The 120,671-nt window shown below is 37.8% G+C and overlaps 6 protein-coding genes and 3 long non-coding RNA genes across 13 annotated transcripts; 4 read left to right on the forward strand and 5 right to left on the reverse strand.

Annotated features, from left to right (window-relative positions):
- Positions 1-9,993: 9,993 nt before the first annotated feature.
- LOC131313140 (uncharacterized) lies at positions 9,994-10,822 on the forward strand. Its single transcript, XR_009196084.1, has 3 exons — positions 9,994-10,221; positions 10,302-10,469; positions 10,551-10,822. It is a non-coding gene; the product is annotated as an uncharacterized LOC131313140 (long non-coding RNA).
- A 14,133-nt stretch (positions 10,823-24,955) lies between these two features.
- LOC131313137 (ankyrin repeat-containing protein At5g02620-like) lies at positions 24,956-53,381 on the reverse strand. Of its 2 annotated transcripts, XM_058341271.1 has the most exons (3): positions 53,364-53,381; positions 36,454-37,049; positions 24,956-26,317 (listed from the first exon to the last, which is right to left on the reverse strand). In XM_058341271.1, exons 2-3 carry the CDS (start codon positions 37,036-37,038, stop codon positions 25,583-25,585), a joined length of 1,320 nt encoding a protein of 439 aa, XP_058197254.1. In that variant the 5' UTR covers positions 37,039-37,049; positions 53,364-53,381; the 3' UTR covers positions 24,956-25,582. The 2 variants fall into 2 exon arrangements, with proteins under 2 accessions (XP_058197254.1, XP_058197253.1); XM_058341270.1 differs by lacking the exon at positions 53,364-53,381 and having other exon boundaries at positions 36,454-37,284.
- LOC131314044 (uncharacterized) lies at positions 50,955-51,620 on the reverse strand. Its single transcript, XM_058342540.1, has one exon. The coding sequence runs from the start codon at positions 51,618-51,620 to the stop codon at positions 50,955-50,957; it is 666 nt and encodes a 221-aa protein (XP_058198523.1).
- A 5,878-nt stretch (positions 53,382-59,259) lies between the features above and the next one.
- Positions 59,260-61,305, reverse strand: LOC131313139 (ankyrin repeat-containing protein At5g02620-like). The gene is made up of 2 exons (XM_058341274.1): positions 60,473-61,305; positions 59,260-60,229 (listed from the first exon to the last, which is right to left on the reverse strand). The coding sequence occupies exons 1-2, from the start codon at positions 61,043-61,045 to the stop codon at positions 59,486-59,488; spliced, it is 1,317 nt and encodes a 438-aa protein (XP_058197257.1). The 5' UTR covers positions 61,046-61,305; the 3' UTR covers positions 59,260-59,485.
- Positions 61,306-71,785: 10,480 nt separating this feature from the next.
- On the reverse strand, positions 71,786-78,016 carry LOC131314013 (protein PAL OF QUIRKY-like). The gene is made up of 2 exons (XM_058342511.1): positions 77,860-78,016; positions 71,786-73,204 (listed from the first exon to the last, which is right to left on the reverse strand). The coding sequence occupies exon 2, from the start codon at positions 73,189-73,191 to the stop codon at positions 71,926-71,928; it is 1,266 nt and encodes a 421-aa protein (XP_058198494.1). The 5' UTR covers positions 73,192-73,204; positions 77,860-78,016; the 3' UTR covers positions 71,786-71,925.
- Positions 74,966-76,389, forward strand: LOC131314014 (uncharacterized). Its single transcript, XR_009196312.1, has 2 exons — positions 74,966-75,552; positions 75,585-76,389. It is a non-coding gene; the product is annotated as an uncharacterized LOC131314014 (long non-coding RNA).
- A 3,848-nt stretch (positions 78,017-81,864) lies between the features above and the next one.
- Positions 81,865-99,249, forward strand: LOC131315370 (putative PAP-specific phosphatase, mitochondrial). 3 transcript variants are annotated; one of them, XR_009196709.1, is made up of 11 exons: positions 81,865-82,078; positions 82,172-82,268; positions 82,755-82,857; positions 88,879-89,090; positions 89,449-89,508; positions 90,976-91,358; positions 92,905-92,983; positions 93,063-93,113; positions 93,551-93,700; positions 95,401-95,563; positions 98,869-99,249. XR_009196709.1 is itself a non-coding variant. In XM_058344547.1 (9 exons), the coding sequence occupies exons 1-9, from the start codon at positions 81,969-81,971 to the stop codon at positions 93,686-93,688; spliced, it is 1,233 nt and encodes a 410-aa protein (XP_058200530.1). In that variant the 5' UTR covers positions 81,865-81,968; the 3' UTR covers positions 93,689-93,887. The 3 variants fall into 3 exon arrangements, 1 of the variants encoding a protein (XP_058200530.1); XR_009196708.1 differs by having other exon boundaries at positions 95,417-95,563; XM_058344547.1 differs by lacking the exons at positions 95,401-95,563; positions 98,869-99,249 and having other exon boundaries at positions 93,551-93,887.
- On the forward strand, positions 95,523-104,394 carry LOC131315371 (transcription factor MYB102-like). The gene is made up of 4 exons (XM_058344548.1): positions 95,523-95,563; positions 101,460-101,599; positions 101,732-101,861; positions 103,497-104,394. Exons 2-4 carry the CDS (start codon positions 101,467-101,469, stop codon positions 104,347-104,349), a joined length of 1,116 nt encoding a protein of 371 aa, XP_058200531.1. The 5' UTR covers positions 95,523-95,563; positions 101,460-101,466; the 3' UTR covers positions 104,350-104,394.
- Positions 104,395-116,842: 12,448 nt separating this feature from the next.
- LOC131315372 (uncharacterized) lies at positions 116,843-118,717 on the reverse strand. 2 transcript variants are annotated; one of them, XR_009196711.1, is made up of 3 exons: positions 118,419-118,625; positions 118,171-118,299; positions 117,638-118,132 (listed from the first exon to the last, which is right to left on the reverse strand). It is a non-coding gene; the product is annotated as an uncharacterized LOC131315372 (long non-coding RNA). The 2 variants fall into 2 exon arrangements; XR_009196710.1 differs by having other exon boundaries at positions 116,843-118,299; positions 118,419-118,717.
- Between the last annotated feature and the right edge of the window lie 1,954 nt (positions 118,718-120,671).

The following is a 120,671-nucleotide window of genomic DNA, read 5'->3' on the forward strand; positions in this document are numbered from 1 at the left end:
GAACCATATTTTAGAAATTTTTAGATTAGCAAATACAACTGATTTAGAAGACAGTTTAGAAGAATCATCCGAATCATCTGAATATCACTCTCTAAATGACAGTTCTAATGATGATCCAATACAAATAGGATGCACTAATAATTGCTGTAATAAAAGTATAAGTACACTCAACAGAGAAATACCTGAAGAAGAATTACTAATTGATCTAATTAGTAAAATAGATGATTTTGAGTTAAAAAGACAATATATTGACAAACTCAAAAGGGTAATGATTCAGCAAAATAAAACACAACCACAATACACTAAACCAATAATAAATCTCAATGCAACCATAGAAAGATTTAATAAAATCCACAAAGAAATCACTGTCACAGATCTGGCACAAGAAATAAATCTCATTAAAACAGAAATAACCAAATTAAAAGTAATAACCCAAAAATTAGAATTAGAATTCCAACCAAGAAAATTAAAAACTTCTAAAAGCAACTCATCTGCTCCTGATGACCAAACTTTATCCGAATCGTCCAGTTCTAGTAATTCTAGATCCAACCATAGTAAAAATACAGAATATTTTATGGAAGGATTAGAAAACGAAAATGAAAATATCAGATTAAAAATAATAAATAACATAAATATCCAGAAATGGCATGCAAAAGTCAAGCTTATAATAAATGATTTTGTTATAGAAATAACAGCTCTAATTGACACTGGAGCAGATCTCAATTGTATTCAAGAAAATTTAATACCTGTCAAATATTATCAGTCAACAACAGAAATGCTAAGCTCAGCAAATGGTAGTAACATGAAAATAGCATATAAGCTGCCCAAAGTAATTGTTCAACAAAACAAAACAGATTTTATCACTTCTTTTGTTTTAGTAAAGGATTTATCTGATAAAGTAATATTAGGAGTACCTTTTATTTATCTACTTTATCCATTTACCGTGTCTAGTAACAAGATTACTACTACTTTGAATACACAAAAAATACAGTTTGAATTCCTTACTAAGCCAAGACAAAATGAATTACAACAACTCAAGACTTATTCAATTTATCCCACTAATGATTTCTTGGATTGTTCTACAGATGATGACTCAAAAAGGAATAGCCTTCGGAGCATTCACACTACCAGTCATTCCTGAGGGAGCTAGTATTAAATTTAGGAAACTCAGTTATTTAGAAAATATTGACGAAACCCAACAATGTCTCCTAGATGCTCTCTGGAACTTGTGTGGGGATTATCGTTATAATCTTAGTTATATAAATACATTAAATAGTTTAAATTATTACTTTTGTGAGCAAAATAAAATTCGAGATAATAATGATAAATCTTTTGTCTCAGTAGTCAATGAATTACAACATTCAACTACTAAACTTTCAAAAATCTCACGACAAAATATTCAATTTAAAGCAAAAAATTATATTTTACAAAATGAAATCAAAACTATTCAGCAACAATTTTCTCAACATTTGCATAGAGGGAGCAGTGAGTTGTAGAAAGAAACATCAGTAAACATTTGCATAAAGGGAGTAGTGAGATTGTAGAAAGCAATGAGCTTAGAGGGAGCAGTGAGATTGTAGAAAGAAACATCAGTAACATAATATTCCAGCTACCAGAGGCACTTAGCCATTTGCCTGTTCTTATGCAAAATATTTCAACCAACCACCTGTCTCCCAAAAACCGATTATATTTTCCAAACAATTTCCCTATTGATCTAATTAGCCATATTCAACATCTGGGTAGACAAAGTGGTTATCATTTTCAAGAATTTCTATTTCAAACTCTTACTAAATTATCTACAAAAATAATTCCTGGCTTACAAATCACTTGGGAAACTCTTTATAGAGAAAACCAAGATCGAGTCAATTGTCCCAGAACCAACCCTCTTTGTAAAAATATACCTTTAGAAAGAATTGATTGCCCTTGTCAACTAACTTTTAGCATTCCTAAAGCCTGCATTGATATGCAGTACTTTAAAAATATTTATACTACTTACAAAAATAAAAATATTGAAATTACTCCCATGACTCTTTTAGATCATGGATTTCTTAGACAAATCATTTTTACTGATCCGGAGCAAACAGACCAAGTCACTAGAAAACTGGCAGTCTGTGTTAATAACCTTTTCGCCAAATATGGAGATTTGCGTTGCCAATTTCTGATCAAAAGTAAAACGCCGAAATGGACACATACTGGGAGCATAATACCAGCCCAGCACATTATGTATCTCTCAGCCAACTGGCCATTCAGCAGAATTCATCTCCCGATTCAACTTATTGAAGATGAGGTCCCATGGCCTTGTTCACAATCAACCAGAAGTCAAATCCGACATCATAGAGCTTGGTCAATTGCTTGCAAACTGGGAGATATTGATCATTACTCTGAAGATAATTACAAATTAATTTGTGAAGATTCAATTCAGAAGATCAGATCTATTGAACCTATTGAAGAAGTTCCATTTATTTTCCATACTCATTTTGGAGAATTAGTGGCCAAATACCAGAATCAACAAACCAGCAACAACTCGTCAACAACATCAGATTTTTCTGCCAGTGAAGATAATGGTCAAGATTATTGGGATAATTTGACATTGGAAGAAATGCACAACTTAGATAATTTGATGGAATTCTGAAAAGAATTTTGATTTCACCATAAGCAAAAGTCATCAAGAACCGACAGCATCTCTTAACAGTTACTCATGAAGGACAAAAGCATCACCAACTTACCCACGCAATGAGGAAACATTTTCCCATTCAGTCAGCTTTACCAAAAGAAAAGGCATCATTGGTCATTCAAAGAGGACCAAGGGCATCTCCCAACAGTAATCCAGTCACTTTCCCACCGAAAGAAGTCACATGGTCACAGTAAAAGCAAGTCACATGGCCACAGTAAATCCAGTCATTATTTGTAAACAGTTTCTAGTTCCTTATTCTATAAAAGGAACCACAGACTCCAGTAAAAAAAAGGCTCAATTTTCAGTTTTCTAGTTTCATTACTCTCTTCTTCCCTCTCTCTCTAAGTTTCAGGATACGAAGACCCTGATCTTCATCCTCTTTTAGTAAGTTTATATATATATATATAGAGAGGCACATGCTCAAAAAGAATCCTAGAAAATCTAAGGAAGATATGATTAGATCCTAGGAATATAATAAGAGATTATGAAGTACATATAAACATATATATACATGTACTTAAAGTACTACGAAATCTAATAGATTTCAAGTATTAAGATTTTCTTATTAAAATAATCAATTATGCACATGTTCTTATTATATAAATATGTTGCATTATAAAATTAGATTATGCACTTTAGGAAATCTTAGGGCAATATATTATTAAGTACATATATATATATATATATATATATATATATGAGTATATTATCCCATGGGAAATAATAATTTAGAAAATCCTAGTATTTGATGGAAGATTGACCCTATTACCCAATGGATAACAAATTCCCTAGCGGTTATTGACCAATGGATAAAAGAATAAGGCAATATTTTAATAAGACTTTGAAAGACTGCATGTCCTTTTATGCATGTGGTTATATATATATCTATATATAATTATATCTATGTACTTTAATAAATCTAGCAAAAGATCTTGGAGGAAAGATCTATTGTCCAATGGATAAAAGTTTTCCTAACTTTTATTGTCCAATGGGTAAAGGTTAAAAGTCCAAAGGGTTCCACTAGGGTTTGAAAGGTTCAAGGAGGTTCAAAAGGCTCATCTAGGATTAGGAGAAAGTAACTAGATGAATTGGTAGTTAGGTTCCTCTAACTTATTGGTTAGAATCTAACTATACTTGCCAAGTAGAATCTCTAGCCAAGAAATATAATTTTAAAAGACTAAAATTCTAATTATGACAAATTTTTAGAAATACAAAAGGAATTTTTGGAAGCAAATCCAACTATTAAAATAAAATTCAAAATTTTTAACGAAATTTTTACTTACTAAAAATCAGGATTGTTACAATTTGCCTTATTTACCTCTTAGTATAGGCCTTGTTAAAATATATTTGATAATGTCAGTTTGTGCAATCACATGCACCGTCAACGACAACATATAATACCTTAGTTTGATTGTAGAAAAATACAATGTAAGGCATAACTTCTCAATTGGTTTATACTTTACTTCACACTCATTCAATCTTCTGCTAAGATAATATATGGCCTACTCATGACCGTTTTCATTATCCTGAGCCAAAAGACTACCAATCGACTCATGATTGGCTGAAATGTACAATTTTAATGGTTTACCATATATTAGTGGCATAAGAATAGGACGCTTAATTAATGATTATTTTAGAAATTCAAAGCCTTCTGGTGTTTTTCATCCTATCTAAAATCTTTCTGAGATTTCATCTTTAATAGTGGAGAAAAGGCAAGAGTTTTTCCAGACAAATTGGAAATAAATCTTCTAAGGAAATTAACTTGTCCCAAGAACTGTTGGAGTTCTTGCTTATTTGTTGGTGGTTGTGCTTCCATAATTGATTTGGCTTTATCTTTATCAATTTCAATTCCTTTCTTATGTACTAGGAATCCAAGGAAGTTTCCAGCAGTGACTCCAAAAGCACATTTTGTGGCATTCATTGTTAACTGATAATGTCTCATTCTTTGCAAGACCTATTTTAAGTGATCAATATGATCATCAAACATATGTGATTTAACTACCACATCATCAATATAGACTTCCATGAATCTTATAATCAAATCATGGAAGATTACATTAATAGTCCTTTGATAAGTTGCACCTGCATTTTTCAATCCAAATGCCATCACAACCCACTCGAATAATCCAATATAGCCTGGACATTGAAATGCAATCTTGTGTGTATCTTCTTCAGCAATGAATATTTGGTTATAACCAGAATATCCATCCATGAAGGAAAGAAATTGATGGCCTGCAGTTGCATCAACCAAATGATCTACAACAGGCATATGATACTCATCTTTAGGTGATGTTGTATTCAGATTTCTAAAATCGATACAAATTCTAACTTTACCATTCTTTTTTATCACAAGAACAACGTTGGAAATCCATTCCACATATCTAACTGGCCTTATGAATTTGGCTTTAAATAATCGTTCCATTTCTTTCTTAACCTTTCTTTGCACTTCAGGTGTCATTTGTCTTGGGGTTTGTTGATATGGAACAAAGTCCTCTTTAATAGGAATCCTATGTTCAACCAATGATCCATCCAAACCAGGCATGTCAGGATAATCCCAAGCAAATCAATCTTTAAATTCAGATAACAAATACTTCAAACAATCCTTCATTTCATCAGGTAAAGAAGCACATACATGAAGAATTTTAGGATCTTCTTCAATTCCTACATTAAAATCCTCTAAAGGATCTTTAACTTCTGCCTTAAGATCATCAAGCTTCGTAGGAGTAGCTTTAAGATCTTTCATGGCTAATTCCTAAAGAGTTAAAGGACTATTGTAGACACCTCCCTGAGTGGGGCATCGCCATACAGATTGGTCAACACTGTTTGGTTGTTTGCTTTCCACTTCATAAATCAGGATCGTGGATATTCCCATGGCTAGGAACATCACCACACGATAGCGGTTATCATCAAAAATAGAGTCGCCACCTAGTTTATAAAAACTAGGAAAAACAAATAGAGATTCCGGGTACGGAAGCCAAAAGTACAATAAGGGGAAGGTGTTAGGCACCCCTCTTTGCCCAATCGTGAGACTGGCCCATAATTGTTCGACATATGATTAACAAATACTTTATTTAATTCTAACACGTAGTCTATTTTTAGCCTTTAAACAATTAAAGGTGAGCCGAGACAGTAATTGAAAGCATGCATCAGAAAGCAGAATAAAACAAACATGTCCCAGGGAGATGGATCTCATGGCTGGTGAATGGATGTCACGGCCGAGAGATCCTCCTGGTTTGATGTACTGGCCGATGGATCGAAGACCCAGCCGATGTTCTTCCTCACACAAGACTATACAATTAACAGATAATCAGAATGCTATAATTAAACATAAAAACAAAAATTAAAATGAACCAAAGGCCCCTGGGCCTCACCACTTTGACCCCTCAGTGGGTTGATTGCTTCGGATTAAGTGTGATTGACTGATTTGCTTTTTGAAAACCCTAGGGTTAGGGTTTGAACTCCGGGGTTTGATTGTCGAATTAGCGGCTACCTTCGGGAGGTTAGGGTTTTTGTAGAGGGGATTTGAGAGTGTATTTCTGCAGAATATCATGGCTAGAAAGGGTGTACAATGATATGAATTTCATGTCTTTATTTCGGAACCCTAAGGGCCCTTTATATAGACAATTGGTGACTCACTCCAGCCAATCATATGGCATGAATCAAAATGGAATTCTAGGGCTAGAAGATCTCTAGTCGAATTTGTTGCGTAGCTTGAACGCATCGGAGAAAGGCTGCTAGGGTTTTAAGGATCAGATCAAATGTATGACAGAATATTCTAGAATCTGGAAAATAGACGATCTGGCGGCCGAAGGAACGATTGAGCGACCGAAGGATGGACCTGGCGGCTGAAGGATCAATCTCTCAGGGAGATTTTCAGGCAATGGGCTTCACGGGTGAAGAATGGATGTTTAGGCCGTTAGATCGATGTTACGGCCGATAGAAATATTCTCCTAGGATACTATATTTATGTCTGAAAGGCTATTTGGCTCTGGATTGGGTCCTCTAAGTGGCTCAAAATTCTTACCATAAGTCCATGGGTTTACGAGAAGTCAATCAGCAATCACTGTATCCATATCATCATCGGGATGGTCTCCAAGGTGGGACTTGAAATAATCGTTAGGCCAAATTGGGGTGTCTATAGATGCCCCTCTTTGATTGAACTTAGACGGATCACGATACATGTTTAATTAAAAGTCAAAGCTGTAAAAGCAACTCAATTTGATCCAACCACTATTCCAATGGGTTTTTGAAAAAAGGTTTTTGTTATGGTTGGGCCAGGAGGCTGCCTACGTATTCCATAAGAGAAATTCAGACCAATCATAGTTCAATGGCAATAAAGAAAAATAAAAAGTTTAGAGGGTTAGAAACAGAAGATGTACCTTCGGGCTTTAAAAGCTATAGTGCAACATACCTTGGCAATACTAGGGTTTTGGCGGAGAATAGTTGAAGGATCTCGGAGCTGCTAAGGAGTTTTTGCAGAGAGCATTTTCAGAATTTTGGGGTAGAACAATACACAGCGAGTGAGTTATTTGCTTTTCTTGATCATCCTTACTTTGGCTGAGGGGAGCTCGGTAGAGTAGCCTATCCTTGTGAATTAGCTTGATGGAATTGATGTAATTGGGGTGGAATCCAAGCCATCTATTGGGGATGATTTGGACGTTGATTTTGAGATATTGGGAGGGCGTAAGGCCAGTAACTCGAGCATGGAGCGTTGAGGTGAGGGAACCGAGGCACGAAGCCGGTTGTAATCTTGAGGCGAGAGCATAAAGTGGGATGGAGCTTTGAGCTTGATAGAACCGAAGCGCGGAGCTGGTATTTGATCATAAGGCGAGAGCCTGTAGAGTTTGAAGTTTAGAGCTTGACGTGGTTGAACCGAGGCGTAGAGCCGCTTGCATTCTGATGGTCTGTGCACGGAGCTTTCTAATCATAAATTTTGGTGTAGAGCCAAAGGAGTTGGATCTTAGAGCTTGAAGTGATTTGAGTCGAGGCGTAGAGCTTGTTGTGTTCATAAGGCGAAAGCCTGAGGAACTGGAGCTTAGAGCTTGAAGTGATTGAACCGAGGCGTATAGTCGGTTGCGTTTTGAAGGTTTGTGCACGGAGCTTTCCCAGCATAAATTTTGGCGTAGAGCCAAAGGATCGAGGCACTGGACCGATCAATAAAACCGAGGTGTAGAGCCAGTTGATTGCAGAATTGACTTGTTTCATGAGTGAGAGAGATGCAAAACATAGTATGCATATGATAATTATGATTAGACGTGTATAGATATGGTGATGATGATGGTTAGATGTAAGCAGATATGATGATGCAGACTCGATATGATTGATGCAATATGTGCATGGACTTGTGCTTGTGTGTTTGCTTTTAAACGTAGAGCTTCTTTCAAGTTCTAGACTTGAGCATTCAGAGTGTAGAGCTCGACCATTCGGAGGGTAGAATTCGAGCATTCAAAGTACAGGTTTTGAGCATCCAGTACGCAGTGGTTGGGCATTCAAGCATAGAGCTTGAGCATTCAAGTGTAGAACTTGAGCATCCAGTACACAGTGGTTGGGCATTCGAAGAGCTTTGAGCATTCAAAATGTTAGATTTTGAGCATTCAAGCGTAGAGCCTGAGAACAGATGATATCTTGTTTATTAGGGCGGCGTAGAGCCAGTTGAGATAGTGGGCTTAGAGCCGTTGAGTAGTGTTATAGCGAGCGTAGAGCTGCTGAGATAATGGGCACGGGCGTAGAACTGCTGAGATAGTGGGCTTGGAGCCATTGAGTAGCGTTACGGCATAGAGCCCAGATGAGATGGTGGATGTAAAGCTGCTGAGATAGTTGGCGCAGAGCCACTGAGCAGTGGGCTTAGAGCCGTTACGACGTAGAGCCAGTTGAGATGGTGACTAAAGGCATCGAGCCATTGTATGAATGGGCTTGGAGCCGCTGTGTTTGTGGGCATAGAGCCACTGAGATAGTGGGCGTAGAGCCGTTGAGTAGCGTTACGGCGTAGAGCCAGTTGAGATAGTGACTTAGGGCGTCGAGCTGTTGTATGAATGGGCTTGGAGCCGCTGTGTTTGTGGGCGTAGACCCGCTAAGATAGTGGGCGTAGAGCCGCTGAGTAGTGGGCGTAGAGCTGCTGAGCTCTGGGCTTAGAGTAGCTGAGTTTGTGATAGTAGACGAGAGCCGTTGGGTGATTGAGATGGTTGAGTAAAGGCATAGAGCCTGCTGAGAAGGAGCTATCTGATATAGAGCTGCAGAGTTAATATGCAAGAGAGCACGGAGCCGCAAGATGAATGCAGGGTTGCTGAGTGACTTAATGGTAGTGATCAGGGAGCTTGAATCAAAGAGCATGGTGCTGCTAATGGTAAGCGCGAAGCTGCGAGGATAATGTGGACTAGTTCATAGGGCTGTGGGTATGGAGCTGTTGAGTGATAGAGCTGTTACTTAGCTGAGGTAGTGGATATGGAGCTATGGAGCTATAGAGTTGTCAAGATGGCAGGCATGGAGCTTGAAGTAGCGAGCCTTAATGAGCGTGGAGCTATGGTGTTTGTTGAGCTTGAAATGATTTTGGCGCTGATGCTTGAGATTTCATATGCTCGGGGATGCCCCCGAGGTTGATCTGCTCACATTATATTTGCTTGAGATTGGCCTTAAGGCTATTTCTATCATTCCTTGTTTTTTCCATTGGTTGAGGACCCAGAATCTTCATTGGTTGCTTGATTTTGTATACCGTGGAAAATTTACTGAGCTTGTGGGAAATGGATTAAGGAGCCCGCAGATTGATTTCACGGCCGAAGAAACAATGTCTCAACCGAATAATCAATATCTCAGTCGTGAGAACGCCAAACGTCAGGAAATCGATTTAAGTTCAGTTTAATCGATTTCATGGCTCATTTTTTCTTTTCTCCTCTTCCTCTTTTCTTTTCGTCCGAGATTTCTCCGTCTCCCCGTTCCTCTGACCACCGTCGTCCGGCCGCTGTCGTTCCTCCGACCACCACTGTTCACCATTGTTCTCGGTTGTCAGTTGTTTTGCTTCTGATGGCTACGCCATCTTCCTTGCCTTCGTCCTCTTCTACCGACGTTCCGTCATCTGCTGTGTTCCTCGCTATGAGCGATTGGTCGTTGATGACCTCATTGGTTGAAAGGTGGTTGGATACCACCAATACGTTCCACTTCCCTTTTGCTGGTGAGACCCCTCTTCGGATTGACCCTCAGCTTTGGAGCGAGAGGGAGCTTTAGGGTGGTTTTTGGGCAAGATGCCTCCCCTTCATTCACGAGGCCATCTCGATGTCTCTTGCTTGAGCAAGACCTTCATGAAAGCCAATATTTTGACTCAGGTGAGTGTCGAGCAGTTGACGCGGGCTTTCCTTCTCTATCTCCTTAGACAGACTTTGTTTGCCAACAAGGATAGTTCAGTACATACACAGCTCTTGGCCTCTTTGCAGCATTTGGAGGTCGTTAGGGAGTTTGATTGGGGATCGTCTGCTTTAGCCACCCTATATGGCAATCTTGGAGCCTATTCTCGGGACAAGAGTCCCATCCTCGGTGGTGACTACCGGGTACTTAAGGTATATATCCTTCTCTTTTACCTCCTTTCCTGTTTCAGCTTTTCCTAGTTTTGAACTCGTTTTGCTAATTCATCTTTCAGCTCTGGGCTTTTGAGCACCTTCTCCAGTTTCCTAGTGATACTAGACATGAGGATGCAAACTGTGTTCCTTGCTATGAGCGATGGTTGGTGGGGCAACGGAAGCCGCGGTCACCTGTTCTGAACCTTCTTGAATGGAGACTGGTTTTGGACCGGTTGACAGTCGATCAGGTACTTATCTTCTCCCTTTGTATTTCTTGTTTTTAGATTTCCATATCCTTGTATCGTGGCTGATTTGATTTCATTTTGTAGGTACATTTTGACCCTTGGGGTGGTGTACCAGAGGATGCCCCTCTTGCGCGTTCCAGGATTTTGGATCGTACTCGTAGCTTGTTCGAGGGCCCATATTGCTGAGCCTGGTACTTAGGTGATCAGGTGGCCAGTCAGTGGCGCCCGCGTGCTGAGGGACTTCAGTTTGTTCCTCCTCCTCCTCCAGCGTCGATGAGGTTTACTTCTTCGATGTCTAAGGAAGATTTGAAGAATGCTCAGATCAGAGATAGGGCAAGCTTGCTCTTCTAGGCGGGTGACTATACGGAGTACTGTCGCCTTTCTTGGCTCCACCTACTGTTGCTTCTATTGCTACTGTTTGGCCTCAGGCCCCTTCCTTCGTCTCCTTCCATTCTGATGATGGAGAGGAGGAGCGCTTGGCGCTTACTCCTTGTTTGACCCAGCTTTACAAGCTACCAGCCGAGGCTTCACAAGTATCTTTAGCTTTCCATTCTAGCTTTTGCTGCTTCGCTTTGTATCCAATGCTTAGATGCTTGCAATGTTTGGTTATCCCACAGGTACCTGTTGAGATAGTGCAGGAGTGGCTTCATGCTTATCAGAGTGCAAAGGCTTTGGTTCGGAGACAGCGTCGCCGGATCCTCGAGGTATGATTTTTCCATGCATCTCCTTTTGCTTTGTATCCTTTCTTGGATTTGAATGCTTGTATCCTCTTTTGGTTACAGCTAGTGGCCGAGCAAGTACCAACTGCTTGTGGGGAGGATGCAAGAACTAGTGAGCAGTCCTTGTCCCAGAGATCGTCTCAGAGATGCCGTCACGACTAGCCTTAGGATTTTCTTTTTCCTGTTCATAGTTAGCGAAAGACAAGCAGAAATTGTATTTATATAGTGAAAGCAACCACAGCGATGATTTTTGTAAGCAAGTTTTTGTCTATGAAATGAGGAATGCTTTTTATACCCCTAGATGCCTTTGAATTTACACGTGATAGTCAAAACATGGCTTTTGAAATTATTTTGAACAAGCATTTACGGATAGACAGTAATGAAATGCTAGCCGAGGAATCGGTTACTTGGCTGAGGAATTGATATTACAGCCAGTGTATTAATTCTTCAGCCTTTATTTCTATTTTCCAAAAGAAGGTAGATTTTGTTTTGGCCAAGTGGCATCCTACTTTTCCTTCCTTCTTATGCTTGACCTTGATTTGATCCCTTTTGCTTTTGCCATGTTCCATAGCCTGTTTGCCAAACTCAAGAGTTTTCGAGGTATCCTGCTCATTGTATTAACGACCTTCAGGTCGGAGGAGACGAACAATAATTCTTGTGTCTTTTGCTATTGTCGATTCTTAGAGAAAGAGATACTCATCTGTTGTGAGCTCAATACGCAGGGTTAGCTAAGCCTATCATTGAGTACAAACTTTTTGATGTTTTTCCTTATCTCCAAACGTTTGGGCCGTATCTCGAAGCAAGATTGCTTACGTATCCCAATCAGGGAATCAGGCCATAAACGTAGTTCCAAAATTACCACCTTTAAGGTTGGGTTTCCACTCTTGGTTTTTCTTCTCACATGCTCTTGATTTTGCCTAGGTTACCTAATGGAGGTTGAATTCCTAGCGAGCTTTTCTTTGAATGCCATAACTTTTGCCTAGGCTGCTTTTTTTTTTTTTTTTGCATTTTCTTGTCCTAGCAGGCTTTGCTCTTACTTTTTTTAGGTGCTCATGTTACCCAACAAGCATTTCTCTCAAGAGGATTTTCTATGTCTTGGAGAGGAGTTTGATGGAGACAATTTTCTGAATCTCCTTTGTGTTTGTACTTTCATGATGGGTAAGCTAACTCTAAGTGTTCTCATGGAGATAGCGTATTCTTTCTAGGTTTTGACAAAAACCTAGTTTCTTAAGCAACTAGAGTTCATCCTTTCTTTCCCTTTTGTCGGCGACACAAAGAACTTGATTCCTTGAAATTTCCCTTGTTTGGAAAAGAGACTATAGCGTATGGTAATTGCAATTTAGGAATTAAATCATTGAATAAGCATAGTCTAAAAGATGAAACAAGAATTCACCTAGCAGAAATAAAATGCCCAAACAGGGGCCTAAAATATGTCCTAGTTTGATTTAGAAAACAGAAACAATGTTTAATGTTTTTTGCCATGTTGTGACTTCTCAGCTACTGCGGGCATTTCAGGGCCATCTTCCTTTTCTTTACCCTTCACAGCTTTATACTCTTTTCCACCCTCTTCTTTGCCAAACAGGACCTTTGAATTGGATCCATCCTCAAAGCTTGTATGGCGGTTACCTCTTTGAGACATGAGTAGTCCCCAAATGGAAATGTCAACTTGAGTTTTCATCATTCCTTCCTCCCTCTTGTTGATCGTGTAGCCATATGAGAGATCAGCCATTTGGTTGAATAGTGATGCTAAGGAGATTTCATCGAGTGGATCATCGTATTCTCCTTCCATTTTGTCAAAGTCACTTTCCCCTGTTTGATACGGGTCCGTGTATGTGAAATCTAGATCATCTCTTTCTTCTATCCATTGGCTGTAATCACACTCTTCATAAGGTTTGATCCAAGGTTGCATTTAGGACTCTTCCATTTTTCGATGAGGTTGATTGTTTCCCAGACAACTATAGGTGTTGGGATTTTTGGACAATTGATGGGTACCACTATTTGGGCAAGCTCGAAGCGGGCATGCCTTCTCATCATAATGACCCTCTCCTTTTCCTTCTTCCTGTTTTCAAACCAGGTGCGCAGCCATTCATCATCTTCTACAAACGGAATGTCGAGATCCTCCATATTGTGTTTTGCCCAGGAATGCTCTTTCCATTTTCTTAGCTCTTTTACTTTTGTTTGTTCTTCTTCGTCACTCTTGTCAGACATGTCGGGATCAATCACTTCCGATTGATCGGACTCAATGTTTTCTTCTTCCTCCATCATGAAACATCCATCCTCCTCCGGGAAGGTTAAGGTTGGCTTGGCTTGCGTGCTTTGGGCGTTGTATTGGCTAGGATTGGATATGAAATTGTGAGGCAGGGTTATAAGATTGATATTTTGGGGAGTTTCGGTATTGTGGGGTGTTTAGGTTTGTGCATCAGATTGTGGGGGTTTTATGGTGTGGGCACACGCCCAGGAAAATTTTATTTTTGGGTATAAAATCGGGTGCGCCCCTTTTTGGAAAAGCACGGCGAAACGCTTTAATTCAGAGTCGTCACTCGGGTTTTAGTGGTGAAACACCCAAGGAATCAAACTTGAAACATTTGCTACATTTTGATTTTGAAAAGGCGTGTAGGCTGGACCGTCGTCACCTTCGATATCTGAGATTCGGAAGCCAGGTTATGAGAGGAGGAAGGGTTTTATGGCACCCTTCTCGCCCAATCTAGAGATCGGTCTCTACTCGGGCATTTTGTAAAACATTTATATTTTTCTCTCATTAATCATTTTTCAGCCAATTAAGGTGGAGGAACAGTTAAAGGGGATTAGAACTATAACAAGTTGCATTTATGTGGCAAAATGGCATGTATGATTCATTTTATTGAAACAAGGAAAATAAATTGAGAACAAGCACCTGTGAGCGCCTTAAACAGACTGAAACACATTGGTTCGGAATGTTGTATGCAGGAAGAAATCTGCATGCACTAACTGATCCACTACATGCAGAAATGACCTGCGTACACCGCAACAGAATTGGCGTGCGCCAGTATGCCTAAACTCAAAACTCTTGTTTTCAACCCTCTAGACTCTGGAAAGAACCAGTGCACACCCAAGATAAACCACACAGTTTATAAGGCAGATATTAAGCAGTTACGGACAGCAGAAATAGACTTAGAAACATACAATAAATAGAACACCTTGTAAATAGTGTGGGGAGAGTAAACAGAGGCTAAGGCCTAGCTGCCATACAAGGGCCAGCCACTGGGCTAGATCTAACTATCATACGCTAGTTACACCATTTTGTCCAGTGTTTGGCTTTGCACTTTCTTTGCTCTGGAACATGACCAGAAGAATCCCAGAGGCACTCCATAGCAGCAGAAACAAATATTAAGAAAGTACGACTAGCAACTTTAACTATGGAAAGCAGCAAACTGGTTATTAGGCATGTTCTTAGTGATGAATGGAAAAGAAATAAAGCATAAAATAAAGATCCAGAACCCAGTTCACAACTGGAGTACGCCAGTTCCGAAGAGCTCCGAACTGGAGTGCGCCAGTTTTAGACAGATCAAGTTAAAAAAACTATATGTACTGCCATGGACCGGCGTACGCGTGCTTATGACCCGCACACACCAATTCTAGTTAGAAACGGTTTTTGAAACCTTGCCAGCTTTAGAGTCAGGACTGGTATTGATTGTCAGTCTTGACCCTGCCAGCCCCCCTCAGGGATCAGAACAGAGAAATATACCCATGTGATATACCTTTTGTTTTTGAGTTTGTTGGAGAGAATTTGAGCATGAACTTGGCTTTGAAAGGGGAATGTGGGTGGATTGATGTATGCTGTAGTGTATGGGAGAGCTTCTTGTTGTTTCTTTCTCAAGGAGAGGAAAGGAAGAACAAAGAACTAATGGAGAGAGAGAGATGACTTGAATGCTTCAAGTTTTTGGTAACTCCTTGTGAGCCCTTTACAATGATGAAGAGAGGGGGTATATATAGGAGTGGAGAGGGGTGTAATCAGCTGGGTTGAGGGCTGGTTGGGTTAGAGAAGGAGAGTCTCTCAAGCATTTAATGAAGATGAGAGGTGATAGGAGGTACGTGGGGGAAAGATGGAACGTCCCTTGCACGTATCCACCCACCAGACGAATGCACAGGATTCTGGAGGGCCCAAAAAGTCTTGTGCACGTGGTTAAATAGTGTCATTTGACTGGTTTTGACTAGCGTACGCCAGTAGATAACTGGTGTACGCCAGTCCAAGCCCGATCAACGGTCAAAGTTGACCGATGACTGACACGTGGTAGCGAACCAGCGCACGCCAATGTAGCACCAGCGTATGCAAGTAGGGTTTTGTTTGAGACTTTTTGGTTCTGGTTTGAAGGATTTGAAATGGGGTTCAAAAGGGTTTAAATGAGGTTCGGAACACTCAAAGCTCAAACACGCCAGCAATCTCAGGATGTTCTTGACCTTAATCATCATTGAGGAATCAAAGACCGTAAGTAAACTAATTTAGACAGTCCAGAATAGGGTGTCTACAGTAGCCCCCCTTTGACGGCACTTGGAGCACTATTTGGCTTGGTACAAGTAACGTTAAAGGTTTTCTAGACACCCTTCCAGGCTATCCAGAACAAAACATAACCTGTGGGTTCCTGTTTTATTTTGATAAGTTCTACGGCTTTCTAACACATGAAAGGCTTGGGTAGTCTCAAGGGTGCTCCGTTGTCAAAGGGCACCAGTCCTTTTGCCGGCCCATCATAGGCGACAATTGGGTGATTTCTCTTTTGATATACCCCTAGGTACGAGTGACTGTGGAGTTTGCTTGAACCCCTAACACAGCCTGTTTCATGTCGGGATATTGGGTGAACTCAACGAGGTTTGCCCGCTTGATGCATATGATAAATGAATTAGATAAAGGATGTATTAGTCTTATGTTGAACTTTCTGGTTATGGCTCTCAAGTCCCCAGCAGAGTCGCCAAAAACTGTAGACACCTCCCTGAGCGGGGCATCGCCATACAGATTGGTCAACGTTGTTTGTTTGTTTGCTTTCCACTTCATAAACCAAGATCGTGGATATTCCCATGGCTAGGAATATCGCCACACGATAGCGGTTATCATCAAAAATAGAGTCGCCCAAACTAAGAAAAACAAATAGAGATTCTGGGTACGGGAGCCAAGAGTATAATAAGGGGAAGGTGTTAGGCATCCCTCTTTGCCCAGTCGTGAGACTGGCCCATAATTGTTCGACATATGATTAACAAATGCTTTATTTAATTCTAACACGTTGTCTGTTTTTAGCCTTTAAACAGTTAAAGGTGAGCCGAGACAGTAATTGAAAGTATGCATCAGAAAGCAGAATAAAACAAACATGTCCCAGAGAGATGGATCTCGCGGCCGGTTAATGGATGTCACGATCGAAAGATCCTCCTGGTTTGATGTACCGGCCGATGGATCGAAGACCCAGCCGATGTTCTTCCTCACACAAGACTATATGATTAACAGATAATTAGAATGCTATAATTAAACGTAACAACAGAAATTCAAACGCACCGAAGGCACCTGTTCGGCATTGGCTTGTCGAAGCAAGTCTTTGATATGATCCACTTCTTTCTTATTTGATCCAAGGAGCAAAAGGTCCATTGCTGTGTGTCCACTTGAACATTTGTCAGGACTGATGATCGAGAAAACTAAGCAGTGAGAATTTCAGTAGAAGGCAGCGGGTTCATTTCAGAAAATAACTTACGGAAGATTTAAGGGTAAGTCATTTTCATCCAATTGATGGAAAATGTTTTACGTGTAAAACGTTTTCCTCATTTTTTACACAACCAACCACCGAAAAATAGGTAAAACATTTTACGTCTAAACAAACGGAGCCTAATTGTCAATTCTATGAATGTGACCACTGTGTTTAATTTTTATTTAGAAAAAAATTCCGAAAAATGAGGAAAGTGCTAACCTGTTAAAAATATTGTTTACTTGCAGTCCAAACTCTAGCATAGATCAAAGGCTATAAAGTATAAACCATTATATATTCCGTAAATGTGTGTTAACATGGTGTTCTTTAATAATGATATTGCAAAAAAAAAAACCGTGACTTAATCCACTTATTTAAAAACTTTTAATCGATATTGGAGTTGGTGCTTTGGCCATTGAACGGTGATGACCTTGGAGCATCTCCACTAGTTGCTAGGCAAAATGCCTACCCAAAAGCCAAATACACTAGTATTTAGTTTGCCACAATATCCATCAACACCCCACCTGAAGATGGATTCCCCCAAACATGAAGAATTAGCTACCCCGAACTCGTGCAAAGCACATGAGTTGTACAGAGACACCACGTGAAGGTAAACAGTAGAAACTACTGAGCATAAAAATTGGTTGGTGGCACCACATAAGGGTGCACGGCCGGTTGTTTTGCCAAGCAAATTATTTGGACACAACTTCATTCTCGAACATGGGGCAAACCCTAGTGGAACCACCTTAACGGGTAAGGCGGTGAAGGCATTCCAAAAGGTTCTAGAAGCAAGATCTTACATGATAGGCAAGCATCCCGTGAACTAAGGGATGAATATTGAGTTCTCATATGGAGTAGGATTCTATATGAGCTAGGTTTCCTAGCATGAAAGCCCAAGAAGGGAAGAAACCTTGGAGAACAAGTTAGCCCTACTCTATAATTACAAGGCCACACATGTACGTGAAGGTATGCTGTAATTCACTATTATAGCATTGGTAGCTAGGGTTTTCGTATGTACGAAATACTAACTTAGACATCAGAGGACCTTTGCTAACGGGAGGCAAAGATGCGCTTGGTGGTTTCTTTTGCAGAGTTAGGGTTCGAGCAAAGGTGATGCAGCGCAACCTCCTTTTACAAAATTAGTTGCAAAAAGAGATTACGAACTTGTTTATGTTAACGATTCTCTATTTGAAACATAAACACAAATATGTATGAACTAGAGGTACTCCCTTTTCGAACACACGATAATGAGAAAACTCTCAATTTTTCTTTAATTCAATAACAACTAACTTTTAATGTCACCCTACAACTTATTTTATACTAGAAAACTAAGACCGAAAAGGAATCAACAAAACAGGAAACTGAATCCTGGTAAATCGCTAATTGACTCAATAATTACCAAAATCAAAATATTTGAGATATTCTCAAATCTAAATACTAGAAAATAAAAGAAAACTTGCCAAAACAAATGGCACTTAAAGTGGAATATTCAAAAATAATTTATTACCAAAATAATAAAATTAGATATATATTTCTTAAATAATAAGCTATTTTCATTCTACATCAAAAGGTACGTGCAATTTGGTCTTATCTCGTTAGGCGTTGTTCAACACTCATTCAAAGAACAATGTGATTGATTAGCTTTATCAAAGACGTACACTGAACTTAACCAGAGATCGGTGTTTGAAAAATCCAACGAAATAAACTCACCAAAAGGAAGGATGAAAAATCACGGCTGACCGATGTTGGAACCATCGATGGAAAGTTACAGACAATTACGATGGAACCCAGACAGAGCCGGAGGTAGTATGGGGGGCGGGGTGGCACGTGCCACCCCCGTTTTGAAAATCCCCCCACACACACAAAAAAAAAAAAATACACATAACAAGATTAAATAATATATATGCATAATAGTTTGCACAAGATGATGCTTTGGCAAAGCAGGTAAACTGTCTTAAATTGAAGCTTGACAGTTGGGGCTCGAATGGCTTCACTTTTTTAATTCATGTTTTTAATTGAATTCTAGCTATTGGATTCTTCTACTATTTGAGTTTTGGCCTAAATTCCAACAAGATTTGTAATTTTTCTAGTAATTTCAAAGGAATGTTACACATTTAGATACTAAAACTTTTACTTGACTCATTTGAACACATATTTTCTTTATAGACTAACGTGGTAGATGGTACGATTAGGTATTTATGAGTATGTGGGAAAAAAAAACTTTGTACTAATAATATAAAAATTACAATTTAGAGAATGGTCTCTTCGGATCAAGGAAAGTTAGTATCGTAATATCTTGCATTTGGATAATTTGCATACCATTAGAGAGTTGAAGCAAACCTTTAGGTTTTTTTTTTTTTTAAAAAAAGGTCCATGACAGAACCTAATTATATGACCCTACGATACTTAATTTTTTTTTCATATTTTTCCGCACAACATGTAGCTAGATTTTCATTGAACGGTGCCACCCTCGCGTTCGAATCCTGGCTCCGCCCCTGAACCCAAAGAGAGAGAGCGCAAGCGCTCTGACTATTGCTATAGTAACTCACCAGACCTAGCGAATTCAAACCCTCAAACATAGCGAGTCTGTGCCATGTCTACTGTTAGGGGTGCAGACAATCTTCAGCAGTGGCTTAGCCCGGAGGTGTGGGGTGCGACTTTAGGAGCACATCGAATTGCAGCGAAAATGATATTTCAAGAACTTGGGGTGTAATTTCTACATAGGACCCGACCTATTTTACACTGCACTTTGTATGTAATTAGGTTAACGTGTTTTTAGAGAAAACAGAGAGAGGCGAGAGAAAACGCAGGTCTCAGAGAGATTGCGAGAAGACTTGTACTCTTGATTCGATTTCATAGTGGACTGGTGTGGCTCCCGTAGTTTTTCCTCGCGTTGAGGTTTTCCACATATATCTTCTGTTTTTTCTTTTCTTGTTTATTATGTACTATTTCTGTTTGCTTATGATTTCTGCAATCCTAGTTTTCAAGATCCGTAGGTGAGTTGAACAAGGAGTTTAATTTCTAACAACTGCTGCATCTAGTATTTATTTAGTATTGCCAACTATTTACATTGTATTGAATTTAGTTTTTTTTCTTTTTCCTTTTGTTTTCAGAACTCTCTCTTATAATCTGATGCAATTAAGTACTCTTACAAACTGATGCAAGTTCCTAGGGATTGAGTGATGGGGCTTTGGACCTTGGTACTAGTTCTAAACTTGTAATATGGTAGTCGTAGTGATTTGGAAATGTCTTACTGGTTTCAATTTGATAGTTGTGGTGATTTGTAATCAGAAAAATAGGGGAGGAGAGAGGTAGCTCTCTAGAAAACAGGGGAAATGTTATTTGTTTTTTTTGATATTTTTTGCTTGCTAGAAAATTGGAAATGGGCATTGGGCCCAAAATAATTATGAAAGCTTGTTTTATATGGCCTGGTGGCTGGTGGAAGCCCGAAGCTCAAAGGTGGATATGGCCCAAAAATTAAATCCAGTCCAAAAATTAACAGGCTAACAGTCCAAAATAATTAAAAAAGTGAAAAGAAACGGCCCGAAAATTAAATCTAGCCCCAAAAAAATGGCGCAATCCGCCAACCAAACCGAACCCGAAAAATCCTACCCGAAAAAAATCCAATCGTGGCCAACCCTAGCTTAGGCTGTTGGAGACGCTCCTAGGTCAACCCTCCAAACCACACTCTTCAATTTCCTCTCCATCTTTACTCTCTACCCTTGGTTACACAAAACCTTGATAATTTTAATCAAGCTTACCACTAAAACAAACTACTCAAAATAAAAAAGAACTAATTACGCATCAACAGATTGCAAACATAATTATGGAACCATTAATTGCAAGACATACAATTATGTTATCAAAACAACCGCTAGAAATAATTAACCGTAATAGTATTGAAACCAATGGATGAAACATGATAAATTTATTGCATTCATAACTTTCGATAGTAGAAGGGGGATAGAGATTTAGAGAACTTGAATGCAGCAACTCAAACTCATATAAGCCCCAAAAATTCAAAATTGAATCAATAAGAACATTACCCATAACATACCGTAATTGTGTGGGCAAGAAATCCACGTAGTCCATAAAAACACGTGGAAAGAAATGTGGTTTTGTTTAAAAGTAGTACGTAAAAAGAATATTACCTAAACAAACCTTAAGTGGGATGTACAAAATTGTGTGGTTTGTCAACCAAATAATAGCACAAATTTTTGGAGTCTGCAAAGGCTCAAGAACTTACCCTGTTTCTCTTGATAAATCAAAGATCAGCCTCTCCGTACAAGAAAAATGATAAAGAACAAACAAATGCTATAATTAGAAAAGCATTAAAGAAATTAATTTGTTCTACTACACAAAGTTCAAAAAAATCGCTTAAAACATTATGGATTAAAAGATATATGCAATTCAATCGCTTGCCATATTTTGGCCAATTTGGACAATTATACCCTTTGATTGCTGGGCTTGTAGTGTTAGTTGGTTGCCCATTATGGTAATTTTGTCTTATTGCCTTGTGGCTCAGGTTTGTGGATCACAGGCAATCACGTGTAATCCACCTACCCCTCACGTAATAGCTCCCTCTCCCTCTTTCCCTTTCTACGATTTTTCCTTCGCCTCTCATGCACTCTCTCTCGGTCCACTCTCTCTCTCTCTCTCACCATATCGATGATTTCTCCCTCTCTCGCCTCCTTCTCTCCCCTCTTAATTTCTGTCCATTCCCTCTCTGCTCCACCGAACCACTACCACTACACTACACCACTGCACAACCTCTCTTCTCCATCAGCGGAACCACCATTGCTCTCTCTCTCTCTCTCTCTCTCTCTCTCTCTCTCTCTCTCTCTCTCCGAGTGAAGATGGTGATCCCATTTGTCACTCTCCCTCAGACCCTGTCTCTTTCTTGCGATCCTCAATCGACTTCCATCCATACATCAAAACCCTAAATCGACCTCCATGCAGACCTCAAAACCCTAAATCGACTTCCACTGTAACTACTGATGTTCAAAACCCTAGCCTATTGATGACTAAAACTCTCTATCAACCCTAAATGTCGTATCTCAAATGGGCTTTGTTAAAATTCATGGGCCTTGTGCTTATTTTTCTGTAAATATAGTAAATTGGATGTATGAATATGCTTTATGAGTTGTTTCCTTGGTATTGGAAAAATTAAAGAGTTTTGGCATATTTTTGATTTTTCTGTAACCGTAAATAACCAAGCTTGGTAATCCTAAAAGTGGAAAAAAACACTTGATTTGCTCCCCCATATTCCCAGGTAAGTTGATGCTGTTTTTGATTTTCAAATTGCATTGTTTTTATTTGTGTAGATGAGTTACGACTTACCAGGTTTGAAATTAATTGATTTGTAGGACTCCAAAAGTCTTATTCATTTTATGTATTGTTTGGCTGGGTATCTTACTCATTGGTTTTTGGTGAATGTTCTTATGTTGCATGTAGGTGGGTTATCTACCTAGATTCAAGTCTTCCGTTTACTACCAAGTAATATGAACTTTCAATAGAGAATATATGTGTGCAGGTACGATCTCTATCCGAGTGAAACTGAAGTATTGTTATGTTTGGGGAAATTTAAATGAAAGGTTTTTTTTATAAAACAAAATGAGCAAAAGTAGACATTAGAGTAGACAATGCAGTCCAATTTGGAAATGAGGAAAAAGAAATAGTAAGTCAAACAACCTTATGTGAAGTGGGTACTTTTTGTCACAAAGCCAGGAAAAGGAGTCACACTTAATCTTTTTTTTCATTTGTCATCTTTTCTTATAGTATTGTTGCCATGGTAAGTTTTTTCGTTTTTTGTTCCTTTGAATGAATTATGGCGTTGGTCCCTCAAACATTCGATGTGAAGTGGGACAACATATTGTATCAGCCCATGTTGCTCTTAGTTGGAATGTTTTTCCTACTTCTACTTCATTTCAATCAACATGTGTTTGTAATTTCCTTAATTTTCCAGTCTAAAAATTCAAGGATTTAGTTGACTGTTTATGTGAATTTTCTGAAAAACTTGCCTTATTTTATTAACCGCATTCCTCATTGAAAGTTTTCCCATGAGAGCATTTAAGTGTATGTAGAATCAGTTTTTTTCTCTCTCTTTTTATTTTCCCTCATTCCTGTCGTAGGTGTGTTCCATGTGTACTTTTTTGGACACACTATTTATTGAATATTTAGGCATTTGATATTTGATTCAACTTGAGTGCAAAGCAGTGCATTGTGACTTATCGAATGATCCCCTCTTCCTATAAGTTGATAAAACTTGGTCCGCATGCTCAATGTTTTACTCCCTAAGTCGATGTATCATCAGGTTCTATTGCTGATTAAATTCATGCCTCGTGACAATTACTAAACTTTGTGGAGCAAGTAACTGCTCAGATTAAACCACTGTGTGACAAGGCTAAAGAAATTCTCATGGGAAAAAGTATTTTTTAGGTACAAGTTTATGTTGCTGTTCTGATATTAGAGAAAACGTACTGTAATCTGGTATCACAAAAGATAAATATTAACTTTTATAAATGTACCTTGATTGAAGGAGCATGATCTATACTGCCTTACTCTCCAAGTTTCCAACAATGACCATTCTTTGGTTGTTAGGCTTCTTCCTTATCGGATAACTTGGACAAAGCTTGCCTTTTCTGAGTTTTATTTTATGGTAGGGTTGATGATAGTGTTTTGTTATTCGTAGGAATATATAATTGTAAACTCAAATTTGGATATTGTCTGAGCATGTTTTGATTTGTTAAGTGGGTTTCAGCTTTATCTGATCAAGAGTTTTAGAGGGCCTTGTATTTCAGGTCTGATGTGCTTGTGTTTGTTAATGCTGTTATGCCATGTGGGCAATTGTTGAGAGAATCATACTACAACAAAAAAGGCTTGTTAGGGCAATCAAAACTGCCTCAATAAGTGACCTGTTGTGGCAGTTTATCTATTGAGGCACTACGACTTAGTGCCGCGTGTATTGATGCAGCTATAGGGGTAATGCGGCACTTGTTATGAGGCACTTTAATGTGCCGCAAGAAATCATTCTAGCTGCACTTTTAGGTGCCACATAATTCACTTATTAAGACACTCATAATGAGGCACTTTTAGGAGCCTAAAGAGTTTCTTCTACCTGCACTTGTAAGTGCCCCATAGTTTAATTATTAAGGCATTTTTGGATGCCGCCTCAGAATTTTTTTGAGGCACTTTAATGTACCTTAAGAACTCCTTCTGGCTGCACTTTCAGGTGTCGCATAATTCACTTTTTAAGGCACTTATAATGAGGCACTTTGAGGAGCCTTAAGAGTTTCTTCTACCTGCACTTGTAAGTGCCCCATAGTTTACTTATTAAGGCATTTTTGGGTGCCGCCTCATAATTTTATTGAGGCACTTTAATGTACCTCAAGAACTCCTTCTAACTGCACTTTCAGGTGCCGCATAAATCACAGAGCACATCAACTAACTGATTTTGGTTTCTCTGATTGTCATCAACTTTCTCTGAGGTGTTCATTTGTCAAAATTCATAGTGCGTTTCGTGGGAATGGGTAATTGACTATTTCTTCGATCTCAACAGCCACGCAGCCTGAAAAAGCCTTGTGACCATTTGTGGTGACACTCATGGACAGTTTCATGATCTTGCAGTAGGAAGAAACTTTGGACAGCCCCAAAGACAACAAATAGTCAACTCTTTACAACAGCTTCAAACAAACTGCAACCACAAGTAAAGATGAAGCCTTTTGCTATGTAAAGGCCTTTTGTTATCGAAGATGTTCAGCCTAATTTCACTAGGCCCTTTTGTAATAAGAAATATGGCATATTTATGTATATGAAACTTTGCACCCTATGCTTTTGGAAATATTCAACACCATTCAATTCAATGGGCATGACAGACGTGCAAGTGCCTTGCACGTCGCAATGCACCTAGTCAAGTAAAAAGAAAAAGTTGTGAAGGGAAATCCCCTAAATTTATCTTTTCCATCCACAAATGCCTTGATCCAAAGTTACAAACACTACCTCGATGACAAGAACATAATATGTGGTTCTTTATTTGAGTTCATCATGAACAACCTGTTACTTGCCTATATTTTTTTTTTTCGATCGGCCAAACATATTTTTATTAATCTTTGAAAATGATTACAAAAATTAAAAGGATCACAGGCACACCGGCATACACCACCTGAGAACCAGCCAAAACAAAAAGAAGGCAAAATGCCGACCAAATCACCACAAACAAACACCGAAAACCGAACAACCACTAAAAACAATCCAGCGACAGGCAACACCGAAACAAGCAAAAGCCAACAGAGACAAACAAACCGAGAGAACAAACCCGAAGACCGAGAGAAACAAGAGGCACCATCCTCGCGAAGACCTTGTCATCCTCCATGAAATCATCTTCATCAGCCACGTACCTACCCATTGTTGCCGAGAAAAAAAAAAAAAAGAAACCCCTGCCGATCGTTTTTGTAGGTAATGGAAGTCCAGCTAGCACACTTGTCTACAATCTTCTCTCTCCGAAACAGTCCAATATCGGAGGATTATTATCCTTCACAACAGTATAATACAGACCATGAACAAAAGTTCCAACATTGGAAAGCCTAATATTCATTCCTATGTATATCGTCTAAGAACTGAGGGAAAGGGGAGGAGTCGCTCCTCAATCTTTGCCACCTAGGAAGTTGCGTAGAACGGGCTTACGATCGAAGAAACTCTACGCCGTCTCAGATGTCATAATCCTTTTCTTTGCCTGCATTTTGCTCCTTCTCTCTTTCGCAAAAAATGCCACCAACCCGATTGTGTGCTTCACTAGAAGAAGACCCATCACACTGGACCACACTATAACTCCAATTTTAATGATATTAGTGAGTGATGGTCTGTCCCTTTTAGGAGTAACCACAACGTTGGAAAACGAATATGTAATTGCCATTGATGTGATTGCCAACCACATGGTCACTATCAGGACCCACATCATAGCCTTGTTCCTGAATTTTAATCCGCTCATGAGCAACAAAATTGTGCTCAATGATGCAACGAACCCTATCGTGTTAAAGCGGAGGAAGTACGGATAGGAATCTTGATAATAATAAGCCATTACAGCTTCCCCGGCTCGATATTTATCAGTGTCCTCTTGCCAAACGCCTCCAGGAGGGCTCACCCCAGCTTGGAATGCCATTGTCGCAATAAGTGATGCCACAATCATTAAGGATTCCCTTTTATCCGTAAGCCAATCTCCACCTACGAGAAGTTTCGCCTGTTTAGCATTGTCTTTTCGAAGTAAGTCTTCGATATGACTCTCTTCTACCTTATTTAATCCAATATGACTCTTTTCTTTGTTATCTGATCCAAGGATATCTGGTCCAAGGAACAAAATATCCATTGCTGTGTGTCCACTTGCATTTGTCGCATTCACATCTATTGTTAGCTTCTCTAGGACATAACACGCGATCTGAAATATTTACATTGCATCTCAAGGTTAGATATAAGAAATCAAAGAACATGTTTTTCAGTGATGATTTCCTACCGAGAAAAAAACCTAGAAACTGAGGCTGTTGTACATTGATTGTTCAATGGTCACATGAACACCCAATAATTTGTTTTTATTAGAATACATGTTAAAATTATGAGTTAGCCTTTTTCTTGAACACCCAACTCAAATATTATTGAACACCCAAATCTAACCCAGTCTTGAACGTCTAACCCAAAAATAATTGAACACCTAACTCAACCAATTGAACACTCAATCACAATTCAATTACAGCCCGTCAATTCAGGTAATACATATGTGAACACCTAACACATTACCTCAAATAAAGCTCAAAAAAAAATTTGAAAAAAGAAACATAAAAAGAAAAATCAATTGGTCAAGTATTATGCTCTATGATCTCTCTCCATCTCTATTGTCGATGGTCTAAATGTGTTATTTTCACATTTGTGACAATAACTTCTTCTCTCTCTTTTTTGTCTAGTTAGCTTATAGAATTACATACAAAGCTTTAAAAATATTCAACTTTATTGCAAAACCTCGTTAACTTGAATAACATTCCTTTGAATTTAAGACTACAATCAAAAAATCTCATCATGTCATTCTAACGAACAACATATTTTCGAAAGATTGACCCCAACATATTCGCTATAATTTTTTTGGCTTATCTACTTTTTTGTTCCCTACAAATAGGCTCAGTTTTAATTTCGTCCTCCTAAAATTTTTGATCTCAATTTTACCCTTGTATTATCTAACGTTTCTCAATGTTATCCTTCCGTCACAAAATTGGACGGAAAATGCCTAAGAGGCTAACAGCTTAGGTGACCTGGCAAAATTTTGGACAGCAGGGCACTAGGCCCCACCTCTCTTCCCCCAATTCGTTTTCCCCACTCTGTAAAACCCTTCGACCCTGCTGCAACTTCAACTGTTTTGGTTTGGGCAGCCATTTTTTACCAAAACTCACCTAGACTAGACTAGTCTCAACATCACCAGATTGAGAACCACTTCCAGTGGAGATGATTGCTCTATCTCCCTCCACTCAATGGTGATCAGGGTTCGAGTCTTACAGGGGTGGGTCTTTGGGGGCCAGGATTGTGGATAGTTTCTGGAACACTCCCCTAACTCCCCGCTGATGTATACAATATTTAAAAAAAATTAAAAAATAAAAATAAAAATAAAAGCATCACTAGATTCACCACCTACTACCTAATTAGTTAAAGCCTACGCTTTATTATGTTAGGAATGCCTTGTATTCTTTAGTCCCACATTGGTTAATTATGTTGTTCCTGTTTTTGTAGCCTATTATAAATAAGGCTTTTGGGGTACTTCTAGAAATTATCTTTTGGGCTTTCATATTGTGGCCTTTCTAGAGTTACGGATTATAGCCGGCTCTTTGTATCGCTTCTTCACGTTGGTTAGTGAATCCTCTCTCTCCTCGCCCGTGGACGTACCCATCTTGGGGAACCACGTATATCTTGTGTCTTTGTGATTTCTTGTTTAGTTTTCAATTTCTCGTTCTTAGCTTGCATTCATAGCGTTCGTTACAACAAACTGGTATCAGAGCCTTAGGTTGCAAAAACTAGGGTTTCGTTTCCGATTGTGGCTATGGCGGCTAAATTTGAGATTGCGAAGTTTGATGGGCAGAGCAGCAGTTTCAGTCTTTGGAGAGTAAAGATGAAGGCTCTGCTAACCCAACAAGGATTGCACAAGGTTTTGTTAGGCAAGACTAGTTCTGGAATCAAAGAGGAAGATTGGGATGATACGGATGCCAAAGCTCTGAGTTCTATTCAGTTGAGTCTGGCAGATGACGTTCTTCGCGAGGTGGAAGAAGAAACGTCAGCAGCAGGAATTTGGCTAAAGTTGGAAGGCATATATATGACGAAGTCGCTCACCAACAGGTTATATCTCAAACAACGTCTTTATACGTTTCGTATGCGAGAAGGTATACCTGTTAAAGATCATTTAGACGAGTTCAACCGTATTATTATGGATCTGAAAAATATTGATAGTAAAATTGAGGATGAGGACCAAGCCCTAATTTTGCTATGTTCTTTACCACTTTCGTATGAGCACTTTGTTACAACCCTATTGTATGGCAAAGACACGATATCCATGGAGGATGTTAAGGCCAGCCTATATTCGAAAGAATTGAGAAAAAAAGTGTCAGGTGAGGGTGATGCACATGCGGAGGGTTTGTTTGTTAGGGGAAGAACAACAGAAAGGGTGGAGTCGAGTAATAGGGGAAGATCCAGATCATCAGGTAAGAAGAAGGGAAAGTGCAATTATTGCAAGAAACCCGGGCACTGGAAAAGTGACTGTTTAAAACTCAAGGAGAAGGAAAAAGAAGACCAGAAAGGGGGTAAAGTAATTGCTGGAATTGCTGAAAGTTCAGATGAGTCAGATAATGTGTTATCAGTTACAGAGGGCGATTCTCGCTCTAATACCGAGTGGGTTCTAGATTCTGGATGTTCATACCATATGTGTCCGCATAGAGAGTGGTTTTCTACTTATGAGGCGGTCAATGGTGGTACAGTTTTGATGGGCAACAACATGGCCTGTAAGACTGTTGGTTCAGGAACGATTCAGCTTAGGATGCATGATGGTATTGTTAGGACTTTATCTGAGGTTCGACATGTTCCGGATTTGAAGAAAAATCTTATATCCCTGGGTGCTCTTGATTCTCATGGTTGCAAATTCCTCGGTGAAGGTGGAGTTTTGAAAGTCTCAAGGGGTGCATTAGTACTGATGAAGGGTCAGAAGTGTGGTAACCTCTATACACTCCAGGGCAGTACAGTTATAGGTGCTGCAGCAACGGTTGCTTCATCCAAGGTTTCAGATTCAGACTTGACTCGTTTGTGGCATATGCGCCTTGGGCATATGAGCGAGAGGGGGATGACAGTTTTGAGCAAACAGGGTTTGCTATGTGGCCAGAAAATTGAGAAACTGGATTTCTGTGAGCATTGTGTCTACGGCAAGCAGTGCATGGTAAAATTCAGTACAGCTGTTCATCGCACCAAAGGCACGGTGGATTATTTTCACTCGGATCTTTGGGGTCCCGCAGAGGTAACTTCTAAAGGTGGTTTTCGATATTTTATGAGTATTATAGATGATTTCTCTCGTAAGGTTTGGGTGTATATGTTGAAACATAAGAGTGACGCTTTTAATACATTCAAACAGTTTAAAACTTTGATTGAGAATCAGACTGGTAAGAAAATAAAACGTTTGAGAACTGATAATGGTATGGAGTTTTGTCTTGGCGAGTTTGATAGATTTTGCAGTGATGAGGGCATTGTGAGGCATCACACAGTGAGAAAAACCCCTCAGCAAAATGGTGTGGCTGAACGAATGAACAGGACTCTTTTGGAGAAGGCACGTTGTATGTTGTCCAATTCCGGATTGGGCAAAGAATTTTGGGCTGAAGCCGTTTCCACAACATGCTATTTGGTGAACAAGTCTCCGTCGACTGCTATTGAGTGTAAGACTCCGTTTGAGGTATGGTCAGGTCATCCGGCTGATTATTCTGTGTTGCGTGTTTTTGGGTGTCCAGCTTACGCTCATGTGAATGAAGGTAAACTGGAGCCACGGGCCAAGAAGTGTATTTTCTTGGGTTATGCAGCAGGTGTCAAAGGGTACAGGTTATGGTGCTCTGATGATTTGAAGTTTTTGATCAGTAGGGATGTGACTTTTGATGAAAATTATCTGATTAAGGAGTCTAAGCAGGTTGATGATACAGTTCAGGAACATAGTGTTCCAAAGCAGGTGGAGTTTTTGGGTGAAGCTTCCGACTCAGGGAAGAAGCACATTGAGAAGCCAATTGAAGAGGAGTTCAAGAGTTCAGACACAGAGGTTGATGCATTAGTTGAGCAACCACGCACTATTGCTAAAGATAGGCCAAGGAGGGAGATTCGGCCTCCTGAAAGGTATTCGGCTTATTCTGAGATGGTGGCCTATGCTTTATCAGTTGCTGAGACAGTTGAGTATGAAGAGCCTTCCAGCTATACGGAAGCTATTTCGAGCACTGAGTCTGCACAGTGGTTTGTTGCTATGAATGAGGAGATTGAGTCTCTTCAGAAGAATCAGACATGGGAGTTAGTAGAACCGCTGAAAGGGAAGAGGATTGTTGGATGCAAGTGGATCTTCAAGCGCAAACCAGGTATTCCAGGGGTAGAAGACGCTCGGTTTAAAGCTCGGCTAGTGGCGAAAGGATACAGCCAGAAGGAGGGTGTTGACTACAATGAGGTATTTTCACCAGTTGTAAAACATAGTTCCATTCGCACTTTACTTGCTATTGTTGCATGTTATGATTTTGAGTTAGAGCAACTTGATGTCAAAACTGCATTTTTGCACGGCGAGCTTGAGGAACAGATTTATATGCGTCAGCCTGAGGGATTTGTTGTTTCTGGTAAGGAGGATCACGTTTGTTTACTTCGTAAATCTTTGTATGGCCTCAAGCAATCCCCTAGGCAGTGGTATAAGCGGTTTGATACTTTTATGATAAGCCAGTCATATTCAAGAAGTGAGTATGACAGTTGTGTATATTTTCGAAAACTTCCAGATGGTTCATTTGTTTATCTACTGTTGTATGTTGATGATATGCTTATTGCTGCCAAGAGTGTATCAGAAATCAACAGGTTGAAACAACAATTAGGTGGTGAATTTGAGATGAAAGATTTGGGTGCAGCAAAACGTATTTTGGGTATGGAGATTTGCAGAGATCGAGTAGCTGGCAAACTATTTTTGAATCAGAAGTCTTATGTTCTTAAAGTGCTTGAGCGCTTTGCCATGCAGAACTCGAAGCCAGTCAGTACCCCTTTGGCAGCACACTTTCGACTTTCAGCTCAGTTGTCACCACAGTCGGAGGATGAGGAGAAGTATATGTCTCAGGTTCCATATTCGTGCGCAGTTGGGAGCCTTATGTACGCCATGGTATGTACTCGTCCTGATATTTCACATGCAGTTAGTGTCGTTAGTCGTTATATGGGGCGTCCAGGAAAGGCACATTGGGAGGCTGTGAAATGGATACTACGGTATTTGTGCGGAACTGCAGGTGTTGGTCTATTGTTTGGGATTGTCAATTCTGGTGATCATGCTGTTGGTTATGTTGATTCGGATTTTGCCGGTGACCACGATAAGAGGAGGTCTCTGACAGGTTATGTCTTTACTCTGTCCGGAAGTGCCATTAGTTGGAAAGCTACTTTACAGGCTACAGTTGCGCTGTCTACAACAGAAGCGGAGTATATGGCCATTGCTGAAGCTGTGAAGGAGGCATTGTGGATGAGAGGTTTGCTTTGTGAGCTTGGTCTTGCACAGGGTGTGAGTTCAGTATTTTGTGATTCGCAGAGTGCTATACATTTGACTAAAAATCTGATGTATCATGAGAGGACTAAGCATATCGATGTCAGGTATCACTTCGTTCGGGATATCATCTCACAGAAGCAAGTTGATGTGAAGAAAGTGGGTACGGCAGATAACCCAGCAGATATGTTGACTAAACCGGTTCCGGTTGCCAAGTTCAAGCATTGCTTGGGCTTGCTTGGTATTTGCAGTTGATCGCCCCTCGGGGGCATTTGGCGAGTGAGAGGTTAGAAGGGGATAGCTATATTTGGTGATTTGGTTCAGTGGAATTCAAGTCAAGGTGGAGAATTGTTAGGAATGCCTTGTATTCTTTAGTCCCACATTGGTTAATTATGTTGTTCCCGTTTTTGTAGCCTATTATAAATAAGGCTTTTGGGGTACTTCTAGAAATTATCTTTTGGGCTTTCATATTGTGACCTTTCTAGAGTTACGGATTATAGCCGGCTCTTTGTATCTCTTCTTCACGTTGGTTAGTGAATCCTCTCTCTCCTCGCCCGTGGACGTACCCATCTTGGGGAACCACGTATATCTTGTGTCTTTGTGATTTCTTGTTTAGTTTTCAATTTCTCGTTCTTAGCTTGCATTCATAGCGTTCGTTACAACATATTATACTACTGATTCTTCCAGCATTATATCCCAGTGGGTTAGCCCTTGGGCAGATTTTTATTAATCAAAATATTCCTGAGTTTGGTTCAAAAAAAAAAAGAAAAAGATCCGAGTGGGTTTTTCCGCGCAAAATTAAGCCTCTTTAATTTCAAGCACATATTGGTGACTTGAAATTTTGATGACTTCCAAATCCGCACTCTCATAATTTCATTTCACTCCACCTTTGCTGGCATTAAAAAATCCTTCCATTGCAAGAAAACATATTTTCAAAATTTTGTTTTGAGAACACCCACAGAGTAGAAATCCAGAAAAGCAGAGGAAAACAACAAGTTAGGCATGGAAGGATTGATCCCGATGCTATTTGACGTCCTCAAGAAACAGAGGCCCCATAACAGCTTCCGGTGCTTCTCCGAGGGCTCAAACCATAGCTACCACATGTTGATCGGGCCACAGGACTCAGTCGACGGCTCATCTCACCACCGTCGAACCCGGTCCGAGTTCCAGCCTTCCACCGTTGATCATTTCCCGAACTAGAGGTCTGGTAAGGAATTCTCTCACTCGACCGAATTAGGCTCGGGATTCGCACTGGGTATCACTGGGGATTTAGATGTTATTAGGTGGGTTTGGGCGGGGGCAAATGATTTTGGGGATTTGGGGGGAAACGATTTTGGAAATTTAGGATTTAGGATTTTTTATTGGGTGGAAAGATGGTCACACAATTCACATCACCAAGCCGTTTGCCACATAGGCATTTTCCGTCCAATTTTGTGACGGAAGGGTAACATTGAAATACATTAGATAATAAGAGGGTACAATTGAAATAAAAAAAAATTATGAGGACGAAATTGAAACCGAATCTATTTTGTAAGGACCAAAAAAGTAGATAAGCCAATTTTTTTCAAAAGCGTTTTAACAGATTAAAAAGCCGGTTAAACATTAGCACAAGTATATGAGAATTCGTCTGGGATAACTATAAAATTTAACACCCTCCATTCTTGGAACACTATCTACTACGCAATACGACAATTTTCAAAAAAAAAAAAAAAAACCTTGAACTTTTGTTAAAAAATATAGTATATATTTTTAAGCAATTTAGTTATGGGTACATATGAGTTTGTATATATCATGTACATATAAGTTTAGTGGGGCCCATCTCGAGTCTCACAAAGATTATTTGAACCGCCTATTATTTTAAAAAAAAATTTATGAAGCCTTGCAAAAAATCAGTTCAACTCGGTATCGGTAAGGATTTTTTCTAAATTTGTGGGGACGAAACTACTTAACTACCAATTTTTTTCAAAAGCATTTTAACAGATTAATACGCCGGTTAAACATTAGCACAAATATATGAGAATTTGTCTAGGACAACTGTAAAATTTAACTCACTCCATTCTTGGAACACTGTCTACTACGCAATGCGACAATTTTCCAAAAAAAAAAAACTTGAAGTTTTGTGAAAAAATATACTCCATCCGTCTCTTTTTAAGTGTCCTGCTTCGTAATTCCAACTTATTAAAAAGATTTCATCATTACACCTTTCACATCAACTTTTTCCTCCACTTTTCCTACTTACCCATCATCATTACACTTTTATTCACTAACTTTTCAAAATGAAATCTACTTTTAGGGACAAAATAGACAATGCACCAACTTTTACCCCCCTAACTTTACAAAATGGACACTTATTAAGGGACAGCCCAAAATGGAATACTGGACACAAAAAAATGGACGGAGGGAGTAGTATATATGGCTACAAATGAGTTTATACATAACATGTACATATGAGTTTAGTGGGGCCCATCTCGGGTCCCACAAAGAATATTTGAACTGCCTATTATTTTTTAAAATATTTTTTATGGAGCCTTGTAAAAAATCAGCTCAATCCGGTATCGGTAAAGATTTTTTTTTAAATTTGTGGGAGCGAAACTACTTAACTGCTCAGTTTTGCTCCTACAAATTCAAAAATATCTTTAGTGATATCAGGTTGAGCTGATTTTTTCTAGGGCTCCATAAAAAATTATTTTAAAATAATGGGCGGATCGAATCATCTTTGTGGGACTTAAGGTGGGGCCCACAAAATTCATGTGCATGTGATATGTACATTGCATATGTACACATAACAATACTCATTTTTAAGTTCTCATTCGCCTCAAAGTTATTTTTTTTAGAATAGAAAATATGTTTTTTGTATGCACTGTTTATACTAATATATGAGGTTTTGCACATATGTTATTGGTTAATACACCAGCTAGTAGTGTTAAGGTAATTTATGAATGTCCTACTATAAAATTTTGAAGCCGCCACTATCTAGAAATATTGAATAAAAGAATGCAATTTTGTTCATGCACCACAAAGTGGGTGAACATCTCACACTGATACTATATATATGATGCATATAGGGAGGCACCACTTCGGTCATCAAATTCATTTCTTTTTTAGGACTTGTGTTTTTAGGTTATCTTGTAAAAAAATCAGATCAATCCCATATAGAAAGCTACTGGATCCAAAGCATTTACTGATATGGTGTCAACATTTTTTCTTTATTTCATTTGGCAAGGGATAGACAGCCAGGCTCCACAAAATGTTTGGTTTTGACTGTTAAAGGGACATTCGATGTGAACTCATGCCTCGTTTGATAAAAGCATTAGATGGGTGGAATTCGTAAGAAGATGAGATTATGATTAAGATTGGCAATGAAAATATATAGATAATGAGTGTGTTTATTTGAAATGTGATTAAATAATGGTATTATTAATATCATGTTTGTTTCACATAGGATAGTATTGGATTGATAGTAAAATTTTCATTTTTGCCCTCTATGCAAAACTGAAGAATAATACTCCCTCTGTCCCTCTTTTTGTGTCCAGTATTTTATTTTGGGCTGTCCCTTAATAAGTGTTCATTTTGTAAAGTTAGGGGGTAAAAGTTGGTGTATTGTCTATTTTGTCCCTAAAAGTAGATTTTATTTTGAAAAGTTAGTGAGTAAAAGTGTAATGATGATGGGTAAGTAGGGAAAGTGGAAGAAAAAGTTGATGTGAAAGGTGTAATGATGATGTCTTTTTAATAAGTTGTAGTTACGAAGCAGGACACTTAAAAAGGGACGGAGGGAGTATATGATTAAAAAAATTAAGTGCTCTATTTTTCAATCCGTTTTAACCGGTGCGAAGATATTATTTTGCTGATCATTTTATTCTGAATGGTCATAATTAAATTTTGTATGTAGGGCTCTCATAATTAAGTATTTGTTGTTTATTTGGTTCTATGACTATCTTAGGGCTCGTACATGAGAGCCTCAAAACCAAATATTAATTATAACTATTTAGGATAAAATGATCAAAAAAATAAAATCTTCGCACCGATTCAAATGGATTGATAATTGGAACAATTAATTTTTTAACCATGTTTTTAAATATATCAATAGTCTAAAAAAAATAAGTACTCTAATTTTCAATCTGGTTCAACCGGTACAAAATTTTATTTTTTTAATTATTTTATTTTAAATGTTTATAATTAATTTTTGGCACTAAAACCCTCATGTTTGAGCCCTAAGATAGTCGTAGAACCAAACAAAGAATAATTCGTTGAGAAAGCCATAGGTACTTTTGTCATTGTATTGGAGGAGCCTCCGAACTGGATTGATAATACCATGTGCCAGTAGGTATTAGTACTCCACCTTATTCCCAGGACTCACAATCCCATGGGTATGTTAGTCCGGCCATTGAGAACGGAAGCAAATAAGGAATTAGTAGTTCAATCCCATGGCTAGAGCGGATTATCAAATGGGGCATCAGTATATTGCGAGTATATTCACCCATTTTTTGTGCAAAAATGATATGAGTATAGTAAAAGCTATACAAACAACTTGCGCAGGTCAATTTTGGACTCATCTCGGGTCCCACAAAATTTGTTTTTTAGGATCTTTAAAAAATCTCAATCCGTTATCGGTAAAGATAATTACGAATCATCCAATTTTATTTCAAAATTGAACAAAATGGACGACTCGTATCATTTTTGTAGGACCCGAGACGGGTCCAAAATTGATCTGTGCAAACTATTTGTATAGCACCTCTCCTTTCGGTGGGCGACAGAACAAAATTACATTATGTACGTAGTGAATAGTGAAAAGAATAAGGACATACCTCGAAGCGCTCATACAAAATAGCTAGATGCAAAATGGTGTTTCCATCACTATCCTTAGCGTTGACAAAATCCCGACCTTTTATCTTCTTCAACAGTTTCTTCAAGCTCTTCAACTGGTTGTGCTTGACACACAAGTGCAAGATCGTCTCATTTTGATCCACCCTGACTCGAGCTGCTTCCGGGCGGGCTTGAACCAACTCTTTCAAGGCATTGGTCTTGCCTTCCATGGCAGCCACATGGACGGGGTTTTTACCGTCTCGATCGCGAACCAAGCACATCTTTGGGTTGGCATTCAATAATACCTTAACAATCTGGTGGTGCCCCATGGCCGATGCCAAGTGAAGGGCAGACCGTAGTTGCGAATCTAAGACTTCTGTGAGTCTCAATTTCAGCTCCGGTTTGAGATTCAGTAGTTCTTCGACAAAGTGTGTTTGGTTGTTTGATGTAGCCACGTGGAGAGGACATGCGGCGCCATTGAAACATCCGTCTGCAAATTTATGTAGAATCAGTGGATCTTTTTGGATTATGGCGTCCAGTGAATCGGTGTCCCCAGTAATTGCAGCTTCACAGAGGTAGTGCTCCATTTGGTTGCTCTCTTCAGTCTAGCTAGTTATTTGGGTGTGTGTTTTAGTAGACGAGTATGCGGAATCTGCAGACTCACCTCTATTTATAGCTGCATTTTGCATGTTTGTGGTGTATGTAACAAGGATGGGATGATATCATTGATATGGGATGGGGTATTGTGAACACCGTAAAGCTATAGGGACCGATCGGTCCCCTGTCAAAATCGTACCGATGGCCGCGCCAGACCGTCTCTGTCCACCGGACTGCCGATTCGAGCCGTCCAAAAATTCTATAAAAAAAATGAGAGGACCCACACGTGGATTAAGCACCTTACGCTTATCAAATGCTGTTGATTCACATGTGGACCCCCTCATTTTTTTAATTTTTTGGGCAACATTTGATGGATTGTTGTGGAGAGCATCTTTTCTACGATTCATACTTCTAGCTACTTTCTGGCGCCATGTCATTTTACAGAATTGATAGAAATTGAATGGAAGGTGCCAAAAAGCTGGTGACACAAAAGAATAGTCCTCCCCTCATCAACACTAGGGATGGCAATTTCATCTGACGCGATCGTTTCCTATCCGATCCTCCTTTCAAACGGTCGATAATTTGGAGATCTGATCGGGAAGATTGGATAGGATATGGGGATTTTTTTTAAAAATAATTTCGGGGATCGGATAAGAGGCGGGAACAGACATATCCCCGACCCAAATCCATTTCCCGTTGCCCACCCCGTCTAGCCCCTGATTCCCCGAAATATTTTTTTCCATTAGTTTGAGGAGATAAGCTTCAAAGCCAACTATAAAATGCAAAATTGACACACACACACACACAAAAAAAACTCTAAAATGCAAGCCGACAAAAAATTACGTTCAAAACTTCCGTGCTCTGACTGACAAGGTGGGTTTCATAGATCTTCAGCTCTTGATTTCCTGGATTGGAGGTGGCCGTTATTCTTCAAGATTGTAATCTGGATTCTGGAATCCAATACAATTATACAACATATTTCCAAATCCTTCTTTTCAAAATTTATGAAGTTTCATTTTATTAATGTTTTAGATTTATAGTACTGTAGTTTAGTTTCTTAGTTTTCCCCACATAGCAAGTACTCCCTCCGTCCCTTATTTATAGTCCGGTATTTCATTTTGGGCTGTCCCTTAATAAGTGTCCATTTTGTAAAATTAGTGGTTAAAAGTTGGTGAATTGTCTATTTTGTCCCTAAAAGTAAATTCCATTTTGAAAAGTAAGTGAGGAAAAGTGTAATGATAATGGGTAAGTAGGAAAAGTGGAGGAAAAAGTTGATGTGAAAGGTATAATGATGATGTCTTTTTAATAAGTTAAAATTACGAAGCAGAACACTTAAAAAGGGACGGAGGGAGTATTAAGTATCAAACTGCAACGCTCTTTTCTTCCAAACCCGTAGATAAATATTTATCCTCGCCTATAATTTATTGTCTTTGTAAAAATTTTGAATCCCCAAATCTCCTCGAAAATCCCCGTTGTCTGATTGGGACGGGGATGAAGGAAATAACAAATCTCCGTTGGGTATCGAGTCGGGGACAAGAAAAGGGTTCGAGGATTGGAAACAAGAATAGTACCTTCCGGTCCCGACTCTCCATTGCCAACCCTACCCACAGGCCACAGGTTGAGAGAGTAACAATTAACAAACCCCAGAGAGATATCCTTTCTGGAATCATCCTGTGCTCACATGTTCACATATGTTGACTTGACCCACGTGCTTTAAAATTAACTACTCCGTATTTTTCTATGAGATACCCAATGTGGTTTAGGGTATGGATGACTCATAAATCTCAGTCATTAGATTGAAAATGGGTGAATCAAAAAAGATCGAGATAGAGAGGCTAAATTTTGGATTGTTTTATCCTAGAAGCGGCGGCCAACGTGGCTATCACTGCTTGCACAGAGAGTGCGAAACCACGAAACGTCTTATAAAAAGCAACCTAGTCCACGACACAAGTCCAAACACCAGCTAATCCGCGACTCAATTCTCAGCCATTATACTCTGAAAAATGGGTGAATGAAGGAAGATCGAGACAAAGAGACTGAATTATGGATTGTTTTATCCTGGAAGCGGCATGGCTATCACTACTTGCGCAGAGAATGTGAAGCCGCGAAACGTCTTAAAGAAAGCGATCCAGTCCGAGACTCAATCGAAACACCAGCAAATCCAATTTTAGGTATTCTGTTCTATTAAACAGATTGTGAGGTAAACGGCTCCATATTCTCTGTCCTCATTAACTATTTCCAACTACCATCCATAAGCATTAAGGCTGGAATTTGTGATGACATCGCTTGGTGATGCAGGGGGGTTGACATAAGCCATGACATAAGCCCATTGCTTACGTCTTTGTAGGGCCTTATCTATAGTAGTACGATCTTCAGACCAGAAAACAAAAACAATAATGATTACAGTTGTCTGTGTGTATGAGTCACGTGACTGGGTTTACCAGAGAAGGACCTACTCTGGAGCGAGGGAGGGATTAGCCCCTGCAAAAAAAAGAAAAAACACTACTATCATATGTAAAAAAATTCATATGAAAGTATATATAAGCTCGTCGTGTGTAGAATTTTGGAAAAAAAATATAATAGTAACTTTTGAAATACGAGGATACCAACATTAATTACTAAAGATTAAAGGCTAAAATATAACAAAAAATAGAAGTATAGGATTAATAATGTAAATATTCAAGTAATAAACTTCCACCTTTCGTTAGATGAGTTTTAGTATTTTACAGTTTTATTTCTTTTTGTCCTAAAATTTTAATGGCACACCAAATCTCCTCTCTATCTTTCTTGGCACAAACATCCCCAATTGTTAAGATTTCAAAGGCAATTTTGAGAAAATAGTGACGGAGGAGAAGAGATTTTGAAAATCCTAAGTAATTTTGGTGAAATTTAAGTTGTAGGTATGTATTTCCCCAATTGTTGTTCTAGACTTCTACTTACTCTTTGTTTTTTGACTGGTAAAATCAAGTAACATGAAAGCCCATGTATCGAATTCGTCCAATTGTAATAAATGAAAAAAAAAAAAGACGAACAATAAAGAAAAACAAGACACATACATTAAGATCGATCCTATTAGTTAAACTGATTTATGTATTTACGTTATTTTGAATTTTAATGTATTTACATGATTATGCATGTGTATTTATATATTTCTCTCGCATGCATGGTCGCCCCTGCGTGATGAAATTCCTGGCTCCGTCCCTGGACCTACTATAGGGAGTATGAAACGGCTGGCATTGGCAAACCATAATTGCAGATTCTCATCTCCAAGTTGATCGACCACTTATGTGTGAAAGTATCCAAATTTGTGAATTTTGTCGATGTCTCTTGGGCTGCGTTTTTTAAAACTTTTTAATTTAAATTTAACTTAAAATGAGTTGATTTGTCGTTATTTGAATTTTTTTTTGCATTTGTTAGTTTTGCGTCAAATTTTTATAGATTATTGAGTCGTCTCGACGAGAGAAATCGAAAAAGTAAAAAAATATATATTTACTTTTACCCAAATATTTTGAAAAATAACTACTTATTTATCAAAATAATTCAACTTTTTTACTTTTTCTGCTAAAAAACGATTATTTCTCAAAATACTTGTATAAAAGTATAATTTTTTATTTTTTTGATTCCTCTCATCGAGACAAATCAATAATCTACAAAAGTTCAATGCAAATTTAACAAATACGAAAAAAATTCAAATAATGACAAACCAACTCATTTTAAGTTAAGTGCAAAAGAACGCAGCCTTAAGATGGAGTTTTTAATGATGGATCAATGTAAAAAGTGTGACTTATTAATCCACTTGTTTTAAAACTTCAATAAAACTAAGGATACACAACTTTGTGTACAAATATACACCTCCATCTGTGAAATTCACTAAGGAATTTCATTCCTCATACAAATGATTGGAACCGCTTAAATTTTTCACAATATTTTTTTAATCAACCCTGTAAAAATCAGGTTCGTCGGATATCAATACGCTTGGTGTACATCAATGATATACCCATAGCAAGGCTCACTCAAGTAACTAATGCCCACACGATAGGTTTGTACCTTCATCTATTCTAGAAAGCAATGTCGTGGATCGAATATGTCTAGCATTGAACTTGTTCAATGCATGGAGAATAAAAAAAAAATCAACATCAACTCTTTTTTCTATCATCTCGTGGATCTAACGAGTGTACGCTAGACATATTCATGCACATATCTGTTTTCTCTCACTATTTTATAAAAATTTGACTTCCACACGTATTGTCTGTGCCCGGCCTATAGTTAGGATTAAGTCAATTTATCAAACAGCAACGAAATAACATCTTCAGTCCTCACCTAACCGAAGTATGAAAAATGCTACTCCACTTTAAAGGATAGCTTTTCCGTTAAAACCTGGTGTAAAACCAAAGGGGTAAATATGAGACCTATATGTGAAGATTACACAAATTCTACAAAAGCAATGGTAAAGTAGTTCTGATGAAGGTACAAACCTATTAATTACACGTTTGGTAGACTTCTTCACAAAATTGGTCCCTCTCTGAGCTCTCTCTTTCTCACGTCATGATCGGTCATCTTTTTCTGTGAAACTAACCATTGGTAAAGATGTAGGTATGGAGCAGTTGAAGGGGCAAAGGGGTATATTCAAACATTGGAATGGCGGTTGGTGATGCGATTTAACTCTTTCACCCCTACAGTGTTTACCCGCTGGAGTTGAATGCTTTGTAAAAATTAATTTTTAATAGGGGAGTTTCGGCATTAGAGGAAATCCATACAACTTCATTTGATGGGTGATACCAAAAGTTGCTCTCTCTTTACATATCAGAATAGATATTGACTTCCGTCGATAAAAAAAAATTAGTAATAAAATCAACATGAACTCTTTTTTCTGTTATCTCGTGGATCTAACGAGTGTATGCTAGACATATTCATGCATGTATCTATTTTCTCTCACTATTTTATCAAAATTTGACTTCCACACACATTGTCTGTGCCCGGCCTATAGTTAGGATTAAGCCAACATTACTACAATAATAGATATGCGTCACGCTAAGGAGATTCACAAAGATCACGATTTTCAGTAAAAGCGTGATAAAAAGTGGTGCTTAAATTTTTTTATCTCAGTTTAAGTTCAAAGCTGAGATAAAAAGTAGGTTTTAGCACGAAATAAAAGACCTCGCTTTTGCGGTGAGATAAAAGAAAAACAACCTCACCCTTGCAGCGTGATAAAAGATTTTAGAGCGGAAAAAAAATGAGATAAAAGATCTCGCTCTCGTGACGAGATAAAAGAAAAAAGACCTCACCCTTGTGGCGTGATAGAAAAGAGAAAAGATCTCACCCTTGTGGCGTGATAAAAGATTTTAGGGCGAAAAAGAATGAGATAAAAGATCTTACTCTTGTGGCAAGATAAAAGAGAAATGACCTCACCTTTGCAGCGTGATAAAAAACTTTAGCACGAAAAAAAGTGAGATAAATGATCTCACTCTTGTAGTGAGATAAAAAGCCTACCTATTTAGGCACGCAGTCTGAATTTCCACGTGGGCGGGCTAGTACTTATTTAGGCAGATTTTGAAAAATTATGTGCGAAAACGATATCGTTTAAGAACTTCGAAAAGTTTTTTTTTTTTTACAAAAGGTAAGAAGATAAGCCCTAATTATACTCATTCCAAAAAATCTTTACGTTTCATCCATCTTCACGCCCAAAGAGAGATAGAGAGAGAAGACAAATCCCACAATTAGGTTCCACCAGTGCCTAATTGTTTCTTCGACGATCGGCGGACTATTCCGCTAGTGCCCGATTTTCACTTGGGCAAGCCGTAATCTTTATGGTTTATTGTAGTAGTGAAATTTAGTTATTTTGGATATCTTCCAAGTATACGTTTGACACATTAGGTAAACTTTTTTTTTCGCCCCAAGAAAATTTTTTGGTGACCAACTAATTTTGATTGGTAAAAGATCTGTTGTTGTATTTTTAAAAATTTTTAAACAATGTTTATATATGAATTTTTATATATTTTAATATCATGGTAATTGCATTTCAAAAAATTTAGCAAATTTTAAGGGGAAAAAAAGTTTTCACACTTTAGGAAGTAAGTATAAATATTTTTGTTTTCCTAATGTAACAGAAGTTCTTGACTAGCTTAGTGGTAAGAGCTTGGGAAATTAACTAAGGGTGCGTGGGTTCGAAACTTGGCAATAACAGGAAAAGATGGTTTAGTAGATACAAAGAAAAGATCACGCGCAATGATTTTTCATCTCTGTTTATGGTGGTGTGATCATTTTAAACTTTCAATCACGGTTATAAACTGTGATCTAAAATGACATACAATCACACCCAGAAAAGAGAAATGATCACGCCCAAGAGAAACAATCACGCTTTTTGGCCGTGATTATTTTTCTTTTTCAATCACGGTTTATAACCATGATAAAAGAGAGTGACTTACAATCACACTTAGATCCATCACGGTAGCAAGAGTGTGATGAAAAACTTACAATCACTGCTAATTGCTGTGATCTTTATAGTTTATTGTAGTAGTGCAATTTATCAAACGGCAACAAAACAACATCCTCAGTCCTCACCTAACCAAAGTATGGAAATTAAATGCTACTTAAAAAATAAAAAGGATAGCTTTTCCGTTAAAACCTGGTGTAAAACCAAAAGGGTGAATGCGAGACCTATGTGAAGATTACATGGATTCTACAAAGCAAAGGTAAATTCGCATAGATGAAGGTAAAAACCTATTAATTACATATTTGGTAGACTTCTTCACAAAAATGGTCCCTCTCTCTAAGCTCTCTCTTTCTTATGACGTGACCGGTCATCTTTTTCTGTGAAACTAACCATTGGTAAAGATGAAGGGGCGGAGCAATTCTGGTGTATTCAAACGTGGGAATGGCAGTTGGTGATGCGATTTTACTCTTTCGCCCCATGGTGTTTAACTACTGGAGTTGAATGCTTTGTAAAAATTAATTTTTAATAGGGGAGTTTCAGTATTAGAGGAAGTCCATACAACTTCATTTGATGGGTGACTCCAAAAATTGCTCTCTCTTTATATATTATAATAGATATTAACTTCTGCTGGTAAAAAATAAAGCAATAAAACTTATCTTGTTGATTGCTAATATTCTTGTTTGTTAATGCGCTGAGATTCATTTGTAAGCTCTTCACTAAATTTTTTCTTATAACTATTTTCTATGCTCTTACCACACATTCGACAAAATGTTCCAATTTCTTTTCATTGGGATTGAGATACAGAAATGCGACTCCCTCCGTTTCTAAATGAGAGTGCTTCTTAGTAATTTTAATTTTTTTAAGGAATATGTAATCATTACACTTACTTACCATCATTATCCCTATATTCTACATATATTACACTATTTTTATTCACATAGGAGGGACACTTTAATTTGGAATTTTATCAAATTTCTACTTCTATTTTTAGAAAGGGACAATCATTTTGAAATATTCCAATATGAAATAACGGACTCTCAATTAGGAACGGAGGGAATATTAGCAAAGAACAAGGGTAGAATGGAAATTTGTATATCCTCCCTTATCCTACGGTTAATAATAAGAACGAGCCTTTCGCTTGCCATTTTTGGTTCCTATATATATATATATATATATATATTCCCATTCTTATTAAGACTACCTTATTTTAATAAAATGTGGACCTCCCTTTTCCGATCGAATTTCGATGATCCGAGTCGCTCAATATGTTTAGAACGTGATTTTAATGGGTATTTACAAGAAATCAGCAAAAAAAAAGACCGGGAAAGGCTTCATTCGAGCAGTTTTTGTTTGTTTTTTATCGAATGGTTCAAATAAAGACTGCTCAAATCAAGCCCTTCCTGGTCATTTTTTTTGCCGATTTCTTGCGGGTACCTTTAAAATCACGTTCTGAATACATTGAGTGGCTTGGATCATCGAAATCCGATCGAGAAAGGCGAGAAATGGGAGGTCCGCATATAAGGTCATTCTTTTAAAATTCTTACCTGAAGATTTATGTATGTGTATATGTGTGTGTGTGTGTGTGTGTATATATATATATATATATAGAGAGAGAGAGAGAGAGAGAGAGAGAGAGAGAGAGAGAGAGAGAGAGAGAGAGAGAGACGCACTAGGTGAATTGCAACATGCAATGCACGTTTGTCATGTCCTTTTGAAGAGAATAATTTTGAATATTTCTGAAATCGTAGCAATAGTTGGGGATGACTTGAATCTGCTCCTTATCGGTGGTCAGGAGGTCTCAATTGGAGCAATTCCCTTTATTGCCTTGTCACCTACTTTCCAACTTCTACGCAGAATCTTCTGCTTGCAAGTTCAATATCCACAAAATGCAAATATATATAATAAACAAGTATATATGCAGATCAATGTTAGTGTGGGGGGGCTGTCCAAAGTTCCTTTAACGGCTAGGATACAAGAAAAACAATCCTATGAACTTGTTACTCAAATCGTCGGGAAGCTGTCTAACTCCTTTACTTAATATATTGAACGGAAAAGGTAATGAATTTTTATAAGAATTCATGAAGCCAATCATCAAACTGAAATGTTATTGCCCTCTAAAACTGTAGAGCATGATTTATTTATTTTTTTTGGTCTTCTAGACATAATTTTAGACATCTAAACTACTATTATGACATGGAAAGCAAAAATGTATTAATTAAGGTAGAACACAAAAACCTGTTAATTCATGAAGCAATTGATCGATCTTAGGTTATTATACGACATATAGAAATTAACGCAATGTGATGAGCCCAACCACTCTTTTATACTACTCTGTATTGTTCTACAATACCCAGTGTGGTATTATAGGGTATGAATGACTCGTAAATCTCAGCTATTAGATTGAAAATGGGTGAATCAAGGAAGATTGAGACAAAGACGCTGAATAATGGATTATTTTATCCTGGAAGTGGTGTGGCTATCACTGCTTACGCAGAAAGTGCGGAGCCGCGAAACGTCTTAAAGAAAGCGACCTAATTCGAGACTCAATCCAAACACGAGTTAATCTGATTTTGGGTATTCTGTTCTACTAAACAGATTGTGAGGTAAACCGCTTCATATTTTCTGTCCTCATCAACTGTTTCCAACTACCAACCATAAATATAAGGCTGGAATTTGTGATGCATGGGGGTTGACATAAGCCCACTGCTTACGTCTTTGTATGGGTTATCATAGTAATAGTACGATCGTCAGACCAAAAAAAAAACAAGGCAAATGATTATCGCTTTATTTGGTCGGCAGTTTAGTTTAGTTTAGTTTTGATAGTGGATTGAGAGAAAAATATGGTAATAATTGAAGATATGAGTAATGATTAGAAAAAAATAAAGAGAGATGAAAAAATAATAATTGGATATATAGGATATTAATGATTGGAGCAAGAAATAGAGTAATGAATGAAAATTAAACTAAAACTAAAAATAAAGATTAACCGAACAAAGCCTTTGGCACTTCAATTTTTAATGATAGCACTTCAAAACTTATTTTTTAATGTAAAAATTATACATAACAAACACACTAAAAAAAAAATTTTAGAATGCCATAAAAAAAAAATTTGAAGTACCAAAATCATTTTCCATAAACAAAACAATAATGATTACAGTTGTCTCTGTGTGTGTATGAGTCACGTGACTCGGTTAACCAGAGAAGGATCTACTATAGTACTATGAAACAGCTGGCATTGGCAAACAATAATTGCAGATTCTCATCTCCATGTTGATCGAGCACATATGTGTGAAAGTATCCACCACAAGAATACTGGATAGTACTGTCAATTCCGTGAAGAAAAAGACCAAATTTGTGAATTTCGTCAATGGATCTAAGGCTGTGTTCTTTTAAACTTAGTTTAAATTTAACTTAAAATGAGTTAATTTGTGATTATTTAAATTTTTTATACATTTGTTAATTTTGTATCAAAGTTTTATAGATTATTGATTCGTCTCAATGCGATGAATTGAAAAAGTAAAAAATTTTCGTACAAATGATTGGAGCTGCTTAAAATTTTCACAATATTTTTTAAATAACTTTGTAAAAATAAGCTCTGTTGGATATCGATACGCTTGGTGTACATCAAATAGCATACCCATAGCAAGGCTCACTCAAGTAACCAATGCCCACAGGATAGGTTTGTACCTTCATCTATTCTACAAAGCAATGTCATGGATTGAATATGTCTAGCATTGAACTTGTTCGATGCACGGAGAATGAAAAAAATCAAATTGAACTCTTTTTTCTGTCATCTCGTGGATCTAACGAGTGTACACTCGACATATTCATGCATATATCCTTTTTCTCTCACTATTTTATAAAAATTTGACTTCCACACACATTTTCTGTGCCCAGCCTATAGTTAGGATTAAGCCAATTCATCAAACAGCAACAAAACGTACAACATCCACAGTTCTCACCTAACCAAAGTATGAAAATTAAATGCTACTTTAAAAAAAAAAAAAGAAAGATAGCTTTTCCGTTAAAACCTGGTGTAAAACCAAAGGGGTGAGTATGAGACCTATATGTGAAGATTCTCCGAAAACCTATAGGGACCGACGGGTCCGACACTGAAATCGTACCAACGGTTGCGACCGACCGTCTCTAGCCACCAGACGGCTGATCCAAGCCGTTCAAAAATTCTATAAAAAAAATCGAGAGGGCCCATGCGAGAATCAACGACATTCGATATGTGTAGGATACTTGACCCAAACACCTTATTTTTGGTGTATATATGTATATACATGTATATATGAAAAACTGGGGTGTTTGGATTGAGCACCTACGCACGTCGGATGCCATTGATTCCCGCGGAGGGCCACTCGATTATTTTTATTTTTATTTTTAGATGGCTCGGATCGGCCGTCCGGTGGCCGAAGATGGCCTGGAGCGGCCGTTGGTATGATTTCGGTGCCGAATCCGTCGGTCTCTATAGCAGCACTCGTGAAGATTACACAGATTCTACAAAGCAAAGGTAAATTAGCATAGATGAAGATACAATCATACAAACCTATTAATTACACGTTTGGCAGACTGTCCCTCTCTGAGGTCTCTCTTTCTCATGTTATGACCGATCATCTTTTTCTGTGAAACGAACTATTGGTAAAGATGAAGGGACGGAGTCCCTCTCTCTGAGCTCTCTCTTTCCCATGTCTTTTTCTGTAAAACTAACAATTGATAAAGATGAAGGGACGGAGCAGTTGAAGGGCAAAGGGGTGTATTCAGACGTGAGAATGACAGTTGGTGATGCGATTTGACTCTTTCGCCCCTACCGTGTTTACCCGCTGGAGTTGAATGCTTTGTAAAAATTAATATTTAATAGGGGAGTTTGGTATTAGAGGAAGTCCATACAACTTCATTTGATGGGTGATATCAAAAGTTGCTCTCTCTTTATATATCAGAATAGATATTGACTTCCGTCGATAAAAAAGAATCAGCAATAAAATGAATCGCTTGTAAGCTCTTCACTGAATTTCTTCCTAACTACTATTTTCTATGCTACTACACGTTCGAGAAAATGTTCCAATTTCTTTTCATTGGGATTGAGATATTGACATGGTCGGGAATGCGTAGTTCGTACAACCATCTATGACAATTTGTTTTGGATTATTCAAAGTATTTGAAATTTGTCTTTATATCGCAATTATTGAGCCTAATGACTTGGGAGTTTAAAAGTAAGTGAGACTTATCATTAGTTTCAGAACTTCACATTTTTTCTCATTATACATACAAGGGTAGTATCTAATTTCTAATGTTTTAGCGAACTTAATTAAATATGAACAAAAGTCTATTTAAAAGGATGAATGAGCATTGTCTCATTATGCGAATTGCAACAGTCAAATTTATTTAAGGGAGGATGCTCGCACTCGCCGTCACCAAACACCTTGATGAGGTCGAGGCTGGGGCTAGGAGTCAGGATGGGCCCGCCGTATTCTGTGGTCTGGTCTGTGTTAATTTGATTTTTATTTGGGCTTTGCACCCGAAATTCCCAAAATACTAGGGAAAAATGACGGTGCATGACATATTTTGATAATTAATACCCGCCAAAGACATTTTCATTATTAACAAATGTTCTTAACATGTACTTGGCAGATATTAATTATTAAAATACGTCATTGGCGGTCATTTTCCCAAAATACTAATTTTTGTTGTTGGTTGGGCCTAGACATGTTGGACACAAAATTGGATTGTTGTTAGGATTGGGCTGTCTAGGTTGGGCCTGTTAACCCAATTGCATTGTACGGCTATCAGTTAGATGCAAGAAAACTTCACATGGTTATCCTACACGCAACAACCGAAATTTGACCACTCATGTAGACCACTCTTATTCGATTTCCTTTTACATTTCCACTTGTAATTATATGGTGAAGTTATATGTCATGGATGAAACTTATGTGGGTGCTAGATTAGAGTATTACTATTTGATTTATCCGATTTTTAAGTTCTTTTTGTTCTTCCTTAGAAGTTAAGAAAATCCCGAATACAAGGGTGTAATGTGTAATTTAAGCAGTCAATTCTATAACCAATGATCCAAATTTCAAAAGGTTTCCTACAGGTGGACGATACGTTTAGCATATGTAGACCATTGAAAATGCTTGGGACACATCTCTTAGTGCACGTACCCTTACACTACAAGTTCTACGATTCCAAAGCATTACTATCTTGACTGATATGATAATGTATCTCCTATTGATCTTATTTTATTTTTAAGGACAAACAAAACACAAATAATATAATGATGTAAGTACAGATGCAACTTACATGGCCCTAGGCCTAATAAAGAGAAAAATCAGAACATTTTAAGAACAAATCTAGCAATAAAAGGAATTTTTCCGGAACTTCGTCACTGAAGCCGCCAGATTGCTAGAACTTTGCTGGAAACTTGTCAAAGAACCACTAGTCTCCTTGATTAGAAACCACCCATAACAATATCACGAACGAAACTTAATTTTATGGAAGTAGTGAGCCCAAAAATCTATGAAGGATATACGAGGGAAAGCATGTTCTCCTTCAAAGTGGGAGAAAAGCTCTCAAACCCATGTCCCTATGCATAAAATAGGAGTGTTTTTGAAGCTTGCCGAAAAAGTCAGCAGAGAACATTGGAGGAGTGTTAGAAATTAAATCTTAAGAGAGAAAAGCTCTCAAGCTCCCACATATTAATCTTATTTCTGTTTGGGGTGATTCTACATCAACCCAAACCAAACTCAGCCCTGGGCATAAGCTCACCAGGCAAACCTCCTTAGGCCTCTAGCTTTTGACCCAATAATAGGCATCCAAATATCGAAAGACAATAGTTAATATTATTTATGTCAATGATACTTTATATAGAATAGTTTAGCTCATCTGTAAAAATAGAACCTTCCAAGCTTTCAGCTACAAAGTTGCGTGTTTGACTTTTAATACCTACTTTTTAAAGTGAAAGTATTTTGAACTTCTAAAAATAATGGTATTAATTGATAGAGGTCAGATTCAAACTCATGACATAAAAAACCTAAAGGGGTTACAAGCCACCGTACCACAAGCCTATCTTGTGTTACAGACTAAAATCTTATTGTAGGATGCATTGGACCATGGCTGATGGCTACCCCATCCAACTATTTGATCTTGATCCTATTTAGTATTTACATAAGCACCCACAATTTTCCATAAAGAGTAGCAATTGGGACAATAATAGAATTGAATCACAATTAAATTGTTTGGAAATTAATTAAGGAGATTCTAGCACGGTAGAAGTGTGGGAAATCTAACATTGGAAAGCCTAGCTAATCAAATAAAGTCCAACGGCACTGACAAAGGATTCTATCCAGAATACAATGACAAAAATCCAGGACAACAGCAAACAAAGCAATGGATAAACAACAAAAGCACCAAAGTAAGAGAGCTATCTCTTTCATCTATACATTAGCCTCACGCTCTCTAGCACATGCCATCTCAGTGACGGAAAGGGGAGGAGTCGCTCTTCCATCTCTCGCACGTAGGAGATCGCGTAATCCTTTCGATGGCCTTCATTTTACTCCTTTTCTCTTTCACAAAAATTCTCACCAAGTTAACTGTGTGGATCAGTAGGAGAAGTGACATCAACCCCGACCACACTATAACTCCAATTTTAATGGTATAACCGAGTGATCGCTGGTCCGTTTTAGGAGTAACCACAAAGGTTGCAAACGCATATGTGGTTGCAATTGCTGTAATTGCCAACCACATGGTCACCATAAGGAACCACATTGCAGCCTTGTTCTTGAAACCTAATCCACTGATGAGCAACAAAATCGTGCTCAAGGATGCGACGAATCTGATCGTGTTAAACCAGAGGAAGTACGGATAGGAACTTTTATGATGATAAGCCATTACGGATTCCCCGGCTACGTGCCCATCATCGTCTTGCCAGACACCACCAAGAAGGTTCACCCCAGCTTCGAATGCCATTGTTGCAATAAGTGATGCCACGATCATTAAGGAATCCCTTTTCTTTGTGAGCCAATCGCCACCGACGAGATCCTTCGCCTGTTCGGCATTGGATTGTCGAAGTAAGTCTTCGATGTGATCCACTGCTTTCTGATCTTTCTGATCATTTGATCCAAGGAACAAAAGGTCCATTGCTGTGTGTCCACTTGCATTTGTCGCATTCGATCACATCTATTATTTTCTTTAAATCTAGGACAAGACTTGTGATCTAAAATATTTACATTGCATCTCGTGGTTAGATATGAGAAATCAAAGAACTTGTTTTTCAGCGGGCATTTCAGCTGATTTTGTCCCTATTCAAATTTCTTTTGACATTTGTTAATTTTGCACCAAACATTTATGTATTATTAGTTCTTCTCGACAAGAAGAACTAGAAAAGTACAAAAAAATAATAATAACAATAATAATTTTACACAAGTATTTTTTGAAATATCCAAGAAAAATAAAAATAAAAAAGAATATAATTTTTGAATGTTTAAATTCCTCTCGTCAAGACGAAGCAATAACACATAAAAATTTGACACAAAATTAACAAATGTGAAAAAGTTTTGAATGTGGACAAAATAAAAAGTTGGCGGAAACGCCCCCTCAGTGATGATTTCCTACCAAGAAAAAACCTAAAGACATAAAATAAAAGAGTGCAATTTTGTTCACCCACCAATACGTGGGTGAACATATGACATAGACACTTATTTCTTGCATATAGATAGGGAGGCACCACTTCGGTCATCAAATTCGTTTGCATTTTTAGGACTTACTTATTTAGGCAATATTGCAAAAAAAAAAACCAGATCAATCCCATATAAAGAGGTACTAGATCCCAAAAAAAATTTGAACCAAAACATTTTTTATTTTTTTTTTGTTATCAAGCATTTACTGATATGGGGTTGAACAGTTTTTATTTTATATATACACACACACACACACACCCCATCCGTCCCAATTTACTTGTCCCAGTTCTATCCTAATTGGATTAAAAAACTAGTTATATTTTTAAAATGGTAATGAATTTTATATCCAATATGAATCTTATTTGATAGATCTCGATTTGTTTTATAATTCAAGTTTTCGAAATTACCTAAAACATTATAAATTACAAGATATAATTAATTGAAAAATGGCACGAACTCCAAAAAATGACAAGTAAATTGGGACGGAGGGAGTATTTCTTTTGGACAAGGGCTAAACAGCCAAGCTCTACAAAATATATGGTTTTGACTACTGAAGTGATAATTTAATATGAACTCAAGATATAGCAAGTATGTTCACCCATTTTAGTTAGTGGGTGCTGAGATGATTAGTTAGTTACGGTGCTTAGTCAGCTAACAACTGAACTTTGTATTTCATATATAGCTTGTAATTGCATTGGCAAAAAGGGATGCAAGATCGTCTCGTTTTGATCCTCCCTGACTCAAGCTGCTTGTGGGCTGGCTTGAACCAACTCTTCCAAGGCACTGGTCTTGCCTTCCATGGCGGCCACATGGACGGGGTTCTTACCGTCTCGATCGCGAACCAGACACATCCTGGGGTTGGCATTCAATAATACCTTCACAATCTGGTGGTGCCCCTTGGCCGATGCCAAGTGAAGGGCAGACCGTAGTTGCGAATCTAAGGCTTCTGTGATTGTCAACGTGAGCTCCGGTTTGAGAATCAGTAGTGCTTCCACAAAGTCTGTTTGCTCGCTTAATGTAGCCACGTGGAGGGGCTTGCGGCGCCATTGAAACATCCGGCCACAACTTTGTGTAGAATCAGTGGATCTTCTCGGATTATGGCGCGCAGCGAAGCAATGTTCCCTGTAATTGCAGCTTCAAAAAGGTTGTGCTCCATTTGGATTTGGTTGCTCTTTTCAGTCGAGCTAGTTATTTGGGTGTGTACTTCCAGTGGACAAGTATGCGGAACCAGACACACCTATTTATAGGAGCATTTTGCATGTTGGTGGTGTATGTAAGGTTGGGATGATATGGGATGGGCGTATGTGAACTTGTGAAGAGCCCAGCTGGATGGTTCTAGGAAGGATCTCTCTCTCTCTCTCTCTCTCTCTCTCTCTCTCTCTCTCTCTCTCTCTCTCTCTCTCTCTCTCTCTCTCTCTCTCTCTCTCTCTCTCTCTCTCTCTCCGGGGTTGTTTCAGCATCTTGGATATCAATTGTATGTAATAGGTTGGTATGGGGTTTTAAAACTGAAATCCCCCTAGTATTCAAGCATCTTCTTTTTTTAGTTCCACGCTAAGAGATATGGGGCTTACTTACGAGCACCTCGATTATTCTTTTTCTTGTTTCGGTCAAAGACAAATTATTCACGCTAATATTAAAGAATTCACAATAGATTTCAAAATGTCAAAATTTACAACTCATTCATGTTGTTACTTGAGCTGCCCTTGGGATGGTTTATAATAATTAAATTCATCTACATGATAATACTTTTATTATTATTTTTGTATATATCATCAATGCATCGTAGCAGTTAATTAGACATTTCCTCGACCTTTCATGCATCTTTCGACAAAGTTCCTTGCATTTTTTGTCTCAATTTCGTCCTTCTAGTTTTAATTGTCTCAATTTCGTCCCTGTAGTTTGTTTTACGTTCCAAATTGGTAAAATCGTTAACACTAACGGAAAAAATATGATTAAAAAATTAAGTGTTCCAATTTTCAATCCGGTTGAACTGGTGCGAAAATCTTATTTTTTTTTATCATTTTATCCTAGATGGTTGTAATTAATTTGTGGCTTTAAGGTCTTTCAACGAGCACCCAAAGACTCCTTATTTAGTTTCAGGGCTCTCTTAAGGTTTTCATTAAAAGGCCTTAGAGCCAAAAATCTATTATGATTTAAGATAAAATGAAAAAAAAATAAAATCTTCGCACCGGTTCAACCGGATTGAAAATTTGAGCACTTAATTTTTTAATCATATTTTTTCCGTTAGTTTCATTAACGGTGTTAACGATTTTACTAATTTGGAACGTAAAACAAACTATAGGGACAGAATTGAGACAATTGAAACTAGAGAAACGAAATTGAGACAACCGTAAAAATAGAAGGACGACTACGAAAATTTACCCTTTAATTATCTATTTTTTCCCCTTCCTTTCGTGGAAATAGACATTAATTCTCTATTCTTTTTTTTTTTTTCTTGTTTTACGTGTTCTTAGTTTAATATAGGGAAATGCTCCTCATCCTTAAATCCTTTACCTCAAATCAGTTTTGAAATTTTTTCCCTACCCTCATTGAGTTCATTAGAAATTAAAATGGATTTTGTTAACATGTGCCCCAAGAGCATATGTTAGTTCTTATTAGGGGAAAAAATTGAAATAATCCCTGTAGTTAAGTATTTGTGTCAATTTGGTCCCTGTAGTTACAACTGGCTCGATTTACACTCTATACTTTTCATTTTGTTCCAATTTGGTCCAATTACTAACTTCCGTTAGTCCGTCGTTAGTCCTTTAAACAACAAAATCATATGGCCCCCTTTTTTGGGATTAAAATAGACTCGTTCGGCTAAAGAAGCCTACTGGCTTATTTTTTTTATCCTTATTCAAATTTTTTTCGTATTTGTAAATTTTTCGTCAATTTTTTTGGGGTTATTGCATCGTCATGACGAGAGGAATCTAAAAAGTAAAATTATGATCGAAATTCAATTTTTTTTTGAATAAAGACGAAAAAAATTGGCTTATTGGCTAATTTTTGTCTTTATTCAAAAAAATTAGGTTTTGATCGTAATTTTTTACTTTTTAGATTCCTTTTGTTATGATGATGCAATAATTCCCAAAAAAATGACGAAAAACTAACAAATACAAAAAAAATTGAATAAGGACAAAAAAATAAGCCAATTGGCTTATTTAGCTGAATAGGGTTACTTATTCCCCTCTTGCCCTAATATACCTCTAAACCAAAACACAGTTCATTCTTCCATTCTCCATTGATAAAGAGGCACTTGGGAAGAATTTGGTTATAATTTTCTACAAAATGTTGCCATCGAATTCAGCATTTTCATGATCAGCCATGAGGCATCATAACCCCTAATATTGTCTACATGTTCAACTTGTGGACAAATACTGAGATGTCTTATTTTTCTACATAATACTGAAATTGCATATAGAACCATGTCCAAAAGTCACAACATGATATAAATCCAAAAGTCATAACATGATAAATAATCATGTCCAAAAGTCAGAATATTATATAAATTCAGTTCCAAATTTACCATGTCATAACCTAATACATAGACATAACAAATCACTCAACTAGGTTACAATAAACCAAACTTAACAGTCCAAGTAGTTACAAAAAATAGTGTCATGTCATTCCATTCATTTTCCTACACTTGGCTTATGCACTGATTCCTGACTAAGAATGTTGAAAAATAAACCTAAGCCAGTTTTTTCATCTTTATTAAAAAAAAATTGAATTTCAATAATAATTTTTTACTTTTTAGATTCTTCTCGTCATGACGATGTAATAACCCCCAAAAAATTGACGAAAAACTAACAAATACGAAAAAAAAATTTAATAAGGACAAAAAATAAGGAAGTTGGCTTATTTAGCCGAACGGATCTGTTTTAACCCCAAAAAAGGGGGTCATATGATTTTGCTATTTAAAGGACTAACGGCGGACTAACGGAAGTTAGCAATTGGACCGAATTGAAACAAAATGGAAAGTACAGAGTGTAAATCGAGCCAATTATAACTATATGGACCAAATTGACACAAACACATAACTACAAGGACTATTACAGTTTTTTCCCCTTCTTATTAAATGTCAAACTAAACCCACTAGCGTATAGGAATTTGTAGAAGTAATAAATTGGGTTTCTATAAAGATTACACTTTATTATTTTTAGACAAAAATGCCCTTAACTTTAATATTTGCGTGCAGACAAATGTTTAAGATTAAGAAGTACCCAACCAAAAGCTTTCCTCTTGGTTCACCAATATTCGCAAAACTATTTATTACTTCTACAACTTCCTATACTAGTGGGTGTAGTTTGACACATTTAATGAGAACTAAACATATGCTCTCGGGGCACATACAAAACCCAAATAAACTAATTAATAGAGCTATCCAAAATGTCTTTAGTTTTTTTGTAACCTAAAAATATATAGTACTTTATGTTTTCTGAGATAACATATTACTAATGTCACCTTTCATCCCTCCTGTTAAGAGAATAATTTCACCATAGCCGCGTCAACCGCGTCGTAGAGCTGGTCACCAAGAAGTTTAATACAGCCTGCGGTCCTTATCAACTCTTTATTTATGAGTTCAAATTAGAATCTTTCAAGTCAGACAAGGACTAAGTCCAGCATCTGACCCTTAATTTCTGGGTTAGTACTAATATTGTAAGCACTTTTACATTGAAACAGTAAGTTGTGAATCTAATCATAACACGGCTACATAGCATCCCCATTTGGTAATAAAATATAATCCTATGAGGATCTAGCTAGATAACTCAATTCAGACAAAACTTGAAATCTGAAGAACTAACAGGGACAATCAATGATAGAAAAGAACCCTCCAAACAGCATTAATATTCTAACTCCCAGATTGTTAATGAACTCGATCTTTAGTAAATTATGCAAGATGTATTCACATTTGACTAATTGGTTGTTTGCATCGGAGCTGGCTTACATTGGGAAGTGCATGGCTAACCCAATAACGAAAGTTTCGAAAGGGGACTGGAGCAGGCCACCACGAATCCATGTGTAAAACCCCGATTTTAGGACACGGTATTTAAAATACTTTTCAAATTAATTTCTTAAAACAAATGACAAATTTTTAAATAACAGTGGAATTGTAGTTCGATTACTTCAACCTCTTGTTCTTCAAAAGAACTTGCTCTCGAGTTCTCATTAGATAATTGTCATCTTCCATTCCAAAAAAAATTGATATTTGCAATACTTCAACCTCTCGCCTCTCTTTCAAAAGAAATTTAGAAAGAAGTACACTCGCCAAGGTAGTTTTTCTGCACACTTCAATTGATTGACAATATCCACTATACAAGAATTGGATGCAAACTCAAGCTGCTCCAACCCAAAAAAAAAAAAATTCAACAATTTGAATTTTATTCTCAAATTCCAGTTTCTCTCGACTTTGATTCGTCTTAAAATTGGTTGACGTGTTAATCTACGTAAATCCTTCTTTATCATATTCTGGACTTTGCTTTGTCATTAGAACCTTCCTTAAGCAGTATGGATAAATTTTCTACCTGATTTAAAATTTTATGATCCACTTAAATTTTATATTCCACTTCAATTAAACTTTAAGTATCCTTTCAAATTCAAAGGATAATTATAGTCTCCATAGCATATAAGATTGATTTCACTTTATTTGAAAAGTGTCCTATGGGGCGTAGTTATTTGATAACTATCAAACACCCAAGTTTGTGAAAACTTTTAATATTCCAAATCTTTTCATGCCAAATCAAATATAGCTAGTGACCCAATCAGCTAGGTAAACTAAATTTCAAATAATCCAATACATTACGGCTCCTTTTGTTTCGAAGTAAAATATTTTTCTCATAAATATTTTACTCACTTTACGGTGTTTGGCTGGACACACATCAAGTAAAACATTTTTGGCGTAAAATATTTTACCCTATCCAGTGTAAAACGTTTTACTCCCTAAATCCCCGTAACTCCGTAAGTCATTTTTAAAAATTTGGTCACGGCTCTTCACGCTATTCTATAAACGCCGTCCTGAAGTGCGAGCATTGTCCAGCACTTCCATGTTTAATGTTTTTGACCGACTTGGCCCAATAGGTGACTTTTTGAAAAGTCCTAGAACGTGCAACTTATTCACCAAAGATGATGCCTCTTGGTTCGACGGCAACGATGGCACCCCATATATATATAGTCCTTCTCCAGTGAGAGATCCTGCACGATTTTACAGTGCGGACCTCGTTTTTTTGATCAAATTTCGATGATCTAAGTCGCTCAAAGTGATCAGAACGTGATTTTAAGGGTACCTAAGAGAAATCAGCAAAAAAAATAACCGGAAAGGGCTTGATCGGAGTAGTTTTCATTGAACGGTTCAGTAAAAACCTGCTCAAATCAAGTCTTTCCCGGTCTTTTTTTTTGCAGGTTTCTCGCGAGTACCATTAAAATCACGTTCTGCACACTTTGAGCGGCTCGGGTTATCGAAATTTGCTTGGGAAATGGAAGGTCCGCACGGTAGACTAGTAAGGGATCTCTCATTGGATCCGTGGTTATATATATGCAAACAACCTAGGACTTCATTGCATCACATTCCAATTATGCCGTGAACGATGCGGGAAATCAAACACAAGAATTTAATTCCATTTGACAATGAAGACGATGAGGACTCTTTCTGCTGGGTCTTGCTTGGAAGGTACACTGTATTTCTTTATGGTGAACTGAATCATTGAGGGAATGTTGAAGGGTTGTTGGACTCTCTCTAGCTCTCTCTCTCTCTTCGGGGATTACTAGTAGTATTTTTTAATCTGTCTTATGATTGTTGGCAAAATTATTTACTTTTTGTGATGAAAATCAATAACGTGAGTGCAATATATAATTAGAACTCAAAATCTGAAAGTCGAAAACAAATTGATGATCAAGCCGAATGTGACACTATGTACTTAAAACAAATTCATTTCCGCTACGGTGCTTACGGTTTACACAGACGTTTATCTCCCAACGTTACTTGATTGAACTTCCAACAGAAACAGTACTTCAATTATCAGTGGGTCTGTTGGACCAACCTTGTGTTTGTTCTCTCTTATATGAATGAACATGAATGGATAAAAAAAATCCACAGCTCAAAGTGATTGAAAATAATGACATTTATAGACTAACTGGTGACTCTACAATAGGTCACCAAAAGAAGAGACACATTTGTTCATAAAAAACGTGTCCGTCTATGATGAACAGATCCCATTCAAAAATATAACTCCAAATCAAATCAATATACATTCACATTCAAAATAAAATATTATATCCAATAATATCTTCCGATGCAAAGCAGCAAAGTAAGAGAGCTCTCTCTTTCCTCTATACATGATCCTCACGCTGCCTGACACGTGACAGCCGAGTGAGGGAAAGCAGACTCTGTGGCTTGAATCCCATAATCCTTTTGATGGCCTTCATTCTACTCCTTTTCTCTTTCACAAAAATTCTCACCAAGTTAACTGTGTGTATCAGCAGCAGAAGTGACATCACCCCCGACCACACTATAACTCCAATTTTAATGGTATAACTGAGTGATCGCCGGTCCTTTATAGGAGTAACCACAACGTTGGCAAACGCATATGTAATTGCAATTGAGGTAATTGCCAACCACATGGTCACCATGAGGATCCACATTGTAGCCTTGTTCTTGAATTTTAATCCGCTGATGAGCAACAGAATCGTGCTCAAAGACGCAACGAATCCGATCGTGTTGAAGCGAAGGAAGTACGGATAAGAATCTTGGTAATTGTAAGCCATTACAGCTTCCCCGGCTCGATATGTATCAGAGTCCTGTTGCCAAACACCACCAGGAGGATTCACTGCAGCTTGGAATGCCATTGTCGCAATAAGTGACGCCACAACCATTAAAGAATCCCTTTTCTTCGTGAGCCAATCGCCACCTACGAGATCCTTCGCACGTTCAGCATTGGCTTGTCGAAGTACGTCTTCGAAAGGTTCCACTTCTTTTTTATTTGGTTCAAGAAACAAAAGGTCCATTGCTGTATGTCCACTTGCATTTGTCGCATTCACATCTATTGTTTTCTTCTCTAGGACATGACTCGCAATCTGAAATATTTACATTGCATCTCATGGTTAGATATGAGAAATCAAAGAACCATGTCTTTCAGTGATGATTTCCTAAAAAGAAAAAACCGAGAAACATTGAAAAAAAATAGTGCAATTTTGTTCACCCACCAAAACTGTGAGAGAATTTAGGTGAGATCCGGTGTGAAGTCTAGATATAACGAGTAATGTTCACCCATTTTAGGTGGGTGATCAAAATAGGTAATTAAAATCTTAAGGACATACCTTGAATCGTTTATACAAAATAGCTAGATGCAAAATGGTGTTTCCATCATTGTCCTTGGCGTTGACAAAGTCCTGGCCTTGTATTATGTCCAAAAGTTTCTCCAAGCTCTCCAACTGGTTGTGCTTGACACATAAGTGCAAGATTGTGTCATTCCGGTCCACCTTGACTCGAGCCGCTTCCGGGCAGTTTCTAACCAACTCTTTCAAGGCACTGATCTTGCCTTTCACGGCAGCAATATGGAGTGGGGTTTTACCGCCCCGATCGCAAACCAAGCACATCTCGGAGTTGGCCTTCACTAATACTTTCACAATCTCGTCGTGCCCCTTGGCTGATGCCAGGTGGAGGGCTGACCGTAGTTGCGAATCTAAGACTTCTGTGAGCTCCGGTTGGCGGTGCAGTAGTTCTTCGACAAAGTGTGTTCGGTTGTTTGATGTAGCCACGTGGAGAGGACTTGTGGCGCCATTGAAACATCCGTCTGCAAATTTGTGTAGAATCAGTGGATCTTTTTGGATTATGGCGTCCAGTGAATCGGTGTCCCCTTTAATTGCAGCTTCACCGAGTTCGTGCTCCATTTGGTTGCTCTCTTCAGTCTAGCTAGTTATTTGGGTGTGTGTTTTAGTAGACAAGTATGCGGAATCAGACTTACACGTATATTTATAGGGGGTGAGTATTGTGAACATGAGCAGAGACTCTCTCTCTCTCTCTCTCTCTCTCTCTCTCTCTCTCTCTCTCTCCGGGGTTTCTTCATCTATAATCTTGTGGGCGAGGGCTATATTTTCGTTCACAATTCTAGGCACCTTCCATTCAATTTCAGTTCTGTCACCGCGTAAGAAAGTTGAGATGGAAATCGATCAATTGTGTGTAAATGTAATAGGGTTGGTATGGGGAGGAAGACGCGTTTGTAAGAGGTGTCCAGCGGGCTCGCTTACGTGCACTTCGATTATTCTTTTCTCTGGTCCAATAAAAAAAGGTCATCCATATCGAAATTAAGGAATTCACAAAATAATCTCAAACTGTCGAAATTTATAGTTCATTCATGTTGTCACTTGAGTTATGCGTGGAGTTGTAATTAAATTCACCTACATGATACTCCCTCCGTTCCCAAATGAATGACTTTTTTGGAACTCCGTGTCATTTTCAAATGCTTATATCTTTCGATTTATGAAATTTTATGTGATTTTGAAAACTTTATTTAATAGAACTAATTATAATATATCAAATGAGATTCATATTGCATATTTTTTGATATTCATATTGAAAGATATAAACAATTGAAAATGACACGATTTTTCAAAAAGGTCACTCATTTTGGAACGGAGGGAGTAATACATTTTTTCTATCATCAATGCATATAGTACTCCTACATGACATTTCCTCGACCTTTCTTGCAGCTTTCGACGAAGTTTCCTTGTCTTTTTTGCTCTTGGGAAGAACACTTGTTCTTTTCCCCCCTTCCGTGGACATAAAACATTAATGAATAAAAAAAAAAATTTAACAAGGACAAAATAATTTAATTTTTTTTAAGTTTAAGAGAACTCACCCTAAGTGAGAGTAATGAATTACTAGTCTAATCAACTTGATTTTTCACAAAATCATGCTACGCGTCGAGCTCTATAAAATGAATTATTCGAATTGCATTAACTCATTCTCTGGACGAGGCTCATTTAGAGATCACTAACGCACCCCGGCCGTTCCTACAGTACATAGCGATAACCCCACATATGAACGAAGTATCAACCACAAGAATACTGAAAATTTCATTCTCATCGAAGACCTACCGAAACAGCTGGGAAACATGAAAAAAGGAAGGGGAAATAGGATCCGAAACAGCTGGGAAACATGAAAAAAGGAAGGGGGGAACATGAAAAAAGGAAGGGGAAATAGGATCCGAAACAGCTGGGAAACATGAAAAAAGGAAGGGGAAATAGGATTGGGTTTACTTGCTGTAAAATTAAATTCTATGAAGGTGTCATTATTGTTTATTTATACGTTATATAGACACACAAAAAATGGTTAACGATACTAGACAAGTAAGAGAAATTAGTCTTTCACAAAACCAATTTTTGAGTCATATTTTTCTCCTATGAGTATAGGATAACATAGAAATATATTGATTCTAATTTCGGGAGAAGGAGTCCCCCCAATACTCAGATACGACTTATTTGAAATTCATCTTTGAAATTAACAATTTATAAAAAGAAATTTTTATGGGGTCTTCCACGTATTATATAGTTACTTATCGTATTCTAAAAAGGAATGAGATCCTCTCCAGTCATTCATATGAACTGGACCAGTCAAATTCACAAGCACTTTTGGGCCTTCTCCGGTGTCATTTGATGATCCAAATCGTTCAAATTGTAGACCTCATCGAGAACTATAACATCGACGAACATAAAGTTGATTGGAATCATTGGATATCATTTCATATGGTCATTGAAACACATTTATATTGGAACTTATAAATATTGTAACATTAAATCTAAATCCATTTAGCTCAATGTAAATGTGTTTCATAATCATACCAAACGACATCCGATTAACTTGGATTTCATCGGGGTTATAGTTCTCGATGAGGTCTTAAATATTAACAATTCAGATCACTAAACTGAGACCGAAAAAGACCCCAAAAAGGCTGAACTAGGCTGGTCCTGTCTATTTGCATGACTCGAGAAGATCTCATTCCTTCCGAAAAAATTAACGAGGAAAGTAGAGAATCTTTTGCTACAAATTGTTTACTAATTGCAGTCCAAAAGCATAGATCTAAGCTATATAAACCCTTGAATTACGTCAAAGCGTGTCAACATTGGAGTCGTGTTCTTTCTTGATAAAATGAGAAAACGTGACTTTTTTGTCCACTTGTTTCAATTGGTATTGGAGCTGGAGTGTTTGACCACACACTTCAACAAATATTTTACACATATATATTCACATGTTTTGATGGTCTCATACATACTTGAGGTGTAGTATGTATGGGCCCTAATGTAAATATGAGTGAATTTGTATAAATGTTTGTAGTTGTAGAATGATTGCCACTGAAAATATTTGCGAAAAGGGTCCATTTTGGGGACAGAGTACGTATTTTCCAAGAATTTTGAGTCCTGGCTTAACAGTATACTAAAGGACGAATGCATATGAATATCTAATAAAAAAAATTGTTTATGAAATTTCAGAATCGAACACTTATAACTTATATAACATTTAAACGGACTCAAATATAAGAACATGGGTTTTTAAAATTTGGTGTGGTCAGTTGTGCTTGATAAATCGTCTCTCAATTCATCATGTATCCTAAGTAGAAGTGTCAAACGTGTCGTGTCGTGCCGGCCCGACCCATTTAATTCCGTGCTAACCGTGCTTCATGCCGTGCCGTGCCGGCCTGTTTACAGTATTTATTCAAAATCGTGTCGTGCCGTGCCATACCGTTTGTCAATCGTGTCGTGTTGTGCCGTGCCGTTTACTTAAATCGTGTCGTGTCGTGCCGTGCCGTTTGCCAATAGTGTCGTGTCGTGCTGGCCCGTTTTCTTAAATCGTGTCGTGTCGTGCCGAGCCATTTTTTTAAATCGTGTCGGGCCACGCCGTTTGCAATCATGTCGATGTGCCAACTTAATTGTGTCGGGTCGGGTCGGGCCGGGCCTGTGCTGGCACATCGACAACCAATTTTCATCCGGAATAATGGAATATTATTGCATTGGTATGATGAGTTGTATTTGTATAGAGTTGAATCCAAAATGAAAGTTATAATAAAATTGCACTTTTTACTTTGCATAAAACTGTATTTAATTTTAATTCCTCCTATCATTCTTGAATTCTTCTTGATAAAATTTAGTAGTGCAGTACATGATTTCTCTTTTTGCCATTTTTCATTTTTTGCTGAATTCAAATGTTTTCCATGTGTTTGGCAGAAGTACGGAAAGGTAACAAATATGAAATATAGATGAAGATTTGGACAAGGAATTAACTCATTCCTTTTCTTCTTGGATTGGACAAGGAACTAACAAATATATAACCATTCAAGAAATTCATAGAAATCCATTCGATGAAAAAAATTCATATGCAAAATGAAATAAAATTTAACAATTAAAAAAAATAACATATTACAAAATAGAAATGGTCCTAAGTCCTAACTGCCTTTAATTAAAAAGAAATTCTTGGTCTTCCATCCTTGGCTGCTTCTTCCATTGGGACTCAGTTGCACCGTGCCGGAGTGCTTGGATACTTAAACACATGTCAAACACTTGTAAACATTTGGAATTGGCTCAGACAATTTGTAAGTTCACTGAAGGACAGGCTGCAACATTAGTTGCCAATTTGACCTTCAAATGTTGCCTCCCCTAAGTCCAACGCATTTTATAAAACTTTATCATCATAGCCAAATAAATCTGGAAAGGGCCCGATTGGAACACACATACACACACCCGCTGTATTTTTAACACACACACACACCCTACCCTGCTGGAACAAACACACACCTGCACTTTTTTGAACAAAAAACCTGGCAAAACCTCCAATTTTTGAACCAACAACCAACTAAAAGTTGCACATTTTGAAACCAGCTTAAAATTGCTCTAAAAAACACAAGCTAAACGTGCGAAAGTAGTTGAAAACTGCCTAAAACACAACCAAAATTGGAAAGTGCCCGATTGGAATACCCACCCACCCACCCACCCACCCACCTGGTAAAAACTGCAGTTTTAAAGCATAAAACTGAAATTCTACACATACCCAACAATAAGCAACAACACCAGAAGAAGCAGCAGACACACACACACACACACACACATGCATCTGCACTTCACACACGCACCTGCACTTCACCGTAAAAGTGCAGATTTCTCTCTCTCACACACACATGCAACTTTGGTCTTGTAATAGAATAGGTAAAGTACTCATAGCATAAGAATTCCCTGTATATCACTGGACACAAACACACACACCTGCTGGAACACAAACACACACACACACACACACACACACACACACCTCTGCTGGAACACACACACACACCCCTCTACTGGAACACACACACACGGACACACCCTCCTTTGCTGGAACACACACACACACATGCACTTTTCTGAACCAAAAACCATCAGTCTTTGAACTAACTAAAAACTGAACATTTTGAAACCAACTAAAAATTGCTCCTAAAACACAAACCAAACCTCCAAAACACAAACCAAAACTGTCCAAAACACAACTAGAAAAAGGCCCGATTGGAACACACACACACACACTTGTTAAATTTGTGTCCAAACTGTGACAAGTTTTGCTTTGCACACACCTGCTGCTGCATACACTCACAGTAGCAGCACACACTCACAGCAGCAACAGTTTCACACATATATGCCAGTGCACACACTCACTCATTCACATATTATTTCCAAACTCCAAATAATAGGGAAAAACTAGAAGTAAAATCTGCTACACACTTGACAGTCCTTTTAACACATAAGGCAGCCCCAAATATATATCTTTTGGCTCAGATTTTTAAACATCATAGCCAGAGAATATATTAGGCTCAGATTATATCATCATAGCCATACCAAACACCAATTAGGCTCAGATTATATCATCATAGCCGCACCAAACACTAATTAGGCTCAGATTATGTCATCATAGCCACACTAAATACCAATTAGGCTCAGATTATATCATCATAGCTACACCAAACACCAATTAGGCTCAGATTATACCACACTAAACACCAATTAGGCTCAGATTATATCATCATAGCCACATCAAACACCAATTAGGCTCAGATTATATCATCATAGCCACACAGCCCACACTAAACACCAATTAGGCTCAGATTATATCATCATAGCACACATTCAAATATATATAGAAAAGTACCTGGTTGCGGCAACATTAAGTTGCCATTTAAGGCCTTCATAAGTTACCAGCATCAGCACCCCTAATCAGTATCTATATCTGAGTCCGAAAAATAATCTCTGAATTCATCTCTAGGATGGCATTTTTGAATTCCAAGACGTGCATCCTCCCAATCTTTTAAGCATATAAGACAGTCCAAAATGTCGGGAGCTAGTCTACTCCTCATCTCATCCAACACTCCATTACCTGCGCTAAAAGCAGATTCGGAAGCCACTGAAGACACAGGTGATGTTAATAAATCACGTGCCATGATAGAAAGAATGAGAAATGTCCTTTCATTTTTTTCCACCAAGCTAAGATATCAAATGATTGTAACTCGTCTTTGGATAGTAAATTTATCTCTAAATATTGACTAAGTTCAGATTGTGAAGAAGTTTCACTTCTACCTAACCCTGAAATCAGAAACCAAGATGGGTCATTGTTACTTGTAGAAGATGGGTCATCGATACTCGAAGAAGATGGAACAGGAGTAGTAGTGCATGCAAATTTTGACTCATATGAAGTATATATAGAAGTCAATAATGCAGTCACGGTAGAAAAAGAAGGTAATATAATCCCTAAATTCTCATCAATCCCTCGCAAGAGCAATTGAACACCATTTATCTTAATCCTCGGGTCCATTACAGAAGCTACAATAAATATTGTTGGCATGACCTCAAAATATTTTTTGAATTTATCTTTCATAGACTTACAAGCAGCTACAAAATTTGTTTTCGTTCTTTAACTTTTAAGAATGTGACTCATATTATACAAGTGATTAAGCACAAGACAAGTAGTAAGATAACGAACACCTGAGCAAGCTAAGGTAGCAGCATAAAATATTTTCAAAAAAATTCATAAACTCAAAAGCAATATTCCAATCAGCTCGATTTAAACCACCATCAGTAAATATATACTTGGAATTAACATAAGCAGATATTACAACAGTGTGATTCCTATAAGTTTTTAACATTAGAAATGTTGAATTCCAACGAGTTTTCACATCAATTTTGATTTGTTTTGGTTTAACGTTATAACTTAAACATCCTTCAAATTCTTGTTGCCTAACTGGAAAAGTAGCAATAAAAAGAATAGCATCTCTAATTTTTTCTATTTGTGATCCTATATGTTTCAAACCATCTTGCACAACTAAGTTAATGATATGGCATACACATCGCATATGAAAAAATTGTCTAGCATGAGGAGTAGTCAAATTCTGTTTGAATAAATCAATTGAACTGGTATTAGCAGAATGGTTATCAAAAGTAATACTGAAAACTTTATTAACAATTTCAAATTCTCTAAAAACACCCATTATACATTGAAAAATGTTCATAGCATTATGAGGATACTCCATTAAATGGAAAGCAATAATTTTTTTATTCAAAATCCAATTGGAGTCTATATAATGAGCTGTCACAGAAATGTAACCAAGATTATTTCGACCACTCCATAAATCAGAAGTAAAAGAGATTAAACTACCAAGTTCCGCAATTTCACTTATCAAATTTTTTCTAACTTCAATAAAAACTTTCAAAGAATTACTTCTGGTTGTATTTCTAGAAACTTTTGAAAAAAGAGAATTAAGATGATGTTTGACAAAATATTCAAATCTAATATCATCACCAAAAGTAAATGGTTGTTCTGCTGCAACTTCGTAACGGGCTAATCCCTCTCTCATACTAGATTGAGAATATACGAAATTTGACGTACCACCTACGGTATTAATACCACCAGATTCACCACTGACTTGGCCAACTACAGTATGTTTAAATTTTTCATGTTTCTTCTCTAAATGTCGTTGAAGATGCCCTACGCCGCCACCACTTAAGCAAGTATAATTTTTTGGACAATAATTACATACAGCTCTAGGTCCTATAACCGTTCCATGTGCATCTTTAAACTTCCTAATAATTGGTTAAATGATTCCATACCCAAGAGCGACGCCTTTTATCACCTGACTCGGCCGATTGGCTACCACCTGTTATGCCTGTAGGAGTAAAAGCTGCTGCAATGTTTGAAGCAACTTCACCTACAGACTCCCTTCTCGGTGGTAGAATTGGTCCATCATCATCCGAGTCATGGTGTAAACGCTCATTGTCAAAATGAATATTTTCAGGATCCATCTCCTACAAAAAATGGAAAACAAAATAGAAAATTAGTACACTAGAATTAGTTAATAACATCTAAATAAGTTTATAACCTACATGTGCAGAAAACCTAGAATGTACAAATAGAGTAAAATAAACTATATTCAAAATTTGACCAACTACCAATTTTAAACTATAGTAAGTAGCAACTATACCAAAATAAATTGTATTCAAAACTATAGTAAGTAGCAACTACCAATTTAACCACTATACTGACTATAGCAAGTAGCAACTACCAATAGTACATGTCTATAACAAAATCATCAGATCTGGCCATTTCTAGAATATACGAAATATCAACAGTGCATGTGTGTACTAAAATACGAAATTAGTGCAGGTGTGTGTATGTACAAAATCATCAAAAGTCATTTTGTAACCCTAAATTCAGAAATTAGTAACAAAAGTGAAAAGCCCTAATTTCTTGTTACTAATTTCAGAAATTAGTAGCAAAAGCCCTAATTTCGTAACCCTAATTTCTAAAATTAGTAACAATTAACAAAAGCCCTAATTTCATAACCCTAATTTCAAAAACCAGGAGTTAAAACCCTAATTTCAAAAACCCTAATTACAGTAGTCAGTAGATAACTATAAGTGGAGACTAGAGAGGGAAGTGATAGAGGTACCTATGAGAGAGAGAGATACAGTGACTGGTGAGTGAGTCGGTGAGCTGAGGACCTGAGGTGATGAGAGAGTTGGATTGTCGGAGATACAGAGACGTTGAGAGAGTGAGATGATGATGGTCACTTAGTGCAGATCTGATCTCTTCACTTGTGATGGTCACCGTCGCTCCGACTCACCGTTTGAGAGCAGAGAGAGAGAGAGGAGAGCAGCAAGACAGAGAGAGGTGTGACCAGTGAGTCAAAGGGAGAGAGTGAGAGAGGTGAATGAATCGATATATAGTTCAGAATCCGAACGTTGGGCTCATCAGAGGACCAGAGGTGAGACTGTGAGAGACTGAGAGGACAAAGAGACGTTGAAAGAGAGAGAGAAAGAGAGTCTGAGATAGTGAGACTTCGAGAGAGATCGGAGAAATGGAGAATGAGATGACTACTAGGGCAGCATCTCATTCATTTTATATGATCTGTGTAATCATGTGCATGCAAGACACCATAATCCATATGCACCAACTTATCGAAAATTCTCGTAGAGTCCTATAATGCATCACTCGAGGGCCGCCCGAGCTGTTTTTTGAAAATCGGAACCGTCTATCTTTTATGTCGGAGAGATTATATCATTTCTGCCAAAAATGAAGTAAATTGGTTATCGTTATATACTTGATTATTTATAACGTTCATTTTTCTATTAATGAATCTACGTGTCGATGAAAGAGCTTTAAAAACCCGATAGACCCAAAAATTGGTGAGAGTCATTAAAACATAGAGAATAACAAAATGAACGGTATGGATCGTCATATTTATTTTTGTGATCGTGTGGCTAACGTACATTATACTATAGCAGAATATCTTGGTTCATAACCAACCAAGTTCAATATATAGATTTGAAAGGTAGCTACAGACTTTTTTTCCCGAATGTTCGATCTAAACCGTTACAATTTAACGTCTTATCAAATTTATCATTCTCACCTGAATAGGTGATAATCGAATATCGGAAACCACACCATCGGAACACATTCGGTGCTTTTAGAGGCATTAAAGTCCTATAATGCATTACTTGAGGGCCGCCCAAGCTATTTTTTAAAAATCGGAACCATCTAACTTTTATGTGGGAGGGATTAGATCATTCATGCCAAAAATTAAGTAAAATGCTTATCACTACATACTTGATCGGACGTAAACAAAATTCAATTAAACAATGAATTAGCGTGCTGATAAAAGAGCTTTCAAAATCTGATGCACGAAAAAATAGGATCCCATGATTAAAACACTAAGCACAACAAAATGAACACATCGAATGGTATTGATCGTCGTGATTGCGTTGCGATTGTGTGGCTACTATTTGATGACCTCGTTTTTATATAATAGAGCTACATATGGCATAGTGGTTTGTTTGTGTATAAAAGAACCTAAGGACTTGGGTTCAAGTCCCAGTCCAGCCAACTTTTATTTATTTATTTTTTTTCCTTATTTCTATTATGTAATTTTTTCTTTTTTGTTTAACACTTTTTTTCTTATTTTTCATTAGATTTGGGGCAGATAATATATTAATAAATGACTCTTACACATTTTCTTTCGTATTAAATTACTCTTGCACCATAAATATTTTGATAAGTTTTTCTTTTAACTTTACTTGTTATCTTTTGTAATGTTAAATTTACAAACCAAAAGTCCAAAGCCTATTTTACTAATAAAAACAAAACAAATATTTTTTACTGAATAAATATTGATAATTTTTTAAACATAAAAAAATGATTTTTTAAAGAAATTGTTTTTTTTAAATTAAATATCTTAGTTGTTTTATTGTTTACCTTAAAAAAAGGTAAACAAATATTTTTTACCAAATATAAATTGCTTAATTAAAAAAAAAGCCATTTGGGGTTGTTTTTTTTTCCGTGCCTCGTGCCGTGCCTTTTCGTGCCCATGTCGTGCCAGGTCGTGCCCGTGCCTTGCTAGAACCGTGCCGTGCCGTGCCTTTCCTGTCCACTTTTCGTGTCCGTGCCCGTCTACGACCGTGTCGTGCTGTGCCGTGCCGTGCCAGGCCAATTTTCGTGCTGTGCCCGTGCTGAGCCCACTTCCGTGCTCGTGCTGTGCCTCGTGCCCACTAAAACAGTGTCGTGTCGTGCCGTGCCTGTGACGTGTTGTGTCGCCCCGTGCCCGTGCCGGCACGGCCCATTTGACACCTCTAATCCTAAGTTGTGTTTTTCATTACTACTCCCTCCGTCCCAAATTGTTTGTCCGGTCCGCAAAACGATAACTTAAAAATAATACAATTTTTTCAAGTAAAAATTCAAACTTTTTTCATAAATTAAAAATACTCATTGATATCTAGTAAGTTGTTGAAATTTTTTTTATTTTTTCTTGCAAAAATTATATTATTTTTTACACTCCGTTTTGCGGACCGGACAATTATTTTGGGACGGAGGGAGTAATAAACAAGGAGAATAAATTAACACCAAGCTATTGCTTCCGCAAAATATATTATACATCCCCCACCAAAATCAACGAACCCTTCTATCAGTTCTATGGGCACCAACAGCGCACCTTGGTTGTTGCCTTTAGCATTTTCAACAATCCCTTGCGTTTTTTTTTTCTTTTAAGATATCCCTTAACATCTCGATCACATAATTTCCTTGGCTTTTTTTTTTTTTCATGATGGAAATTGAAGGCCATACTATACTACACAGTACATACAAATATGAACTCATCACTTGTGCCATCAATAATACAAACCTGTACGCCCAAACAAATCCGAAACAGAAAAAGGAAGGGTAAAAAGAAAAGAAAAGAAAAACATGATTCTTCATAGCCCAATCTTCAAGAGTGGAAAACCCGACTCTCCTTTCCATCCGGCCCGTTTACTTGCAATTCTTCCCCACCCGGCACCACCATACCCGGGTAACCATTTCTCATCCCATAATACATCGCCTGATTCAACCCCTCGGGAATTACTTTGGTCGCCATGACATAGGGATTCACTGCTGCCATTGGCCTCGCTCCGCCTCCATAGACCTGACCCATACCCGAATAATTATGGTGTAATGCAATTGGAATTTGACCTGATGGAATAGGGTAAGATTGAACATACGATGCAGGAACATTATTCTGTGGGACAGAATTGGGCACATAATAAACCGGTACTTGTTTTAAACCTTGGGTTGGGTAATGAGGATCCGAAACATGATGCCAAGTCGGGTTCCCCGAATATCCAGTTAACGGCTTATTCGCCCGCATAAAAGTTTCACCCGTATCCATGAATGTCTCAGCTAGGTCCTCCTTAGGATCCACGACACGGACGGGCTGGTCAGATTTGGTTTTAACAGGTGGAAGTTCCGGAATCGATGGCATGCCAGGTGGTGCCAAGGACGACGAGGTCGAGCAAAACGGAGGGGAAGCAACCGGGTTGGGAGAACCCGGATCCGAATCAGGGATATTATCAGGACGGATCTTGGGTTTTGGGTCACGGGTTTGGTCGTCGGAGCTATCCAGCCCAAAAAGATAGTCGGGCATTTCGGACATAATTGAAGAAACCTCAGACCGCCCACGTTCTAAACCCGACCCGCCATTTAGAGCGTCAAGAAACCAGTGTTCTCTATTGGTGGACCCGTCAAGGAGGGAACTAATACTGCTAGTCCTCGAAACGCTGTCGTTTTCGAAGAGAAAAAGTCGGAGCCGAGGAGAGGACTTGGACTGGGACTGGGAAGTGTTCAGGTGGAACCGGTCGTACTCGTCTATCATGTTCTCGACGTCTTCGTCGGTCGTGACGGTGATCAGGGCGTCGAGATCCTCGTTGGGGAGCTGGTACTTGACGGTTAGATTGGTTGTGTTGGCGATTCTGGAGAGTTTGTTGAGGAGGGAGGAGAAGGTGGTGGTGTTGCGGTGGACGGCAACGACGCGGGTGTCGCCGCCCACGTAGCGGAGCTGGTTGTCGTGTGGCCTGGGGAGGATTTTCCCGCCGAAGCTGCACATGAAGCGGACTCGTGGATGCTGGGTTTCGAGGTCGTTGGTTAGACGGTGGTGGTCGGATCGTGGTGATGAGGTGGTGGAGTCGAGGTCGGTAGGGTTGTGGTGGTAGGTTGTCATCGCTGTCTGGAAACTACAAGTGGGCCAGATCACAATTTACAAAGCAGATCATAAATTGCGCATAAGCTGGTATAAATAATTGATTATTAAAAACATGATTCGGAGTGTTAAATTATTTATACCGTCAATGTAAACATTTATTTTTTCTAAATCAATAACATTGTGTCACGTCGCCATGTTCTATTAAGTTGGACTACTATTTTGACGACGTGGGACAATGTAATTAATTTAAAAGAAACAAATGTTTACAGCGCCGATATATATAATTTATTCTCTAAAAAAATATCGAAGGTAAACCAACAATAATTGAGAGTTAGGGTGCATTCTTTTTAATTTAATTTTCTTTTACGTTTTGTGTGTTTTGTGTGTATTTTTTAAATTTTTGTTAGATTCGTGTGATATTTTTTGGATTAATCATCCACCTCGAAGACGAAAGTCTAAAAGTACAAAATTATGACCGAAAGCAATATTAAAAAACACTAAAGACAGATAAAATATCAAATATCCGTCTTATTTGTCTAAAGTGTCATCTTATTTGAATTCATTCAATATCGATCCATACTTTTATATTTTTCTAATTCGTCTCGCCAAAATGAACAATTAATCTTAAAAATTACAATGAAAAGTTAAAAAATAATTACAAAATAAATTCTAGACTTATAAATTAAAAAGAACGCAGCCTTAGTGGAGGAGACAATCAGACAATAGTCACCACAGAAAGGCTATGAGAATAGACATGTATGCATATATTGTGCACAAATCGTGGCGCTCACTTTGTGGGCCCATACTCCCACACAAATGATCTAGACCTTCCATTAATTTAAAAATAGTTATTCAAGTCACCATGTAAAATTAAAATAATACATAGAAATACATGTAGAAATAATTTTAATATATTTTGAGTTTGATGAGCTAAGTTCACCTAGGTTTGAGTCGAGATTGAGGTTCTTCGTGAACCTTAATGGGTTCAAAATATCAAACATTTATGCTCGGCCGCAAATAAAATTTTCATTATGAAGAGAAGGTTTCAATGTGAAGACGACAATTGAGAATTCAATTTGGGGCAAAAACTTTGGGCAACCCTATCTCGATTAGTCTCTTGAATATACTGGGGCAAAAAAAATGTATTCTCTTTATTTGAGAGTCTAATCAAACTGAATATTATTAAACTCGAGTTTAGTTTATTTATTAAACAAACCTAAAATTGAGGCACAAATTTGAACAATTCACGAGTGGCTCTTATTGAGCCTAAATTTGAATAGTTCAAGAGCAACTCAGTTTAGTTGTAACCATAGAGGGCATGGTCACACGCTTGGTGTTATGGAGCTCTTATTATTTACCAACAAATTAACAGGCGAGGCAGATCTATGACTGACTATATGAGGCCCACATGATTTTCATGGTGATTAAGAATTGTTAAATAATCTATAACGAGTGTGGAATCAGGTGGTTTGAATTATCTCTCGCGAACTTTAATCAAATTGGACCTTGGTAGATGGATCACGTGCTAGAACATCAACAATATATCTCTTGCGATGACTACGTAGATCAAGTATTCTTTTTGATCCTTTAAATAAAAAGAGAGAGAATCCTAGATGTCTCAAAAGTCCTATAATCGTAAGAGATTAGAATTCTCTAATAATTAGGTCAGCACGTCATGTCCGCATGGGAGACCCGATTTGGTCGCAGCCCCGGCCCCAAATTCCAACAAGAATATTACGGTGCCACATGACCACCATGATCTCCACTTAATAACTAATAATGCTAATTTGGTTTCTAATCTGTATTCTGGAGTCTGGACTTCTAAAAATTTGTTCCGGGTGAAGAAAATTACGTTTATACCCATTCCGTTCATGAAAGGGAAACCGATGTGACTACATACTTTTATGCAAAACTGTCAACCGACCATGACGCAGGGATGATTTTCTAAATCAGTTTGAAAACCTTCACTCCATTGCGTGATAAGGACATAATTAGGAAAGATACAATCTATTTAGGTCTCCTTCCTTTAAAGTTTTTATTTTTTAAATATTTATTTTTCGCTTTACGGGATAAATTATTCTCTCATAATATAATACATTTAATTCAAAAAATAAGTACCTATTTAATTTAATTAGTGGAACACATCCTTATTAATTTAGTACTAGAATACATACTTATGTTGTTGCATATACGGTGGATGGAATAGGACGTTACTAAAGATATTTAGACAGAATCTCGTGCAAATATCTTCTTGGTCGGTAAAAGAATTTTATTAATCAACATAATTGGAACAAGTATAATGATTAAGAGGATTATGATTGTAGAAATATCACTACTGACGCCAAACGTTTCAACTATGTTGGCAACTTGGCGGCTAACGTTTCAACTATGTTGGCAACTTGGCAGCTAAGGTACGACCGCCCATATGAATCCCATACGGCTCTGTTTGGATGACAGGAATATTGAGGAGGAATAAGAATGTGACACTATACTTTTATGATTCCGATGTTTGAAAGGAACATGAATATGAATGTGATACCACACTCCCAGAATTCCCATATTTGGGAGAGATAAGAATAGAATTGTGATTTATGACGACACATTCGACTAGGAATCACATTACTAGATTGAGTGGGAATCCAATTCCTCCATTTCTTAGATTCCTGGCTCAATCAATAAAAAAAAGAAAATATTGATTTTGATAAAATCCAAAATAATTGAAATCCAAACACTGGAATGAAATTACTTCTGGTATTATATTTTTAGGAATTTCATTCCTAATGATCATATTTCTACACCCACTCAATAAAATTTCTAAAAATTTGATTCCTAATAATCACATTTTTATTCCTTCTAAAAATTCCGGTCATCTAAATTGAACCCAAGTATAACACCAAAAGAAAGCTGGCAAGGAATTAGCTAATTAATGATTCCGGCGTTGATGGTAATTAAACTCGATCCGTTGAAGTTGTACTTTATTTATAATTAAATTAAATTAAAGACAATTGAGAGCCTAGCTAGCTGTGTTCTACGTTTTAGTAATTTTTTTTGTTCCACGTTGTTAATTGTTAATTCCAATCATGACCTGTTGGTGAGCTGCTTAGGCACGTGGGATGAGAACCATATGAAATAGGAAGAAAAACTAGCTATTTAATCATGCATATAAATTAAGATCACTTATTTGATCTCCCTAATTACAAATCTTAGATTCGATCCACTCTGCAGCAAAACTTAATTGGTTAACTGGGTCTCTCAAGAAACTAGGAATAATAAGTCTAGATAAAGTAAAACTGATATCTAGAAATTAGTTAAATTGCTCGTAAATTGACCTAATTGCTACTCTCAGATACCAAAAGAACGTCGAAATGAGACAATACTGCATTATAGTTTAGCCTTCAAGTACGGAAAACAATGCAAATATGATTGTACTATATGCCGGCCACCGTCTATCGAATTCTCATTTGTTTTCTTGATTTCAATTCTGGTTTACATCAAAAGAACGTCGAAATGAGACAATACTGCATGATAGTCTACCCTTCAAGTACGGAAAACAATGCAAATATGATTGTACTATATGCCGGCTATCGAATTCTCATTTGTTTTCATGATTTCAATTCTGGTTTACATCAAACATAGCCTAGGGCTCCGTTTGTTTGGACATAAAATGTTTTTCGGCGTTTGGTTGTGTAAACAATGAGAAAAATATTTTATATGTAAAACATTTTTCATTAATTGAATGAAAATGAATTACCTTTAAATCTTCCGTAAGTTATTTTTCGAAATGAACCTGTTGCCTTCTACGGCAATTCTCATTGCTCAATTTCTTTTATTGTCAGTCCTGATTCACGTTTATTCCAAAATTCTCAGATCTCTCTACTGTTTAAGCCCCATCTAGATTTCTCTTTACGTTATTTTGTTGATTTCTTAAAATATTTTCAAGTGCTAACCAAATAGCGAAAAATAAAAGTTGAAAGTTTATTTTCTGAAAAAGCATTTTACATAAAAAAAACATTTTATATTATAAAAAAATTTACATCGAAACAAACGGCCCGGAAGTTCAAACCAGTATGAGGTAAATGAAGCCGAATCCATTAGTTGGAAATCCTACCATAAGTACAAAAGAAGGGTTAATGATACACCCACCGAACAACCATCCACCGCACGCCCACTGCACGCGTGTGGGGCCCACTCCGAGCCCCGCACGGATGATCCAAGCCGCTCAATAATTTTAAAAAAAAAAACGAGTGGGCCTATGCGGAAATCGTCTCAATCCGAGATGTATAAATACTCGATCCAAACTTCCAAAAGTCAGATGATCCGAGCCGTTCACAAATGGAAGATTGAAACGAGCACCTACACATATCGGATTTAGACGATTTATATTTGGGCCCACTCGGTTTTTAAAAAAAAATTATTGAACGGCTTGGATCATCCATGTGGAGCCCAGAGTGAACCTCACACTCGTGTGGTGGGTGTGCAGTGGATGGGGTGTATCATCTTTCCAAAAGAAGGTATGTTTGTAGTTTTCTACCATAAAAATGGAATTTTGGACCGCCCAATTCAATAAATATACACATTTAGCAAAGTTAAAAACTTTAAAGTTGCAGACCAGTTTATATACGAATATATTCAAATTTTTATTTCTAAAAATAGCATAAGCACCAAGAAATTAACAAAATAACTCACCTGTTGATGGGAATTGTGTCAATGACTGCTTCTTTTGAAGTTTCCGCAAGATTTCTGTTGCCTAACTTCTCCTTGCAGATGGAGAGAGAGAGAGAGAGAGAGAGAGAGAGAGAGGTGTTGCGTAATTAGATAGGAGGGGGAGGGGAAGGCAGGCTGGAGGAGAAAGCCAAGGCTTTTGAAGATGGCCAGCTGAGATGGGTCCCAAGTGTCCCAATCTCACTAGTAAACTATGACGTGGCTGCCAATTATTGTTTGTCTTTGTGCAAAAAGAGGCAATTAGTTAAAGCTATTTTTTGGGTTTAAAAATTAAGAAAATCTTTTTTACGGTTGTTCTGTAAAGAAGAAGTTACGGAGCTCAATCGAGACTCTATAAAGTGCTTTTGGACGATTCGGATTGAAAATCAATTATGACCGGTAATAATTGATTGTGATTAACTTTTCCCTGAAAAAGTTTCATTAAAATTTAAACCGTCGAAAATCGAAATGGACACGCGAGATTGAACAGTTCCGTGAACAAAATGTTCACGTAGGCTATGTGAAAAAGACACTCTCTTAAAAATTAATTAAAATTTTTTAAAACTAGGTTCACTCCCCATGTTGCTAAGGGATGACTAAACTCTACGTGCCTTGTCCCTCTATAATCTTCCAATCTTCAAAAATTTCATTTGCTGAACATACGCAAAAGTTCATATGAATGATCTGAGTTGTTGTAGATTTTGCAAAAGATATATATCTTCACGAAAAAATAATTTGATCGCACAATTTGATAAGCACGTGACTGGGTTTTTTCTTCCTGAAGAAAAAATGGGCTCTAAAGTTTAAGGACTTTTAAACAAGCTATTTTCGCTAAATGAACTTTTATTTGATCACTTCAATATATGTGAAGAGAATAACCTCTTTCGGATTTCGTATTTTTTCGGGCTTTAGCCCATTTATTTTGTTTAGGTATTAGGGAGACCAATCTCAAACCAGTTAGAAGTAATTGAAGACCGAACGAAGCGAATTTTAGTTGGAGATGTTTAAAAGTGAGGGTGTCAAACTAACTAAAATAATTACATATATAAGTATTTATTTTTTGAGTTAAATGTGGTGCATGTATTGTGAAATAATCACCTGTCTGGTGAAGAAAAAAATAAGTACTTAAAAATAAGAATCCTAGCGAAACGGGGCTACCCAGTTCACTAACAATTTTTTTCACTTTTTTGGTTGTCCTAGAGATAAAAATAAATTACAACTCTTTAGAATAATATGATAAGAATAACAAGATCTTTGCACCGATTCAATCGGAGTGAAAATTTGAGCACTAATTTTTTTGAGACCGTATATATATTAAAAAATATGGTTAAAAAATTAAGTGGTCCAACTTTTAATCTGTTTGAATGAGTGTGAAAATCTTACTATTCTGATCATATTATTCTAAAGAGACATAATCAAATTTTGTCTCTAAGGCTCTCATAATCACGTTTCTGCTCCATAGAATTGCAAATTGGTGGTTGAGATTTTTTATTTAATCAAAACGGCAGCGTTTGCAGAGTGTGGGTAAGGGCTCCTGTGCCTCTCGGGCAGCAGAGCCTCCGGGTCCGCTGATGTGAGGGTTTTTTTTTGTTTTTTTAATCTTGGGCTCGTTACCTTAGCTTCAAGTGGGAAGAAGCGAGACACATGTCTCATGCAGATGCTCTAAGGGATGGCCTCAAGTTAGCTAAGGATTTTAATTGTTCCAATATTGTTGTTTGTACTGATGCTATTGCAGTGATCAAATGTCATCTAGGACCGGAATCAAACAAGTGCCCATCCTCTAAGCAATTTGATATATCTGATTGCAGGTTCCTGCCGGAGGAATTCACGATGGCGTATCTCAAGCATGACTATCGGGAGGCCAATTGTTGTGCCGACATTTTAGAAAGGAATGTGCTGACCCAAGAGTTAGGTTTTAATTTCTTTAGGGCATGTTTGATAGCCAGTTATGGACTTGGGATTGGACTAATAAAGTGGTTTGGACTTGAAATTGCTTGTTTGGCTTGATTTTGGTGGGTGGGATTAGGAGTCCCATGGGATTGTGAATCCCACACATTGGCCGGATTACCCAACCCAAGAGGGGGGTGTTATTACCAATCCCATTTCCCTGGGTTTGGTGTTGCAAGACTTTTATGCCCTTTTTTTTTCATAAATTGACACAATTACCCTCATCTATCTATATAAATGAAGAAAACCAAAATCCCCCTGTATACTTCGGATACCAGTTATTGATTGCTAGTGCAAGGTTTTGTTCCGTTTCTGTGATTGCAAAATAGAAGAGTTAAATTTTGTAATATTTTTATTTTTGTAATAGTTATATAACAGCCACACATGGAAAAATAGAAGAGTTAAATTTTGCTTCATTTTTTTTACTATTTTGCATAAGGGTAAAAATGGAAATAGGCATTTTAATCCAATCCTATCCCATGTAAAACAAACATGGTAGATAATACTCCTATCGTTTAATCCGGTGCAAAACAAACATACTCATTACCAATCCCATCTCCTTATCAATCCCATCTCTTTACCAATCCCTATCCTAATCCCACCTCATTACCAATCCCCTCCAAATAAAATCTGCTATCAAACACGCCCTTAAGGAATTGATTTCTACACTTCCGTTTTTGATAGTCACACTCCTTTCTCTTCTTTTTTTTTTTTTTTGTCTTTTAACAAAAAAATACATACACTTTCAATACTAAAATCCAAAAAAAAAAAGTGCGGTTATCAAAAAAGGGAATGTAGAAATCAATTCATTTCTTTAATGTTTTATCTTTATCGTTATTTCAATTAAATGCAAATTTTTCGGGTGTAAAATGCTCTAAACTTATTTTTAATTCGTAATTTACTCTTCATCCTCTACCCACAAAAAAAAGGGCGCTGCTATTCGCAGCCCTCTATTTACTCCCATAGCCCGTTAAAAATTTTCAATTATACTCGACAGTTAGTTACCGAAATTGAGATATATTTTCAGCGTCCAATTACCGAAATATAATATTTTTTTCAACAGATGTTTACCGAAAATGCATGTTCGGCAGTTGTTTACCGAAAGTTGAACATATTTTCGACATATAGTTACCGAAATATAATCTTGTTTTCAACAACAATTTACCGAAATGTTATTTATGATTTTCAACAATCATTTACCGAAATTTAGTGGGCTACGGGAGTAAATAGAGGGCTGCGAATAGCGGCGCCCAAAAAAAAATGGTAATATTTTTAAAGGCAAATTATCAGAACCTCCCCCGAGATTTTTAAAAATTATATAGATTCTTCCTTCATGTTTAAAAATTACAAAATACCCCATGTTCCATAACAAATTACTTCCTTGTCGTGACGTAGCCATCATAAAATTTGGCGGAATCTATCTGATATCATCAAATTCTAATTACAATGGACCACATTGACCTTTTGTAATTTGTGTAAAGCTGCATAAGTGTAAAAATAGCCTTTCGCAAGTTACAAAAAGACAGTTTGGTCTATTGTAATTAGAATTTGATGATGTTAGCCAAATTCTATCAACTTTCCTAGCGACTATATCACAATAAGGGAGTAATTTGTTAGCGATAAGGGTATTTGTAATTTTTCAAGCAAGTACTGCCTAGTTTCCTAAAAGTCGATACAAATTTTTGTGGTTATAAGTTTGTCTTGAGGAGAGAAATCGAAAAAGTAAAAAATTATAACTTTTGTCTAATTTTTTGTTAAAATATCCAATAAAAGGTAAAATTTACAAAAAGTTGGACTTTTTGGAGTAAATTTTTTGGATATTTTAAAAAACATTTGGTTAAGAATCACAATTTTTTACTTTTTCATTTCTCCTGTCAAGGTGAACCAATAATCCGTAAATCTTGACATAAAACTAACAAATGCAAAAATAAAAAATAAAAAATTTAACAAGGACAAAACAAAAGGTCAAGTTCTTTTTTTGGAAACTAAATAGGAGCAATTAATAGATTTGTGGCGAGATAAACAAATACCGAATAGTTCAGGGAGTACGAAAATGAAATAAACTTCCCAATTCTGCACAACCCAGTCCAGTGCGTGTCTCCTCCGGCCTCAAAACCTCTCTCCGCCGTTGAAAACTCACCTCCGCCATGGATATCCTACACTCAGCCACTCAATTCCCCACAATACCCTTCCTCCACCCTCACCGTCCATCCGCATCCGTTCGCCACCTCCGTCGATGCCTCGGCTTCACTGTCAGGTTCCTTCCACACGATTCTTCTCGCTCCTCAAAATTCTTGGGTTTCGATACATTCCTCACTTCCTTTGTCCTTTCTGTGCTGGGTTTTTTCAGGTCGAGCCTACCGTTTTCTGATCAAAATGCAAAGTACCACAGAGAGCTCCGAGCAGCCGTGGATGCTGTCGAGCGAGCTTGTCGTCTCTGTGTCGACGTAATTTCGCAACTAAAAATTTTCTTTTCCAGAGACCGTTATTCGGAAAATTAGGTCAAATAAAAGCTACATTATGACCGCAGAGGAATTGGCATCTTCTAGTTACTTAGTACATAATTCATATGTGGCTTAAATTTCATGGAAACTGAATGTAGTAGTAGCATATCATCTATGCGCGTCCCATTTTTTAGAACAACTGTTTTTTGCACTATAACGACGATAATAAGATTCTCAAAGCTGGATCATTTTCAGTGGAAATAAGTTGTTGTCTATGACAATGCTTGCTCATATAAAAAAAGAAGACTTTGTTGTACATACGTATCGGAAATATGACAGCGGTTTTCCACCAGAGGCATTCGTTGGCACCCGAGATGCTTCTGAGATACCTAAGGGAGCATGTGGTAGATATTGTTTGTGTTCCTTGGAATTAGTTAGATACTTAGATCATAACAAGTGCTGATGTTATGTTTGTCAATGATGGACCAGGTGAAGCAGTCTTTGTTCTCCAGTGATGGAAGGATTCTCGAAAAGAATGACCAAACTCCAGTCACTGTGGCAGATTTTGGGGTTCAGGCTCTCATCAGTTTGGGTAATTCATTTCCCTTCTGTTATGGTTTTGATTGGTAATTACATCATGATCCATGAATGCCTAACCAATTTGATGTATGATGATGCACGATGACAATAGGTTACCCAGTTAGAAAGGGTGATTGTAATGTTAATAGGCAAGTGAGAGTCGAGACTGAAGTTGGATTTGTGTTTAGATAGCATAGAAAGATATGCTTCTTTTATCGAGTTTATGGGCCTCTTCTCATTTAGCAAGGATTCATGTTGCCGACCTCAAGCTATTGGGAAAAAAGGCTTGCCTAAGTTGATATGAGTTGAGTTATGATCTATGAGACATGGATACTCCAAAGTCCAAACATGTTGTCGAGTATTGGTATGGTATAGATATGGCTCCGGTACAGTAATTACATACCTGGCATGACAAAATGAGATCAGGTACATTCGGTATTTAGGTACAGCATTGGTACGCCAGTTGGACAAGGATGGGTGGTTTTGTGGGCACAACTCTAGTATGCCTATTTTTTTCTTTTTTCTTTTCAATTTCGTGATGAGCTGGATACTTGATATCAACATTTGATTGTTTTTCCCTTTCAATTCTTGTTTCTTAGGCATGTTTGTTTAAACATCTAAGGGAACATGTCATACCGTGTCTAAGAGGGTAGATTAATGCTCGAGGTTTGACGCTAAGGGGATAAAGAGGAAGTACTCTTTAATTTGTCGCTAATTGTTATTTTTGAGATATGTATGAATTACAATGGAGTTATTATCTAAAATTCTTGATGAATTAAAGGCGTACATCAAGCAATACCCTTAATGTGTTTTTGTAAGTTTTGCCATACCCCCTTACCCGTATCTGTGCCAAGTACCTGTACTACTACTTCATAGGTTATGATGTTTAACTTCCAATTTTGTTACACTTTCTTACGGATGAAATTTTTCAGAAACTGATGTGGTGGATGTACTCAACTGCAGAGTTGTGGAACCACGTATACTTTTCTGTCTCTTGTTTCGTGTTATTTTTGTTGATTGTTCTTCGCGTGTTGCACGTGTTGTGGTTTGGCTGATTTTTCAGTAGATCTCTCGTGTCAAGCTTTAGAGGTGGCGCCAGGAGTGAGCAGACACATTCACATCTGGTGTCTTAAGGTTAAAGTATGCAATATGTTAAACTTGCCAAACAATTGCGGGTGCTAGGCGAGGAAGCCCCAAGCACGTTCAACTTTCCTTGGAAAAGTCAAACCAGTTCTGCACTCAAGTGTGGACATCCGACATCCACCTGTGATATGTGTCCTATCCCACTTTTGGCTTCAGCTTAGGGTTCAACACATTATGATTCCTATTGTCTTACACTCAAATCTCAATAGCCTGATGCTCCTAAAGCAGCAGTAAGTCAAGAGCAGGGCCTAGGAAACCTCCTGTTGGGGTAGTCCCACATTTATGGGACACTTAGTGACTCCTGATCGTTGTGTATGATAGCTGGGGTTAAGGTTCTTGTGAACAAATGAAAGCAAAGCTGCGCAAGCAATTTTTACCAGCCGATTATACGATGGAGTTATACGAGAAGTTTCACTCATTGAAGCAAAGAGGGATGACGGTGGAGGAGTACACATCTGAGTTCAATAACTCTCTATTCGGGTTGGTTTGAATGAGACTAATGAACAGATGACTTCGCGGTATCTTTCAGGCTTGAACCAAAATGTTAGAGATGAGATGGGAGTTGTTCGCTTGTTTAACCTTGAAGATGCTCGACAATATGCCTTAGTGGCCGAAAAGAAGGTTGGGCGTTATGGTGCAAGAAGGTTGTTGCCTGGATGCTTTGACAGCGCAATACAACGAAATACAGCTCCTGTCCAAGGTTTTCGGAGCCAGCAAATATCCTCAAAAACTCCCATAGCTAGCCAAACAGGTGGCAGAAGTGTTCGGGTGGCTGATGGGGATGAGAAAGGAAAAGGAACAGTCAAGTATGGGGCACAGAATGCTGGAACAAGCAATTCAAAGACAGGAAACAACTCACGGATTCGTTGTTTCACGCGTGGAGAAAGAGGGCACACTACGTATGCGTGTCCACAAAGGTGGGTAAACCTGGCTTTGATACCAAATTTGATGCAGCAAGATGCCCAGATCTGATGGTTTTTAAATTTCAAACAGTAAACTCCCGTCTTGGAGGGTTTCCCACGCAGCAAGAACAAAGAGATTAGAGAAAAATAACAGTAAGATTCGAAGATGGAACAAGGATAATGGGTTTCTAGGGCAAAGATACCCAAGAAGAACCACAGCTTTATATTATCTGGAAAAGATCAACAAAAACTGCAGATAGGGGCTCATACAAGAGTATTATTTATATTAGGGTTATAGTAGCCCTAGCATCCTAGCCCTTGATTGCAAAACAAATCCTTCAATCCTAGCCTTCCAAAATAATTAAAAGTCACATGCTAGTCACATGACTTTTAAATAGACTATGAGCTTAACTTGTTTATAGGACTAACATAAGACATAGAACATCTCATAAAAGATAAACTGAAAATATATCTAATCAAGACCCCAATAAAGGGAACTTGTGAGCCCACTTGGCCTTGGTAAGCATGACGTATGCTCCTGCATCAAAGGTGTTTTCTAAAATAGATATGAGACGAGGGTATCACCAAATTCGGATGCGAAATGGCAATGAGTGGAAGACTGCTTCAAGACACCTGATGGCCTCTATGAGTGGCTAGTGATGCCTTTTGGACTCTCAAACACCCCCAACACATTTATGCGCGTGATGACAGAGGTACTCTTCAATCCCTTTTGGGACTATTTGCTGTTGTTTATTTTGATGATATCTTAATCTATAGCCGGACTAGAGAGGAGCATTTATTCCATTTGCGCCAAGTCATGGAGGTTCTTCGCTAGGAGAAGTTGTATGTGAACTTAAAGAAGTGCTCATTTTTGTGCAACAAAGTTGTGTTCCTTGGCTTTGTTGTTTCAGCAGAGGGCTTGCAACCTGATCCTGAGAAAGTACGGGCTATCAAAGAATGGCCAACACCCCAATCTGTGCGGGATATTCTCAGTTTCCATGGTTTGGCTTCATTTTATAGGAGGTTTATTAGGAACTTCAGCTCTAATGAGTCCAATCATAGAATGCTTGAAAGGAATTGTTTTTAAGTGGTCAAAATCTGCAGAGCGGGCCTTTGGACAAATTAAAGAGATGATGACAACAGCTCCAGTGCTCATTCTACCAGATTTTGAGAAGCTTTTCACAGTGGAGTGTGATGCGTCGCATGTGGGAATAGGGGCTGTTCTTTGTCAAGATGGAAGGCCAGTGGAATTTTTCAGTGCGAAATTGACGGAAGCTAAGTGTCGTTATTCCACCTATGACCTAGAGTTCTATGCGTTGGTTCGAGCAATTCATCATTGGGAACACTACCTAGCGTACCGAGAGTTCGTAGTTTATTCTGATCATCAAGCTTTGAGGTACCTGAATTCCCAGAACAAGCTGAATTCCAAACATGTGAAGTGGAGTTCCTACCTTCAGGGGTTCAATTTCTCCATCAAATACAAGGCTGGTGAGTCTAATAAAGTTGCAGATGCATTGAGCAGACAGTCTCTTTTATTGACAGTAATGAATACACAAGTGACAGGCTTTGAAGAGCTGAAAAATCAGTACGAAGTAGTGCTCCAAACACTCCCTTCTTCTCGCTCTAAACCCTTTCTCCCATCACCAAACCGAACCCTCTAGAACCCCCAGACCTCACTCTCTCTCTCACCATATAAACCCCTCTCTTCCCTCCCCCTCTCCATCCTTAACGAAATACCATTGCATTCAGTCGCTGCTTCTCTCTCTCTCTCTCTCTCTCTCTCTCCAAGCTACATGGCAATGGCTTGGGAGGACATTTTGGCAGGGACAAAAACTATGGCAGTGGTTGCTGATCGATATTTTTGGCCAATGATGTATAAAGATGTGGAAAAGTTGGTTTGAAGGTGTCAAATTTGCCAAATTGGCAAAGGAAGTTCGCAAAACACGGGATTTTATACTCCATTGCCAACACCAGAAGTTCCTTGGGTTCATATTAGCATGGATTTTGTATTGGGCCTTCCCGAAACAGCAAAGGGTCACGATTCTATCTTTGTTGTGGTTGATCGATTCTCCAAGATGGCTCATTTTCTTCCATGTTCTAAGACAGCTGATGCCACAAATATTGCCAATTTGTTCTTTCATGAAATAGTAAGGTTGCATGGCTTACCTACGTCAATTGTTTCTGACAGAGATGTGAAGTTCATGGGGCACTTTTGGAGGACTTTATGGAGAAAGCTAGGGACTGAACTTAAATATTCCAGCACTTGTCATCTGAAAAAACAGATGGCCAAACGGAGTTCATCAACCGAAGTTTGGGAAACTTGTTGAGATGCCTTGTTGGGAGCTATGTGAAGACTTGGGACGCTATCATACCCCAAGCTGAGTTTGCTTACAACAATTCAGTGAATAACAGTTAGAACAAGGAGGAAGACGCCATTTGAAGCTGGTTATGGGCTTAAACCACAGCATGTTGTTGATCTAGTCCCTCTACCTCTAGAGACGAGGGAGAGCGAAGATGGCGAGGTTTTTGCAGATCATATTAAGAGAGCTCACGAGGAAGTGAGAGCAGCAATCATGTCTAGTAATGAATCCTATGCCGCAGCAGCAAATCAACATCGACAAGCCAAAGAATTTGAAGAAGGTGATATGGAGGCAAGGCAGATTTCCCAAGGGAACGTATCGTAAGCTGAAGTCAAGAAAGTTTGGGCCTTGTAAAGTGCTCAAGAAAATCAGCTCAAATGCCTATATGTTAGAGCTACCACCAGATTCGCAGATTAGTCCCATCTTCAATGTGTCTGACCTATATGAGTTTGAGAGGTTTGATGGAGAATCAATTTCAACAGAGGCTCAAGTTGAACAACTCCCAAAAGCGTTGAACAACTTCCAAAAGCACAACCAGATGTCATTGAAGATGTGTTGGACATGAAGGAGGTAAAATCGAGAAGGGGCATCCCATACCGACGGTTCTTAGTGAAGTGGTTGGGAAAACCAGCTAGTGAAAGCACCTGGATCGCTGAAGATGAAGTGAAAAAGATTGATCCAGAGATATACGCTGAAATGGTGGAAGCTTTCTCGTCAGAGCCGAGTTTTTCCCGACCCGGAGGGGTTGATGCTGGAGCATATGCCATGCTTACCAAGGTCAAGTGGGCCCACTAGTTCCCTTTATTTGAGTCTTGATTAGATTTATTTTCAGTTTATCTTTTTTGAGTTGTTCTATGTCTTGTGTTAGTCCTACAGACATAAGTTAAGCTCATAGTCTATTTAAAAAGTCATGTGACTGGCATGTGACTTTTAATTATTTGGAAGGCTAGGATTGAAGTATTTGTTTTTTAATCAAGGGCTAGGATGCTAGGGCTACTATAACCCTAGTATAAATACGCTTGTATGAGCCCCAATCTGTAGTTTTTGTTGATATTTTCTAGAAAATATGAAGTTGTGGTTCTTCTTGGGTATCTTTTCCCTAGAAACCCATCCATCCTTGTTCCATCTTCGAATCTTACTGTTATCTTTCTTTAATCTCTTTGTTCTTGCTGCTGAAAACCCTCCAAGAGGGGAGTTACTGTCTGAAATTTAACAACCATCAGATCTGGGCATCTTGCGGCATCAATTGGTGCCTAGAGTTAATGATTTGCCAAGTTGCTTTGTCACATTCTCTTGAGGAACTGTGTCATCACCAAATTTAGAATGAGGGGTGATACGTAGCGTGTTTCGTTCATGTGATCAGGTGAGCATAGATGTTTGTCCTCATTATGATGCACCTGTCTTTTGACCTACGTCATCAAGCAACTCAAACTCTATTCCTCATCATTCCCTTGGCTTCTCAATCTTACCATTGCAAAGAAAGAGGCTACTACTAGCTATCATATTTGGCCTAACAAATGCTTTTTCAATTGATTTCCTGATATTCCACAAAATCTAAAGTAGGAACTTTATGTTTCTTTATTTGGTTTTACCTTGTCTCATAGCATTTTGTTTGTGTTTTGGTGATAGAGGTGGGCAAATTTTTTCCTTCTATTCCAATGGTGGCTGAAGAGGATTCAGCATTCTTGCGTTCAAGCAATCTGGTAAATTCTGTTGTAGATGAGGTTACTGATAAGGCAAGTTTCGGGGATAAACAATTGATGGAAGCTGATGTGTTGGAAGCCATTGATAGAGGGGGAAAGGATGCCTTTTCATTCGGACGTAAGCCTGCCACTTATTGGGTATACTAATAAAGAGCTTTACCTTTTACCCGTTGGATTGATGTAGGTGAAACATTTAGAAACCCACTTGTGGTTTCTTTAAAGATTTTCAAGAGTTTGTCACTTGTATTGCCCAATTATATGCATTTTTTTACTGTTACAGTGCTGGACCTTATAATTTACATACCGTCTGCTGTTGTGCTGCTTGTGCATGTGAACAGATTATACTCTGTTCATCTTTTATGCCCCAGGAGTATCTATTTGATATTATAAATTTACTTCCCTACTGAAGAAAAAGAGGGGTTTTTACTTTCTCAATTGTCTTATGCTATGTCTATGGAATGAGTTTGGATTTATTCAGTTGATAAACTTCGTACAGGTTCTTGATCCAATTGATGGCACACGAGGGTTTGTCAGAGGGAGGGATGCCTTGTATGTGGTATGTTCTCTAGTCACATTGAACTACCTTTCTCTGTTGTTCATTTATAATGGTTGCTTCAGTTTAAATGGTGGCAAAAAAGATCATGGCGGTGTTTGTTGTGGCTTAGCACACTTGTGACATTTTTGGGTGTGGGGATGTGTAATAACATTTGCACTGGGATTTTGGGGATTACATGTTGCACAGGTAAGGGGATATTATCTGCGGACCCCAACCACATCCAGAGTCTTGTGCCGACACAAACGTGGGATTAGGGGACTGCCAAAACATGTAGGGGTCACTGGATATGTTATACAGCCCCCTCCTATATGCCCCCTTATTCCGTAAACAAACCAGGCATCAAATACCCCTTGCTTCAGATAATTTATCAATAGCTGGCTGCATTCTTTTCATAGCTGTTTGTTGGAGATAGATGTGGTTCTTGAAAGCATGTGTAATTGCTAATTGGGGCCAATGGTTAAAAAAGAACAAAAAAAATATTTGGATTCCTATTGTTTAGGAACAGTCTAACTGAGTCCCCGTCATAATTTCAGGTCACATTCAATCATCTTGCATTTGGCTTCAATTATAATGGTTGCTTTAGTTTACGAATCTCAAGCGCATTTTGTTTTCTTATGGGGGTGTTTGTTGTTGCTTAAGTTCTGCAGCTTATGATTTTTTTAATTTTTTGTTGACGGTGGGGGATATGTAATACCATTTGCACTAGTTTTTGGGGAATTACATATTGCACATAATACCATTTGCACTAGTTTTTGGGGAATTACATATAGGATAAAGGGGTTGTAATTTCTGGACCCTGACCACATCCAGAGTCTTTGTTACCAAATATCAAAAATAATTTAATAAATGTTTTTACTATTCTATTAGAAAGTTGATTCTTTTTTCTTTTTTCTTTATATATATATATATATAGAGTCCCCTTCTCCTAAGGACCGCTTAACTTAATAAAATGAGGACCTCCATTTTCCGATAGAATTTCGATGATCCAAGCCGCTCAATGTGTTCAGAACATGATTTTAAGGGTACCTGCGAGAAATCAGCAAAAAAAAAAATGACCGGAAAGGCTTCATCCGAGCAGTTTTTGTTTGTTTTTTATTGAACGGTTCAAATTATAACTGCTCGGATGAAGCCCTTTCCGGTCATTTTTTTTGCTGATTCCTCGCGGGTACTCTTAAAATCACATTCTGAACACATTGAGCGGCTCAGATCATCGAAATACGAACGGGAAATGGGAGAAATGGAGAGGTCCTTATTTTAACTAAAATATGGTAGATTCCTCAATTAGTTAGACCACATCACCACATGTGCTAATCAAAGTATGAAAGGACCATATTTGCTTTTGTTTCAGTCCTTTGCTAGAAAGATTCACTTTTTATTGGTCTCCTTATTTTCTTTTTTTGGCGTATCTGGATCTGCGTTTCACCATATTATTATCCTCTTCAGCTAAGAGTGAACCCAACTTTTCAGGTCGGTTTGGCCCTTGTAGTTGAAGGAGAGGTGGTATTAGGAGTTATGGGATGTCCTAATTGGCAGAAAGATAAACCCAGCAACTCTGTGACAGAAACCCTAAACTCTCCAAAAACTTTGTCAGGAATCATTATGGTTGGGCATGTTGGCTGTGGAACATGGACAAAACAGTTATCTTTCATGCTGAGTAGCACCACCGAGATTTCTAACAGTTGGACCAGATGCTCTGTTGATAGGTGTTGGTTGGTTCATGAGGCACGCTTTTGTAGTTCAGATAGTCAAACATGGGAGTCATTGCCGTTATCCACTTTCTTTGATGCAACTACCGATGCTGAGAATATTAATGATAAACAGATTCTCCTTCTGTCTGCATGTTGTGGAAGGTATGATTTTCCTCCATTTGTAGAAGCACTGTTGCTGACAATTGGCATTTACTTGAAAATTAGGCTGTTAAGTGCCATAAACTATAATATGTTCCTCTGATTACTTGGACTGGGGCTTTGAAGTAATATACATTCCCCCTACAAATTTTTTTTTTGAGTAGCAATATTTTCTTATCGCAAAGAAAAGATGCGCATTTACCGTAGAAAATGCTATTTAATTTTCTAACAAAGCTAATTTTAGAGTTCATCATGTGTAATCCTCCATATGTAAATAAAGTGGTAAGATCGTCCATTAGATAAGCGAAAGTATCTACTAGTCAAATAAACATTGTATCTAATTATTAGGACATCTGTCAAGATCTACAGGGTATACTTTTTTATTTTGGTGCTACAGTAATGAACAAAATAGAACAGAATTGGGGTTCCCCCTTTCCTGGTTCTCTTCGTATGGGCAATAAGCTAGCTCCTTTGTTGTTGGGGCGAGTGTTCACTTTCTTTTGTTCCCATCTTCACAAGGTAATGGGCACTGGTTGCTCTCTTGTTGACCAAGTTGACTGCACTGATGCATCTTTGCATGGGAAATCTGGCATCCTCCTCCAGAATTCAATGCAAAGAATTTTTAGTTGCTGCTTGGTATAGCATCTGAACAGCAATTTGAGAGTTTGCTTCTATCTCGATCCTATGCGTCCCTTCTGGGAAAGGGTTGTGATTCCCCAAAGTTATGCTTCTAAACTGCTGCATATCTCCATTTTGCCATTGAACAAAAAGCCCAGGTTCTTCTCTCATCTAGCCGGTCCACTAGGTGAAGGTATGAAAAGAGAGGCATTAGAACCCTCGGTACACAAAAGCCTACGTGGCAGTTCCAATGCTGCGCCTTGACCCAAAAACTTAGTGAATAGCGAGTCAGTCCTATTAGGTTATTGGATATATGTGGCTAATCAATTCGAACTATAAAGGAAGTTCTCATCAAATACACCTTGCCCCTCACACTTCTATCATTGTTCATTCTCTGCTTAGGTGCAAGTAGACAGCATTTGGTTTGGGTCATTGCCACATTAGCATCTTGATGGACCTGGGCAATACAAGAGCAAGACAAGCAAGTGATAAATGGTAGAACCCAAATGTTGTGGTTGTATAGGCAAATACCATCAGGCAAAATCCTAATTAGGTCAAAGACTAAACTACTACCAATATAGAAGTTTAATGACAATAATCCAAAGTACTACGTTCACATTCAGACTCACATGTTTGTCCCGCTAGATGATGCAAAAGCTATATCCCTTATCCCCATATGCTTTTATTGGTGCTCCCTCTCCCACTTGTGATGAGCTGGTCTGTTCCAATTACTCCAAAAGACCTAAGACTCTACAGTGTCATAGGTTGCAAACGAGGCTTAGGGACCCCTACTGGAGAGCATATTAGAGCTTTACCACTTTCTTTGTCTTGGTCCTTCATGATGGTTGTTGACTTCTTCTCTAAATAACTAGAAGGTTATTTTATGGTCTTCATTCACATAATCTGATATAGTAGCCCTATCTATGTGTAGTTTGTGCAAGTACTTGATGGTGGCCTCTGGCTGGGCATCTGTTTTCATTCTTCGAGCGCGGGCTCAAACAATTATAAAGGTCTCCTATTAATCTCTAGTTATCACTGGATAGTGAAATTACCCTGAAATGGCTGATTTTTCATTCCATTAAACGACAGGTATGGGATCATGCTGCTGGGATGATATGTGTTCATGAAGCAGGTGGAAAGGTATGCATCTCCCACCACTGTTCTTTGATAGGCCAATGGTTGGGTGTTGAGTACTTAAAGTTTTGAGCGCCCATTATCTAGTAGTATTTGTCACGAAAATAAAAGAGAACAACTTTTTGAATGAAGTGAAGAACACCATGTTTGCAGTAAATAAAAATATAAAATATCGTAAATACAGACATGCTGGCACATAGGCAAGCTGGGTATTCGTTTTGGGGGAAAAAAAAGTAGTTTGCTTTGATTTCTATAGCTATTGCCCAGCATTTCTACTGTTTGTTCTTGTATTTACGCAATGTGTCACATGAAGGAGAAAATAAACCCAACATGAGCTTTTTCTCACTTCTTGAGAAGTCTCAAGTCTGTTTGTGGTTATTATTGTCTCTTTTGCATTTGTTTATTTCTTGTAAAGTTTGCCTACGGGATTAATTTGTTATTAGGTGACTGACTGGAGAGGGAATGAACTTGATCTCTCAGTAGATCAAGTGGAGCGGAGGTTCATATGTCCTACCGGTGGCGTGCTTGTGACAAACAGCAGCTTACATACCAATCTACTAGAGTTGATCTCATCTGGTTAATTGGTGCATCGGGTACTCAATCCAATTACTCATTTATTGCTATGTTTATTTAAGTAAGGATGTCGCTCCTACCATTCTTGACTGGCATCCCATATGTCAGTTCTTGTATGCTCCTCAAATTTTGCAAGTGTTGTACAAAACCATTCATGTAAACTGCAGTTCACCAATTAAATTCTATGCACAGTACATATTTTACTGATGCCAGGACTTTTTTTGTGTTTTTGCAGAAGATATGCTAGTTAACAAAAATAAAACACCGCAAATTCATGGTTAACGCTGTAATGAAAAAGAAACTCATCCGATAATGGGCACCCATAATTGTAATTGCTAGATGCTTCTACGTTGAGGATTGAGAATTTATAAGTTTGGAGAGGAGGGGTGGGCTTGAAAGATTTTCATACCCTGGTTCACGGTTAACTTGATGAAAGATGACTCTGAAATCATAGTTAACTTGTTTAGGCAATTATTGGCTGCTTATAATCCGGCATTGGCCATATTATTTTGTGCAGTGTCATGCTCGTCATCACAATAGCACCACATAGCTCTAGGCTTAAGGAGCATATGTTTTCGAGGCTTTGAACTGAATCCTATGGTAAGAAATAACAGTAGCCACTTAACCCCCAATCAGTGTGGGTATGGGTGGGGGAAGATTGGAGACGGACATAACCTTTGTTAATATATGTCTATGCCTAAAGTGACTGCTCTCAAAAAGTTTTACCAATGGCCCCTATACCTTTGAAATTTGATGCTATGGAACTAATTGCTTAGCCAATTCTCACCAATTATTTTAACCTATATTATGTACCAAATACTAGTTACTAGACATTTGAACTGCATTAACCAGATGCAATCAGTATTTGAGAGTTGCAGGTCAATATTGGTTGTCCTGGTTAACAAATGCATCCGTCCAAAGGCTTCATATCTCATTGGTGATATGTAATTCACTAATTTGTAGTTACTTGGAGCCTGTTTGGAAGAACATTGCCCCTTCATGGACTTCGTATGCAGTTTGAGTGATCAGTTAGATTCTTCAGTTTTTTGGGATTGTTGAATTTTTGCAGCTTATAAACGTACCAAACGAGCTGAACGGTAGATTATTCAAGCTTGGCTTTAAAGTGCAATGAGATTCAAAAATATGTTAAAGCTTGGTTGGTTTACTAGGTGAGTCTATCTCAAATGAGCTTTAGTTGAGCTGATCACAAGCCGATCTCAAATGGGTTGCATTTTTAAACATCATAAGTTGAACAAATTGAGTAGTAGCTTGTTCAAGCCTTTTATATTTTGAGAACTTAACGAATTTCAACAAATGTTCAAGCTTTGTTCGTTTAGGTATCACACTGATCTTTAGGGTTGATCAATCTTATATCTACATCTAGCTCGAAGCCCCAAAGGAGCCACATCTAAAGGGTACCAACCATATTTGAGGAGGTCTTTACCAAATCCCTCCAAATACTTGATACAAACACAACCACCCGGGAGTTTGGATTAACCTCAACAATCTGTTGTATAGATCCCATTGTCATGATACATAGATATCGGGAAATTATTCGTTTATGATTGATTATTTTGTCGATTTAGATTCTCGCAGGCATCCCTGCTCATGTTTGAAGCTTGCAATTCTGTTTTCACGTATCTATTTCTTCCTTTTGATCAAACATATGAGCAACATTATTGGAACAAATTAATCATGAGAACTAAAAACAATTGTTTAGTATATTGTACTTTCAGTTTTTGAATTGCCCTTGGGCATTAAGCCAACGGATCAAAAACGAAACCCAACTGCTGCATCTTCGCCATCTTCAAGGCACGTGTCCAACGCATACACTTAGAGGATCTTAGTTTATTGGAAAGTTCTCGACTCCCAAAACAAACCAGGTATCTTCTTCTTTCTCTAGCATGCTCTTCTCATTTCAAATAAACTATTTTAGTTTTCATTGTGGACTCTTACGTTATACTACATGTTACTAATAAACAACTATGCATGGTGGCTGTTTATATTAATGTATAGATTATGAGGGCATGTATCAGAGCATAGAAACCACACAAGGGTCAAAAAATATGCATGGGATTGCTTAGATTAGTAATTGCTTCGGATCTCGTATCCAGAAAATAGCACTAAACTATTTGCACTCTGTTAAAGAAATGGCCTGGAAACAATAAACAAGGCCTCTGTCAATATTCAAACCTTGTTTTGATGACTCAGTATCCTACGTCTGGGTTGACTGATCCGGAGCACCGATCCCACCGTTCATTAGAGGAGGGGCAATAAAAGCCGGGGAAAAGCTCCGTTTGGACTGGCCAACTCAAAACTTGAAAGCACGCAGCTGGGAGTCGAACCAGACCAAAAGCTCTCTTGTTGGTAGGTGACTAACATTGTGCATACCCCTGGGTTATATTCAATGTTTGTCGGAGCAATCTAACAGCTCACAACAGAAACTAACAAAATTTAAACATAAAATCTACCTAAACCTAGAATATGTTTACTCACACACACGTTTGCTGGTCAACTTTGAAGCGTATGCAACTTATTCTGGTAACTCTGCACAGGCAAACCATAGATTTTGGCCATGTAATTACCGCATTGGATATAATACGTAAGCGTTCTCTAATTTGCATGTTAGCATATATGTTATGATTAATTATGTGCCAGAGGTGCTTGCATGACACCGATTACAGGGACATTAATTGTAAGACTCTAAGATTATGGTCACAGTAAACCTTAACATTTTGGTATTAGGATATGGTTGTTTAGATAATCTACTAGTTCTTTGCTAATTAGGTAAGTTTTCTAATAAGAAATGTTAGTGGAAGGTGCTAGTTCGTAGGAGTATTATAGTGTAAAAGAACAGCTTGTAAGCAAGTACGAGAGTACAGTTTTCAGATTAAAATTACGCAGGACATTTTTTATTTTCTATCCCTGTTGAAACCATTCACCGATTTCATGTGTCGTGCACTAGTCCATGAAATCATATTTTCCAGTGTTTTCTCAGGAATGAGTTTTCTTTGCCTAAGCGGTTCCCAGAGGCAGAAATAAAATTTTGAAATATGACACAGCTAAACAAATGTTCAAAACTGTTTTTCAAGTCCTTAATCTCCTTTCTTCCACTGGGGAGTCTCTTTGATTCTAATTACGTGGTAAATAAAGGTTTGAATTTTTTTTACAAGGACTCTGAGTATGTGTATCGACTGCGGGTGTTGTAAGCATAGTTGTCAATCCTGTACCGGTACGTACCGGATTTGAGGAAAACCGGTACCCTAACCCCTCAATACCGTTCCGGACAGAATACCGGTCCTTACCGCTTGGTACGGTTCGTTTGTAGCCCTACCTATGGGTTGAAGGACTTCCACCCATGGTTGATGGTAAATACCGAGTACGCTTACTAGGAGTATGTTCAAGTAAATGCGTCAGACACGGATCTCGGAATGTCGAGTGTCCAATACGGCCATACGGATACTTGATACATCTAGGAGGATCCACGGGTCTGGACAAAGAATAGCTAGGATGCATCCACTCCACTTAGAAGAGTTTAGTCGGGTTTGGGATAGAAAAGTGTAATTGGTATGTAACAGTATCACCTAGGGAAGATCTGAGTAAAATATAATTTGACCTTTGGCCGTAACACGTACCAACAGATAAACTTGATGACATTCGAGACCTTCACATGTAGTATTTTACTTTCCCATTCAAAGTAAAATAGTGTGCGCCTAATTGCTTGTGATGTAAGTCAAACTCCAAATGGTGGCAATGGTATTGGACACCTGTCCAGGTCCCTTTATTTACCACGGTTCCCCGCAAATACTGAATTACTACAAAATATCAGATGGGTTGAGCTCCTTTCTAGTCCATGAAAATGGATTGGACCGTTTAGTTTGTCCGTTTCTGAATCTTTTTCGGGTCCACTGTGATGATCCAAACTGTTTCGTCACATCTTAAAGCTTGTCGAGAACATCACCCACGTCAAAAAATCAAGTTGATTAGATATCGGGTGATATGATTTAGGAATATATTTGTCTTTTTACCTAACAAGAATACAACACCGATCGAATTGGGTGCTGAGCTACGAGCTACTATTGGTATAGTTTCCTGTCCCAAAAATGAGTACTCATCATGTACGCAAATAGATGCCGCCTATTTAATCCATTTTTTTCTCAAGACAAATGCATTCCGAAGTTACATTAAACAGTATCCGATCAACTTCATTTTTGGTGTGACAATTGTTCTTGACGAGCTCTAAAATATGAACAATTTGGATCATCAAAATGAGCCCAGTAAAGGCCCAAAAACGAAAAATTGGATGTGCCAGTCCATTTTCATGGACCGGAGAGGATGCCTCCTTATCAAATACTCTTGGACGTGAGGGTTTTTTCTTAGAAGAGAAGACAAGTTGAGAGGTGGCACATTGCTTATTGGCTGATAATTTCTTGGGTTTTCTTTGGGTGTGGTCCCAGGCATTGGATAGCTACTGACTTGAATGAAGACACGTATCAAGTGATGTCAATTCCCCAAAAAATAATCACACGTTTAGTAGATTATTATTACTCGACAAGACTTTGATGTAAGTGAGATTTGGCTTTAAACTTGAGATTTATTGACTTCGATGTAAGTAATGTCCTAGAATGCAATTTGTTTAGTTTGGTTTGGTTTTAGTGGAGACTTAAGCCCTAGTGAGCTATTGAGCCTATCTTAGCTACTGACCCTTCGATCGGGAATATATTTGGGTTCAAAGCCAATGGGTATGACCGGCGCGAATCCGATGCAATCATGTATTCCTGTTGCTAATCATTGATTAGTATTGTTATTCTGTTTATAAAAACAAATGAAATTTGGAATCATAAAACCACTGTGGGGCTATGTTCAGTTGGCAAATTATGATTGATGAAAGCCAAAATTTAGCCCCGTTCAGTTGCCATAATAGTGGGCAGGTTAGTGACTCAGTGGGGACCGTTACTTAGCGAAGATGTTCTGGTTCTAGTTTATAGAATATGGAATAGGTAAGAGAATAGGTAAGAGGATGTTCTACCTTTAATTGGACTGTAGGGGATTAATTGAGGTGCGCGTAAGCTGATCTGGTCACTCTGACCGTCCGTACAACTCATTGCTGTTTATGTCTAAGATAAGCATATTGCTGTTTTATGTCTAGGATTGAACCGAAGCATATACTAGTAGTAATTTCTAAGAGTGTATACCGGGGATGACGGTGTAGGTGAGTTGTTGCTGGCAAATCGTTCGATTGTATCTGTCGAGAAAATTATTTATGAAGAAATTGGGTTGATTGAAGAGTTATAATTATATGGTAAAGTAAGACGGATGAAGCCAAACGTATGATCTTAAGTAATAGACCATCAAACGTACACCCGAAATTGTATCACTCTTTCTTGTCTTGTAAGATGAATGGTTCTGATTACCGAGATGAATTCATTGTAGTCCCACAAGCCACGACAAATCAACTATATAGACCATACAATCCCGGTACTTTAATTAGTTGTGTTTCAACTCAAAGCTTCAAGGGTAAAATTGAAAGTTTGCCCTTTCGTGCATGGTTGCCAATTTTGAAAAGAAAGCAAACAAATTCGGATGGCCCAAAAAGGAAGTATGAGCAAACAAAATGGCACGAAGGGAGTAATTTGAAAAGCAAAAGCCAATAAGATTTCAATAGGTTGGAAAAAAAAATTGTCCGAACGTGGCCAAAAATTGAAGATCATATCTTACCTTCTAACATCCTGTTTGGCTAGCGGGGAAGGGAGGGAGATAAGGGGCTTGGGGGTACAAGCTAATCAGAGCCCGGTGTTTTGGTTCGCCGTTTTGTTCTTTGGACAGCTTGCTTATCTGGCAGATAAGCTAAGCCTCCTGCAGGGCCTTAGCGAAACCACCCAAACCCCCGTGATTAGTTTATCTAAGCGTAGTTATCGACGTGCTCCTCAAACCTTTCCAAACAGTGGCGCGGAGCCATACTTATTATATCACAAAAATTTTGATTTCCAATATATTACATTTGTACATTGAAATGATTCTAGCCTAATGCAATTAAAGTATACCAATCATTTTGGTTTTTTCTTTAGGCTACTTCAACTGTCACTTGTTTATTTTTTATTTATAAAAGAAATTAAGAATGTAAAATAACCGATTTTTTTTTATCAAATCAAACCAAAATTATTAAGATTATAAGTAGCTATACATGAATAATTATCAATAATGTTCAAAATCAGGTATATATGAAATAAAAATTTTAAAACTCGGGAGCTCGGGGAGCTGGGGCCGGGGCGATTATAATGTTCAAACCATTTTTGTATTTTCATTGCAAGGGGTGATTAAGTAGTAAACACTCACATTATTTCTCTGTCCAATCCATCCATTTCAACTACCAAACATATCTCATCTTAGTTAATCTCTTCTTTTTAAATAAGGGAAATGATATTGGCACTCCAAAAATTGATGCAGACACTCTAAAAAACAAAGGAAATTGGCTTTGGAGTTACACTGATTTTGAAGTGCCTGCATCAATTTTTGGAGTGCCAATATCATTTCTTTAAAATAATTCCTCCTTATCACATATCCTCCTTTTTTCCACCATTCTTTTTTTTTTTTCTTGAAAACTTTATCCACCCGCCAAATGAGAGAGAGAGAGAGAGAGAGAGAGAGTGTGTGTGTGTGTGTGTGTGTGTGGGAACTAAAGAGAAATTATCTCAACGAAAGCCCTCGATGAAACCTTATCTGGAGTAGTTAATTTTGGAACCTTTGTGCCAAATAACAGCTATACTCAGCTAGTAATAATAAATGCCTCCCATATTTCGGCAAACAACCCAACTCTATTATTGCTGCCAGCGACTTAAATGATCATCCTCCTTCTCAAGGCATTACATATGCTTACACATCATGCATACATATATATATATATACCGTGTAAAGTAAAGTGATCATATATTCCAAATAAAAAGCAGAATATATATGTGCATATATCTGATGCTATACCGAAATAGCCCATCTAGCATGGAACCTTAGATTGTGTATATGACGGTAGTATCCGACTCTAAGGGAGGGTTTCATAGTCTTTTTGCACGTTTTACGTGGGTTACATGGCTAGCACAAACCGGCTCGGAAGCCAGAGCCATGCAAGAGACGCCGTGAATGCATGCCCTGTTACGGAAGAAATCAGAAAGGGGGGGTTACGTGGCATTAAAAAGTTGATGACAGCTAATATGAAATCCAGAAAGTAAAGGAGTGGCACTCCGCCGGAAAATGATGTATGTGATGTGAGATATATATAAAACATGAGAGAGAGAGAGAGAGAGAGAGAGAGAGAGAGAGAGAGAGAGAGAGAGAGAGAGAGATGAGACGACATTCAACTTTTGCGTGTGGACATTTCGAAGCACTCATTTTTTGCGGTAATTTATCTTTACATGGAGAGAGAGAGAGAGAGAGAGAGAGAGAGAGTTTACACATTTTTTCTCGAAAGAAAGGGGACACGTCGGCTTAGTGATAAACCGTGGACGGCACCGAATCCCTTTGACTTTCTCTTAGCCCTTCTCTTACTTTTCTAAGTACTATATATATACAACACGTTCTTCACAAACAGGACCTACATCCTCCTCTCTCTCTTGTGGAAAATCTCTCTCTCTCTCTCTCTCTCTCTCTCTCTCTCTCTCTTGTGGAAAATCTCTCTCTCTCTCTCTCTTGTGGAAAATCTCTCTCTCTCTCTCTCTCTCTCTCTCTCTCTCCAGACGTAGTAAGTGTGTACGGACGACTAAATTATTGAAAAAAACTAGTGAGTAGTGACTCCATGGGAAGAGCACCTTGTTGTGAGAAAAATGGGCTCAAGAAGGGGCCATGGACTCCAGAAGAAGATCAAAAGCTCATAGATTATATTCACCAGAATGGGTATGGAAACTGGAGAACACTCCCGAAGAATGCCGGTGCGTGATCCTCTTTTATTTACTTAATTCACGACTTCTTAATTCTATACTACTGTATATTTCAATGGTGATTATTTGTAACTGATCAAAGCCGTATTTTAATCTGAATTATTATTATGCAAACATATATAGGACTCCAAAGATGTGGAAAGAGTTGTCGGCTTCGCTGGACCAACTATCTGAGGCCTGATATCAAAAGAGGTCGATTCGCTTTCGAAGAGGAAGAGGCTATTATCCAACTTCATAGCATTTTGGGAAACAAGTACGTTCCATTTTCTTATTTTTAATAGAAATAAATTTCTTTTTTTTTTTTTTTGGTACTTCGGAAAATTATATAAATTTCATTTGGTTGTATGTGTGAATAAAAGCTTACTTTCTTCATAGAATGATGTGACAAAAAAGAAAGAGAGTATATATACAATTTGAAAATTGCTATTCCCCCCCCCCCCTGACACACCCCCCCCGGCCCCACCTCCCTTTTCCCATTCTACCCCCCTCTCTTCTCTCTCTCTCTCTCTCTCTCTTTTCTTTCTTTCTTTCTTTTTTTCTTTACCGTTTGGTTTTTTTTTTTTCTTTTTCTTTTCAGTTTCAGTTTCGTTTTTTTTTTTTCATTTTATTTTCAGTTTCTTTTTTTTTTTCATTTTATTTCCTTTTCGTTCTTTCCAGTTTGAATTTTTTTCTCTCTTTAATAATAGGTTCAAGTCTAATTTTAGGCTTTGTAAAGTAATTGAGAGAAAAAAAAAGTGTTTTAATTGATCATGTTTATCCGACTGTTTTATTTTTATTTTTTTGACCTTTATAGATTAAAAAATATAGTTACTAAAATAAGTGTTTCAATTTTCAATCCGTTTGAACCGGTGCAAAGTTGTTATTTTTCTGATCATTTCATCCTAAATGGATCTAGTAAATTTTTGGCTCCAAGGCCTTTCAATGGACACCCTAAGAGAGTTTTGAAACTAAATAATGAGTCTTAGGGTATTTGTTGAAAGGCCTTAAACCAAAAAATTCATTATGACCATTTAAAATAAAATAATAATAAAAACGATCTTTGCTCTGATTTAACTGAATTGAAAATTAAAACACTTAATTCTTGAATTATATTTTTAAATATACAAATGGTGTATTTATAGAAATTAAATAAATAAGGTATAAGTAATTAAATAAAAAAATAAATGAAAAAATAGGTGGGACCCGGGGGGCTCAACTGCCCTCATTGGCACAGTAGCCCCTACGAAGCCCCTAAAACGTTTCCGTTTTAGTTATAAAAAAAATAGAAACCAGCCATTTGCAATCCTATGGAGTAGAGACGTGATTTGAAGCAACATACTACTGAATCAGTTAAGAGGATTTATGCTAAATAATAGTTAACAAATTTATTAAATTGTACTATAGTTAAAAAAAAGTAATCCTAAATATAACATTTGTATTTTGGATTAGTATGTCGTTTGCAAAATACATTTCGTAATTAGTTCCCGAACACTAATTGTAATCTTAATTGAAAATAGAATTTGAGTTAACCAAAAAAAAAAAAGAAGGGAGGTAAATGGGAAAAGAAACAAATAAAGAAAATAATTGAAAAAAAAAAAGATTCAAAGTGGAAGGAATAAAAGGAAATAAAGAGAAAAAAAACGAAAAAAAAAAATCCAGCCGAAAAGAAACAAAAAGAAAATAAAGAGGGAAAAAGAAAAAAAAACGTAATTGGGGGGAGGGAGGGGCAGGAGAAGTAAAATGGGGGGAGGGGAGGGGGTAATATGGGAAATGGGGTGTGGGGCCGGTGGGGGTGGGGTGTCAGGGGGGGGGGGGGAAAAGCAGCCCTCATACAATTTGGCTTGTGCTACCTAACCCTAGACTTTGATTTTGTATTGCCTCGTTAATTTCCATCCTTTTTGACTTATAGGTGGTCCGCCATTGCTGCTCGTTTACCAGGAAGAACCGACAACGAAATCAAGAATTACTGGAATACCCACATAAGGAAAAGGCTTCTTCGTATGGGAATCGATCCAGTGACTCACAATCCTCGGCTCGATCTCCTCGACCTCTCCTCAATTCTCAGCTCATCTCTCTACAACTCGTCTCAAGTGAACCTGTCAAGGTTGCTAGGCGTTCAACCCCTCGTTAACCCAGAGATACTAAGGCTGGCCTCTTCGCTTCTCTCTTCTAACCACGAAAACCCTAATTTTCTTGCACAAAATGTTCAAGAAAATCAGATGTCTCGTGACGTGCTTCAAAGCACTGAATTGCCACCATTGGTGCAACCCAATAACCAATTTGATCAAACCCCAGTTCAAGAAATTCCAAATTGTGCTATGTTGAGTACGCCTTGTGTTCCAATTTCTAGTGAAGCCCAGCTCATGGGACCAAACATGGAGCAATTCTCGTCAGATTTTACCAGTTTTAGCTCCCAAAATTGCCAATTGAATGAGTGGCAAAGCAATGGAATGGCTTCAAATTTAACACAAGACTACGGACCTGTATCAGATTACGGCTATTTCGAGTCGGACCAAAGCATCATGGATCCTCCACCATCCGAAAACTCAAATTTCCAATCCCACGATAGCAATAGCTTCAGCTTTGCATCCGTTTTCTCGAATCTATCAACGCCGTCGTCGAGCCCGACGCCGTTGAATTCGAGTTCGACGTACATCAACAGCAGCAGCATTGCTACTGAAGATGAGAGAGAAAGCTACTGCAGCAACATGATGTTGAAGTTCGAAATGCCAGAAATGTTTGGTGTTAGTGAATTCATGTAAATGAGTTGGAAAAATCAAACTAATGTTTCTTTTATAATTTCTTAATATTTTGTCCCGGTTTTTTTTTTTATGCCCATCCTTTGTTTTTTTCTCACATATGAACTTTCCATTATTGATGTAGTAGGAGTAACATTTTAATCATCCTCCATTTGGTACCTAATTAATATTAAATTTCAATTGACGTCAAATGGATAGATCGACCAATAAAATATTTGAAAGACAGTACTAATAATTAATGCTACACAGTTTGTGGAAAATAAAATAAACATGCATGGCTACACCCACAGAACCATATCAAGAACTTTCGAGTTACTGTATATCAACTCCTGGGATTCGCCTCGTGATTAAGTTCTGAACTTAAAAGTTTGCTTCATTTTAGATAGTCCTTATATTTTGTTAAAAATTAAAAATAGTACTTCTTAACAAGACATATGAGATTTTATTCTGATTTTAAATATTGGCTTCCCCTTAGTAGGTAATGAACTTGATATCCGAAGTATTAGTCTGAGGTACAAATAAATTGGTCTGAACGCATTAAGTTATCAAAAAACAACTTTCAAATTATATATAATTTGTTCAATTGCCTCATGCTTCTAACCCATAAATAATCATACTCTAAATTACCCTACTTCTTCGGTATATAATTGCTTTCTCATAAAGTAATCTTCGCTTTTTGATGACTTGCCTCAATGGGTAATAACCATCTATATGAAGAAAGATTTTAAAATCTAAGTTTTAAGGTAACAACTATGGTTTCGTAGATCCCAACAGTCCGGTGACAGCGCCGGCGACTGTTGCCGGAGAAAAGGAAGCTGGCACGGGATCCCGCCACCTGTATGGTTACTGTCTTTTCACATATAAAGTTAGGTCACTTATTTAATCATATATCATACATAGAGTTTACATAGCCGACCACGAGTTAAAATCTGTGTTGCGGCCGCTTTAAGTTTTCAAAAAAAATTAAATTTCAAAGGCCTCTCAATTTATTTTATCCCTTATAATAGTCCAACAAAAAGGCCTATTTTTTTAATTTTCACTTTAAGCATTTGGGCCGACTCTGAGAGGTTATATATAGTCTATTAACACTGTGCATGGTTATTAATGAGGTTTTTTGTTTTTAACAAAAATGATACGGACCAAGATACTCAGTCCAGAAAAATGTCTAGGAAATCCGATCAAGATACTCAATCCAGAAAAATGTCTAGGAAATCCGATCAATGATTCAGATTTAAAAAAATTCTTCCCTGAAAGGGTTTTGGTCTTCCAGGAAGAATTCTGGACCGTCAATTGTTTTCCTCTTTCCTAGGCTAAATCAGCCTAGTCTGTTTTTTTAATCATCTAGGGCTAGAGTAATTATTCATTGGTCTTGTAACACCGTCACGCAATACCTCACCATTTTTATTCATCACACAATTCTTTGAGGTCTACACACTTAGTAACAACTAAAGACCCAAACACAGAATAACGACTCAAGACCCATACGCGAATATGTGGTGGAAAAAAAGCTTGAGGCACTGGGCACTGTGTTAGGACAACGTACGTCCAATCCAATAATTTTTCCAAGGGCAATTAAGCCTTTGACCATAAGGAGCACGTGTCGATGTATCACAGGTGGATAAGGTTCCTGTGGGGACCACCATAAAAAGGGTTGCTTTATAGAAAATCATGGCAAGGCTCTTGTGCCAAGTGTGTCTTTCTTTTTTCATCACTCACTCACACAACCTTCAAACAAAAGTCTTGTGGGCCGGGCACAGCCTTAAATGGGTTGCGTCATCTTCCTAGACACGTGTAATCAAATTATCCATAGGTGGGTCCCGCTGCGTGACCAATTGACCGGGTGACGAAAAGGTGACGTACCCAATTAGGAGATTTTGAGTCAAACCAACGCGCTAGAGCGCAAACGTAAGCATAAATATGAGCGCGGGAGTGGAAGAGCGAGAGCAAGCGCGAGCGTAAATACATCTTTTACAAATATCATAAAGTTATTATTAAGATTCATAAGAGTATGAAAGTAGAATGAGAATCAAGAGAAGATTCACCAATTTATTGTTGGAAAAACTACAATCTGACAGATTCTAGAATAAAATTGCATTACAAACGTTAAATTGAATGTCTATTACAAAAACATAAATATTGCAATTTCCCATAGTCTTCTTAAAATAAATTCACCCCGCACCTACCGAGATAGTGTTGAAATTGCACTGGCGCCTATCTCTTAAGATAATTTGACTTGGATCACAACCCACAAAACATCACTATATATAAGCAATCTTGACGAACTAAACTCCGTTTGTCAAGATCTCTAATGCAAAAACAATATCATAATGTAGGTATGAGGAATACGTGGAACTGGTGAAGAACTCATTCTGAATGGGATTGATCAGTATGTAACCAAAGGGGTGATTCTAGAGCTGCACACTAGGAATAAATTCTGAAACTTCTCGAGATAAATTGATCAGGAATGAGTTTAGCCACCATTGGGGTAATAAACCAGCTAAAACCGCTGGCCTTTGAGCTGCACGGTCCAAAGACAATAAACCTACGAGGACCTATCGGTCTCCTCGAGAGACACTCTGAATTTTCCAAATTCATTCACCAAAATTTCCAACATTTTTGTACTTTCTACATTGGAAAATTTTAGTCAATTACAAAAAAAAAAAAAAGGAATTTTTTAGATTGAAAAACAAAATATTTTTGTGCATTTTTGTTTTTAATTTCTTTGTATCAAATTAAAATTAGTGTGAGATTCAAAAAGTTATGCATAGAAGTAATTTATTTATTTTATTTGAAAATTGCACGATTTTTTTGTGATAGGCTAAAATTTTGATATTACATATGTACCCTCTCAACCAAAAACCAAATTAATATTGCAAGGTGTTCAAGAAAGCCAAATAGCACCAAATAATTCTTACACGATGAGCGTACGAGTGGAACAGAGAAAAGTTCATTTTTCATTTGCCACAGAAAAAATATATCGACGCTTCTCCATTAACTCGGACTCGCAACCTTGCGTACCCTTCCAAACCAATCATAGAAACATAGGGGAATAGACATGAGGGACTAGGACCAATATGAGATGATTAAGTTCATGTGGGCGATTAATTGACGTGCAAGATGTGTGGTTCTTCTTTGTTCTCTTACTTGTACAAAGTTGACTATGCATTGTACACTTGTACACTCATCTCTCATGCGCATGATTTTAAATTGAGGTCATATTTTGATGAGAGAATAAATTATATATACCGGTAGTATAAACATTTGTTTCCTCCAAATTAATTACATTGCACCATACATGTCGTCAAAATAGTGGTTCAATTAATAGAACATTGCGATGTGGCGTTGTGTATTAATTTGGAGAAAACAAATATTTATACCAGCGGTGTAAACAATTTAATCTCTATTTTGATAACAATAAAATAAAAAAAATATGGCAGAATAGGGCCTCCCATTTGGTGAGTTTAGAGTCACCAAATTGAGCTGTCAACATTTGTGTGGCTTTGGAATTTTCTATTTTAAATATTTCTGCATTTTCATATTGCTGTGAATGGGCAATTCCTATATTGTCATATCCATATCTTGGTTCAATTATTAGTATCACTCTAATCATTTGTGTTTTATCTTCTTTCTTAGAACTTCTTCCTCAACTACTGTTTCTTGTCCTCTTCAATTGTTTTTTTTTTCCTCAGCGAAAATAAAAATTCATTAACTTATAAAACGAAGTTGCAAGAAAATAGGATCAAAGATACACCGGTCTGACCATTCAAGACCCTCATTTCCAACCACACGGAGGAACTGATTTAGGCCCAAAAGGTAAGTCCAAACCAGGAAAAAAAAACCCCAAACGCCAAAAAAGGGCCAAACCTCTTCAATTGTTTGTTGTCGGAGACAAACAACATTTTTTCTCAATATGGTTGTGAAAGGCTTCTTACGTTACGTTGCTGATTAGGTAATAACGTGGGAAAAAATTAAGCTTAAATACTGTGCCCCAGATGTTAATCAAAGTACCTCTGCTAATAACTTTTAATTAATTATATTTATCTAATAGTAATTAGCAGACCAAAATATCTACTGGATCCGTTTCAAAAAATATATATCTACGGGATGAATTATATATATCTTCTAGACGGATAAACCACACACAAGTATATACTTTGTCTATTTATAGATTCAGGAATTAACACTAATGGGGCAAAAAATTAATAAACCTTCAATATAAAAGTTTCACAATAAATAACAGCGATGGATTCTCCGCTCTATGTACATTTGTCAATTACTACTACCATTTATGTCGATCATGTCCTTGTTAAACATATATTGAGACCAGAGACTAGACACCGCTCGTTGGGTGATGGTTAGCCAGAAGACGTAAGTCGACCTTTTGAGATGACGAATTTTACATATATGACAAATTATTAATCAGAAAATTGGTCTAAAGTCCAAAAGAAGAGGTCCCAAAGTAGATTTAGTCCAGCTTAAGTTTCAGTGATGTGTAAAGTCCATTAATGAAAACATTTTAGAGTTTAAGGTCCGTGAAAAGACCAAATTGCCTTTAATGAGACAAGGGCCTTGTTTGGCTAACACAAAAAATGTTTTTTTTAATTTAAATGATCTTAAATGAGACAAGGGCCTTGTTTGGCTAACACAAAATATGTCTTTTTTCGTGTTTTTCGATCTTGTTGCACTTTCATAGGGTACCCTAGGATTTTAGGCACTTTCATAGGGTACCCTAAGGTTTTAGGCACTTTTATAGGGTTTTAGGGTTCATTTTGCTATTATAGGGTTTTAGCGGTTTAGGCACTTTCATAGGGTACCCTAACGTTTTAGGCACTTTCATATATAGGGTACCCTAAAATTTTAGGCACTTTCATATGGTACCCTAGGGTTTTAGGCACTTTTATAGGGTTTTGGGGTTCATTTTCCTATTATAGGGTTTTAGCGGTTTAGGCACTTTCATAGGGTATCTTAGGGTTTTAGGCACTTTCATATATAGGGTACCCTAAGATTTTAGGCACTTTCATAGGAAACCCTAGGGTTTTAGGCACTTTCAACACCGGTCAACCTTGGTCAACGCCGGTCAACTTTGGGAGGGGTTATTTGTAAATCTTGGACAGAATGTCCTTTAAACTTTAGAGGAAAATATTTATATCCTTATCATGACAAAAATCCTTATAGTATGTCCTTCTACTCAATTTACCCATTATTAATTAAGGATAGAATGGACACGAAAATAACACAGAATTTCCTAGCTGATCACTCGAATATATATTATATGTAGTCTTCTGCTTGTGTAGTCCTGCCATTTTTTTCCTAATGTCCTTTTAAGTCATTGTTTTTTCCTAATAAAGTTTATCGGAACAATAAATATGTTGGTCATCTTTTTTCCTTTGTTGATCATGATCAGAAAATGCAATAATATTCGTCATTTTTGTTAGCTATAGTCGTCATTTTGTTACCAAGACTTCAGATTGGATTTGTGATTCTTTTAGTGCAGGGGTGTAGTGCACGATCCCCAAAAAAACTGCGCGAGGCCCATAAGTAGGCAGCTCGTGCTCGTGCGACCATGTTTTTCCGAAATGAATTGTGGACCGATGTTGACTGTCGAGACTAACAGCTCGGATGGCGCACTACATTTTTTTAGTGCAGTACCCCTGCAGCATGGTGTCCCGATTTTAGATTTTAGCCTGCTAATCACATGCATGTAAGCAATGCGTCATATAAACGTACATGTACACATATGCTTGTGTCTATTTTTTGTATATTATAAATTAATCCCATATCTTTCCCTCTCAATGTGTTGGATATGGATATATGCATTAAGTGTATGGCCACCTTTGACTCTCAGCCGACCATAGCCATCTCTCTCTCTCTCTCTCTCTCTCTCTCTCTCTCTCTCTCTCTCTCTCTCTCTCTCTCTCTCTCTCCCCGACCGCCCAAGGAAAAAGCTCGTCAGAGTTTTGAATAAGGCAACTCCAAAAGTGGTCTTATGTCCAATTTCTATAGCTTGTATTTTCATTGTTTTCAACTCTCTTTTCACTTTATGACCCGATGTTCAGGTTAGCTTGTACACCTCGATTAATTTCGAAATCTTGAAGTTAACGATTGAAAAAATCCTTCCGTGGCTCTAAGGCTTGGAAATGTTTAAACTTTAAACTTCGTGCAATTCGAACTTGCGACCAGCCTCTTGAGAGGTAAGATCTTTAGTTGGTTTTTCATGTCCACCTGGCGAAACCTTCGGGATTATTTTCAACTCTCTTATGACACATGCATTTATTTCGTTGTAATCTTTTGTCTATGTTTGTTACTTTCTTAGCAATATATCTTGAAAAACACCGCAGAGTCTATGGAAATTGTGCTACAAATCAAAAAGTGGGTCGTCGTGACAATTTTGCATAGTCGTTTTTTCAATGATTGGGTTTATATTTGCCCCTATTGACTTACACATTTCTCTCTTATGGAAATTATGGGGAGCTAGCTTGGCTTCTTTGGGTTATGACTTATGATGTTCAGATGGAACATTTCCTTATTGGTTCTCTTTCGTTTCCATTTTTAAGCAAAAAAAATTGTTTGCAATTCGTTGTCATTGTTCCCAAATTGGGACTGTAAAATGTAGGCAAGACCTAAAAGTGGAACCTCAATCTTTTTCGAAAAACGGAAAAGATTCAACCTCGATTAAAATGGTTAATTTGCTTAAACGAGAATAAATTATATACACCGGCGGTGTAAATATCTATTTATTTCTAAATCAATTATATTGCGACACATCGTCAAAACAGTGGTCTCGATTAATAGAACATGGCAACGTGGAGTAATGCAATTGATTCAGAAGAAATAAATGTTTACGCCAGCTGATGTAAGTAATTTAATCTCTTGCTTAGATACTAAACATTTCTTTTTTATTTTAAGTGGCTTAGATCTAGGCCTATTTATTCGATCAATCACCAAAGGCGAGGGGGAACCGCTATGAATGAGAAACATAGCCCCCGGTCTCGATTCTTTTACACAGTCCAGTGGCCGACCGCAGCAGAGCAACGGGGCATAGCGGCGCCCTCGTCTTGGGCCATTCCCGGACCTAGAAGCAAACGGGCATATTGACTGTTAGGGAATCTTCTAATTAAGTTGGGTTTTGAACCGTCCTCACTAAGTTCCGTGCAATATGTCCAAAATTTTCTTGGGAACTTCAATTAAGATTTGAAAGTCACTTAGCCGTCTACAAAGAGAGTAGGTTAAATAAAAAAGAAGAAGCGACTATCCGTAGCTGTAATATATCCGCCAAACCATCAACTAATGAGAAAGGCACTAAAATTACGATCCAGAAAAATACCCAACCAACTCAGCATTTGTCCCACCCGTCAAACCATCTTTAGTGTAGTCAACAACTTTGCGAAGAACAAAGTGAAGTTCGGATCATTGTGGTTTTCTTCTCTCAAGAAAAATACACGGTGGTCCCACGAGAGAGAGAGAGAGAGAGAGAGAGAGAGAGAGAGAGAGAGAGAGAGAGATGTCAATTTGGGTGGTGGGTCTCCCAATCTTGTTTCTTTCTGCATCAAATCACGTTTTGGCTATAGCTGGAGATGTAACAATTGTAATTGCCTTGTAGAAAGAGAATACATTTCTTGTTGAATAAAGGTTATAGTCATAGAAAGCTGTACCAATGACATTTCAAAATGATCCAATTTTTTTCCCCTTCATGAAACCCTCCGAATCAAGCGCACCGACGGAACCCCATTCCGCTAACGTTTTTATTTTTTAAGTAGTTATTCTTCACTTGATGAGACAATTCATTTTCTCACAATACATCACCTTTAATTTTTTAAAAAAAATAATTATTTTAATTAGTAAAACACACACTAAGGGTGTAATTTGGTTCCATTCACAACGCAGATTCCACACCACTAATCGCCTGTTAATTGCGCTCGTCTTATTTGCTTGTGGTTAAGTTTACTTAACAAAAAGGTCTCCTTATTGAATGGTGCGTCAAATGCCTTGGTCATGTCACAATCTTAATTAACCTCTTGAGTCAAATAATGGGCCTACTGAAATGACTTCATATTATGAAGCTCAAAGTCACTAGTAGCAGTTCACTTGATTTTTATAGGAGTATCATATAGTAAGAGCATCCGTCGTAGAATAATTAAAAGTTGTCATGTCATCTTTTTGTTATTCATTTAAGGGGTTACTAAGGTTAGCAATGTAGAGGTCCACAATGGTACAATTACAATTGAATAACCAAATTTGTCACATCATATTTTCAACTTAATTATAAAAATCTAAAAATTGTGACAAAGAATTTTTTTTTATCCCGCGTCATTTGCTGTTTATATATATATTTGTTTCTTTTCGTTAACGTGCTTAGAATGGCAATGCAGACATGTGCTGTTTAATCTGCGCAATACATAAATGGTTACGTGGAGGATTTTAGCACATCAAATGACAATGCCATTTTTAGCATTTCTTGCAAATTTAAGGCTTGTGGAATGAATTTCAATTCAAGCACCATGGTAAACATGAGTTTGTGAGGCATGTACTATATGCATAGATAATTTTCTAAGATTTCAATGTTTGGCTCTGTGTGTTTTCAAGGAAAAAACATTTTTATCCATATGAAGTAAAATGTTTTACCTGATAAAATATTTTTTTATTTTTTATGCAATCAAACACCCAAAAATAAATAGAATATTTTGCAGGAAAATATTTTATGCCCAAACAAATAGAGACTTAATAATGACTCACATGTGGCATGCATGTTAGTTTTTTTTTTTTTTTCCTTTCGGGTAATTAAACCATTTTATAAAGCAAATCAACCAAAAACAAAGTGAAATCCCAACATACAACGGGAACAAAGGAAAATCCCAACATACAATGGAAAATCTAGATAAAAACTAACACATTCCTAGTTGTATAGAAAATCCAAAAAAACAAAAACCAATAAAGAATAGATTCACAGAGAAAATATATATGAGAGCTAAGACTCCAAGACCGAGCTAATTAACAACTCATGCCATAGTGAACTTGTTTTTTGGATCACAGTGAACTCTCTTATTGAAGAGTTGAAAATCCAGCCATTTGTTGCAGGAAAGTGGGCCCCACGGATCCACACAACAGTCTACGGGGGCCACAGTCCCCGCATGGTTTCGAATTTTTATACTACCTCCGTTTCATATTGAGAGTCTCATTTTCTCGCTTTTGTCAATTTTTAAATTAAAAAATTAACTACTTCCGTATATAAGTTTTTGAACTTTTCCGCACCGTATTAAAGTTCTCAATTAGTACTGTAATTTGGTACAAAAAAATTCAAAAAATTATACACGGAAGTAGTTGATTTTTTTATTTGAAAAATGACATGACTTTTCGTGGTGGACTCTCAATATGGAACGGAAAGAGTAATTATTTAAGGTTTTTTTGTTTAAATATCAAATTTATACATAGTGGCCTCCCAGTAAATAAAAATAGTGGATAGAAAGAACATTTTCAACTAGAAATATTGTCAGAACACATGCTTCAGATGGAGGATGAGTTTCTCACAAATGCTTTGGTTATATTAATGAGAAGGAAATTACTGCAACAATTAGTTCCAACTCAATCATACATAACTTTCGAATCTAAGGTATCGTTAAATTTCTCTTTGATACATGCTTGGGGTATAACTGATTGGAAGACTTCTATATTTTCACCTTTAATTTAGTTGTTTTTGGTTTGCAAAGATCACCTGTTTTTGGTTTGTAAAGATCACCTAGATATTGTACTTTGTAATAGGTATTATTTTGTCATTCAGATATTATATTCTTGAACATTAAAATTTCAAAATTTTGTTGTTCATATTGTGGTAGGCCCCTTGTATAGAAAATTCTGATTCCGTCCATGGAATAGGGTGTGTTTTCTTTTGTGTTATTATTATTAGAGTACTAAAAATTCAATGTTTCGTTGGACGTTATTTTCTTTCTTTTTCGGGTTGTGTTTATTGCACATGTCATGTGCCAGTTGGGATGTACTACCAGCAAGGGGGGATGGTTAGGATTTCTTTTTCTTTTCCTCTGTATTTTAGGCGCTGGGTTTGGTCCAATAAGTGTTATGGGTTAGTTTTAATAGGTGTATTCTTGGTTGGCTTCTTGCCAATCTCGGTCTTGGCTCTCGGATTTTTGCTCCGTTAGACTTTGTAACAACTTCAAAGATAATAAAAAAAATTCGCCAAGCAAAAAAAATAAAAATAAATCCCTTTTGCCGAGGAAAGGTAAAAAGGGTTGAAATGTCTTGTACGCCATTTAATTGTTTCAATTTAGATTACAGCGACATATAGGGCACCCGCAAGAGTGAAAGCACAGAAAAACTGATCAGTTATCTTTTTGTTCGTCGATGGACAGAAATGATCATTTACATCATATGAAATACAAAGTACAAATCACGAGATACTACATCGCAATTGTGTAAGAGACTACGAGAACCAAGTCCAAGATCTTAACCAACACAAGAAACAAACCCATCATAGGAAAGAAATAACACTCAGACGCAGGTGGAAAGATTCGAACTCCTAACTTCCTTATGCGATGCAAGAGTTTTGACAGACTGAGTTAGTCTCATTTGGTTAATCAGTTATCTTTCACCTGCCTCCCATGCAAAGTGTCATCCCATCCGATTCGAGGGATGTTTGTCTCCAAATTTGATTGTCAATTGATTACGCACTACTTAAGTACTATGTATGGTCATTATTCATTAATTACCACAAATCCACCACAATTAGCATAGAGGGATAGGATAGAAAAAGATTGTCAATGGATTAGGCACTAATTAAGTACTACGTATGGTCATTAATTACCACAAATCCACCACAATTAGCATAGAGGGGTAGGATAGAAAAAGATTGTCAATGGATTAGCTAGGCACTAATTAAGTAGTACTACGTATGGTCATTAATTACCACAAATCCACCACAATTAGCATAGAGGGATAGGATAGGAAAAGAGCTTGGATCTCAAAATCAAGTGTCATAATCATCAAATAGACATTAATTTGACTTTGGAGTTTGATGAATTTTTGACTCCAGCTTTTTGATTAGTTTTAAGTCTTTGGCTTCTTTGATTTCTGGGAAGCCGCAATTTCATGTAGCACTGAGTGCTGTCAAAAAGTGTAAGCTGATGAATAATGCTATGCTCGTTGGTTTTCTTTTTGTAAAGCATTATGTTTTGCTTAATTAGCTTGTTTAATAATAATGCACGCTGAGTATGTCTTTTCTACTACAATTACGGATTATTTGAATCTCGTACCGTACCTATATATTTGAGCAATACGCTAGAACTGTAGTAGTACCGTTTTGGCTTTAATTCCGGTTGGTATCGGCCGCCGACCAGATATACTAGCCAACACCATCGGACGGTTCCGAACAGAATATTTTTAATTCTATTTTTCCTTTAAAAACAACTACATTTTATGTTTTTTCTTTCTGACTTGAGAATACAACTAATAGCGATAAATTTGAAACAATACCTAGTATGTCAACGGTACTGGTATGCGCCGTACTAGGAGAAAAATATGTACTCTAGCCCGTACGATATTCAAAACCTTGTACACCAATCAAGTATGTATTTTTAATAAAGAAAAATGGTTAAAAATTGGCCATAACAACACATTCATTAATTAGGAGTGAAGCCTTTGAGTTTAGGATCTAGAAGGTCGAATTATGAAAAATGAAACTAGTATAAAGGGGGTGATAAACTGACCCATCAACAAAATTTAATTGGGCCTCTGATGTTTTAAAATGGATGTCTGTCTCGTGCATATAAAGACCCAATCATACAAGTCGGTCCAACCTTTCTAGAGTTCGAAAGCCCATTTTTCACCTTTACACATAGGGGTGTCAAACGTGCCTGTCGTGCCGTGCCGTGCCATTCTACTTCCGTGCCAACCGTGCTTCGTGTCGTGCCGTGTCGTGCCCATTTACTTCATCGTGCCATGTCGTGCCGTGCCGTGCCGTGCCCGTGCCGTGCTGTAGTGGGCTATTTTGCTTTGTCGGGCCGTGTCGGGCCGTGCCTTTTTTAAATCGTGTCGTGTCGTGCCGTGCCCGATTAATTAATCGTGCCGCATCGTGCCGTGCCTTTTTTTGTCGGGTCGTGTCGTGTCGTGCCTTTTTTGTCGGGTCGTGCTGTGCCGTGCCCCTTTTTGTCGGGTCGGGCCGTGTCGGGCCATGTTTTTTTAAATCGTGTCGTGTCTTGCCGTGTCCGATTAATTAATCATGATGTGCCCTTTTTTATCGTGTCATGCCGTGCCGGCCCGTTTACTTAATCGTGTGTCGTGCCGTGCCTTTTTAAATCGTGTCGGGCCGTGTTGCCATCGATTTTAGCAAGACCCTCTGGTATAATTCCCCACTCTAAACAACCGCTCACCCCCAAGAATTCAAGTCCATAGCATAGCTTCTCATGAAGAGGAACATACGGAGCAAATAACAATCGCGTAAAACATTTTAAAGTACCAGACAATTTCAATCACTCAACGCCAGGAGTCCTGCTTAAATATCCTATCCTGTTTTCACCTAAAATGATTTTGTCATGTGTCATTCAGATAAGCACCATTAAATAGTTGTACTGAAAGTGAAAAGTTCCTAATTCTCGTGGCTGCAACTAACATGGATGACATGGTCCCATCCTGGAAGAACCCAAATACATGGCTTTCCTTACAAGCCAGTGAATGAGCTCGTAGGACTATTCTATCTCTTTCATATGATGTTTCCTCCCCGGCAATCAAAATAAAGATTGAAAGCTATGCATTAGACATGAAACCACAACGGGAAAAATGAAAAAAAAAAAAAATTCAGTATCAATTTCTTTGAGGAATAACATCAAAGACTTGGTGCCCAACAACCGCAACATACTTGTTTCAACCCGCAACCGCTTCATTCACCGAGTATTGCAATCACACCCACACAAAAAACCCAACTGTTAAAACAGATCAAACCAACAATTCGGTTAAAAAAAAAGAAGGAAAAAAAGAAACATACAGAAGAGAAGGGCTTTGTCCCATCTTACCGGCTTTGGTACGAGTAGTACAGATCCCATCTTACCGGCTTTGAGGAGCACAGATCAATGGCAATTCTGAATCAAGTCTGATAACGTTTGGATACTGATTGCCATTGTGCACTGCATAAATTGAGCCATAGAACAGAGTTGCGCAAAGTGATACAAGAGCAAGGAGTAAACAACTTGCGGGGTGTTTAATTGAAATGCAGTACCCAATAAGCAAATTTAGATTACTCCAACATTATAAAACAACAAAAAAAATACACTAAGTGCCCAATCCCACAGAGAATATTTACAGAATAGATCCCAACGAGCAGATTTAGATATACACATCATTTCGTTGGGATTGGGGGTCATAAATGGGTCGAACAGTTAATTGTTCGAGTTTGATTTGAAACTTAACGAGCTTCAAAACATGTTCAATTTTAAGCTTGTTTATGCGATGAGCCGATCTTGAACGAGCTTTATCGAGCCATAGACGATCTCGAGTATCTCGGAAATTTTTATACATCACAAGCCAAAGGAGCCGAGTAGTAGCTTTTTTGAGCTTGCTATGAAAGCTTAAATGAGCTTTAGAAAAATGTTCAAGCTTGCTTTATCTATGTACCAAACTGATCTTGAACGAGCTTTTAAGGAACAAGCACCAACTCGAACTCAAGCAGCCTGGGTTTTTTATCAGCCCTAACTAGAACGAAACCAAATTCCAATTCATGATGTATATAAATCTCCACTAAGAACTATCAACTTTACCTCTCGCAAAACCCACAATGGTTCTGAACCTCGGTAGTGACAACGGAAACCCACAATGGTTCTGAACCTCGATAGTGACGACAGAAGAGCCGAAACACCCATTACGGAAATCGCCCCTTTTTTGCATAAAACTGTGGTATTGATACTTGTGTGTTGCAAAGAAGCCATTCCAGCTGCCTTTCCTTCCTTGTATCCACTAATTTTTTGGCCATGGACAGTGGGTAAGCAACCAAACGTATTGGAGAAGATGATATGGAGAGATGCGAAAAAGATAAACCTCTTGTAATTATGCAAAAAATTGTTCGAAATGGTTACCTGGTAGTACTGCAAGAGATGATGAATGATGCAAAGCTGAAGGAAAATGGGGTTTTGAGTGGCCCAACTTGAGCGAGAGAGACGCTGAGAGTGAGAGAGAGAGACGTTGAGAGAGTCAGAGACTCAGAGAGAGGCGTTGAGATGAGAGTGAGAGATACCGAGAGGAGTGAGTGGGCTGCTAGGGCTTGCGCCTCTCATCTCTTTCTATTTATAGTAGCGCGTGATCATATGCAACAGTCGCACCATAATTCATATGCACTTAATAAAGAAAAATTCTCGTAAAATCCTATAATGCACCACTTGAGAGTCGCCCGAGTTGTTTTTTGAAAATCGGAACCGTCTACCTTTTATGTGGGAGTGATTATATTATTCGTGCGAAAAATAAAATAAATTGGTTACCGTTATATACTTGATCGCACATAACAAAAAAAATTCTATTAATAATCTACGTCCCGATGAGAAGGCTTCCAAAACCCGATAGATCCGAAAAATTGCAAAAGTGATTAAAACACCAAGAACAATGAAATTAACAGTATGGATCGTCATACTTGTGTTGCAATCGTGTGGCTAGTATACATTGAACTATAGCGGAATACAATGGTTTAGAACTAGATAAGTTAGATGTATAGATTTGAAAGATAGCTACAGACTCATGTTTTCAAATATTCGATCTAAACCGTTACGATTTAAGATCTTATTAAATTTATCATTCTCCCCAAAATAGGTGATAGTCAGATGTCGGAAACCACGTGATCAGAACACATTCTGTGCTTCCAAAGACATTAAAGTCCTATAATGCACCACTTTAGGGCCACCCGAGTTGTTTTTTGAAAATCGGAACCGTCTACCTTTTCTGTGGGAGTGGTTATATCATTCGTGCAAAAAATGAAGTAAATTGGTTATCGTTATATATTTGATCGCACAGAACAAAAAAAATTCTATTTATAAATTTACGTCCTGATGAGAGGGCTTCCAAAACCTGATAGACCCGAAAATTTGCAAAAGTGATTAAAACACCAAGAACAATGAAATGAACGGTATGGATCGTCATACTTGTGTCGCAATCGTGTGGCTAGCGTATAAGAGGCCCGTTTTTATAAAATAGAATTATATAATATATATTACTTGTTCTAATAATAAACACAAATAGATTGTTGGTTTTGGTGGTTTGAGATGTGTGTCAAGTCCCCAAGAACTTGGGTTTGAACCCCATAGAGATTATTTTTTTAAAAACCAATTTTTTTTAAATTATTATTTTTTCTTATTTATTTTCTATATATATATATATATATATATATTTAAAAATCTTTATAAGATAATACGCATTATATATCAATATATGTGTAGTAATTGGTATATTATCATGTTTGAATTTTGATTCAAAACAAAATTCAAACATGATAATATCTTGATCATATAAAATATTTTAAAAGCTTATTTTACTTAAATAAAAGGAAAAGATTAATAAATTATTGGACTATCAAAAAATACACAGAAATAAACTAAACTATAATATGAAATCCCTTGTTTATTTAATAGCATATATATATTTTTGGTTTTTCCATACCTCGTGTCGTACCCGTGCCGTGCCGTGCCGTGCCTAACTAGAACTGTGTCGTGACTCGTGCCCGTCTAAGACCGTGTCGTGTCGTCCCGTGCCAAGCCAACTTCCGTGCCGTGCCCGTGTTGTTCCCCCTCACTTCCGTGCCCGTACCGTGCCGTGTGCCTGTGTCGTGCCGTGCCGTGTCTGGCTAGAACCGTGTCGTGCCGTGTCGTAACTCGTGCCCCATCCCACTTCCGTGCCGTGCTTGTGCCGTGCCCATCTAAGACCGTGTCGTGCCGTGCCGTGCCAGGCCAACTTTCGTGCCGTGCCCGTGTCGTTCCCACTCACTTTCGTGCCCGTGCCGTGCCTCGTGCCCACTAAGACCGTGTCGTTCCCGTGCCGTGCCAGGATTAATCCGTGCCCGTGCCGTGCCGTGCCGCCTTCAAACGTGCCGTGCCCGTGCCGTGCCCGTGCCGGCCCGACCCATTTTACACCTCTATTTACACACAGAGCAACATTGGGCCTATTTGTAGGTCTGAAGTTTTGAATTTTTGGGTTCTTCCGAACCGGTCCTGTGTTAGTGGATTATATACCCCATCAGGTTCTTGCTCGCTCACGAATGAGCACACAAGAATTGGATAGCTCATCGCTTGGCATGCTTCTTTTGTCTTAGATTCCGTTGTGTGGTTTTGAAGTGGCTCCCGATACCA

Source organism: Rhododendron vialii, chromosome 13a (assembly GCF_030253575.1).
Source record: "Rhododendron vialii isolate Sample 1 chromosome 13a, ASM3025357v1".
NCBI classification, from domain to species: Eukaryota; Viridiplantae; Streptophyta; class Magnoliopsida; order Ericales; family Ericaceae; genus Rhododendron; species Rhododendron vialii.

What these genes read in the sequence shown, in the direction of transcription:
- LOC131313137 (XM_058341271.1), bottom strand. Translation starts at nt 37,038, where the DNA reads ATGGAGCACTACCTCTGTGAAGCTGCAATTACTGGGGACACCGATTCA. An exon ending in TTTTGTATGAGCGCTTCGAG is followed by an intron (nt 26,318 to 36,453) that starts GTATGTCCTTAT and finishes TAAATATTTCAG; the next exon opens with ATCGCGTGTTATGTCCTAGA.
- LOC131314044 (XM_058342540.1), bottom strand. Translation starts at nt 51,620, where the DNA reads ATGGACCTTTTGTTCCTTGGATCAAATGATCAGAAAGATCAGAAAGCA.
- LOC131313139 (XM_058341274.1), bottom strand. Translation starts at nt 61,045, where the DNA reads ATGGAGCACGAACTCGGTGAAGCTGCAATTAAAGGGGACACCGATTCA. An exon ending in TTTTGTATAAACGATTCAAG is followed by an intron (nt 60,230 to 60,472) that starts GTATGTCCTTAA and finishes TAAATATTTCAG; the next exon opens with ATTGCGAGTCATGTCCTAGA.
- LOC131314013 (XM_058342511.1), bottom strand. Translation starts at nt 73,191, where the DNA reads ATGACAACCTACCACCACAACCCTACCGACCTCGACTCCACCACCTCA.
- LOC131315370 (XM_058344547.1), top strand. Translation starts at nt 81,969, where the DNA reads ATGGATATCCTACACTCAGCCACTCAATTCCCCACAATACCCTTCCTC. An exon ending in GGAGGGATGCCTTGTATGTG is followed by an intron (nt 89,509 to 90,975) that starts GTATGTTCTCTA and finishes CCAACTTTTCAG; the next exon opens with GTCGGTTTGGCCCTTGTAGT. An exon ending in TTCATGAAGCAGGTGGAAAG is followed by an intron (nt 93,114 to 93,550) that starts GTATGCATCTCC and finishes ATTTGTTATTAG; the next exon opens with GTGACTGACTGGAGAGGGAA.
- LOC131315371 (XM_058344548.1), top strand. Translation starts at nt 101,467, where the DNA reads ATGGGAAGAGCACCTTGTTGTGAGAAAAATGGGCTCAAGAAGGGGCCA. An exon ending in AACACTCCCGAAGAATGCCG is followed by an intron (nt 101,600 to 101,731) that starts GTGCGTGATCCT and finishes AAACATATATAG; the next exon opens with GACTCCAAAGATGTGGAAAG. An exon ending in CATAGCATTTTGGGAAACAA is followed by an intron (nt 101,862 to 103,496) that starts GTACGTTCCATT and finishes TTTGACTTATAG; the next exon opens with GTGGTCCGCCATTGCTGCTC.